This window comes from Phyllostomus discolor, chromosome 8 (assembly GCF_004126475.2).
Source record: "Phyllostomus discolor isolate MPI-MPIP mPhyDis1 chromosome 8, mPhyDis1.pri.v3, whole genome shotgun sequence".
NCBI classification, from domain to species: domain Eukaryota; kingdom Metazoa; phylum Chordata; class Mammalia; order Chiroptera; family Phyllostomidae; genus Phyllostomus; species Phyllostomus discolor.
Window position 1 is genome coordinate 106,971,221 of NC_040910.2, and position 104,321 is coordinate 107,075,541.

General features: G+C 47.2%; 3 protein-coding genes across 14 annotated transcripts; 2 read left to right on the forward strand and 1 right to left on the reverse strand.

Annotated features, from left to right (window-relative positions):
- Window positions 1-12,426: 12,426 nt before the first annotated feature.
- Window positions 12,427-65,114, reverse strand: BRCA1 (BRCA1 DNA repair associated). 8 transcript variants are annotated; one of them, XM_036033959.1, is made up of 23 exons: window positions 64,845-65,114; window positions 63,663-63,761; window positions 56,285-56,338; window positions 51,207-51,284; window positions 50,192-50,280; window positions 49,210-49,349; window positions 47,997-48,102; window positions 46,568-46,613; window positions 45,250-45,326; window positions 41,274-44,633; window positions 40,822-40,910; window positions 38,194-38,362; window positions 33,703-33,826; window positions 31,237-31,427; window positions 28,567-28,877; window positions 26,004-26,091; window positions 23,265-23,342; window positions 22,695-22,735; window positions 19,379-19,462; window positions 16,338-16,392; window positions 14,710-14,783; window positions 14,268-14,328; window positions 12,427-13,588 (listed from the first exon to the last, which is right to left on the reverse strand). In XM_036033959.1, the coding sequence occupies exons 2-23, from the start codon at window positions 63,740-63,742 to the stop codon at window positions 13,464-13,466; spliced, it is 5,520 nt and encodes a 1,839-aa protein (XP_035889852.1). In that variant the 5' UTR covers window positions 63,743-63,761; window positions 64,845-65,114; the 3' UTR covers window positions 12,427-13,463. The 8 variants fall into 8 exon arrangements, 7 of the variants coding, with proteins under 7 accessions (XP_035889852.1, XP_035889853.1, XP_035889855.1 ...); XM_036033960.1 differs by having other exon boundaries at window positions 47,997-48,099; window positions 64,799-65,114; XM_036033962.1 differs by having other exon boundaries at window positions 44,517-44,633; window positions 64,799-65,114.
- A 269-nt stretch (window positions 65,115-65,383) lies between these two features.
- Window positions 65,384-93,778, forward strand: NBR1 (NBR1 autophagy cargo receptor). Of its 3 annotated transcripts, none has more exons than XM_036033965.1 (22): window positions 65,384-65,520; window positions 66,382-66,538; window positions 67,499-67,609; window positions 70,394-70,456; window positions 71,164-71,182; window positions 71,967-71,989; window positions 78,360-78,554; window positions 79,303-79,380; window positions 79,871-80,085; window positions 80,791-80,958; window positions 81,341-81,550; window positions 82,041-82,200; window positions 82,298-82,588; window positions 83,291-83,440; window positions 83,918-83,993; window positions 84,477-84,587; window positions 84,848-85,012; window positions 86,682-87,105; window positions 87,877-87,971; window positions 88,600-88,654; window positions 89,389-89,497; window positions 92,023-93,778. In XM_036033965.1, exons 3-22 carry the CDS (start codon window positions 67,508-67,510, stop codon window positions 92,194-92,196), a joined length of 2,883 nt encoding a protein of 960 aa, XP_035889858.1. In that variant the 5' UTR covers window positions 65,384-65,520; window positions 66,382-66,538; window positions 67,499-67,507; the 3' UTR covers window positions 92,197-93,778. The 3 variants fall into 3 exon arrangements, with proteins under 3 accessions (XP_035889858.1, XP_028375211.1, XP_035889857.1); XM_036033964.1 differs by lacking the exon at window positions 65,384-65,520 and adding an exon at window positions 65,780-65,888; XM_028519410.2 differs by lacking the exons at window positions 65,384-65,520; window positions 66,382-66,538 and adding an exon at window positions 65,762-65,888 and having other exon boundaries at window positions 79,306-79,380.
- A 114-nt stretch (window positions 93,779-93,892) lies between these two features.
- Window positions 93,893-100,791, forward strand: TMEM106A (transmembrane protein 106A). 3 transcript variants are annotated; one of them, XM_028519421.2, is made up of 9 exons: window positions 93,893-94,006; window positions 94,303-94,447; window positions 95,421-95,647; window positions 96,181-96,244; window positions 97,391-97,544; window positions 98,032-98,172; window positions 98,288-98,331; window positions 98,850-98,903; window positions 99,232-100,791. In XM_028519421.2, the coding sequence occupies exons 3-9, from the start codon at window positions 95,440-95,442 to the stop codon at window positions 99,350-99,352; spliced, it is 786 nt and encodes a 261-aa protein (XP_028375222.1). In that variant the 5' UTR covers window positions 93,893-94,006; window positions 94,303-94,447; window positions 95,421-95,439; the 3' UTR covers window positions 99,353-100,791. The 3 variants fall into 3 exon arrangements, with proteins under 3 accessions (XP_028375222.1, XP_035889860.1, XP_035889859.1); XM_036033967.1 differs by lacking the exon at window positions 94,303-94,447 and having other exon boundaries at window positions 93,902-94,006; XM_036033966.1 differs by lacking the exon at window positions 93,893-94,006 and having other exon boundaries at window positions 94,021-94,447.
- Window positions 100,792-104,321: the final 3,530 nt, after the last annotated feature.

The following is a 104,321-nucleotide window of genomic DNA, read 5'->3' on the forward strand; positions in this document are numbered from 1 at the left end:
GAGGAAGGCACTGGGGATTTCAAGCAGAGAATGCCGTGACCAGATTTGATTTTTGGAAAGATGGTTATCTGAATGAGGTGATGGGCGCCGGGGGATTTGGCTCTGAGATGTGTCATTTAACATCGCTTCTCCTGCCCTGGCCGGTGTGGCTCAGTTGGTTGGGCGTCCTCCCAAACAGCGAGAGGTCGCTGCTTCCATTCCTGCTCAGGACGCACGCCTGGGCTGTGAGCCCGTTCCAGGTTGGGGCACCTACGACGGGCAGCCGATCAATGTTTCTCTCCCTTTCTTTCTCCCTGCCTTCCCTGTCTTTAAATACATACAATCTTCATAAAGCAATCAATCAATCAATCAATCAATCGCTTCTTCATTCCCCAGGGCCCAGCCTGAAGTGGAAAAGAAACCCGAGTCCACTCCTAGTTCCTCAGACACTCCTTTCCCTCCTCCCCCTCCTGCAGGCCCCTGCCCCGGTCCATCTCAGCCAGTCTCCGCAGGGATTCTGGGACAGCCTCAGGGCACGGGGCACCCCGCCCTCTCACACTGCCACCCGGTGACAGGCTGACCCTGGCCCTCCGCAGAGACCTGGATTGAGGGTACTGGCAGGGACTGGGGGTCCCGGGCCCATCTCTCAGCTCAGCGTCTAGTCCCAAAGGACGAGCCCCTCCCCCAACAGGGAACCATCAGCTTGGAATTTCGGGCTATGTGGCTTCTCTTTTCTTTTTCTTTTCATTGATTTTGTTTGTTTATTAGAACTTGAAAATTTTATTTAATTTTGGTTTTATTTTTATTTTTTTCAAAAGATTTTTATTTACTTATTTCTAGAGAGAGGGGAAGGGAGGGAGAGAAACATCAGTGTGTGTTTGCCTATCGTGTGCCCCACACCGGGGCCCCGGCCCGCAACCCAGGCACGTGCCCTGACTGGGAATCGAACTGGCAACCGTTTGGTCTGCAGGCCCGCACTCAATCCATGAGTCACACTAGCCAGGGCTGTTTTTTATTTTAGAGAGAGGGAAAGGGAGGGAGGGAGAAAAAAATCAATCGGTTGCCTGGGACCGAACCCACAACCCAGGCATGTGCCCCAAACTAAGGACTTTTCAATTTGCAGGACAATGTCCAACCAATTGAGCCATACCAGTCTGGGTTCTTTTTATCGATTTTAGAGGCGGTGGGGGAAGAGAGAGAGAAACCAACATCAGTTTGTTCTTCTACTTACTTATGCATTCATTGGTTGCTTCTTATATGTGCCCTGACCAGGGACTGAACTCACAACCTTGGCGTATTGGGAGGATGCTCTAAGCAACGGAGCCGTCCAGGGCCTCGGCCTCTCTTTTCCACTTTGGGCTTTGGTACAAAGCAGGCTGAAGCCTGTAACAGTGAAAGTGCAGTGTTTGTGCCCCTCTCTACTCCCAGCCTCCCTCTCCTGCCGTGGTCGGGAAGGCGAGCGCGTTTCAATATCCGCCTAAAGCAAACATAATTAGGAAGATAAATCAGCTGGAGGAGCCCCCAAAGTTTAATACATTTCCAACACCACTGGCAACGGATTTTGGTCCCCTCCGTAGGTCTCGGTTGCAGACGTTTCATTTCCGGGGAGGAGTGGTACCTCTGCACCGAGGAGCCCAGTAGGTAGGAGGTGGCCATGGGGCTGCTACCACACCCTCGAAGCCCCTGCAGGCTGGAGGGAGGGAACCTCACTCCCACCCCCACCCCCACCCCAGTGGTAGGAGTCAGACTCAGCTTCCTCCACTGCAGCTGTTTCCCCACAAATTAGACACCCGTTTGGGAAACAATGTAGCCTCGTTAATCACTTAATGAAATAAACAACTAATCATGCTGTGGTGCTTTCAGTGTTTCTTAACCTCAGCAATCAGCCTGTCCAGAAGGGAGGAGGGAGACGGAAGGGCAGGGCCTGGGTCTAAGCCCCGGAATGCCTGAGCTGACGGAGGGTTATCTTGTCATGCCAGCTTTCCCTGGAGGGACAGTGATACAAAGAGCTTACGAATTGGAGGCACAGGTTTCAAGGCCCGTGTCCCAGCCCTTCCCCTGCCTCCCCGGGGAGCCTTTGGCAAGGCCCTGCGCCTGCCTGACCCTCAGTTTTCACATCTGGGAAGAGGGAGCTGGCCCCACATTTACCTTGGGTTGTCGAGGAAGACTCGGGAGAAAGGATGCAGAGAGCTGTTTGACCCTTTAGGGAGGGCTGAGCTGGTGACAACCTTTATTTTTTCACAACGGAGACACTCAGTGCTTCGGAGCTGGGCCCGAGGGAATCAGGAGAGGCTTCCCGGAGGGGGTGCCTGTGCTAGGAGTTCAAAGGCTGGAGCAAGGCGGAAACACAGGAAGGGGAGGCGGCTGTGCCCTGTGGGCACGCCTGGTCCTAAGGACTAGAGCCAGCTGTCTCGACTCCTCCGAAGACTAGGGCTTTTGGTCCCCATTTTTCCAAATGCCTCCATTACCTTTTCTGAAGTGTCTGGGTGAGGACCCCACGTTGCCATGGTGACCCCACCCCAGATAGACTGGTTCTGAAGGCTGAGGGAGGCGGGAAGAAGGGGCCCTGTGCCCGAGGGTGCCGGTGGACACCCGCAATCCCACACAGCTCCCTCTGCCAACTCCACTCTCGCTTCCCCAGGACAGGGGTTCCGCTCTTCTGTAGCACCCCCCCTCCCCGCTCTGTGGACAAAAGACTTTGTCCGCACACTCCAGTCCCGGTCCCGCCTGCCCCTGCTGGGTTCCCAGGTCCCTCTCCATCTCTCTAGTCAACCCCCTCCTCCCTCTCCTCAGGGTTTGGGGGTGAGGGTCTGAGAGGGGGATGCTCCAGCTTGAGGCCAGGGGGTGGGGGTGGGGCGCAATTCGCAAGCAACTACCTCCCAGGAGCCCGAGAGACGAGAGGGGCATGCATGTAAGTGCTCCTACCCCCGAGAAAATGCCTCTGCTGTTGACTCCTAAATAACAGATGTCTGTCTGCATATTAATGAGGTTGGACGAATAATTGGTGAGTTTTTCATTCAGTGTCAGAGTGAACCCAGAGGCCTTATGTTCACGCACATAGACACCCACTCACCAACCGCCCGCCCCGCTCTGCCCTTCCCCCAGAGCACAATGAGACAGGCGCAGATGCTGCCAAGCTTGACCCGCCGAGGGAAGGAAGGGGCAGGCAGGGACCCGGGGGGACGTCAGCAGGAGGGAGACCTCCGAGGCCTGGGACTGGGCACGTCAGGTTTCTCCCCCCCAGGGGCAAAAGCTTGTGTTTGTGAGATTTCACCACTGTGCGCAAGGGGCGCAGAGGAAGGTGGGAGTCTGGGGAGGCAGGCTCTGCCTGGGGGAGAGCAACGAAGCAGTGGCTTCCTCCAGCGAGCTTGTGCCTCCCCGGAGCCTGGAATCAGCCAGTCTCTTGCCCTGCTTTTGCAGCTCCCGTGCTAGGGCGGGAGGTGGGAGAACAGAGGTTTTGGAGTGGGACAGGTACCACATACCAGCTGGGTGCTCTCTGGGCCTCCCTCTCCTTGACGCTAAGCGTACCTACACACCGTGCAGTGTTGAAAGGATGAAATGAGATCATGTCATGTGTCTGTCTTTTTTTCTTTAAAGATTTTATTTATTTTTAGAGAGGGAAGGGAGGGAGAAAGAGAGAGAGAGAGAAACATCAATATACGGTTGCTGGGGGCCGTGGCCTGCAACCCAAGCATGTGCCCTGACTGGGAATCGAACCTGAGACACTTTGGTTCACAGCCCACGCTCAATCCACTGAGCTATGCCAGCCAGGTCATGTGTCTGTCTTAGTGCTTGGTTTGTAATAGATCATGACACATATGTGTCCCCTCCTCCCTACCCCACCCCCACACATACCAAGACAGTTTGAAAATTGCTACCTGTCCTATCGGACCCATCCTCGTTAAGACAGGGGTTAATGAGTTTAGTCATTACCCTGGCTGCCTGGAAACCAAGAGGAAGGGGCAGAGAGGGGCAGGAGCAGAGAGAGAATATCAGGCAGCGACAGGAGAGAAGAAAGGTGGAAACGAGGTCCGGAATAGAAGGAAAGAAACCACAGAGATCAAGACCCCTGAGCCAGCTGGAAACGGGGCAGGCATGGCTGGCGGGTGCAGCGACCGCTGGGACGAGCCTGGAATCCAGACTCAAGGATCCAGAGGCCTCAGTTCTCCCGGGAACTCACTGTGGGACTTGACTTAGCAAGCCTCACCTACTCTTAGCGTCTCGGCCTCCTCATGTGTAAAAGGATGGGGCTGGTTTGCTCTCTGATGTCCCTTCTCATTGTGTGCGAGTCCCCGAGTCCTCGTGGCCTGGGAGAGCACAGGGGAGGGGGGGCGCACTTGCCACCTCCCCACGATGGCCGATGGCCGATGGCTCGTCAGTCACTCTGGCTTTGTCTCTTCTTTCCCTTGGTAAATGGATCTGCTGCACCAGCAAACAACTGTCCATTGTGTCCTAATGAGGGACGAGCAGGGAAAACCAATCACTTATGATGCAAATGAGCGGCGGCTGCAGCCTCCTGGCTTCCACCGAGTGCTTCTCTCCACCCCCCACCCCCCACCCAGACCCCAGCGCTGCCCCATTGGGCCTCTCCGCCTAGCCCCAGTTCCCATCTGGTCCTGGAGGGAAGCCGGGGGAGGCCCTTCCCATTGTCACTCACTGTCACTCACTGTCACTCCCTGCAAGGAGCCTCAGCCCTTACAGCCTTGAGAGGCCCAGCTTCTCTGTCCTCTCTCGGGGCAACTCAGTTTTTGTTTCTAACCGAGGTGAAATTCACATAACATACAATTAGCCGTTTTAAGGTGTTCAGTTGTGGGACATTTCGTGCATCCTCCGGGTGCTGCCACCACCACCTCTCCAGGCTCGGGAGTTCTGCCCTCTGCCCACCTGCACATGCCGCAGCCTCCAGCGTGGCCCAGGGCAGCTGCTGAGGCCTCAGCCAAGGCCAAGGAGCAATGGAGGCTGGTGGTGTGCTAACAGCTCGGAAAAGTCCCCAGCTGGCTTGGGTCGAGGGGGACAAGCCAGGCACTCCGGGATGGAGCCCCGGAAGAAGTCTTGGGCTTTGGTGGGAAGGGAAAGCTCATCGGTGCCTTCCTCAGCACAGGCCCGGGCCCGGGGCTGTATCTATAGGAAATGGCCTCTTGAATTCCTATGGAGATTGTTCCCCCCTTAAGCGCTCTAGCATCTGGTTAGACACCAGATCTCGGTTTCCATGGCTTTCAGAGCCTCTGTGGGCTTGGTAGCTGCGGGGCGCCCTAAAACGGCCCTCACAAGCCCCGTGCCTCCAGGAGAGAGCTGCCCGCACCCGCCCCAGGGACAGGATTCACCGCGGGAAGATTTTCTATCTGCTTGGCACTAGTTTATATCAGAATCCTATAACCCAACAGCTGGGAAAACCCACGTATATTGTCATTTGAGTTTCTCTGCTAATATACAATACCATTTGGTTGTGTGTCATTTGCAAGAGAAGATGGCAAACATCTGCTTACCTGGGTGTCTGTTGCCTTCAGACTCCCCTTTTTCCCCTTCTCTAACCTCGAATGTGCGGTAATGCTTAAAAAAATAAATAAATAAGTAAACAATTCACTCCCCTGTAACTAACCAGTGCCGACTGCTGCAGCATTGCAGAGAAAAAAAACTTTCCGGGGTCACGACCTTTCTTCTATCCTCCGCAGCCCCTGCCCTCACTCAACAGTCCGCCCCCCCCCACCCTGCCTCCCAGACAAAACACAGTCCAGACAACATAATGAGGGCACTGCCATCTGTGGCCTAATGAGTAGGGATTCCCGGCCCAGTTAGCCCCAGGTCTGCCACCGAGTCACTAGGCGACCTCGGGCAACGGCCTGGCCCTCAGTGTCATCACCTGTAAAGTGGGGATAACAATCTTGACCCCAGCCACCTCCCAGGGGATGGGCGAGGAGGGAGAAATAATGGCTGTACTGGTGCTTTGAACTTGCAAACAGACGATCACGAACGTCGTCATTATTTCCACAGTGATGGCGGCGGCAGCTTATCTGTCCCGAGCAACCAGCCCGGAGGTGGCCTTGCTGGAGGACGCGTGGGTCGGGGAGACTGAGGTTCTCAGTCTGGGTGGGTATTGTTTTGATGATTAATCGCAAAGGCAGGGTTCCTGAGAGGCGGAAGAGAACTGAGGAGGAAATCTATACGTGTGGGCTGAGGAGAGGAAGGCTGATTCATTGTTGGACATTTAGATCTTTTATATTGTTTTTGGAGTAAAGTGGGGTCCTGGAAAAGTGTGAGGGAATGACGGCTCCCAGTGGCAGAAGGTCGACTATCGGCCGTTTACCAGGGAACACAGCTTTTGAGGGCGGGGCCTGCAGTTGGATAAACCCTTCACTAAGGGAGACCATTCATTCTTCCTTGAACTTACTCATTAAGAAAACACTCATTGGGTCCCTAGCAAGGAGTCTGCCAGGAGCACAGTCGGGTTACAACAAAGACAAAGTGGTACTAATCCTGCCCTAAGGACCTTCTAGTCAGATAGGAAAATAACTTAGCAAAGGGAGAAAGAGTCATAATTAAGGCAACACTCCTGCGGGGTTCTGAGCAGGGAGAGGTTCTGGCCTGGAATACCGGGGGATGCTCTCTGGGGGGCGGGCAGGGTGGGTAGAGTTTGGGCCTGCAGAGGTGGCAGGGCAGAGCTGGCTCAGCACAAGATGCAGTGTGAGCAAAATCCGTAGGTCCCCATATTTACCGCTCAGGGTGCCCGGAAGGGAGCAGCAGGTGAAGTGTGGAGGCATTGGATTTGGGCTTTGGAGGGAAAGTCTGGGGAGACGGGGTGGGTGGGTCAGAAAAATACATCCTTAGGAGACTCTGCTCTCTGGATTGGGTGCTCCCCCCATTCCAGCAAGTGGAGTTCTTCCTTGGGCCTTCTGGAATCTCCTGGCTTCCTTTTCACCTGGCCAAATCCTTCCCGAGCTCCAAGGGCCAGTGTGAGATGCTTCACCCAGAGGTTCCCCCATAACGGGCAGAGCCTGACCCCACCCCCCAGCCCCCAAAGGGCTTCCGAACCCGAAGGCGCAATTCTGCAAAGATTTTCTGGAGCTTTCTTGTCTCCCCCATTGGATAGTAAGCAATTTGAAGGCCAAAAATGGTGTAGGGAGCTGTTGTACGTGGCATGGAAATGTAGCTCAGCTCCCACGTGGAAAACCAGTGGGGAGTGAGCACTCAGGACCACGCCCACGGAGAGGTTCTCCCGTGGGGAACCAGGCCTGGGCCGCTATGAGACTTGCTTTTGCTAAAACTCCCTCACTCTGAATTGAGGCAGCAAGGGCTTACTGCAGTCTGAGCTAAACCTCCCAAGGATGGAGAGTGACTGGTTCAACCACTTTTCCCCTTGGTCTGCAACATTCTTCTCTTTGAAGTAATTAGCAACATTCTTTCCTATGTTATCTGTAAAAGGTAATCACCTGCAGCGAACCTGTGCCTAGTAAATGAGGACCATCCTCAGTGTAATGTGCCCAGAAAAGCAATAAAAGCCTGTCCAGGCAGGGGCCAGTGCCCTCTCTCTCTCTCACTCAGAGAGTTGCCATGCCGTCCCGTTTTCTCCAGAGGCCTTCTGTTGTCCGTGTGTATTTGTTCATAGCAGCCACAACACACAGGGATCCAGCCGGCCAGGATCCGCATCAGAATGGATCTTTTCTCTTCCACAGCCCTAGCGTGTACGTACACACACACACATACACACAGGCTACCACAGAAGTGGGCATGGGTGCTCCCCTCAACCATTGAGCTTATTGGGTTTTTTTAAAAGTTCATTTATTTTTAGAGAGAGGGGAAGGGAGGGAGAGACACATCAATGTGTGGCCGCCTCTCACCCTGGGGTCCTGGCCCGAAACCCAGGCATGTGCCCTGACTGGGACCCTTTGGTTCACAAGCTGGCACTCAACCCGCTGAACCATCCCAGCCAGGGCTCCTTCCCTCCTAATGTAGCCATCTTCTCCCATCCGCCTGCTGTTTGTCCCCTTTGGGTCTCCGCTACCACGCATCCACAGGTCTGCCTGCCTTTCTCCCTGGCGGCCGCCTTTCTCTTCTCCCCTCGGAGAGCCCACTGGTAGCTGACTCTCACAGGGCGGGTCGCCTGTGCCTTGCTCTTCATCAGTCAATAAAAATAAATTACAAAATCATTTGTTTTATTTGTTCTTGTTACCTTGAGGGCTGTCTGAAATTGCCTTGCTTTGGTAAAGCTGTATTTGCATATTCTCTGTGCTGGAGTCAAAGGCTGCAGCTGGGGTTTCGCTGCAATTTAAATATTAATAATACCTCCGGAAACCGCTAGCTGGGGACTTTTTTTTTTAACAGCCTGGCCCTTCTGCTCCTAGGTTGCTAACATAATTTAATCTTTGTCCTTTGCTTTGTATTTGTTTAAAGGGCCATTTTGAAGTCAACTGCAGCCAGCTGCTGCAGCCTCGTAGGTAGGAACTAGCTATTCAGCCCATGAACCTTAGTTTTTTCTTAACAGCCCTAAACTACGATTCAGTTCACTCCGGAGACAAAAGATTAGGCCGTAGGTAACACGTTATACCAATGAGCACCCTGTTTCACTAAGCCAGGATCTCAAACTTGAGCTTGCTTCTGAGTCAGGTTGCTGGGTCCCACCCTGTTGCTAGTTCAGCAGGTGGAGAGCGAGGAGGCACCAGGGTTTGCGCCTCCAACAAGCTCGTGGATGATACTGTTACCTGCCTCCCGTCCCTACCAGGGGACCATGGTTTGAGAGTCACCACACTTCACTGCATAGTAAGCTGCTTTATGGTTCCAGGTCCCCGAAACTAGAAGTCTGGAATGCTTGTCCCTTGGCCCCCATAAGATGGGGTGCGTCTCTGTAGTTCTCCATCCGCTCCAACCATTGCTTAAGATTTCCCTGATCGCTCAGACTCATCTCCGGGTCAGCCCCCCTCGCTCCTCCCCAGCCCCTGCTCGCCGCAGGCCCGGGCTGTCTCCAGGTCTCCTTCGTTACCTGCTTGCCCAGATTCATTTCTTTAATTTCCTCCTCGTTATGGGCAGATTTACAGGCTGTCTGCGGGAGCTGCGCGTCACTGGAGTACGGGAAGGGGGCCTCTGGCTCCGCCATCTCACAGCCTCTGATGAGCAAGCTCCCGAGGCGCCCGGCCAGCCAGCCCCGGTCTCCGTGGGGCTTCTGAGGGTGGACCCGCAGGGCCCCCGCACCCTGCCCCCCCTCCGCGCTGCCTGCCTCCGGCGCTGCCCTTATCTACGCCTCGCAGCCTTCGCGGCATACATTCCGGGCGGCTCGGCTCCTTCTGCTCCCACCTCCCCAACACTGATTTCTTTCCTTTTCTCCTGCGTGTTTTCGAGCCAATACTTTGTTGGTGATTCTGGTTGCATTTTTGAGGAGGGAGATAATCGATCAAGTTCTTCTCCAGGGCCCTCCCTGCGCCTGCATGACAATCCCTCCGCGTCTTCCTTCCCAGCTCCTTTGCAGAAGTTCATCTCCTGAAATGGTCACCAGATGGGGGCAGGGGGCCTGGCCCTGAGCGGGTCTACCTAGGGCCAGCTGTAGCACGTGGGTTCTTGACTTTGTGTAGGAAAGCTTTCACAACACGAGTCCAGGTAGCTGGGCCGATGAGTTTATTAAAGCTGGGGACAGCGACACAAGGAAGGGCTGAGCATGGAAGAAGCAACAGGAGAGCCTAAGCTGGGCTGCCTTGGCTCCCTGGGAAGGCAGGGAAGCCCCATCCCTGGGGCTTTGGGGGCAGGTTCCAGGGATGAGCCTGGGACAAGCTGCCAGCTGCCCACTGCCTGAGAGTTTAGGAGGCATGTGCCCATGAAGAAAAGTGGGGGAAGGAGAAGGGAATGGCGCAGGCTGCTCCCCAGGGGGAGGCCGTGCACTTGGTACCGCTGTCTGGAGGCTTTTATCTCTCTCTTGCGGGTGGGGATCTCAGGGGAGGGTTCCAGTAGAATATTCATCAGATCCCCAGGTGCGCCCTTTCAGGTCGTGGTCTCCCCTGATTGGTCAGTGACAGGCAGGGGGTCATTAGTCATTGCACCTGCTTCTGGCGTAGCCCACCTGGTGTTGCTGCTTTTCCGGGCCTGGAGCTGAAACGCCCTGAGGCCTGGATGTCGTCTCCAGGGAGGAAAGGTTGCCCTGGGGGTGAGGTCCTTGTTCTCCCAGTTGTGCCCCCTGCCAGGCCGTCTGCCCTGTGACCGTGTGCACCTGGCTGTACGTTGCGAAGCCACTTAGTTCAGCCATTTGCCTCAGTTTCCCGATTCCGCTTGCCTAGGAATTTTCCCAGCTTTTTACTATCCTGTCTCAAAATGAGATCAAGTGTGTACAGAAACCAGTTCCCGAAACACTGCTTTGCCGAGAGGGCTAAGAATTTCGGGATGGAAGACTGGGGAGACACCTTTAAGCCAGAGGTGAAAAGAACAAGTAGATTGACTCCATCGTCAGGTGAGACTCTTAAACCCAGCCAAGCATCACGAGGCAGGGCCAGAAGTTGACTTCCAGGAAAAGGTTACAGAGCTTAAAAAAAAAATCAGGGGGATAACTGTTGGGAGACTGAGCCAATCACAGAAAACCTTTTAATGTGTCTTAGTCATCCCTGCTCTCAGCCAGGATTCCTGGGAAGGCAGGCTGTCCTAGATAGATGTTGCTTTTTCTATTAACCCGTCAGTGATGGGGGCTGCGGGCTGCGGCCTGGCTCACCCCAGGGCCCAGCAAGCCTCGGCTTGTCAATGGAAATGGAACACTCTTGACTGGCTGGGTGTGTAGCACTTGCTTCCTGCCCGCCTTTACTGCCAACACTGAGACCCATGGACCCCCCGGCAGGCAGACGGGCTGGCATGGGTCCTAAGAGGTCGCGCTCTAGGGGAGGCTGAACTGGAAGGCTCTGACATCTGAAAGATAAGTGATCATGAGCTGGGATGCTGGGCGGGAGCGGAAGTAGAAGTAGCCATCATCCAATCCTGTAAGTCCCTTCGCCTAGGGCTGCTTTTGCAGGCAGAGCTGCCACTCGGAGGCAGGACCCTTCTACCGTCTCCCTCCGTGAGGATACAGGAAGTTGGAGAGCTAGTTCCCTTCACGGCCCGCTCCCCTCCCCCAGTTCTCCTGAGGCTTGAAGCGGCCCCTTCTGACCTGGGGTCGGTGACTGGTGCGAGGGACTTACAGGATCAGCTGACTGATGGGACAGAAAGGGCACGGGTTCATCTCCGGGCTCTGCAACCTTTTGAGAGAAATCTTTACTTTCAGTTCCCATTCTTCAAAGGAGGTGACAAATACCCACTTCTTAGAGCTGTGATGATGACTCAATGAGATAAAAATGTAACAATGGCAGCTCATTCTGTTTTTCTCTATTCTTCCCTCACCGGCCCTCCCTCCGTACAAATACAGCAGCACTGAACTGTGTGCGATTTCATTCTCTTTGCCTCACGGAGGATTCCAGTCTACGACAGTGCCAAGACCGAGAAACGAGGACACAGACTATCACCTGCGGATTAAGCATGTTAATGCCAAAGATGTCCTCCCTAGATTTCTGTCCGCTGGTTATTTAATCGAACAGGAGTTGAGGTACTGCTGTGAGGAGGCCTTGGAGCTGCACTTAAGGCGATGGGCTGTGAGATAGACGATCACCCTGGATTACCTGGTGGGCACACTCTAATCACCTGAGCCCTTAAAAGCAGAAATTCTTGCCTTGACTGGGGGCTCAGTTGGTTGGAGCATCATCCCATACACCAGAATGCCGTGGGTTCGATCCCCGTGCAGGGCACATACCTGGGTTGCAAATTCAATCCCCAGTTGGGGCACGTATGGGAGGCAAGCGATCGATGTTTCTCATTCCCTTCCTCTGCCTCTAAAATCAATGAACATATCCTTGGGGGAAGATTAAAAATAAATAACAGAAAACAGAAACTCTCTGGTAGGAGTTGAGACAGAAGAGAAAGTCAGCGAGTCCAAATGTGACAAAGATGGGACCAGCCCTTGCTGGTTTTGGAGGAGGCAGCAGGGGGTCAGAGCCTGGGGGTGTGGGTGGCCCCTGGGGAGCTAAGGACGACTCCGGCCAACAGCCCGCAGAGAAACGGAGACCCTGCGACCGCAAGGAGCAATGTGGCCCACACCACGGACCTGGGAGGTGGACTCATCCCCCAGAGCCTCCGGAAAGGAACACAACCTTGCTGGCACCTTCTTTTTGGCCTTGTGAAACCCGAAACAAAGGAACCAGCGGAGCCAACTTGGACTTCTGACCTACAGAGCTGAGATAATAAATAAATGGGCATTGTTTTAGCCACTCTATTTGTGACAATTTGTTACGGCAGTTAATAGAAGCTGTAATCCGATAGGCTGTAAAGACCCTTAATAACCCTGGGAGGGAGGAGGGAGGCGCTACCCCAAACCCCGCGGCACGGACCAGACTACCGCGCAGTGAAAAGGCTCTGACAAGTGCGCAGGCGCGAGCATGAAGAACGGTCGTGCGCGGTGGGAGCGTGTGCGCCAAGTTTATTTGCAGGTGAACAAGACAACATTTACACAAAACACACGGCGTGCGGAGAGGTCGGCACTGCCCTCGTACACCGGGGGCCGCGGAAGTCCTAGTTCTCCCAGCAGCCATCAACAGTCCCGGGTAATGAGTTTATGAAAAACACTTTCTCTTCCTTCAGCAAACAAAATTATTTATGAAGCCGTACATTCAGCAAGAGGGAGCAAAAGGGAAAAAAAATTACCTCAAGGAACGCAATAGCTCCTTTTCTGGTGGGATCCGTCATTTTACAGACATGAAATATTCATATCAGAGACCTTATATTTCAAGAGGAATGGGTTACATATCAGAGCCACAGGAGCAAATATATATATTTTTTTATTACCAACAGGGAATTAGAAGATTCTCTTTGGACACCGGTTCTTGCCCAGACTTTTGGAGATCAGGGTCAGTGTGACCGCCCTCTCTAATTAACCCTCAAATTTCACATTTCTAGCCACTCCCTGCCTCTGAATTCCCCACCAATGCTCCACTCCAGCCTTTGAGAGCTGCCCACGGACTGTTAAATCTCACCACAGGTCCCCAAGCACTCACCTTCCACGTAAGGGTTTGACTCTTGGCCTTATTAACACAGGGTTTTAGAGAAACAAATTCAGGGAAACCATCTACTCTGGGTCCAGCTACTCTGCCCCCAGCTCTAAGCCAACGGCCCCAGTACAAGGACTGGGGCTGATAAATAATGAATCAGCATCTTGCTCAATTGGTGGCATTTAAAATTCTTTTCAGGTGAAAAATTACCACAATTTTGTGCTCATGGCAGATTTCAAAGGGAGACGTGAAGCAGAAAATCTTTAAGGGACCCCGGCACAGCCAGAAGCCCTTTCCAGGCTGGAGTACATAAAATATTTAGTGACCAGGACTGTGGAAGGACTAAAGAGGAGGTCCCAGGGCCTGGAAAAAGGCCACTTCTTAGGCTTATCCTCGGAGTCCGGTGGAGACAGGCTCTGTATACAAGACACACGGGGCTGGCGGCCATCAGCAGCCGCCCTGGGAGGGCTGGGGGACCAGGTAGGCGCCCAGCTCCTGGCACTGGTAGAGGGCCACGCTGTCCAGTACCCACTCTCGGGTCACCACAGGTGCCGCACACGTCTGCCCAATCACTGAGGACAGAGAACACAAGCAAAGATTAGTGTCAATTCACGTTCTACCCGACCAGAGTCTCGTCGGTCCAGGCTGGGGACCTGCTTGTGTGGGGTCTCACAGTCCCTGAGGTGGGAGCCCGGTGTGGATTTTATGCGATGCTTCAGGACATAGGACCTCACTCAGCAGCCTGGGGAGTGGCTGCTGGTGAAAGCCTACGGCTTCTGACAACTTTATGAACACACGCTCTGCTCTGTTACAGGAGAAGTCATCAGAGAGAGCAACAGAGTGTGGAGATTTGACAATGGGGAAAACATATTTGCGATATCTTAACCTCCCCCAATGGAAATAGTTCATGCGTGACTTTCATAATGCAAAATAAACCAACAAAAAAAAAGTTTAAAAGGACATTGTAGCCATTCATTCATTCATTCATTCACCCCACAAATATTTGCTGAGCACCTCAGATGTGCTGAGAACTGTGCTCGGTAAGCACCAGGTGACCTGTGGTGACACAGGACTCCATGTGACACAGACACGTGCTTGCGGCCTTCTGAAGCCCCACACGGGTGCACTGCCCGCTCCAGCTGACCTGAGCGAGCGGGACACCCAGGCCTAGAACCACCACGGCCATCTGCACACTCACCCGGGCTCTCTAGCCCGCACTCCTCTGGATGAAGGTTTTACGGCAGGACTTACCGTGGGAGCCACTGTCCTCCGCCCAGGCGTCCGGCTGCGTGACCACAATCCTGTGAGTGCCCTGCGTCCCCAGGGAGGAAACGACATTGAGGATATCAGAACAGGACTTGGAGAACAGTCGCTTCGCCACTCCTTGGCGGTGCGCCGAAGCAGGCTCCTCTGGGGCGACCACACAGAGGAAGGCGAAGGGCACACGGCAGAAAGGGCTGGCGGTGAAGAGCCTCCCTCCGTGTATTAAGTGAACACTTCTAGCTCCCAGGCCCCGGCTCGCCCCTTACAGATGGAGACTGCTGGCACAGACGCGTGGTCAGACAAGGCCTGCGGCGAAGAGAAGCTTCTTGGGCCACACGGGGGTGTGAAGGGGCGGTCACGGGGACCGACTCGCTCAGTCACCAGGCAGAGTACCGTGCCCTCCCCCTCTGCCGGGGCACCCGGCGCTTACCTCGCCCACGGTGAACGCCGAAGGCTCCTTCACCACGGCAGCCCCGCAAAGCCGCACCATCCACTCTAGTTGATCTGGAGAGGCATTTAGACAGAAGATACCACGGTCATCTACACGTTGCACCCGGGCTCCGCACCCCACACTCCTCCGAGTGGAGACTGACAGCAGGACTTCTCAGCGGGAGTCCCTGTCTCTCTGCCCCAGAGGGACGGAAGGCTTAAGTAGAGGGGTATGGATTCCAAGTTAATCTGTCACTGAAATGCTACCTGTTCTGGTTATCGGTCCCCATAAGGCCACTTGGTGGATAAGGTTTAACAGTCCCTCAAACAAAATACAAGAAAAGATCTAATTCCCATTAATTTGCTAAACTGCTGGCTGAGATACTGTGAAAACAACACCCACTGTCTTCCCTCCCTCCTTGCCTAATTCTACGCGGGTAACCGATAATCACAGCCACTGAGCACACCGCACTTGGTGGTAATTACTGTACATGTCAAGAGATGGGAAAACAGTCCCTTAAAAAAAAGAAAGAAAAAGAAAACCCCTGTCATCCCGGACAGAGGCGCAGCGCGCCAGCTGGAAAGGCTCCCTGGAGAGCTGGTTCACCGACATTGCGGGGCAGAAACCATGAGACATGGCCCCTGGGCTTTACTGGGACCTGGAAAACGGGGAGACCTGACCAATGGGTGGCTTCCGGACCTCTCTGGGCGCTCTTTTCTATCAACCTGTTTCTGGAGACTGCTAAGGTGCCCTCTTTGTCTGAATGTATCGAGGTCAACTGACTCACCTCCAAAATGATACCCACGGGAGGCGCTGGTTTTCATTACACCAAAGCACAAAAACACTGAGAAATCTATGTGTGGCATGTGGAAATTTCATAAAAACTCAATCAATAACCAATAAAGAAGACATAGGCAAAATTACTTTGCCAGGCTCCCCCGCTGCCAGCCAGCCAGCCAGCCAACCCCGACCAGACGGCAAGGCCCTGTTCTGCGAGCAAGAGGGCTGGGCCCCTCGGGCGGAAGCGGGCACCGAGGTAGAGGCGGCCGGCCTTCGGGTTGAAAATAAGGAACCAGACCCGCACATGCACCAGGGCCGCAGTGCCACGCAACCCCACAGAGCCCACGGCACTCCCGGACACAGCATCACACCCAGGGTCGGATGTCATGAGAAGACGGTCATCGAGTCCCTGCCCCCCCCCCCCCCCCCCCCCCCCCCGCTCTGGGCCCGTGCGGGGAGCCCAGGTTCCCAGGGCGTGTGCGGCTGCTGCGCTCCCCTCGCTGTCAAATGCAGACGGTTTAGGAAGAACAGGACTCTCCCCCTAACTTAGGTCCCCCCTTTCGTACACCAAAGAGCGGGTGAGAGCAGCTCTACCCCATCTGAACACCGAGCACACTGTGCCCTGGATATCAGTTCTTCACTGCCTTCTGGCTCCTGAGAAGGGGCGCAGGGCTAGTTGTTTTTTTTTTTTTTTTTTTTTTTATTAATACGGTAGCATTTAGGTGCAGTTCTGTCTGACAGGTGATAGAGAAATAGGCTACCCTCTCACCAGTCTGAGGCACCCCCATAAGATGACCCCTCCTATAACAGCCCACCGCGTAAGGAAAAGGCTGGTGCTGGCCTCTTACCTGTGGGCATGTTGGTAAAGGGCCCGTAGCAACAGATTTCCAGGCCCCTGAAGATCTGGGAGAGGAGGGGAACAGAGGGATAGAGAAAACAAACAAACAAAAAACACTAGTTACAAGAGTATGAGTTTTATAAAAAAAAAACACAATGTAAAGAGACTTTCAGAAAGGAAGAACCTTTCTTCTTCTGTTTACCACCTGACAGTTCCTACCGCTGCTTCCCAGAGAGCATCAGTGCCATGCCCGGAGCGCCGGTGCGGTCCAGCAGGCGCTTCCGAAGCATGCAGGCAGCTGACCTACTCTACAGCGGCGCTTTGCCATTCAAGGGCCGAGCGTCCGCCTCGCCACCAGTCAGGCCCAGGCTCCTCCCTGGTGACCTTTTCCAGGTGACTCCGCTTCTTGTTAGAGATGGGGGGGGGGGGGGGGGGGAAGGTCCTTATTTTGTTTAATGCAACAAACCCAGCTTTTAGCTGACTTTTGATGTTTATGTAGACTTGGTGTATCTGTACTAACCAACCATGACCCTAACGGGCAGAGGGCCTACGTTTATTGTCGATGTACATCCTCCCTTTCTTCTGGTCTCAGAGCACCTGCTGCTGCCTTCACGCTGCTCTGAGAATGCCCCCTGTTCCTTCAGCAACAATGAAGTGGAGCCTGGTCCCGCCTCGCCTCACTCAGCTGACCGACGCCTGGTTTCCGGGAGACACGGATCACACCGCACCTCCCGGGGGCCTCTTCCACTCACAGTGCATCCAGAAGGACTTTCTCTGAGGATGGAAATGTTCTACATTTGTGCTAATAAGGCAGCTACGAGTCACATGCAGCTATCGAGCACCTAAAATGTGGTTGAGATGAGTGAGAAACTAAGCTTCATATTTTACTTTAGTTACAATTTGAACAGCTAGCTCATGGGGCTGGTGGCCCACTGTGCTGGACAGACGCACGCTTACCCACGCAGCGGCGCCGGTTCTGAGGGAAGGACTGGGGCATCCCGTCATAGAAGAAGCCTGAATCCAGGCCAGTTGGCTGCACATATATCATTTTAGTAATCCTCATTTCCTTCACCCTCTTTCCTTCTCCCCATTCCACTAGAGAGGAAATTGCTTAGGCCTGGAACTCGCCTCGCTTCACATACAAGACTGGGATAAAGAAAAAACTCAGGAAGCCAAAAGCATATGACTATCTTTTAGGAAATATCCCCCCAGCCCCCATTCTAATGACAGCCAGAGGACAGAGGAATGCGAAAGGATCGCAAAACAGACCCATTTCTGTTTTAAGTGACAGCCCCCGCCCGTGCCATTCTCACTGTACGGAGAGAGTGAACCCCCGACCCGTTAACAGGCCCCAGATGCTCATAATGCTAAACGTTCCCCCTGGGCAGCCTGCTGGAGCCCAGTGTTACTGTAAAAAGTACAAAAGATTAGAATTCTTTTCCATCCGGGCTGATGGAAAAAAATCGAGGAGTACGTCTAGTTATGAGAAATCTGAACTTTCACTTCTACAGACACACTTCTTTCCCACGGGAGGAAGATACTACGGTGATATCTTGTATCCTCACAATGTCGTGACTTTGACCGGTCCTTTCCGTCATCGCCCCTCGAATGCAGGGAAACCCCCGGACACTGAGATCTCCTTTGAAGGAGGGGAAATCTGGGGCTAACTCTGCCTCCCGCACAGTGGACCAGAAACAAACGGCCGCCCGCAGAGCTGCCCTGGGCGCGGGCGGAAGCGGGCCGGCAGCTTTTCCTGGCACGTGGCAGTGCCTGGATAGGCTAAGCGGAGGAGGGCAGGCTGCCCCCAAGGACTCTGAGTTCCAGGGCTTGATCTGTGATCATCCCCCAGAGCAGTTTTCCTGGAAAACCACCTCTACTGGTTCTCGCTCCGGTTCTGTAAAGGGACAGAGGGTGCTACTCCGTGCAGGGGTGCTCTGAAATGCCTGGAGGTGCACTGGAAACGGGAACACGCATGCTCTGTCAGGGCCCGCGAAAGGGACCTGCGAAAGCTACCGGCCCGGGCCCGACAGGCAGGTGTGAAATTTTGCCTGGATTTCTCCCTGAGAGGACAAAATTTTGGCCACATCATTTGCTACAGGATGATCTGGGGGACATCACTTGAGTGTTTCCTGGGCCTCTGGGCCTTCATTTTCAAAGATGTTAGATGAATCTATTTTCCTCCTTGGTGAAACTTTCTATAATTTTATAGGAAACTATAATATTGTCATTAAGAGCTCAGACACTGAAGCTAGACGGCCTGGGTTCAACTTCCAGTTGTGAGTTCACGATCAGCTGTGTGAGCTCAAGCAACTTACTCCACCGCCCTGAGCCTCAATTTTCTCATTTATAACATAGGCATAATTATTGCACATGTCTGGGGGGTTTGCTGTAAAATTGTGATCAGTTAAAATACGGCTGAGGTTTCGTACTGGCATACACTGAACATTATACAGATGTCAGCTACCGATGACCAATCACGTTCTCTTCTGCGTACCCACGGACAGCACTGGGGGCCTCCCCTCTACGGCACTCCCCACAGTGCGTTAGAGAAGGGCGCTGCGGGGAGGTGGGAAGAGCAAAGGTTTGGACTCCTTTCTGTTCCAAACCCCAGCTCTGCCACTTGTCAGCTGAGGTCTAAACCCCAAGACTAGACCAAATTACATTGCTTTTCTAAACCATTCATAAAATGGATATAATACTTATTTACCTTGTTGGCTAGAACTAAAAAAACAAAACAAAACCCTATATGGAAGCACTTAGCAATGCATGCCCCTTAAAAGATGAACGAAGGGGGCTGGAATGCATGGAGGAGGTGGGTTTTATCTTTCTTTAAAAATTTTTTAAAAAAAGATTTTATTTATTTATTTATTTTTAGAGAGGGGAAGGGAGAGAGGGAGAGAAACATCAGTGTGTGGTTGCCTCTTGAGCGCCCCTACTGGGGACCTGGCCTGTAACCCAGGCGTGTGCCATGACCGGGAATCGAACAGGCAACCCTTTGGTTTGCAGGCCGGCACTCAGTCCACTGAGCTACTCCAGCCAGGGCGACTTTACCTTTCTGTCCTGGGATTCTCTTGCTCGCTTTGGACCTTGGTGGTTCCTTCCATTGATAACATCTCCTCTGACTTCAAAATCTCGCTGAAAGAAACCAAACCCAAACCACAGGGATCAAAGAGAAGTCTTCTTCAACGGGGGCAGAGTAGATGTGTCGTATATAAGGAGCTGAGCACCGCCGGACCATATTCTGACCGCCTCCCCTAAATCACAGGTTTTGGTGGACTGGATGAAACGGCCAGCATCTCAGATGCTGAAATCAATTCCCTGAAGCTAACCTTTATGGGCAGAAATTAAAAACCGGTTTTCACCTTCCTGGGACGTACTGTATTTTAGTTTTCAACATCTACCTCCTCAAAACATTCCCTTGGCATTCAGATTAAACTGCTAACACTGTGCTGTTATAAAGATAACTGGAGAATTCCTGACCTCTTAAATCAATCGTGTATTAACATCTAAGGGCTTCTCAGATTTTCATTGATTTAGTTAATGAAACCAAAATGATAAAATACATTCGATACATGTAATACACTGAAGAAAAAAGGTTTTTCTTAATCACTATTTTGACTGATCAAGGATGAGAATAATGGGATTGGGGAGGTCAAGGCTTTTGGGAGAAATCTGGGGGAGAATGCTCCGAAACAATCCCGACCGAAACCCAGAGTGCAGGGGAAGACCCCGTCTGTTGCCAAGAGGGTTACAAAATGAAGTCACGCCAGCGAAACCACAGGCTGACAGCAGGGGGGAGACTAGGTAACGCTCCCTAGTCACTTAAGAGAGGAGACAGAAGATAAATATGTCATCTATTCGGAGACGATGTTCAAATTTCTAGGCTTGATTGTGCCCCTGTCCCTACTTCACCTCTGCCTAGATGTCTAATATAAATTCCCAAATTTACGCACCTAAATGGAGCATTTTTAAAAAATTGGTTTATTATTCTTTAAAAAAGATTCTATTTAGTAATTTTTAGAGAGGGGAAGGGAGGGAGAAAGAGAGGGAGAGAAACATCAATGTGTGGTTGGCTTCTTGCGTGCCCCACACTGGGGACCTGGCCCGCAACCCAGGCATGTGCCCTAACGGGCAATCGAATTGGTGACCCTTTGGTTCACAGGTCAGTGCTCAATTCACTGAGCCGCACCAGCCAGGGCTAAAAATTGGTTTTATTATCGATGTAATTTGAAACGGAGCTCTTGATTCTAACCCCTCTCACTATTAACACTACTAACATCCACCCCACGGTTCACCCTCTCGATTCCTTCCCTTTACCTCATCTCCCAAATTTCACCCATTTATCAGTCCCGTCTCCAAAGGTATCTCAAACCAACCTCCTCCCACCACCTCCATGTCTCCGATTACCCTACACGGAAAACTCAAATTCCTTACCTTGATTTACCCCAAATCCCACCTGATCTGGCCCTGGTCTCTAACCTTCTCCAGTTCTCTGTCTGACCTCTGTCCCTACATGTCTGTCACTCACCAGTCACTGCCTTCCAGCTACAACAGTCTATTTCTCCTTAATGGACAAGCTCGTTCCTACTTCACGACCTTTACGCTTGCCGTTCCCCTGCCCACACTGTGCTGCCTACGGTTTTCAAGGCCAGTCCCTAGTCTTGTGTCGCAGGTACGGCTGAAGCATTTCAGAAGCCGTCCCTGGCTCTCCTCAACTAAAGGAGTCATTATCCGCCTCCACTCAGTTCCTAACCTATTTATAGTATTTACTGATAGCTTTTCTTTTCTTTTCTTTTAATCATTGTTCAAGTACAGCTTTCTCCCTTTTATTCCTATTCCAGCCCACCCACCCAACCCTCCCCACTTCCCTCCCATTACCACCCTCCCCTTAGTTTTTGCCCACGTGTCCTTTAAATTTGTTCCCATGAACCCTTCCCATTGTCCCCTGAAATTCCCTCTTCTCTCCCCTCTGGTCACTGTCAGCCTGTCCTTGATTTCAGTGTCTTTGGTTATATTTTCCTTGTTTCTTTGTTTTGTTGTTTAGGTTCCTGTTACAGGTGAGATCATATGGTATTTGTCTTTCACCGCCTGGCTTGTTTCGCTTAGCATAATGCTCTCCAGCTCCATCCACCCTGTTGCAAAGGGTAGGAGCTCCTTCTTTCTTTCTGCTGCATAGAATTCCATTGTGTAAATGTACCATAGCTTTTTGATCCATTCATTTACTGATGGGCATCTAGGTTTCTTCCAGCACCTAGCTATTGTAAATTGTGCTGCTATGAACATTGGGGTGTGTAGGTTCTTTTGTATTGGTGTTTTAGTGTTCTTAGGATATAGTCCCAGCAGTGGAATTGCTGGGTCAAAAGGAAGATCCATTTTTAGTTTTCTGAGGAAATTCCATACTGTTTTCTGTAGTGGTTGTACCAGTCTGCAGTCCCACCAACAGTGCACTAGGGACCCCCTTTCTCCACAACCTCTCCAACACTTATTTGTTGCTTTGTTTATGATGGCCATTCTGACCGGTGTGAAGTGGTATCTCACTGTGGTTTTAATTTGCATCTCTCTGATAGCTAGCGATATTATTTACTGATATCTTCAATGTTCTTTATCACTGCGAGTTCTCCCTCAGCAGAACGGGGACACGAGCAGACCGCGGACCCACCAGCCGTGTGTACCGCTGTGTTCCCGGTGCCCAGCACACAGTGGGCTCCCAGCGGTATAAGCCACTGAATGGAAGTTAAAATCAACAAAAACGTCACTTAATTAATTATAAACATACTGACTAGTACATGATAGTTTAAAACTTCTTGCTAGTTTTATTTCCCTTGTTCTGTTGTCACCGGCAGCTCTTCGATGGCTCTGTTCTAAAATTATTCCTCCTCCTACACTCATCTTATTTACCTCTCCCTGTTCTCCGTCTCATACAGAGTAACAACTCTTTGCAGGAACCTGATTTCTAAACAAGTAGATTTGCATATCAATATGAAGGAATTTTCTTAACCTTTTTTTGGGGGGGGGGGAGGAGAGTGTGATTTTTATATTTATTTTGAGAGGACAAAGGAGGGAGAAAGAGAGAAGAGAAACATCCATTGGCTGCCCTTTGCAAGGCGCCCAGACCAGGGACTGAACCTGCAACCCAGGCATGTGCCCCGACTGGGACTCGAACTGGCGACCTTTCACTTTGCGAGATGATGACCAACCAGCTGAGCTGCACTGGTCAGGGCTGCTCTGCATAACTGGATGATTCCCACCATCAGGGGAAATCAGTCTATGGCAAGTTGTGCAAGGACAGAAGCAGCTAAATTGTCAGTGTGTGCCATTTTCAATGGCACCAAGTCTTTCTGATTAGCTTGTAACACCAAGTACCTACCTCATCTAGAATCTTTCTTTCTTTAACAGACTGGGTCACCCCTAGAGAGATCACAGAAGAGACAAGTCACAATGCAGAAGAACATGCTCTTTTCATGGAGGTGCACAGCGAAGGGATTCACAGGAGAGCTCGGGAGGAATAACAAACACTGAGCAGACGTCCCCTCTCCATAAAGCCACAGCTCTTTAATAAGACTTGTAGCAGAGATTTCCTTCTGGAGACACAGCCGATGCTTAATCCAAACATTACAACAGTGCCTGATGCAGGCAAATTTCTGCCTATTATTAAATAAATCCCTCCTTCCTATGTTAACCCTGTCGTTGCTAGGAGCAGATTAGGCCCTATTACTTATAAAAAGAAATCCATTTTCCCAACATTACCAGCTTATCTGAGCAAAGAGATATGTGTAAAGATAAAGCTAGGCTAGTGTTATCTAGTGTTATCGTTAAAGACCTTTTGGTAATTCAGATTCAGCATCAGCAAAAAAACCCCTTCAGTATTAAACTGTTAGGTGTAAAAATGCAATTCTGAGGTGTTAAAGGGAGGAGGGGAGAGGTACACTGTACTTACAGAAATAGCTAACTACCCATTTTCCTCCTGCAATTCCCAGGAAATATTTCAGTGTCCGTTCACATACGAACTCAGCATCTGCAGAATGAAAGATATCCAAAGGATTAGCAGAAGTTGAAAACAAAGTCAGGAAGTGCTGCTCTAAACAAGCTAAAGAGCTCCAGCCCCCTATTCGACTTGCAATCAATCGACTTGCAATCAATCTGGATCGATGATTCCAATACCCCGGTGATAGAATCAGAGGCTGGAAGCACCTCTTGTTATAGCCAGCACGTGCGGATCTTTGGAAGCTGGAGAAGACGGACATGAAATTAAAACCAGAGAAAATGTCTGCCCTGTCTTCTAGATGCCAAGAAGACTGGCTAGAGACATCCATTACTGCGTATCCACACTGTAGTACTGATACACGCGGCTGGGGAAGATCTATTTTACTGGATGGCAAAACGTCAAAGGAAAAGAAGAAAAGAGTCTTGTTGAAATCCTATATCTGAAATATCAATGTTACGTGACAAATTTTCACTCCCAGACTTCTACCCGGGGAATCCTAATCCCCTAGTTCCCCTGAGAGGGACGGGAAAATACAGAGTATTTTCACGGCTTTTCTCCTTTCAACCTAAGTATTTCAGAAAGTAGTAGTTGAAGAATCACCTATTTCCTAGTGTTTCAAAAACTCCTTTGAAGAATAAATAAGCCAACCGAGGAAAGAAGAAATGTATTTAACCAAATCCTAAACACAGCGGCCTGTCTGCCAGTAGTAGCAGCAGCCATTGTTCCTCACAGAATTCTTCACCAATTATTAAAATCTTATTTTTTTTCATCACAGCTTTAGAGCTTTTTGTTTAACTGCTGCAAAAGTTGATTAGGAGTTTATTTATTTATTTTTAGAGAGAGGGGAGGGAGAAAGAGAAGGAGAGAAACATCGATGTGAGAGATACAGTGATCAGCTGCCTCTCATGTGCACCCAACTGGCGACCAGGTCTGCAACCCAGGCATGTGCCCTGACTAGGAATTGAACCCCTGACCTTTCTGTTCATAGTCTGATGCTCAATCCACTGATTGCCATAAGCCAAGGCAAAAGTTGATTAATAATATGCTTTAAACTCACAAATTTTGGCTCATTTCTAGTTCAGAAGTTATACTGCTTTTGAGTTTAAAGATTAATTACCTCAGATTTAATTTACATTTTAAAGTTTCCTTTTCACCTTCCAGCAGCTTTGATGCAAACCTATAGCTTAAGATACTTTAAACCTTAATGACATTCATCTCTAAAATAGCACTTGGTTCAAAGTACCTTGTTCTGGCATTTGGTTCCTATATTACCTTCTGACCCTGTGGTGTGACCTACATATACAGTAGAAACCAAACATCTTGGAGGTTCTAAGGCGATGTGTCCCTGGCAAGGAGTCTGGACCCTCTACTCAAGGACCTGCAGCGGTGTGAACAGAGCGGACCACCGTATCTCCCGAGAGCCAATTCTCCCAGAAAGCTTTTGAGAGCTGTACCTCCTGTGTGCTGCGCACACTGGTTTTTGCGTCCTGGAGCCCGTGAACGAGTCTACCTCCTCTCCCAGATAACAAACAACTCTTCAAATATTTGAAGACAGTGGTCTTGTTCCCTTAAGACTTCTCATTCCTCCGTCTGTTCTTCAGATAACATTGTTCTGAATTCTCTCTTCCCATCCTCACCACCCACCTCTGGAAAAACACTCTCTAACGGTCGGCGACCAGATTAAAAGGAAGGCATGGTGCTCAAAACAGAGCACATATATCTTCCGGGCAGTCGCTCCAGCAGAGAACGCAGGAGCGGGGTCAGGACTTTTACTTCAGTTGTCCAGGCATGAGGCCTGCATCAATGAGGCCCGATTTCAAACAAGCTTTCCAGCAGCCCTGAAATGTTTACTCAGGTTTAGCGCACAGTCAACCAAAAGGTGTCTGTGATCACGGGAGTCCTATTAAGATTTTAAAAGGGGAAGGTGTAGGACAAATGAATTTCTTTCTCCTGTTTCTCCTTTTTCACATGCTAGGCTACCCAGAGCTGACATTGGACCCATTTCCTGAAAAATTCCCAACCACCCTCCAACTAGTGTTTGCGTGAAGCCAGGACACGGAGTCGACAGGGGCTGGGGTTTCCAAGCGCCCAGATTTTGAATCAAGACTTGCTTGTGTCCCGTTCTCCCCTCCGCCCCGCCTGTCCCTCTGGGACCGGAGCTCTGCCTCACCAGAAGGCCCACCCCACAGGGCGGTCCGGGCAGGGCGGACTAACGGAATTGGGTCCATCGCTCTGGCTCACCGCTCTCCACCTCTTTTTTAAAGAATTTATTTATTGTTTTCCTTGTCTGAGGACATGCTTATTGATTTTAGAAAGAGGGAAAGGGAGGGAGAGAAACATCGATAGGAAAGAGAAACATGGATTGGCTGCCCCTTGTATCACACCCCAGCTGGGGACTGAACCTGCAGCCTAGGTGTGTTCCCCACCCAGGAACCAAACCCCGCCACCTCTCGGTTTACGGGACGGTGCTCCAACGAAGGGAGCCGCACTGGCCAGGGTGACCCCTCTGAAACCTTAATGCAATGCAAAAGGAGGTCAGGAAATGGGAAAGCTGTAATTTTTCTTTCACAAAATAATAATCGATGGGCTAATGGAGGACCTCTGCCCATGCTACACCTAACAGATACTCCCCCTTCTTCACGAAGTTCTATGTGACCGGCGCAATGCGCGCCACCAAGGTTCTTGGTGTACCTGTTTTCATAACGACGTGAGTGGTCTCCTCAGTAATTAGATCAGTCACAGCGATGTGGTGCTTTCTGGCAAACTTGTGCACAAGCATCTGAAATCAAATAAAAGATTACACGATTATCAATCACCTCTAGTGCACAGCTTAGCGCATTTGTTATCCTAGCTTTGAATCTCCATTTTTTTCCTCAGAAAAGGTACATTCTTTTTATTCGAACATGTCTGGAGTCTCAAGGTAAATAGCAATTTAATACAAATTATATATAAATCAGAGGAAGAAATTCTATAGTAGTTCTTGCTAGCAGACATGAACTATAAGCAAGGATTCAAAATAATGTTAATACTCCCTCTCACAGCAGATATCATTGGGCTCCCTCGCAGAACGATACTCTGCAATACTATAATTTAGATTTATCAGCTTACACTATATAAGTGGAGAGGTAACTAGCCCACACAGAAAGTTATTCTACAATGTGACTTAAAAACAAGATACAATCCTCTGACAGTTGTAAGACATTCAAGTCGAGAATGCAAAAACTATCAATTCTTCTTACGGAGAAGAACTGGAAGAGACTTATATTATTCTAAAAAGAAATCTAGAGCCATCTACCTATTATCTATCACCACTCCCCCGCCCCCGCCCCAAAAAGGCAGATAAAGAAATGAACCAGATCCCTTATGGACACAGCTGACATAATTAGTAGCTCCTGTTTGGTAAACAACCGTGTTTACCAAGGCCACCATTTATCAGCCATCGCCGCCCGCGCCAGTATTTGCCCGCCGCACATGCTTCCGCGGAGGTCAGGGCATCTCCCTTTCACGCCGCCTCACTCCACAGTGCCACCGGGCACCAGGAAGGCAGGCTAGAGAAGCTAATGGTATCCTCCCCGCCTTTGCCACCGCCCTCTGCCAGGATCATTAGCAATTCTGAACTGATTAATTGCTGAAATCCCAGCCTTGAAACAGTGTTCAGTTAGAAGAGCAACTGCTGACAAGATCATCTTAATATGGGCTTCAGAATTAATCACGTGTAATACAGTCAGCAGCTTTCATAATAAATTTACCACACTTCAGCAAGTCTGAATGGAGCTGAAAAGTTTTCCTCTTTGCTTGTTTAAAGACAGTATGTACCCAAGCCACTTAGAGTCTCATGTGAGGCTCAGAGTTGCCCATGGCAAGAGAGGTTAGATCATTTTAGCCATTTCTGAGAAGCTGAACTCACGAAACGAGGAATGCGAATTTTCAATGAATAAAGGGGAATTCTTAGATATGTAGGCAGATGACCAAGAGCAACATAGACACAGGTATGAATGTGGAGAGCAAGTAGCTGGTCTGGGCACCTGCTTGTGAAATTAGAATTCTAGAATTGCTGATGAGAACTTACTCATTGTACCTTCCAGGGCAGACGTAGCTCACTTGGCCCTTTTAGTAGTGGGCCACGTCTGGCCGCAGAGAGTGTGATGCTGAGCTGCTGCCCATACAGAACTTAGGACGAGAATGAGAAACAGGTTTTTTTCCCTTTTTAAAAAAAAATATTTTATTTATTTATTTTTAGAGAGGGAAAGGAGGGAGAAAGAAACATCAATGTGTGGTTGCTGGGGGCCGTGGCCTGCAACCCAGGCATGTGCCCTGACTGGGAATCGAACCTGCGACACTTTGGTTTGCAGTCCGTGCTCAATCCACTGAGCTACACCAGCCAGGGCTTGAGAAACAGCTTTTATCCCAGGAAGGGTATAGCAAGAAAGTTACTAAGAATGACTGGGTCATCTCTCAGTGTGTAATAAATTACACCTACCACTGAATCAATTTGATACTCTAGTATGTTATCCTGTCATGGTTCTTTAAGATACATTCACTCAATTATTTTATTATGAACTGATACCAATGGTGATTAATTACAGGGGAGGTAAGTTTTTAAGATGTCTGAAATCTACACTCAGTCCAAACAGAAACAATGTTTCATTGGTCTTAATATTTTCATGGGTATTTTCCCACAGTGTGAAACAAATTCCTGTTTCCCCCAGGAGGGGACCAAAGAAATGTCAAAATCCTAATAGGAAAGTGGGGCTGTTGTAGGGCAGAAATGATAGGGCAGGCTATTAAATAGCTGGGTCACAGGCCAGGACAAAGGCAAATAAACACCGGAGAAATGTCATTAGCTGGTGGTGTGCTTGGAACCAGTTCGAATTCAGTTAATTGTGCCTGTGCGTTCTCTCCGAGGTGAACCAAGGTGGGGAACAGATGCCTTCTGGGGAGCAGAGCTACACCTACTTGCTTTTTAAATTAGAAATAAAATTAAAACACTCTATATCATACCCAAACCTACAATCTCTCTAAATGTTTAATAATTATTTCCTTGAGTAAATATATACAAAGTAACCTATGCTATCGTTTTATCTAGGTCCAAAATATCCGAAATTAGTCATGGAAATGAAATTACATAGAATTTTTTTCTATTTCTTAGATTTCTTCCTGTAAGTTATTTATCGCCAGAACCTATTCAAAACTAATATTTACAGTACATTAATGCAGTGCCAGTCATCAGGGAAATGGACATGGATAAACTTACTAATTCTTTTTGGGTCAAGCCTGATGCCACCATTGATATTCTTCTGTTGACGGTTTTTGTTGACGATACCACTTCTGGCTTCTCCCCGCTCGCACTTTCTTCCTTCACATTACGCCCAGCAGCATTGGTCGTCTGAGCAGTAGCTGGACTCTTGGCAGATTCTCCAACCTGGAACGGGGGTCCTGTCGATGCAGAGGTTGACGCCGGCACGCTGCAAACAGGAGCTGGCTGTGGGGCTCTGTCTTCATCGGGGTCCGACTCTGGGTCATCGAAGAGTCTGACTCCAGACTCTAGGGAAGGGGGGGTTCCCTCTAAAAGGAATGGGGGAAGAAATTTACTTTACATGACAATGAATCTTGAATTCCAAAGTCTAATCTCTGCTAAGAATTAAATAGATAGCTCAAGCCCCAACTGCTGGTGTGGTTCAGCGGATAGGGCCTCATTCCATAAACCGAAAAGGTCACTGGTTCCCGTCAGGGCACATGCCTGGGTTGCAGGCCAGGTCCCACATTGTGGGTGTACAAGAGGCAACCTATCGTTGTTTCTCTTGCACATCGAAGTTTCTCTCCCTCTCTTCCCCTCTCTCTAAAAACAAATAAAATCTTAGGAAAAAAAAAAGATCAACTTAGGTGAAAAGAAAAATGGGCGTGCTAATATACTATTGGTGGAGGTGCAAGGTGGCTTAACTTTTCTAAAGGACTATTTGGCATTATATTTCAAAAGTCTTGTGTGTTTACACTTCCAGTCAATAATTCAAGTTTTAGAAATGTATCCTAAGGGCATAAAAGATGCATGTACAAGTTTAATCATGGACATGTTCACTGTAATGTTGTTTACAACAGTCAAGTTTTAGAAACAACCTGAATGTCCAATAACGGGTTGGCACAGCTATTCCAACGGAGCACTCCTCATCCGTTACGATTAATTACAATAAAATAGCAAAACGCACACACCTACGTTCACTGCAGCCCGTTTACAACAGCCAAGAGTGGAAGCAACCCACATGTCTATCAATGGGTGAAAGGATAAATAAAATGTGGTAGATACATTCGATGGTTTTTAAAAAGCTAAACGAATAGCTTTATAAAAAGAAGAAAATCCGGTCACATGCTATAAACATGGAGGAACCTTGAGGACATTACGCTAAGTGAAAGAAGTCAGTCACAAAAAGAAAAATACTGTACTATTTCACTTATGTGGGGTATTTAAGTATATATGTATTTATATATAGATAAATATAGATAAATATTTATATAAGTATAAACTTATATATAAAAATATATATATTTAACCCTTGCCCGAGTATACATTTATTGCTTTTACAGAGAGAGGAAAGGAAAAGGGGACAGAGAGAAACATTGATGTGAGAGAGAAACATCCCGGGACGGAACTCGAAACCTGATTGCGAGTATGTGCCCTGACTGGGGATCGAACCTGAGACCTTTCAGTGCACAGGCCGCTCTAACCACATCGGCCAGGGCCACTTACATGAGGTATTTAAAGTAGCCAAACTCTGGGCAACCAGCAGAAGGGTGGTTGCTGGGGGACAGGGTAGGGGGGTGGGGAGCTGCTGTGTGATGGGTACAGTTTCAGTTTTGCAAAACGAACAAATTCTAGAGAACAGCTGCACCACAGTGAGAACGCACTTAACAGCACTAAACACAAGTGATTAAGATAATAAATTTTGTTACGTATTTTTTACTGCAATTACAAGTTCAAAAAAAAAAAAGAAAAGATGCCATTGATTTTAATAGAGTTAGGACTCTATTTTAGAGTCCTAACATGAAAAAAATTTGTAGCTTAGAATCCATGATATGCAATATTATAAGGTATGCTTTCTATAACTTTAGTCATTTATTTTCTCTAGTTTAAATATTCCTTTTTTATTACCTATATCATCCAACTGTTTGGCAATTCACATATGGTGCTTTAGTGAGGGAAGGGGAAAAATAAGAAATATTCAACTTTTGTTTTGTCATCCATGATGGTATCAATTACTTTTTTCGCTTAACATAGCATCAGGTATCATTACCCAATTAAAAATAGAAGACCACCCCAGAAACATTGCAGAAAATTTCACTCCACCAGGAAGTAAGCACAGCTAAGTACAGTGTATGAGATTCCTAAAATGACCCCAATTAAAATGGCCAAATACTGCATTCAGATGACAAAGAGCACCTTTTATGATAGTGTGCTTTTGAGGATTCATTTAAAATTTTCTTTAGTCATTCAAACTTTGATTTACAAGCCATAAAACACACCATTCATTTAAAGTGGTTTATAAGGCATAACATCTATAGTCATTTATATTCATTTATTCAGGAAATAAGAACTTACTTTGGAGATTTGACTCATTTTTCAATCAAGGACAGACCTAAAACTCTATTCTAGGGCTCCAGAACTCTTATCTAACAGTTGAAATAAAATATTTAGAAGACCAGGACTCTCTCGTCTTCAGAAAGTTAAACCAATATAGACAAATTAACAACTGCAATAATTTTCAAGTGAACTTGGATTAACATTCAAGCTGTTTTTTAAAAATGGGTTTAAGTATACCAGATGCATTCATGATATACCAACACCTCTGAAAGATGATTAACCAGAACACCTTTAGGTGGGATTCAGAGTACAATAAAAGTGTTTTCTCCAACAGAGCAGGTGAGGTATTACCGAGATCTTGTCTTGACAAATAAGACAGCTCCATGAAATCTTGGGCCCCAGACTCGGTCCGTTGCTGCTCCTCCACGTCAATACCCTTAACGAGCTCCTTCTGAGATGGGCGGTTTCTGTTCTGAAGACTCTGTGAGTAGCTATGCATATCCCACTTATCATCCAGCAGCTGGGATTTAGAAGGGGAAGACCTAGAAAGAATGAAACAAGAACACCATCACCATAGCCTCTGTCAAAAGACTTACACTTTCAGGGCAGCCAAAGCATAAGAGAAACAGCTCATTGTCAGAGGCATACCCAAGCGACGGCCAAAAGTCTGGATTCATGATCCCCAACCTGTCGGGGGTGACAAAGAACACCTTCCCTTAGGATCTCGTCTGAGGCAGTAAGTACATCTCCTAGTTGTTTACAAGCAGGTCAGTAAATTTCAGCAAATTAGCTACAGCCACTTCCTCAAATTCATGAGTCCCCATGGATGTGTTAGAATCAGATCTCATGAAAGTAGAAAGTTAATTAACTTTGACATCGTTACACTCATTCTTTGTACCCAATTTCAGCACAACTCTAGACTCATCCCTATCTCTTGCCTTTTCAATGGCAAGAAACTCTAAAAACGAAAGTCAGTCATAAACTATTGTTAGAAGAGTTTATGCACACAGTAATTCCTTTACTCTTTCAGAGTTTAGGACTTTGCTGAATAAAATACTTAACAGATTTATTTTAAAAAAAAAATATTGTATTTATTTTTAGAGAGGGAAGGGAGGGAGATAGAGAGAGAAACATCAATGTGTGGTTGCTGGGGGTCATGGCCTGCAGCCCAGGCATGTATCCTGACTGGGAATTGAACCTGCGACACTTTGGTTCACAGTCTGCGCTCAATCCACTGAGCTACGCCAGCCAGGGCTAACAGATTTATTTTTAAAAAAGATTTCATACTGGGACGTGGCCCACAACCCAGGCACACGCCCTGACCAGGAATCAAACTGGCGACCCTTTGTTTTGAAGGAGGACACCCAACCCACCGAGCCACACCGGTCAGGGTGATATTTAACAGATTCACAGGACCCCAGAGATCAGCCACTTAATTGAATTAAATATTGGGTGTTTACTGTGAGTCAGGCACTAAAACTAAGCCCTGTGGATTAAAGATGAGCAAGACCTAAACTGCGGATCTCAAGTAGTCTAGTGGGAGGAAGTTCAATCAAATGTGTTAACAGAAATCTCTTAGGGGAAGGGGGAGGAAGAGCAGAAATATTTGTTCTAAAATTCAATGGGTGGTTAGCTCAACTAGTTAAAGTGTGACAATGAAGTCTCACCTCTAAACGTGGGTTTAATTGCATCTGGACACGAACAATGGTGTGGGGATTGCCTGAGGGAGTGGAGGGTGCTGGCTGGAGAGGGACAAAGGGGAGAATACTGGGACAAATATAATAGCATAATCAATAAAATAGAAAAAATGCATTTTAACAATAAAAATAAGTAAATAAACATGGGTGTAGTACCTATGGAAGACAACCTTTTAATTCTGTCAGACACAGGGCCAGGGCCCCAGCCTCAAAAATATGTCTTTGTCCAATCCAAGAGGTTTGGAAAAGATGGCGTGATTAGATTTTTGACAACTTTGCCACGATTATCAGAAAGACAAATATACACATGGTAGGAACTCAGATATGAATTCCTTTTCCTTCCTGGAGCAGTGGACTCTAATGGCTCAGAGACTCTTCCTGAACTATCCAATAGGAATAGTAAATAGCCCAGAACTTATCCTTTTACCTTCACAAGGCTGTTGTAAAAATCCAATGAGAAAATAGGTAAAGTATTTTTGAAAAAATATATAAAGTACTATGCAGTCTAATCTCAACAGTGATTTGAATAGACACCCTGAAAGATACTGTGAATAGTTCCTGGAATAAATCAATACATTAAGGCCCAAACCTTTCCTTTAATTAGGGCCAGGGCTGCCTTGCAGAACTCTACCATTGGCCTCCAGGCTTGTTTACGTTTTAGTTCTGCAAGGAGTTCTGACCTCCAGAAGGAACAAATGCATCATACATTTCTCATGGTGTAGCTCAAGCCTTATGTAGATCCAAAAAGCCTGTATGTGATCGTGCAAAAAATCAGCCTAGCCCTGGCTGGCGTGGCTTAGTGGATTAAGCACTGGCCTACAAACCAAAGGGTCACTGGTTCAATTCCTGGTCAGGACACAGGCCTGGGTTGTGGGCCAGGTCCCAGGTTGGGGGTGTACAAGAGGGAACCAGTCGACGTGTCTCTCACACACTGATGTTTCTCTCCCTTTCTTTCTCCCTCCCTTCCCATGTCTCTGAAAATAAATAAATAAAATCTTTAAAAACAAAACCAAAACCAAAAAACTAGAGATAGTAGTATGGTGAAAAATATTTAACAATAAGAGTTCAATATAAGTAGATGTTGCTTAGATACCACAATCTGACGTTTACTACTTCTTACCTTTCCACTCCTGTTTCTTTGTATTTGCTGGTGGAGCTACCCAGATACTCTTGAACCTTGTCTGCAGAAAGGCTTTCCGGATTGTGACTTACAGGGTATTCGCTACTTTTCTCTGACGTTAATACTGTTTTAAAAGAAATGAGAAAACAAAGAAATTTACTGCTTTGTTCCGATGGAGATAATTCAGGTGAGCATATCAGTTTTTTTCAAAAGCAGCAACCCATGACAATTGAATTGGTTTTCATGCAAGTATATCAGACCGAATTTCATAAACACAAGTGACCAGCACTAAATGGAACTAAAAAATAAATAAAAAGAGCACTTGAAGACTGGGTAAACAAGGACACCTGAGTCAAGGCTGAAAAACACCCCCACAGATTTATAATTTTTTGGCCCTGAATGATAAGAAAACAAGGATAGGGAATAATTTTTGTTTATCTCGACAGGAAACTAAATTATACTGAAGTCCCCTTAGATAACAGGGAAGAGAAAAGTACTGGAAAGCAAAGAACATTCCCTTTCCCATCCCTACTGCCTCCACATTGAAGATTATAAAACGGACGGGAGTGTTTACGTGTGTGGGAACACGAGAGGGAAGGTGTCGCATGAAGAAGAAAAAACAGGTAATAATTTTGCTTCCGATTTTCAACTGGTAAGAGAAACAGAACAAACAACCCCCCCCCCCCCCGCCAAAAAGAAAAACCAAGATGCGGACTTCTCCCAGAGCCCTGGCTGCACGGATCTAACGCGGAAACGGCCCAAGAAAAGAAATGACACCCGACAGACCCAAGGCAAAGCGCTGAAACACACTCGTGTCACCCTACTTATTTATTAATTCCGCCAAATGTATTACTGTGCCACTGCTTTCTAGGAAGTAGCTTACAGGCAGAAATATTTAAAAAAGCAAAAGCAGATTCTTAAAATTACAAATGTCTTCTATCCATTCAAGAGTCACTGACGGCTGTTAATTTATTCAAGCTTTTATTAGAAAAGCTGGAATCCATAAATTGAAGCAGGGACATGTAAACAAAGGGCTGTATTAATTAAACTGTTTTTGAAGACACCGGGTGACCTGGGGGGAAATAGTTATTGATTTCCTGAGTTAATTCTCAGATGCATTATTTATAGTTTCCTTTGTGCTCATCTTGCCGGCACCCGTGAGTTTCTAGGAACACGAGAACTCGGCCTCAGAGCCGCCGGCTGCTCAGGGCAAGCAGAGTCTACCTAACTATGCAGGTTTTCCTTTCATGCGGGTACCCACAGCTTTTTAATGAGGATATCATTTCCCCCCAATACAGGGTGACAGCTGGTAACGGGTAGCGTGCAGGCTCTAAGGACTCACACCACACAGAAGCAGCCATCGGGAAGGGTGAGGGGAAGAAGCGCAAGGGCAGGGAGAAGCCTCAGACACACACAGAGCAGAACGTCCCTCCGTCACATGTGCGCACGCAGCGCAGCAGTTCCTCTCTTCGCTACAGTGGGGTCGAGCTACGAAGAAAGTAAGCTAACCTGAGTTAGAATTCAATTACTCGATGGCACCTAAAAATACGGGGCAAAAATTTTTCTCTTCTTTTCCCCCAGTGTGTATTTCATAAGTGCAGGGATCCAGAGCCCAGGCACTGGGACGGTACCAATAGTCCCCCTTAAATCAATTCCTTATCTGAGGATCTTAACATGTTATGTGTTATATTTTTCATGGGTAGGGAATATCAGCCAGACAAAACATTTAATAAATTTACTGACTGCCTATTATGTGCTAAGCACTGTGCAAAGTATTGGGAGACTCAGAGGAAAAGACACTGGGGAAGAAAGGAGATAAGAAGAAATGACAGACTATAAAGCATAGAACCCACAGTGAAATCCAGCTTTAAAAAGCACATACTCCATCTACCCAGTTGATTGAGAACTTCCAGGGGAGGAGCCTAGGAACTTTGAACAAGTGCCTCCAGGAATAAATGTACTATGGGATAAAAAAAAAAAGCTCAGATGTGTCTGAAAATCACTTCCGTTATAACGGAGGATGATCTTACAAATGGTAATGTTTACTTTGTGAATGACAGGTAATCCAGAGGGAAAAAACAACAAAGTGCCGGATATAAAACAACTTTAGCCCTGGCTAGTGTGCTCAGTGGATTGAGCGCAGGCCTGCAAATCAAAGGTACCAGTTTGATTCTTGCTCAGGGCAAATGCCTGGGTTGTGGGCCAGGTCCCCAGTTGAGAGCTCATGAGAGGTAACTGCACATTGATGTTTCTCCCTCTCTTTCTCTCTCCCCTTCCTCTCTCTAAAAATAGATAAATAAAATCTTAAGAAAAAACTTTACCTGTAGAGGGAGGCACATATAATTTATAATGGGGAAGTAAACAGACACATACAAAAATATTTTTTATTGTTTTAGAGAAAGAGGAAGTGGGGGCAGACAGAGAGAAAAAACATTGATTTGTTAATCCACTTATTTATACACTCATTAGTTGATTATTGTGTGTGCCCTGACCAGGGATCGAACCCACAACCTTGGTGTATTGTGATGACGCTCTAACCAACTGAGCTACCCAGCCAGTGCTGCACAAAAATATTATGCAGGCTTGAGAATGAGCCTTCGATAGACAGTAGGGCAGATCTATGCTGAGGGCAGGACATTTGAGGCGATGACCCTAGAACAATGAATAAGTTCACTACCAAGGATAAAGTAAAACCTAACAAAAATGTTTTATATAGAGATTCAGAAATTTTCAAAAAGGTTCAAATCCATAATAAAAATGTATGAAAATATGGCATCTATAAAATAAAATTTAAAAAGCCACAAAGAAACATTTTGTCTATAGGTCTTCAGGAAAAAATAAACACCCTGCCCCCAAAGAGGAGATAGATTTACACACACAAGCAAAGCCAGATAATAACATTTTGTAAGTGGTGCACAAAAATTAAAAGTCTAGTCTGTTTGTAGACCGAAGATGTAAAAGCACCTCAAAGAAGAGAAGTCTACTGGGGCCTAGACTTTGGGATTCACTATCTGGGTCTGTGAACTAATAAAGATACAATTACAAAGAAAGCACTTAAGGAAATACATTTGAACTACTGCCATACTAACAGAGTTTATAACTTCTCATGCATAAGCTACTGTTTCTCTCGAACATGAAAATTCTCCAGGGCACACTCCCTGACCAAGGCCACAATTCTGAGTAATTAGGAGCTGAGTTCCTAGAAAGACTCAAGAGAAGGTCGTATTGCCCCAAGTAGGACTCGGGGAAGGAAGCAGTGATGTGAACACTAAGTTAGCTGGGTAGGCATCACTGAGACAGTAATGAGTAACACTTAGGGAGGTCTCGCCACACCTGCCCATTCTTAAGCACCGGCTCCCCCTGTGAAACCCATGCCTGTGTCTAACCTCTCATCTACCTGGCTGCCTGTTTGCCCTATTTAAAATCCTGCCCAATGTGCTGTTCTCCATAACGCTCTTTCCAATTATACTGGCGCCTCGATACTCACTGGCTTCAGAACTCGTCAAACCTGGTCCTCATTGCGTTTTAATGAACTGTTTCAGCACTCGGCGCCCGCTCGCCACTGATCACACTTGCCAAAACTCGTGTGAGTCACGATGCCACCCCGCAAGAGAAAATGCTTCTTCAATCGTCACTCGCTCGCCACGTGTCAGAACAGATTAATGACGAGTACTGAGAGGTACCACTTTCAATATTCAAAATTTCACTTTCTTGTCCTTCATTGATGCCACAATTCCTCAGCTCAGTTCTCACTTCTTACAGCAGGGGTGTCACACTCATTTTCACCGGGGGCCACATGAGCCTCGCAGTTGCCTTCAAAGGGCCGAATGTAATTCTAGGACTGTATACATGTAACTACTCCTTAACTAGGGGCAAGGAGCTCGGCGCTGCCGCCAGGTAGAAACGAGGTGCTGGGCCGGATAAAACAAAGTGGAGGGCTGGAGTCAGCCCTCAGGCCTTGCGCCTGCCACCTGTGTCTTCCGGGAAGCCAGCTCTGATCAATACGCCTGGTGCTTCCTCCAAACGCTCCTCAGAGATCCATCTGGCCTTGCTGACAACTACAATGTTGGAATAAAGCACCTGACTCTGCCACGTAATTGGGTTTCCTGGGATCAAGATGCAGCTCCTGAAGTAAAGAGCATCTCTTCCTATAAACCAGAAGGCACATGGAATAGGGCTTTGTGGTCTGACACCTGTGGTATAAGGACTATGCGTGTTTTTTTTTAAAAAAGGTAAGCTTTCTAAACTGATGGGGTTACCTATTGCCAATCTCTCCCATTGCACTGCGCGTTCCCCGTCAGACAGTGACACTGAATGACTCTCTCGGTCTCTCTGCAGGGTATGCTAATTCTAAGCAAGTATGAGAACCATGGAGTGACTCAAAAAAATATATGCTGAGCCAAGATCATAAAACGTTCAAGCTAGGTCAACATTTTTCTGGAGATAGAGACTTAGGGAAGGGAAGGATTTTGCTTAAGAGGCATTTCAAACCTTTCTCAGACGTGTTTCGCTCCAGGTTCAGCAGGTCCTCAGACGCACAGGAATCGGCTATGAGGACAGGGGACCTGTGGCAAGTCTGGCTGTCCTGCTCTAGCACAGCTTCCAGGTGGTCCATTTCCTGCTTGATCTTCATCAGGTTATCCTGCATGGTGTCTCTCTGCTGCAAACACACACACACACACACACACACACACAAAACAACACTGAGAAAGTTACACTCTTCTAAAAACTTGCCAGAGTGCAAGAATGTCCTACCAATTAATTTTAGCATGGGAATTAAAATCACCTAGTATGGAATGATAAGTTCTGGCTGAACGACTTTTAATCCAACCATATTCATGCAATTAATGCCCATGAAATTATTTCAGAATGATATTAAAGGAGTAAAAAAAAAAAAAAAAGCCATCAAACTCTCCCTAATAGACTTGCTTTATTGTGATGTCCTTTTGAAGTTATCACAGCGCTTTCTTTTAAAAGCACAGGAGCAAAAAAAATAATTAAGGTGCTTAGGCACTTTTGATATTTAAAATTAGCACGACTCTGTTAACATTTTACACAGGCCCTGTTTCAAAGATTTAGTATTGGGGGACTCAGAAGCAATGTGGGTTAGTCCACACAAAAATGTCTGACTTCTGGCTTGTGGGGACACTTCTTTTTCTGGGACTCTTTGAACATTTAGTTTCTAACAGGAAGGGCAAAAAGCGAATTCCTGAATTTAACTGTTTGTTCACATGGCGGCTGTTTGTTGACCATCTATTACACACGTCCGACACTGTCCTAGCGCCAGGGACACAGTCCGCACGGCGGTGCCACTCTGTCTGGCGACTGTACCTAGAGACCTTCACGGAGGAGGACCTGGGAGGGAGGGAGGGACCAGCAGAAACAGCTCTAGGAAACCCTGTAAGGAGTTACTGTTTCCAACTCAAGACAACGGGCTCTTCTTCACATACAGGGCTCATGTCAGAAGGGTATCCGATAAATACAAGGTTTTCGATAAGCAAAGTATCCGATGATCAAGGAGATTTACATAACATACCTTTCTTCCTTACTTTTAGAGGGAACATTAATGGGTGCCAGCAAGCCCTGGGGAAACAGATTGGTTCACCCTCCTATTTCTCCTCCTGATGCTTGAAAATGACTTTGCCCCCCACTAAAAACCAGCCATCCACTTTCTCCTGCTACCCTGAGTTCACAGTTTGCAGGGGGTTTTTACGACCAGAAGACGCATTCCCAGCTCCACCAAGGCTTCCAGCGCTGCCCCGAGCCTGCTTGGCTGCGGGAGTCTGTGACAGCGCCACTGCCACCGTGTGGCGCCTGGGAGTACTCCCACTGCCAGGTCAAAAGGGCTCGCCTGGGTAAATCTGGACCGAAACCTCAGGTACCTGTAAGCTCTAGAAGCTGTATTAGATACTCCTGCCGTGCCCATCACATCTACCCTCGATGTGGCCATTAAATAGGTTATAAAAATCAGCAAAAATAATAGTGGGAGAATTAGTTAACCGTCCTTTGGGTTTTCCCAAAGGAATTACTTCATAGCTTGGACAATTCCCCTGTAGGCAATTGGACGGATACATTTGGGAGACCAATACCAAATTGGTTACCAAGTTTTCTTGGTTCTAATTCTTAAGTGTTTCTCAGACTAGCCCTACTCTTCCATTTCCAACTATGCTACTCTGATTTCTATTTTTAATAAAGCTACACTGTGGAAATTCCTTAAAAGCATGTTTATCACGCCTTTCTTCCATAAGGACCTTAGTGGCGGACTGCTGCTAAGTTAATGCTTTCTGAAAACTACCTTCTCATCACTCATCATAGCCTGCAGGAGGAAGTCCAAATCGCTGAGCGTAGCATTCAGAAGGCCCTCCATACCCTCTCATCTTTTATTTCTCTCCGGAAGTGCCCACATGCTCTGGTTTCCAGCCACACAGGACCACTTTGTGCTTCCTGGGCATTTCACACCGTGCGTGCCTTTGCCCGGACTGCTGCCTCCCTTCCCTCTCCACCTGGAGGAATTCTTCTCATCTTTCAAGGCCCAGTTCGATGATCTCCTTCAGAAGTCCCCACCAACCACACGTCAACAGATGACCCCTTTACTACTTCATGCACACGGCTGACGCACGCACAGACCGGAGTGGCACACGCGGCCCTCCTCTCCCACAGCGGTGCTCTCCTGTTTCTGCTACAGGGCAGGCGGGTTTTGAGAGTTCGGCAGCTAGCAGGGGTGTCCAACCTTGTGGGGTCTCTGGGCCACACACTACATACACAAACACTAACAAAAATGGATGAGTGAAAAAGAAAGAAAGGTTTTAAGTAAACTTATGCTTTTGTGTTGCGCCGCATTCATAGCCATCGTGGGCCACACATGGCCGGCGGGTCGGACACCTAGCTTACTCATTAAATTCAGCACGTGGTGTTGGTGAGCGCGGTGGTGTGCAGGGAATAAAGGGCTGCGTGAGTCCCATCTAAACAGGAGACTGTAATCTGACTCGAGCAGACGAGGTACCACACGCCGCTGTCACACCCCTGACACTGAGGGAGGACACAAGCCGGTGTAAGACTGCGGGGGGCATATGCCTGACTGCGGAAGACACCACACGCCCACCCACGCGTGCTTGTTACCTGAGTGGTTAAAATATCACTCTGAGAGGACAGCCCTGAAGAGTCTTCAGAGAGGCCTGTTTCACTCTCGTACTCAGATGCGGCTTCATCTGAAATGGTAATAAAAATAGATTCAGATGGAAAAACAGCCAACACTGCAATGTGCTGTAGCCGCTTCTTCCCACTGGCAGGACACATGCGCTTTCCTGTGATAAAAAGTGATTACGCTCCTTGTTTTGGGACGCCCGGATTTCCTCCAGAAATCACAACAACGAAAACCAGAAGCAAGTCCACCAACCGTTCGGGCATTGAGCGATGGATGTTCCAGCTAGGTGAAGGGCTTTTAAGGAAAAGCACCTTAGAAGAAACATGCTTAAGGTCAAAGAAGCAGTTACTTTAAATATACTTGGAAACTCCTAAAATTGTGCTCCCTCAAAGGACGAACACCTAGCTCGTTTCTACAAAAGCAATACCTAAGTTTGAATCCACACTCCGCTCTTCTCGATTCTCCTCTTCCAGGTCAGGTTCCCTTTCCTCATCGTCTGAAACCAGTTCCTTGTCGCTCAGAGCTTCCTCGTCTTCAGACTGACGGCTCGCTTGCTTACAGTGAGAATCGAACATCAAGAAAGAATCCTGGCTGTCTGCATTAGCGGCAAACTCTTCTGCCACACCGCACTGTGAGGAGAATAAGCTAACAGAACATCCTGCTTCTTCGCTAAGGTGACGCTCCTGGGACGCCTTTGCTGACGTTACCTGGTCACTGCGGTTACTGAAGCTACTCTTTAAAGGTGCTCGGTTCTCCTCCGTTTTCTTAGACGGACCCTCTGCAGCAACAGCGCCGCGTCTGGGCGACGCGGAAGGTCTACTGGTGACCTTACCAAACAGTAAGTGCTGGAAGCAGGGCAGCTCCTCGTCCTCACTAGACGTGTCCTCTTCTGAGGACTCGAGTTTCCTGGCCCTTCTCGGGTGACCCCGAGCCAAGTGTGGGTGGGCTAAGGGACTGGGGCTCCTTCTGAATTCGTCCGGGGCACCTTTGCTAAAAACAGCAGATCTGTCCTTAATGCCACCTTCAGCAAAGCTGTTATTCTCCTTTACCTTGTCGTCCTCGAACAGGTCGTCTAGGGTCTCGGAACAAACCCGAGAAGCGGGACTGCTTCCCAGAGGTTGTTCTAGGTTATCTAAAATTTGACACGGAGAGAAATCTGCATCAACAGCCCGCACTACTCCGCCACCTTCTTGCCTTTCTATGTCAGCATCTTTACGATTACTCAGAGGAAGACTCGGCTTACAGACTTCAGGTTGCATGAGCCCCGATCTGAGAATAGCACTCAATTTTGACCCTCTGTGTCTGCCTGGCTCTGCTTGAATATTTTCACCACTGGAGCCTACTTCATTGGTACTGCTTGAGCTGCCTCCTTTGACGGTGCTTTCTCTAGTTTTGTTCTGGCTGGTTGTGCCCACTGTACTCTGAATGACGTTCTCATGTCCCACTGCTCTGGCAGGTGACACTGAATGTTCCTCAAACATTTCCTCTGGTGGGTTTTCTTTACTGATCGTTTTAACAGATGACCTGACGGGAGAAATGGGTGGTATATGATACGGGTTTTGTGAAATTCTGTATTTATTTTCAATAGTGACTTTCGTTTCCTTGCCTCTGAACGGAGATGACTGACAAGGCCTGGAGATCCCTTTCAGACTATATTTGGCACACTCTCCTGGCTTTTTGTCTTTCTCAGAAACCTCAGGAAAGCCTGCCGCTGGGTGAGGTGCCTGCACATGCTCCATATTAGATCCCTTCTCTCCCCGATGTTCTTCTTTTTGTCCACATTCAAGAGTGACTTTTGGACTTTGTTTCCTTGTGGACCTGGAGTGGGAAGAGATGGTTGCATATTCCTTTTCTGGATTTCCTGGATTGGAACCCAGAGCAAACGACTGACGCTTTGAAACCTTAAATGTATTCTGTAAATACTGTGTATCAAGGTCGCTCTCTTCCATTTCTATGCTCGTCTCCTGAACCTCACATCTCAGGAGATCCGTCACGCCCTCTGTGTCATTAGAACAATCACGGATAAGTTCCTTCGGGTTTCCAGCTGCCGCACACCCACCCACACATTGATCTGGTGCCGTATCCGCCTTCCCTGGGGTGTCAGGTGCCAGCAGGGAGACGCTATCCTGAGTGTCATAGTCAGTTTCGGGCACCAGTAAAATGTTGGTACTCTCCATAGATCTGTCAGTTTGCAAGCTTCTTCCTCCACTGAATATCAGGTCTTTGAGGTCTTTGGTGCTGCTAGACACTTGAACTGTTCCCTGGTTCTCTTCTATTTCTCCTCTTTGAAGGTTAGCATCAACAAGTTCTTTAAGTTTACTAGAACCTGAACCATTAGTAAAAGCGCCAGATACGTTTGTTAAATTTAGCTCTGGAAGAGCATCACTGGCGAGTCTTTTGTGTGTGTGTTCATTTGCCTGGTTACTCTTGTTGGCTCCAGCTGCAGGGTCTTGACCTTCCACGAGCTGAAGCTTTTTGCTCTGTCTGACTGGCAACTGCTCAGAATTTTCTTTCTTCGCCTCTTCACTGCTAGAACAACTATCAATCTGGAGTTCGGTATGAGTAGGTGAGCTCGGATTTTTACTGACTACGAGTTCCAGTGCATAAAGATGCTTGGGAGTGGCCTTCTTCCTCAGCCTAGTCTTCTTGGGCGCTTTTGAACTGTGGATATTTAATTCCAGTTCCATGTTGCTTATGCTGCTGCTTATAGGCTCAGCTTTAGCTCTGAAAGCAGGTTCTTTTTCCAGTGATTCTGTTGGGTTAGAATTCGTCTCATTGTGAACATAATCACCTTCTGTTTCATTCCCGTGGCCGTTATTAGTAACATCCATCACACGACCATTCTGTTCTGTTCGGTCAGTTCCCTCAGTTATCTTCTCAGGCGTCTTTGGAACAACTGTCAAATCTACCTTCTTGATAAAATCCTCTGGGTGAAGGCCCGGGGTAGTTCTCCTTTTGCGCTTCAGTTTATTGGTAAAGGGACGATGCTCTTGCGTCATCTGAGGTTCTGGAGCGGATGTTCCCGCAGCCAGACTGTCAGTTACGTGGCTCAAGTTAGGGAGGCTGGCCTTCCTCCGATAGGTTTTCCCGAATATTTTATCTTCAATATTACTTTCTACTGGTTTGGCGTGGACTCGTTTACTTTCACATAGTAAAGCACCACGAGGCTCACTGGCCAGTGAGGCGATGTTCTCTGGAGAACCAGGATATCCACCCACTTCATCTGGAGCTTCCACTGCATCGGCTACTTCCGCATTTGACTCAGGCCTCCCGTCGTGGGAGCCATTGGACGCTGGCGTCTCATCACGTCTGGAAAACCACTCGTTAACTTTCTGTATGCTACTGTTCCGTGTTATCCAAGGAACGTCTTGGGACTCTCCAGGGTGGTGAGAGGAGGGAGATTCTCTTCTCCCGTTCTGGGGATCAGCATTCAACACTGCGCTTTCCTCTGTGCTGGGAGTCTGCCCGTCGTCACATGTTTCTTTACTTTCAGCCCATCTGCTCCGCTGGCTCCTCGCTAAGCCAGGCTGCTTGCTCTGATGGCAGGATTCAGCCTTTCCCACAGTCGTCTGGGCTCCAGTGAGGAGCAAACTGCTGCTCTCACGCTGCAACGAGCCGGCACGAGTGCGTGTGCCACGTGGTTCCACATGCAAGTCTGACGCAGAAATACCCTGAGACTCTTCGGGAAGCTTCTCAGGTGCATGCCTGTTCTCAGTGGTGGTCAAGTCTTTATCACCGGACTGACGATGTTCAATACTTGTTACGTCCTTGGAAAACTCACAAGCAGCTGTAGGTAGACAAAAAGAACAGGCGATTAACAACAAATTATCATGGACAAATATGTACTTCATACAACTTGCGGGTAGAAATGAAACAACTGGCTAGTTTTAGAGAAACTGTCTTCCTAAGCAACCAAGTATACTGAAAATGTAGCTCAAACTCTTTCGTATAATTCCTAGATTCTCATTAGTTCCGCTCAAGATTAGAATTTAAGCTTCAGAATTCTTCCTACTCGTAAGCCACACCTGTAACCTGTTTCTGTAACCTGAACGGTGCAGTAAAAGCAGACGGGGCATCAGACACACTGTGCTCTGTTCCATCTCCAGACTCATACACCCTGTATTTAAATACCGGCATGCAAAAGATGAAATAGGAACACGTAAATTTAAAGTAAAAGGCAGCAACCAGTTACACAGGGCTCTGTTACCACCACATCAGTCTAGTGCCATCGAAATAGACCAGGCTGTACCATAACATCAGAGAAAGAAGGATGTTCTACCTCTGCCAAGAGAGGCTGTGAATTATAAATGTCCTAAATGGTCTTCAGAATAATCTAATTACAGTACTGTATCTATACCCACTCTCTCTCCAGTGTCTATTATACGGGGAAGACTTGCCATTACCCTTTTTTGCAGAACTCGAACCGGCGTCAGCCCTGGCTCCTTGAGGGGCGGTCTGTAACAGGCCGTGATCTCCCACGCTGCAGGGGGAAACAAAGCCTTCATGAGAAACACCAGCTGTGTGCCCCGAGAGCTGTCAGGTGAGCGCAATCAAGTATTTTAGCTCCTTTAGGCAGGTGGCCGTGAGCTGATCAATTTAATTCAAGTTTTGAAGCCTGCTCTTGAGTAACTACTAGTCAAAATGAAAGGGTCAAAGACTGACACACAGTCTCAAAAACCAGAGAGCAAGAATGCAGAACACTGCATTTACGGAAGAGCGAATGAGAATCAAAATTTAAATGGCAGCCCACTTAAATACAAACCGTGACCAAAAGACAGTAAGGCAAAAACAAACAACAAACGTTCCCGCAACACTTAAAAGTATATCTTAACGAGAAAGCAAGAACAAAGGCTTCTAAAACAGATGAAGCAGACGTCCCGGCAGCATGCAAAGAGTGCACCCTTCTGCCACTCTGCCTTCTGTACTTCTTTTTGGGCTGAAAACCACTGGCTCTCAATGGAGAGATTAGGAAAAAGCTATTTGCATACAAATTCTGATTGGCAATGACATCATTATAGTTCACACAAGATATTACAGATCTTAAGGTCAAGGAATAATTTCTAAGGAAAGCAAATTGCCGGGTAACACAGTTTGGGGCTGCTTGTAGATTTTTTGTATAATTCACATAGGTTAAGTTTGAGGAATAGATAGGATTGAGAAACAGAAGCAAAGAAAACTGGAGTCCTGGAGTCCTGGCCAGTGGGTGGCTCAGTTGGTTGGGTGTCATTGCTCAAAGCAAAATCTCGCCAGTTTGATTCCTGGTCAGGGCACATGCCTAGGTTGTGGGTTTGGTCCCCCGTCAAGGTGTGTATGAAAAGCAACTGATTGATGTTTCTCTTTCACATTGAGGTTTCTGTCCCTCTCTTTCTTCCTCCCTCTCCCTCTCTCTAAAAATAAATAAATAATAACATCTTAAAAAATAAAAAGGAGTCCTCAAATATTTTTATCGACCACGATTACCACTGTGTCAGTACTACTGTGCACGAGGAGCTAAGCAAGCACAGAGCAGAACCCTCTGCTGGAAGGGAGTCTGTGAAGAGCTGTTATTTTAAACAAAAGAATTTAAACAAACACAAAGGGCATTTTCGCAGCTATACAATGAGATGAAAGGAAATGGTGTATTTTAATGCCATAATTCTAACCTAAAAAAATATACCGAACCTTAACATTAACAAAATACAAAAACGCCAGCTTCGCAGACGACGGCTCCCTTTGACTCACCTGTAATAACTTGCCTTATTAACCGTATCCTCAGAAGAATCGGATCCTAAAAAATTCATCAAAGACCAAATCAATGAAAGAATTTGTACCGAAAGGTTAAACTTAAAAAAAAAAAAAAGAAAGGAACACTTTTTGCAAAACAGATATTAATTCAAGGAGTACTTACTACGCACCCACTATATGGCAGGCACAATGATACATATGTCAGGCAGTACAGAGGAGCACTGTACAGAGCACAAGCTCTGAAGCGGGATTTCCTAGGTAGGAATCATGGCCCTGCCACTTACTAGCTTCACTACCTCTCTGTGCCTTAGTCTCCTCATCTGTGAAATAGATGTAATAACAGTAACAGCTCATGGGGTTTGTCAGGCCTCTCACGTGAGTTTTACAAGTAAAGGACAACAGGGCCTGGACTACACTAAGTGCCCCTAAATATCAGCTATTATAATTTTGATTATTATTGTGTCACAAAAATAGTTAAAATAAAAAATGCGTAAGTCTAGGAACTTGAAAAAGACATACAAATAATTGCCAGAGAATCTGGTGAGTGCTATGGTAAACATATGGTGGCACTTGGCAGCCCAAAGCAGGGCTGCTCTTTCTAATTATAAATATATGCCAGAGGATAAGACAATTAGAGAAAACTACCTAAACTGAGCTCAGCTCTTCTTAAAAGTCGTTCTTGCCCTGGCTGGTGTGGCTCAGTGGACTGAGCGTTGGTCTGCAAACTGAAGGGTCGCTGGTTTGATTCCCAATCAGGGCACGTGCCTGGGTTGTGGACCAGGTCCCCAGTTGGGTGTGTGTGACAGACAACCACACATCGATGTTTCTAGCCCTCTTTCTCCCTCCCTTCTCCTCTCTAAAAATAAATAAATAAATAAATAAATAAATAAATAAAGTCTTTTTAAAAAAGTCTTTCTAGTCTAGTACAATTTATTTTGGATCCTTCCAAATGCTGTCACCAACCAATCATATTCTTTCTTATCCATCTTTCCAAAGTACAGTTAAGTCCTCACTTGATATTGCCAATTGTTTCTGCCACTTCAAGCAAACTGTCATATAACAAAACCAATCTTATCCACAGAATAACTGATACAAACAAGAATTACCGTACTTTCCTCTAACATCTCATGATGTTATAACAAAACGATGTTGAAAGAAACATTTTTCAAAGACATGCTGTATATTTACTTACACAAACTTATAACCAGACATCTTTCTTTTGCTGTCTTTATAAAGTAAGGTTCTTCAAGATAAGAACTTCATCTTTTGCATTATTTATAAATATACCATAAGGCTAATATTATTTTATTTCCACTTCTCAAAGTTCCCTGCAATTGCGTCAATTATCACCAAGGTTTCTGGTAAAAGTGTAACACAAAGAATCTAGCAACCATTATTCTAAACTTAAGAAATCTGAGACTCTTACCTAATTCAATGTAGACAGACTTATTCTGAGATTGTACCTGCTGCTTTGTCCTCAGAGATTTCACAATTTCGAGGTTAGAGAGTTGGACACCAAGACTGGTTTCCTGCTTAAGCAATAAAAAACAATCAACTAATTATTGACCAGTCCTTTGCTTTTTTTCCCCCCCTACTGAAGAGAAACTCGAGGCTATGGGAAAAACCAAATAGACCATAATAAATGAGCTGAAATTTATGACACCTGGAAAAATCACTCGGCAAATTACACATCAAAATGTATGTTATGCTCTAATGGTTTGAACATTTTTTCCTCTGTTGTTTTAAATTTTTCTAAACAACATGTATCATCTGTGTAATTTCCTGAAGTATAAGAAAAGTACGTGCCGGGCCCTGGCTGGGTAGCTCGACTGGTTAGGGCATCGTCCCCATACACCAAGGTTGCGGTTTCCATCCCCGGTCACGGCGCATACGAGAAGCAACCAGTGCATGCATAAATAAGTGGGACAACAAATCGATGTTTCTCTCTCTCTCTCAAATCAATAAATTAAAAGAAAAGCGTATTTTGAAGCTGATACTTTATATTATAGTACAGAAAGAGAGTAAGATTCATTAGCACACATTTCCAATCACATCTGGTAACAGGGTTAGCAACTAAGATAATTTAAAAAAATAGATAAAAACAATAAAAACCCAGCAAACCTAAGTGCATGCAGTATAAGAAAGAATATTTAAAAAAAAAAACCAACATTACTCCCAATAAGTTTTCCTTTTTTTTTTTTTTTTGAGCCTTTCAACATTTACTGAAAAATGAATGCTGGTATCATAACAACTATTATTTCTGAGATCTCCATTATTCATTCATACAAGTAACAACAAAACAAATCACTCATTTTCTTTTTGACAATTACACCTTTTAAACTGAAGCAATTTTCAATCATAAAAACTGATTTTCTTTTCAGGCAACTGTTCAGAGGAAATAAAATAAATGCACTTCCTCACGCCTGGAAAAGACCTGGAAAAGGACTGGCAAACTAACTGCACGGCCGGTCTCTCGGCTCCTCTAGCCTGGCCATTAGGACGCTTGTCCAGCCACTTACTTTACCATCTGACCTCGTTTACTGACTTTTAATATAATAAGTCCATGATCATACGGCACATTCGCTAATTCACAGTACCTAATAAAGACATTTTACCAGAATAAACGAAAAGGACTTTACCAAGGTAGGATTCTCAGGCTCACTCTGCCGAAGTCTTAGGGCGCGGTTTCGGTAACCCAAACTTTGGATGATAGAAACTTCCTCCTTCAGATGCTCAGGAGAATTATTTCCCTTTTTGGAAAAGCTGTAACTATTGGCAACTGTGAATTACAAGGGACAACATTTTTATGCTTGGAAAAATGTATTGCTTGTAACCAATCAGAGCACCAGGAGAAATCCCGTGCATGTTCTTTGTTGTATTAAGACAATGCGTTCAAGGTCACCTATAATTTTTAAAATCAACTCTGTTAATTCTATTGCTAGGAAACACACAGATGGTCAAAGTTATTTCTGCTCCTTTTCCCCACCCTGATACTAACAAATTTGCCCATTAATACCATACTTCACTGAATCTAAGGTGCCAACAGTGTAAGAAGCACCATTATTTTCTATGCCACTAAGAAAACATACAATTGAACAGTGACACACTATTGGTGATAAACTGTCCTCAATTTTTAAGACCTTAAAACGTGAAAAGTGTGCCTCCTAGGACTGATAAAATGAAATGTGAGACCACTTTATTCTCCACCGGGAAATGATTTAACAACTGGATTACAGGTAGAGAGCTAAAAATAACCTAGACCAGGTGTCCCCAACCCCACCACCCACCTACCAGAATCTGCCTGAGATCTGCCTTCTGTCCCCGCCCCTCCCCCACCCCCTGCACAGCAGGTCAGTGGAGCTGGCTTGAGCCCCGCCTCCTGACCGCCCCCACCCCACCTGAGCCCCACCTCCTGTCCTGTCCAGTCCCCTTCACATTCTGTTCCCTATTCCACACCTCTTTCATGGAAAAACCTGGGCCCTGGTGCCAAAAAGATTAGAGATCCCTGACCTAGACCAAAAGGTGTTATCACCTATTCTTAGAAAATAATTGCGTAAACCACCTCCTGAGTTTCAACAACCACCGCTTGAGCACGGGGCCCCGGGACTACGCAATACTTACACTGCAATCCTGTGTCCAGCTCAAACGCCTGAATGACTTTCAACAGCTCCTCGACAAGCTGACTAAATCTTGTACTTTCTTGTAGGCTTCTGAAATTAAATTAATTGAGAGACATACTTAGCAAGTAATTACCAACTTTTTAAGGGCACTAACATAAGGAAAGACATGTAAACTAATTTTAAAAAGATGTGGCAACATTAGAAAAACTATATTCAAAGAACAGAGCTAACAGTGATATCACGTAATGAAAACATCGACATCAGCATTTATATATATATATTTTTTGCCATTCAGGCCTACCAAAAGCCTGTAACTATCTAAAACAGCAGTCCGACGACACAGTGGATACACACCCACTGCACAGAGAACGTACTATTCTTAACATCCGCACCCCACCCACCCAACCTCTCACATCTAGCTCTGGGGGGTTTCTATCAAATATTGATCACATTATTTCAAAAGCGCAGAGAGATGACAATGGCCAAAGAAAGAATCTGATTTAGGAAAGTTGTAGGACAATATAATTCATGTATTCCTGTAAATATCTGAGGGACTACTATCTGCCAAACACTGGAAAAATAGTGCTGACTGAGACAAAGCCAGTGACCTAATAGAACATAAATCCTAGCCAGAATTCTGCCGGGATGCACAATATATGAATACATTGTGTGTGTGTGTGTGTAAATAATTAAGTAGCAATTGAGTGTGCAAGGAAGAAAAATAAAAGGATCAGGAGACAACGGGGGCAGGTGGTACAGCCCTACTTTAGGTAAGGCTGCAAATTCTTGCACCATTGAAAAGCCTTAGAAAAAGGCAACAAATTACTAATATCTGTAGAAGGTACCATAAAACTTTCAGGAAAATAACTTAAGAAATAATTTAACCTGTCAGCCCTACACCCTTTTACACATTTTCCCACTGAGGAACGGTTCCATGGGAACGCCAGCTGGGGTGGTTAAGGAATGTCCGCTTTTTCCTGTTGCTCCCAGCCTCCCATCACCACCCCGTCACGCACCTTCTGGTTATATCACTCTTACACAAAGGACACTGTGACGGCCCCTTCTTCTGGTTGAGAAGTTTCAGCATGCAAAATCTAGAAATTATGAAGTATAAAAAGAACAATTCAAGTTACTCCATTTTGTAGAGGGGATATTCAAAAGGCAAATAGCCATGAAAAAATAATCTCACAACTGCCATTAAGAGCCATTCTGAAGGTAATGGCAGGTGGATTACAACCAATGGCTTTAATTGTTTTTAGATGCTGGATGAGGAAAAAAACCAAACTACGTAAGCAATGATCTATGAAAACTGAACTTCCATGCATATGGCTGACTGTTTTGAGCAAATAAAACGCATTAAAGAGCTAATAAGGTCTATTTAATAATTATTATTGCTTTATGCTGTAAATCAGACATAAATGGTAAGTATTTCAAGTAAAATGATTGTAATCCGTTTAAAAACTCGGCACCTTACTACGAAGCCGCAGCCATCAAGGCAGGGCGGCGGCGGCTCAGCGCCGGGACTCCGCACTGGATGGGCGCAACCGAGAGGACAGGAACTAACTGAGGCACAGGATCCAGCGCATCGCACCCAAAGCCTGGAGAGTTTAGCAATATCGTGCGAACTCATCTAATTTTGAGTTCCGTGTCCGAGTCTACCCTCGCAGGAAGCAATAAATTAAGAGTTCTGAGTCTAGGCAAAATAAAGATGGGCTGACTCTGATGATACTGGGTGCCCTGCATTGCTGTAGATAGAACTAAGGTTATGGACCCATATGGTCCCCAGTTAAGGGAAATAAGTAACGAGAGAGTCCCACAGCTTAGCATTCACTTAGGTTGCTGGTCCCACCAAACCCTGTCAGTTTCTATAACGAGGTTCTGTTTTCCTGATCAGACCTCTTGTTTGTACTTCAGTTCCAACCATTAAGAATCCACCACGTGCTCTTTACCTGGAAGACTGTGCCTGGGGTCCCTGCCTGGTATTGCAATCCCATGGGGCAAGGCTTTTGTCTCCCAAAGACAAGTCTTACTCCTAACCTTTGGCCTCCAGCGGCTGTAACCCTGCTACTTTTCTTCCCTTATAACCACCACTTTAAACTTCTGCTTACTTTTGCTGCTAGACTCCTGAGGGACTATGTTTGATTTACTTGGTAGATTATCCATCTCTTGCCTACTTCTGGACCTCTGCCCTATCAAACGATTTCTAGACTCCAAAATTCCCTGATATTATGATCTAACTATTTATTTAGCCACCAAACCTCCCTAATACTAAGTCACCACTTACCTGGATTTCCTTAGTTGACTCTAAGACTTGCTTTATTTGATCTATCTGGTCTTTAGGCCTCAGCCATCCCTGATCTGGCTCCTCTTACTATCCTCCAAATAAGTGTATATGAAGGTCATCATTCCAGAACACTGCTTCTTAAACTTTAATGTGTGTAAGGCTCTCCCGAGGAATCTTGTTAAAATGCAGATTCTCATCCAGAAGGTTTAGAGTAGGGCTGAGATTCTTGCAAATTCCCATGTGATATGGCTGCTGGAGGTCCATGAGTCCTACTTTGAGCAGTAAGTTCCTAGACCTGCATTGCCCAATACAGCAGTCACTAGACACCCGTGGCTACTGAGTACTTGTAGTGCGGCTACTCTGAACTAATGTATGCTGTAAGCATGAAAAAAACAAAGACTCTTGAAAACTCACTATAAAAAAAGAAAGAAAAAAAGAATGTCAGCCCCAGATGGAGTGGCTCAGTGGATTGAGTGCCGGCCTGCAAACCAAAGGGTCGCTAGTTCAACTCCCACTCAGGGCACATGCCTGGGTTGCGGGCCAGGTCTCCAGTGGGGGGAGTGCAAGAGGCAACCACACATTGGTGTTTCTCTCCTCTTTCTCCCTCCTTGCCCCCCTCTCTAGAAATAAATAAATAAAATCTTAAGGGAAAAAAATGTCAAGCATATATCTCATTAATACAGTTTATACTGAATTGGTAAAATTTTGGTCACAATTGGGTTAAATATATATAAATATGTAACTATAATTTTTAAAGACTTTTTAGTAATGTGGCTACTACAATATTTAAGTTACACTCATGGTTCATCTTATATCTCTTTGGACAATGTGGTTCTAGATCTTCCAAAAAATATTACACACTTCAGTTGTTTGGAAACTGTAAGACAATGCATGGATAAACTAAGTAATTTTTTTCTAGACTGGTACTATTATGTTTTTTGTATATATCATGCAATGTTTCAGAACTACAGGCTTACCCCAGTTAACAGTGCTATTTTATTATGAGCAATTAGAATTCATCCTGTGAAAATACAATTAATGCTTGGGACATTTCTCCAGCTTCCTCACACAGAGATCAAAGTGTTATTCAGATTATAAAGGTATTACAGAAGAGGTTCCATGAAAAAGTGGATCTGTCACATGGGTATTATACTATACTTTTAGTTCTAATATAGCACTTAAATTATGGCTGGTTCTTTTGTTTATCATATTCTCCATATTAGGAGTTACAAGCCCTTCTCACTCTCCCCCAGTTGCCCACTTTAATTAACCCTTTCAATCTCAACAGATGTCTTCATCTCCAACTTAACTGAGATCAAACGACCTCAAAATCTTTCTGTAGAATTGTTCTCCTTTAAAAAAAAAAAAAGATTCTATCCATTTATGTTTAGAGACAGGCGAAAGGAGGGAGAAGAGGAGAGAAACATGGATTGGTTGGGCCCTGGCTGGCAACCCAGGCATGTGCCCCGACGGGGAATTGAACTGGTGACCTTTCGGTTAGGAGACTGACACTCAATCCACTGAGCCACACCAGCCAGGGCACAGAATGATTCTCCTTTTCCTTCATAACTGCTTATGAATAATAACTTTATGTCTCTTGCACCTATTTTCTTTTTCCAACCCTTTCCACCTCCTCCTGCAAATGCCAGCTCCATTCTGAAGGGCTCCTTCCTGTCCTCACACAACGACTACGCATGTATGCATAATTTCTGTTTTTCTGGGCACATTCTACTTTGTTCTCTTTGTATCTTTGCTCATATTATTCCCTCTTCCCGTAATTCCCTTCTTCCACAAGCTCTCAAAGTAATGAATGTCTGTACTTTGATTTTTCCTTTACTCACTATAATACTATGTATTCATCACTCAAGGTGATGGGAAGGCACACAGTGTATTGCACAAAGATTCTCATCCAGAAACAACAGTGAAAGCTCCACATTTAAAAGGTTAATCTTCAGCTATCTGTAACCTTTTAAATACTGTGACTTTTATTTTATTTTTTTAAAGATTCTGTTTATTTATTTTTAGAGAGGGAAGGGAGGGAGAAAGAGAGAGAGAGAGAGAGAGAGAAACATCAATGTGTGGTTGGTTGCTGGGGGCCATGGCCTGCAACCCAGGTATGTGCCCTGACTGGGAATCGAACCTGCGACACTTCGGTTCGCAGCCCACGCTCAATCCATTGAGCTACGTCAGCCAGGGCAAATACTGTGACTTTTAAATTTTGTTTCACAAAAGTATCAATCCATGAAGAAACTGGTCCCACACTACAGAGTTTGTGAAACTTCCCTCCAGAGGCCACAAAACTGAAAATTGCCAGAAGCAGAGAGGTCAGGCTGTGCTGCCCGGCACCTGGCTGAGGAGCAGGGCCTTGGGGATCGGAAGGGAACTGCTGGGAACATATCTAGGCCAGTGGGGCGACTGGAGAAAGCGGGGAGAGACAGTGGAAACGGGCTCTGGGTCCCTGTTAGGACAGACGAGTAGGAAGGGGCCAGAACACAGACAGAGGAAGGGCCAGCCAGCTGGCAGACTAGTGCTCAGACCACGTCCCTCCAAAGCGAACAGCTTTCCCTCAGCTGCAGCCGGCCCTCACTGTCCTCAGTACAGATGCTCTTCACATCTTCAAGTTATGGAACCGTGCTAATAACCTGATGAAAATGATGCACTGTGTTCCCCCCAGGTTGCACACGCCCATAGTTTTTAATACGAGTACAGCTGAACTTAAAATTGAATATAATTCTAGGACATTCATAAAACCCAACAAATCCCAAGTTAAAAACTCTTCAAATTTAAAATTCCTGAGAAGATACCTAAGTTGATCACTGAAGTTGTTTCTGGGGAGGGGAGAGGAAAGCAGGGATTTGGGGTTAGAAGGGAATTATAGTTTGTGCTAATAAATACATTACCATGAACATGGCTTGCTTTTTCAATTGGAAAAGAAAAAAAAAATACCAAAATTAGTTGGCATTCAGGGACAGTCTCAAATCATAGCTTAACATCATGGAAATGAGAAATCCCCTTGTTCCACCAAAATACCTACCAAACTTTTTCGGAAATTCTTCCATCAAGAAACATTTTCATTTCAAAGGGCAAGATTCTTAAAAATGTAAATATAACTTAAATCATTGGTATGAATGAATTTCAGCCTAAACATAAACCGATATCAGATCCTTTCCTATCTTTAAAAGGATTATGAAACAGACAAATGCTGAACCTTAAAAGGGGTAAAGTGGGCCCTGACTGCTATGGCTGAGTGGGCTGGGTGCTGTCTCACAAACAGAAACGTCACCAGTTTGATTCCCGGTCAGGGCACATGCTTGTGTTATAGGCCAGGCCCTGGATTGGGGGCATGTGACAGGCAACTGGTCAATGTTTTTCTCACACATTGTGTTTCTCTCCCTTTTACCTTCCCTTCCTCAGTCTCTAAAAATAAATGAATAAAATCTTAAAATAAAAAAAGGGGGGGGCACACAGAATGTACAGGAAAAGAAAAATTTGCAAGGCTGAAGCACATTTTGTTTATTTCACAATTGCTTGCAATGTGCTTGCACCCATGCACACACACAAAAAACAAACAGCTGTTCCAAGTGAGCTGACATCCGCTATGTAAATACGTTCGTATTTACCAGGAACTACGGCTCCAACCAACTTAGGGGGACTTTCTGAGCATCCTCTGAGACAGAATGAAATCAAGTTGGAGATTTCTTTTTTACTTAACTGGAGAAGCTAAAGCTTCTATAAAAGAAGGTGTATCCTGTGTTATGAAGAATAAGTACAAGAGCTAATAACGGAGTCGCATAAAACATTCAAACTTACTTGCAAAATATGTGGTCACATTTTGTGGAAACAGGCTCTTTGATTAGCTCCAGACTAGAGGGGTAAGGGGAAAAAAAATAAAGAAAATGAATGCAGTTCAGTAATTCATTCAAAAATAAATACATTCTTAGTAAAGAAGTTCAACTTTAAGTGGCTGTAACTAAGTCAAGATAAGGGTTAATTCAATAAATGCTTATTAAATGTCTGCTGTGCGAGGAGCCAAAAATACAGCAGAGAATGTGATCCCTAGCCTCAGTGAGCTTTCAGGCATAAGAACAGGATATATATTACTCTTTTCAATATTCTGTATTATATCTATAGCATTTAAAAGATTATCTGATATTACTTCACATCAGTTAGGTTTCAATGATATACGTTTTTGAGCTATCAGTGGGTAAACATCCTATATCTTAACTAAACTTTAAGCTCCACAAAGACAAAAATTTCTTGTATTTCTTTTGGATTTCCTTACAACACTTGTTCTTTTTTTTTTTTTTTTTTGGCATGTGACTGCCTTTTACATTTCTTCATAGCAAAAATTTCAAGCATTTACACAAAAGAAACAGTAAAACAAACTCCCTGTACCACCCCAGTCTCAACAGTGATCAACTCACAGCCAAAGGTTATTTCGTCCACGGCTGACACCCACACAAGGCCCAGGTTGCTTTAAAATAAATCCTAGCTATCATATCATTTCATCTATAAATATTTAGGAATTTATCTTTAAAAGAGACTTTTTAATTTTTTTAATTTTTATTTTTTGAAAGATTTTATGTATTTATTTTTAGACAGAGGGGAAGGGAAGGAGAGAGAGAGAGAGACATCGATGTGTGGCTGCCTCGCAGATGCCCCGCTGACTGGGAATCAAACTTCCGGCCCTTTGCCTCGCAGGCCTGCACACAATCCACTGAGCCCCACCAGCCAGGGCTGAAAGAGACTTTTTTTAGAATAACTATGAAACATCACTACTTCTAAAAAATAACTCCATTAATATCATTTAATACATAGTTAATGTTCTAATTTTCCTCACTGTCTCATAAAAACTTAACAATGAATTGACCTGTAGAATTTCCCACATTCCGGATTTTGCTGATTGTAACCCCGTGGTGAGTGGTGTAACACGTTCCTCTAGCCTCTATTTCCTGCAAACTTAGACCTACAGGCTCAATCAAATTCACGTTCAATTTTTTGGCAAGGACGGTTCTGGTATTGCGTACTTTTATTACATCACTTCAGGAGGTACATAATGTTTCGTTTATGATGACTTTGTAAAAACAAAGCAATAAATGCTGAGCCCTGGCTGGGCAGCCCAGTTGGCTAGAGTGTTTTCCCCATACCCTAAGGCTGTGTGGGTTTGATCCCCAGTCAGGGCACATGCAAGAATCACCAATGAGTGAAGAAATAAGTGGGACAACAAATCAGTGTTTCTCTCCCCCCTCCCCCCCACTTCTCTCTAAAATCAATCAATAATTTTTTAAATACTAACTAAAAAAATAAACTCTAGGAAAATATCAAAATTTCAAGAAAAGAAAATGTACCACCCAAATTCCCATTCCTACCCATCTATCCACAAAAATCTCAAGACCTTCCTGAGATTACGTCATTCACTAACATAAAAAGTGTTTACTGAACATCTACTACATGCAAACACTATTCTTGGAGATGGAAACACAGCAGTGAACAAAATAAAGCCTGCCCTTAACAGAACTCCCATTCTAGTTGTGGCGGACAGTTGACTGAGAAATAAACAAGAATGCATGGGGACAGTGCTAAAAAGAAAGATAAAGGTGAGTGAGACACGGGGAGTGCAGTGTGTTTGGGGGAACACACACAGGTCAGGAAAGCCTCAGGGAAGGTGACCTTGGTGGACGGCTGAGTAACGTGAGTAAACAAGCTGTGCAACAGTTGGGGAAAGAACGTCCCGGCAGAGGGAGCAGAGAAGAGAGACTCAAGCAGGACGATGCAGGTGTATAGAAAGGCAGTGGTAAGTAATCTGCTAGATGGAATGACCAGCGGAAGGAAGTGCCCGAAGAGGTCAGAGAGGTAGCTGAGAGCCTGAGCAGCAAGGAGGCTGTTGGCTATTTTAGGTCTTTTGCCTTCATTCTGAGAGCTTTAGCAACGGACTTTTGGCCAAGTTCAGGCAGGACATCAAACAACAGGTAACCTGTGTTGACAGGGATGTGGTTCTTTTCATTAAATGTTTAGCTTTTTAGAAAAGGGTCACAGGAAAAGCTGGGGGCGCTACCCCTCTTGGAGCACACCTGCCCCTTTCCTGCCCGCTCTAGTCCCCACCCCAGACCCTCTACCGTGGCCTTTCCCTCTCCTAAGCACCGAGGACCCTTCTTCTGCTTCTGTAACTTTTCCTGAGCCTAGCAGCCCAGCCGGCTCACCTCTGCTACCTCTGTAACTTTCTAAATACACTTTCTGTCATAATTGGAGTTCCTGGCTCTGAAATCTTTCTTTGCCAAACTCAAGGACCAAGGTCCAATTTCACCAACACTGAGGTAGCAGATCAGAGACAATCGAACAGTAAAAACAAACTTATAGAAAAGAGAGATAATGGAGGCAGAAGGCAATCAATAACTATGAAACCAGAACAGGACCCTACTGGGGGTGGAAAAGGAAACAGCATTCGGAAAATGGTCCTGGACATTAAAATTTAGTAAAAATGGCCCTGGCTGGTATAGCTCAGTGGATTGAGTGCAGGCTGTAAACCAAGGGGTCACCGGTTCAGTTCCCAGTCAGGGCACATGCCTAGGTTGCAGGCCAGGTCCCCAGGGGGGACCATGTGAGAGGAAACCACATACTGATGTTTTTCTCTTTCTCCATCCCTTCCCCTCTCTATAAAAAAATAAATAAAAATCTTATTAAAAAAACCCAAAAACCCAGATCCAAAATTAGTTTAAAAAGATAATAATAAAATTTAGTAAAAATGAAAAAAATGGATAGAAGTTTTGGAAAAATGAAGCAGAAAATATCAAAATTGTCATTTGTACGCACGTTAGCCTGACCCCAAAGCCCATGAAAATAAAAGCAAGACTTAAAAAAAAAAATAGCTGGGGACAAAAACCTCGTTGTGAAAGGTTTGTAACACAACTCTTATAATCACGGGGCTTCTGACGCAGCACCGGGATGGAAAAGACAAGATCCCAGTGAGTCAGAAGGCGGTTTCTGCTACCAGATCTCCTTTTCAGCAGCGGAGTAACCTTAGGCCAGGCACTCCACCTGACTGACCCGCGGCTTCCCGTAGGGACACTGTCACCCACGCTACCGGTCTCTGCAGGCTACGCTGAGAGCAGAATTATATGCTACTTGGGAAAATGTTCACAGCCCGAGATGACCTGGACTAATGTTAGTATTATTACTGGGACTGAATGTAACTAAAAAACAAAAACGTGACAAAGAGAACTCTTGATTTGCTATAAATCACTGCTCCTCAGCTAAGCTAGATATCAAAGACATTCTCGGCACGAGAAAGTGGAGTTAGCTGTACCAACCACATGGCTTTCGTTCTCACCACTGCCTCGGTCCTGAACATAATTATATTTCAGCACGGTAATCACAAGCCAGGCTACACAAACATGCTCTAAACGAACTTTGAACAGACGAAAACTCCAATACGTAAGAGGGTAGAAACTGCTGAAGAAAAAGCTTGAAGAGGGAATGGGAATCAAAAGGCAAAAATGCAATGTTCCTTTAACAGGTCCTGATGAGGGTAAATGTTTACTCTAAAAGTGACTCAAATATTTTAAACACTTTTAAACCAATCAGTACTTCGGGCCTACTACATGTCTACATTCTGGGCTTCTAAAATGGAAACATAATTGAAAAGAGGAGGCAGGTTGGGTTCCAAAAATAACCGCCGCTACCCAAGATACACATTTTAGAACACTGTTTTGAAAGTCAAAAATTTTATATAATCATAAGTAGGAAGTTACAAAGAACTAACAATTATCAAAAATAAAACACCAGTAGTGACTTAGGGGACAACAGAAGGGATTTTAGCTCTAGAGCCCTCAAAAAAGTTGGAAACCTACTATGCAGCTACCGTAAGTACCAGTGTTTCCAGTAATTATTTATTAAGACATAATACCTGGCCGGCATAGCTCAGTGGATTGAGCGCGGGCTGTGAACCAAAGTGTCGCAGGTTCAGTTCCCAGTCAGGGTACATGCCTGGGTTGCAGGCCATGACCCCCAGCAACCACACATTGATGTTTCTCTCTCTCTCTCTCTATCTCCCTCCCTTCCCTCTCTAAAAATAAATAAAATCTTAAAAAAAAAAAAAAAGATAACAGCAAAGTGTACCGGGCCCTGTATTAAAAAAAAAAAAGCAGTACTTATTATTTCCATACTAGAATTTTCCATTTAAATAAATTTAACAATGACTAGAATTCACAGTTTTATTAATAGTTTAAAAGTTAAGTGTAATTCTAATAAAAAACATTTTAAAATATAAGCTGCAAAATATACAATATTTGAATAATATGAAAATTTAGCATTAACTTTCATCTTGCAGCTTTAATTTTTATGTATCTCAGCTTTTTAATTGATGGTTTAATTTTCCATGGAAATGTAAAATTAATGGACCTAAATGCCATACTGTTGAGGACTTTTTGATCACTCTTTGTAATTATGAGTTTTATGACTTTTTAAAAGCAATTTTTCCCCCAATTGCCATTTTCTGCTTCTCTGGCTCTGATGTTTCATAAATTAGGCTGTAAATCCCATTTAGCTCTCGTTTTTGTTTGGCTGAAACGTTAAGGGGCAAGAGGACAGTTTCTTATAAATCCTGTACCTCTCTGAAAACACAACTTCCATTTTCTCTCTTTTAAAACATATTCTATTTATTTATTTTTAGAGAGAGGAAAAGGGAGGAAGAAAGAGAGGGAGAGCCCTGGCTGGAGTGACTTAGTGGATTGAGCACAGGCCTGCAAACCAAAGGGTTGCCAGTTCGATTCCAAGTCAGGGCACATGCCTGGATTGCAGGCCAGGTCCCTGGTAGAGGGCACGTGATATGCAACCACACATTGATGTTTCTCTCCCTCTCTTTCTTCCTCCCACTGCTCTAAAAATAAATAAATAAAATCTTTTAAAAGAGAGAGAGAGGGAGAGAAACACTAGTTGTCTCCAGCAGGGGGGCTGGCGCCAGCACCCCCCACAACCTAGCCTTACGTCCTGACTAGGGATCAAACCAATGACCTTCCAGTTCATTTGCAGCTGGCACTCAAACCAGTGAGCCATACCAGCCAGGGAACACTTTCTTTAATCTTATTTACTTGACTCCAAATATGATAAACAACTTTCATGAAGCACAAAGGAAAACTTACTTAAATTTATTCTCCTATGTTCAAGATAAGGAGCAATAGACAATAGATGCAGCTTTCCAATTTATTTACTGAATGTTACCCATACCCACCAATTATCACCATGTTAAAAACCACTAAACTATCAAAGAACCAACTTAGTGTATTATTTAATATCTTCAACAACTGTTTACCAAGTGGCTACTATATATCCCAGGCACTGTTCTAACTCCTGAGGATATGGAAGTAGACAAATAAAAACCTCTGCCCTCAGGGAGTTTATTATATTCTGTGGGGAATAGAGGAAAAGGTTAAATAAATATTATATAACGCCAGTCAGTAATAACAGTTATAGAAAAAAATAAAACAGGAAAAGGGCACAAGGGGTGTGTTGATGGTGGGTGGCAATGTTGTAATTTTAAATAAGACTGTCCGAAAATTCCTCTTTGAGGAGGTAGTATTTCGATCAAGATTTGCAAGCCATGCAATTATCACAGGAAGAACATTCCAGAGGAAACAGCAAGCATAAAAACTCGGAGGCAGGCGAATATGTCTCAAGTCTGAAAAACAGTTAAGAGGCCAAAATGACCAGAGTAAAGAGATTAAAAGGGAAAAAGGTAGACAATAATTTTTCTGAATTTTTACCAAGAGACTGAGGTATGTTTTTTTTAAAGATTTTTTATTCATTTAATTTTAGAGAAGGAAGGGAGGAAGAGAGAGAGAGAGAAAAATACCAATGTGAGGTTGCTGTGGGTCATGGCCTGCAACCCAGGCATGTACCCTGGCTGGGAATTGAACCTGCAACACTTTGGTTCACAGCCTGTGCTCAATCCACTGAGCTACACCAGCCAGGGCTCTGAGGTATGGTTTTTAATTTCTTTTGTAGGTTTAAGAGATACCACAGAGATCGTCTAGTGACTGCATGATGAGGTTAACCTTGTGGTGTATGGACCCTCTTTGGCAGCCGGTGAGGCTCCTGAACCCCCTTCTCAAATGATTTTATTTTATTTTATTTATTTTTAAAAGATGTTATTTATTTATTTTCAGAGAGAGGGAGAAAGAGTAATATGGATGTGCAAGAGAAACATTAATTGGTTGCCTCTTGCATGCCCTCAACCTGGCCCAACCCCGGCATGCACCCTAATTGGGAATCAAACCAGTGACCTTTCAGTTTGCAGTCCAGCTCTCAATCCACTGAGCCACACCAGCCAGGACTCAAAGCAATGCTTTTAAGTGCATAAAGTAAAAAATACTAAATTATATAAGAAACTAATTATGTTAAATTACAGTTCTATTCATAGGCCTCCAAGGGTCATGGAGGGTGGGCAAGATAAGAGCTCCTGAACACACACAAGAAATCTTTTCAGGGTGATGAAAATGTTCTCTGTACCTTGATTAGGTAACACAGATCTTATATATGTGTGTGTGTGTGTGTGTTATCATATGTTATAAATATGTATTGATATATAACACTATATACTCATGTTATATAATCAACTCATTGACTTAAGATCTCTGCATTTCACATATTATACTTCAATTTTTAAAAAGCCTGAATATTCTATTTCCCTTTTTATTTTACTGATGAGGACAAAGGCTCTCTCAGAGAGACTTGTGGCTTTCAGGACTTGCAGTATTCTCACTTAAACATACAGGGCTAGTTTGAGTCAAAGGTTCTCCCTAAATCCTACCCACTCACAGACACCAATCACTCATTTTATTCTGCCATTATTAAGTCTGTCCACTCCAGATGCTCAAGCTGGCTTTAAAGCTGGATGGAAAGCCCAAGTGCCACTCACTCCAAACCAGATCCCTGTCCAAATGCAGAACCAGCCAAGACAATGTGTGGACAAAGGAAGACACGAGGCTCCGTGTGTTCAGGTGACAGAGAGGGAGGGGAGGAAAAGGAGTCATTTTCTATATTCTTAAAGCCCTTCAGTTAAGAAAAGCAGCAACTTTAATAATAGCCTAATCACAGACATTACAGTTTTTTCTTCTTACTATTCTATTCATTTGCATAGGATATAATCATACAAGGAAGAATCTCAAGTCGATGGAAACTTCTGTTGACTTACCAGATCGGACACTCTAGGATTTTCTGCATAGCACTGAGGACGTTTTGTACCTCTTCAACGCGATCCACACATAAGTCCATCTCTTCCTTTTACAGTGAACTTTAACACACAAACACAGGTATATATAAATAAATCGCTATAAAAACATAAAGAAACAACAACTTAGTTTCATTGTCATTTTTAAACAAGGGAAATTTGAGATTGGAGTGCTTTAAAATCATGTCACCCATAGAGCTAATATAGCAAAAGCTTTAATTTGATTTTTAAATTCTATGTTTTTCATTGTAATTAAGACCACTTTAAATTCTGTTTTTCACTTCCTTTTTAATCTCTTCCTTTCTCCAAGCAAGGGAAAGAAAGCCACCATGGGTGACTGGGTGGTGGCCTCAGCTTTCTCCAATTGTCCTGGCTGTTTTCTTTCTCTTGCAAAAAATCCAAATGAACAAAAACAAAAGCAACACCAATCAAGGCTCCCCACCCTTGTCCTTGCCCTGCGTTTCCCACTGGCCTGCACTCAACTCAGGAGCCTCAGGCACATCCACGCCAGCAGCATCTGTGACTAGTGACGCCCGTCTATTTTCCTCTGGTCTCTTCTCGGAAGCGCATTAGAATTCAGTTAAGGGCTCTCCCTCCCTCAAAATCCTGTCTCCTCCTCTTCCCAGACACATGCCTGCCCCTATTCTTCCTCACGGTCCCCTTCTGACATATATTGACCCGTCTCTTTACATTACGGTGCCCCCCCTCAAGACACATTCCAGCTCCTATCATCAGAATTCCCCGTCGGACACATCCAGCCCCCGCCTTATCCTTGGTGCCTCCCACCACCCCGCGACCCCAAAGTGCACCCCTCCCCAAGGCTATCCCATACTCAATATCTTAGGCTTCTAAGGTCCCACCCTCCGCCCTCCCCTGCTAGATATAACACCCATCCTGCAATCCTTCAGAAGTCCCTTCCCCAACTCTCTCCACACCTGTTTCTTGCCTGTCCCCCGGAGCACCCCTTGGGCCCTCCTCCCTTCCTCAAGGCTCTCTCACCTCTACTCAGGAGCAAAGCGTCTGGGCTTTCCGGGCCCAGGGGCCCAAAGATCTGAAAACCCCAAGGACCCTCCAGAAGCCAAAAAACTCAGAGAGATTACTGTGCGCAGTCGCAGTTTTAATTTATCTGTAATTCCCGCGCTTTACCGTTGCCACGGAAACCGGTCGCTGCGGCTGAGCAGGAGCCTCTCAGAATGCGAGACCAAAACACGTTACGGAAGGGCGGAGCAGAAACAGCCAAGTCTGCCGGGGCTCTCAATTGGTCATCTCGTCTTTCCCTGTGTTACGTAATCAGTTAGAGACGGAAGAGAAGGAATTCTCCCGGAGTTTTCTATTCGGCGCCCGCCCTCTCACCTCTACGCTACCTGTGGCCGCTTATTACGTCACAGTGATTGCTGCAGTAGGGTCGGAATCGCTGAGGTCCGAATTGAGCGCAAGGTAGTGCCTACACACTCGCAGGAGGTCTCGTTCCCCCACCCCTTCCGCCGCAATGGAAGTCTCCAGTTTAGGTAAATAAAAGGATCTAAGGCAAAAAAAAAAAAAACCCAAAACACTACGATTTCCAGCATGCATTGCGGATCAAACGACTTTCGCCAGAGTGTTCCTTGGAAACTGTAGTCTTATGGAGGGGAGCTTCCGACACTGGAAGCGGGCATGATCCTCAGGGCAGCCCAGTTGATAGACTGAAGAGCTCCGCACGCTTTGCACGTCAACAAATATGGACTGGAATGTTAATGTTTTCGTACCTTGAGAGCGGAGAATAAGCTAAAGAAGTACCAGTCCTAGGGAGACTACAATTCCCATCCATCCTCGCGAGTTTCGGGTAAGGAGCTCTCTAAGGTCAGTGACCTAAGGGAACGCAGCGGGCGCCGAACTTGGGAAGGGGACTTAGGTTCCAACCCACGGCTGCGCATTCGTAGTTCCGCCCCTCGGCCCCAGTATTTGTTATTGTTGTGCAGTTCAGGCTGCTTTTGTCCCGCCCCCGCAAACGCATGCTCAACCAATCAATAGGGTGGTAATTTTGAGGGACAAGTGGTCCAAGCCAATCATCTTGTCGGAAACTCAGAAACTGGGGACTAGGCCCGGTCTCTATCCGCCATGTTAGATTCACCCCGCAGGGGTAGCAGCAGAGCTGGCAGCGAACGGTCCCTGCAGTGGCCTCAGGCGGCGCCCCCCGGGGGCAGGAAGCTGGTAAGAAAGCTGCTGCGGTTACCTAGGGGTTGGGTCACGTCGCCCCGGGAGGGCTTGGGGAAGTTCAAAGGAGGAGTCCTCTGTAGAAGAGGGGCGACTTTTGCCGCGTCTGGGGGCAGCCGTTCTTTTCAGTGACCGGATGGAAGAGCCGTACTTGGGCTGAGGGGGCGGATACCGCCGGAGGGACGGAGGGTCCAGGGCTCCGAACGGCCGGCCTCTGCTGATGGAAGGCTGAGCTTCGCCGGCACAAAGAGGGCCTGGGCAAAGAAAAGGAGCGAGTCCTGAGAGGGTGGTGACACTCTCCGGGACGTGGAGAGCTAGGAAACAATAGCTGGAAGACTAACATGAAGTCTGCAAGAAGGAAAAAAAAATGACCACACAGTCTCTTCGCCCCATCCCCCTCCTCTTTTTAAGAACCTCGGGAAATAGTCTCCTTGGTCAGGGACCTCGGGTATTAAAAAGGTACCGTTTTTCTGTTTTGTCGAACACCCAGCTTTGCAGGTCACACATTTTAACGTCAGGGATACCTTGTACAAGCCTCTGGTGGAGACAGTAATCAAAGCTCAGGTTCCCGGGCCTGCCTCGTTAAGGACTTTTGGAATCCTGAAAAAAACCAACGTAGAGGAAAAGCTGACTCGTGCCAAGCGAAGGTGAGTCAGGAGCGTGAAGTTATAATAATGCCGTTTAATAAAAGCCGAAGGCCGGGGCGCCAGCTTCCTGATTTCATTGTCTTTAAACCTGCAAGGACAGATGGGCCCACATAGCTTTGGTGTTCCCCAACTTCAAAATAATTTGCTCCCGCTGGGAGAATTTTCATATATAAGCCGAGCGGCAGTTCTCTCCGAAGACCTGGATGCGATCCAGCTAAGCTAGCCTCCCCCACTTCCTGTTTTCTCATCAGCCGACCAGCTGGATGAGCTCCAAAGTTATCTAAACTAATTTCCAATTGTGTCATTTGAGAAAAGGGGAGGAAGATTAGTTGTCTCGGGGACTCGGAAAAGTGGGAAGTGTGTGTGTTCCTCGGAAGTGGAAAAGGAAGACTGTTTCGGAGTCCCCGCTTTTGGCAGACTGATCCAGTCTCTTCATTTCCCTGGTGGTTTTGCCTGAGATTCTGGGGAGCTGATGGGGGATTCTTTCCCAGTTGTAAGGACCTCCAGAATTGCGTTCCATGGGACTAGATGTCAGCAGGATTGCTAGAAACCGGTGTTAATGTTTTGGTGATGAACTTGACTCTAGGTGGAGACAAAGAATGACAAAAAAACCTGGGGGATGATTGTTTTCAGATTTAAAAAAAAAAATCCTCGATCCTCAAACCTTCAAGGTCCTTTTTAACGACCTTGTGTTGTTTTGAATTGTTTCACAGGACAGTGCTTACGCTGTGGAAAAAAGAACTATTTTAGGTTCTAAAGACTGATTTATCATAACTTTTACATTTGAGGAACATTTTCAAAGAACTTGCACACACATTTTTATTTGATCCTTATGATAACATTGTGAGGTTGTCATACTCGGGGGGAAGATTAAATCCTCATAAGTATTGGTTGAATATATGTTTATGCGGTTTACACTCTTTCTAATGTGTTTTCTCTTGCTCTTCCGCCCAACTCTAGCCCCACAACATGGAACCACAGGTTACGCTAAATGTGACTTTTAAAAATGAAACTCAAAGCTTTTTGGTTTCTGATCCAGAAAATACAACTTGGGCTGATGTCGAAGCTATGGTGAGTGTTAGCCTTTTTAAAAAACATTTTGTTTTTAGACAGAAGGGAAGGGAGGGAAAAAGAGAGGGAGAGAAACACCCATGTGTGAGAGATAAAATGCTGATTGGTTTCCTCTTGCACGCCTACAACCCAGGGCTGTGCCCTGACGGGAATTGAACTGACGACCTTTCAGTTTTGGGGACAGTGCCTAACCCCCTGAGTTACACCAGTCAGGGCTGTGTTGACTTTGTTTGGTTTCTCCGTCCTTTAAGCATAGATTCCCCCCTCCCCAAAAGTAGCTATTTTTAGCAGTGTTGTTTAATAGCTGCAAAGTCATTATAATGATCATTTCTGAGCCTTTTGGAACATTATTTTTGAAAAGGATTCAGTATTCAAATAGGAGATGTGCCCCAGTAAAGGCAACGAATAAATTTCTTTTGAAGAATTGAGAAAGGAAAGATAAAGTTATTAAGTGAGATAAGACATAGAAAACCTATTAATTTTAGAAACAGTCTGAGGAATGGATTGGTGTGGGCCCCACCCTAACCGGGCCCCAGAGGAATGTTCTCTTGCCTGAGAGCAAATATGTTCCTGTGGTTTGTGAGCCATTTAAGATAGAACTTACGTTTTGCAGGCCCTGATTCCTTGCTTCGATTGCTAGGGCACAGGTTATTTCAAAATTGAGCAGAAAAAGCTCTTGCTGGTGCTTAAACAGAAGCTCGGGGTTTTGGGGGGGGTGGGGGGGGCTAGTTAATACTTTCCTTCCTCTTGGTTTGCCCTTTGTACTCTTGTTTGGTTTGCAGTAGTGAATGTTTTACTTCCTGTATAACTATCTAACAAAACCCTTTGGATAAATCTGCTTTTACCTGGTTAGTAAAGACCTTTAACTGCTTGTGTGTTATGGCAAGTAAAAAAGAAGAGAAATCGTGGACAGACCACAAATTGTAGTCTACTCTAGTCCTCCGTCCTCCAGCAGACAGCTTCTTTACCCTGTCCCAGACAGATGGTTATCCAGAAAGTCGGGTCTTGTTTGTCAGATGATCTGAAAATCAAACAGTTATTTTTTCCCTAGTAGTTAAATTAGCCGACAGCTTGCCTTTTTTCTGTATTGTAAATGTTAAGTTATGGAAGTGTAGTATGTGCCCATTATAAGTGGAAGTGAAACAATCCAAAAAGGTTAATATCCCTCCATTGCCCCCTCCTTCCATCCACTGTTCCCACCTCTTTGGGTTAATCAGTGTTAACATTTTTATATGTATTTACCCACATTTTCCTTGTTCATACAAATACCGTACTAGGATCATATTGCAAACGTTACAGTCTGCAGCTTCCTTTTTTTACCCAATAGTTTTCCAAGAATAGATAAGAATCCAAGTTCATTTTTTTAAAAGCATAGTTGTCCACAGTATTATTATATTATAATTTAACCATCCCTTATTGACAGATTGTTTATGTTTTCTTTTTAATTGCGATATAATTGGCATATTAGTTTCAGGTGTACAGCATAATGATCTATACACATACTACAGTAAGTCAGTCTAGTTAACATCTATCACCAGACATAGTTACAATTTTTTCAGCTGGAAGTTTGTACCTTTTGACCACCTTCCACCCCCACCTCTGGCAATCACAATGTGTTCTCTGTGTGTCTGTGTTTGTTTAGTTTTAAGATTCCACATAAGTGAAATCATACATTATTTGCCTTTCTGTGTCTGACTACTACACTTAGCATAATGCCCTCAAGGTCAGAAGTTGTTGTTGTTTAAAAATGTTATTTATTTATTTTTAGAGAGACTGAAAGAGAAGGAGAGAAACATCAATGTGTGGTTGCCTCTCACACACCCCCTACTGGGTACCTGGCCTGCTGGGTACTCAGGCATGTGCCCTAACTGGGAATCGAACCAGTGACCCTTTGGTTTGTAGGCCAGTTCTCAATCCACTGAGCCTCACAAGCCAGGGCTATTCCCCCACCCCCACCTATAAAATAAACTACAAGGGAGAGCTCTTTGTATATAACTTATGCAGTGTTCTGTAGGATAAAGTTTCCCGAAGTGGGATTAATGGGTCAAAAGACATGTGATGTTAATATTTAATGAATACTGCCAGGTACTTTGCAAAACAGTTGTAGCACATCACAGAAATATAGTGACCTAAATTTTTGACATTGGATGTTTTGGCTTTAATTTTTTTTTTTTTTTTTTGTCACTCTGTTGAGCTGACATTTCACTGCTTTAATTTGCATTGCTTTGACTACTATTAAAGTTTAACATTTTTTCATATATGTTAGACATATCTGATTTCTTTTTCTATGACATTTCTGTACACTTTTGCCCACTTTACCTGGGTCGTTAATCTTTTATTAGCAGTTTTGCAAGTGCTCTTCATGTATTGCAGATATTAACCCTTTGTCTGTTTTGAGTTGCAAATATTTTTCCCAGTCCATTGTTTGTGTTTTGACTTTGTTTATAGTGGGTTTTTTTTTTTTTTTAAGATTTTATTTATTTTTAGAGAGGGCAAGGGAGGGAGGGAGAGAAAACATCAGTGTGTGGTTGCCTCTCACAAGCCCTCTGCTAGGGACCTGGCCCACAACCCAGACACTGCCCTGAACTAGGAACGAACTGGCAATCCTTTGGCGCAGGCCAGCGCTCAATCCACTGAGCCACACCAGCCAGGGCTATGGTGTTATTTTTAACTGTATGAAATGTTTACTTTTTATGCCCATTCTTTCTTTTATGACATTTAGGTTTCTGTTATAAGCTACCTTTTTGATATCTTGATCACAGATTGTGTACATTTCATTTGCAGGTGAAAGTGTCATTTGATCTGAACACCATTCAGATAAAATACCTGGATGAGGAAAATGAAGAGGTAAAGAATATTATGGTACTTATTGCCGGGCACCCAGAATTAGGGATCTTATCTCTCAGGACTGGTCAGGGGCTCAGAAAGTTCAGAATGCTGTTTACCTCATTTGTACAGTGGTTTAAATGTATTTGATAATTGCATGCTCCAAGCTGACTGGTGACATTTGAACTGGAGTTAGAAATGGGGGAGCAACGCTGAAGAAGAAAATTTGAGAGAGAGGACTTTTAAACTATATAGTGATCTTAAGTTTAAATATATCACAAGTTGCCACTTCGTTTATAATACAAATAATAATTGCCAACCTTTATCAAGTAGTTAACAGTGTGTCCGTCTAAAAACAACAGTATGTGTAGGTACTTGATTACCATCGCTGTTTACCCGTGAGGAAACCGATGCTCAGAGAGGTTAAGTAACTTGCCCAAAGGCACAAAAGCTTAAAAGTACCGAGTAGGGCTTCAGCCCATACCTTCTGGTTCCACAGCCCAGCCTCCTAATTACTATATTATGCTGCTGCTTAATGTACCTGAAATAAAAGAGGATAAAGTAGTTAGGCAAAGAAGTTTCTTAATTAATAGTTACACGTAGTTCATGGTACTGGAAAAGCTGAACTCCTGACCCAATATTTTGCACCTGTCCTGTGAGGCTGGTGCTAGAAACGTGCTCAGTTGTGAGAGGGCTGTAATTCACTGTTGCTTTTTTTCCTGTTACAGGTATCCATCAATAGCCAAGGTGAGTCAGAGGCCTTCATCTGTTCACGGGCGTGTGCGTTTCCATATACACTCAGTCTTGTAGTGTTCACTTTAGAGCAGGATTGGGTAGACAGTACATTGACATTGCACTCCCTCATCCGTGGGCATTGCGTTACCTAGCAGGTTTCTATTTTAGAGCAGCTTTTGTGTATCGGTAGGTGCCTTTCGTTGGCGCCCAAGGACAGCTTTAATGGGAGGTTCTCTTATATTTAAGATGCTAATCTTCTGAAAATATGCCTCCCAGTTCAACACATATAACTTGTTCTCATGGTGTTGCATTTGTCTGTGGTTGGGCGTACCCGTTGATGTCAGTTTATAAACAAGTGGTATTCCAGGCGCTGGTTTATAAGACGGTGGTTCAGAGGTTGGGGTGCACTTTCCCACTGGAACAATGTTAAATTTGAAGGTTAGGTTCACAGGGTAGCCTCCAAAAGTTTATTTTAACCAGCCGAAATGATAGTATTGACACTATCCGTGAACTTCCCTGAGTCCTGAGCTTCACTAAGCCTAGTGTGCAGGAGCTGGGTAGAGGTTTTCTGACCAGAAGCTTCAGTAGCAAAGAGGAATTTAAAGGGGAGAGCTAACCTGCAAGTGGCTTCTGTTTGCAAGGCGATGAGAAGGGACGTTTGTCAGCAAAAACGTAGTAGCGATAAATATGTAAGGAATGTAAGCTAAGAATTCTTAAAAGTCAGGATTGACTGTACTTAATATAACCTTTTGGGCCGGTGAACAAATGTCACAGTGTGTATTTTTTGTCCCTTTAGGAGAATATGAAGAAGCACTTAAGGTAATGGTTTTTGCATCTTATTTTCAAATAATTTTCAAGTATTATGACTAAAACTTGAACCTGAATTCCATTAGCCATGGGGAGAAACTAATGAATAGAAGCTGAGAAAAACCTGTTTTTAGAGAAACTCTGATGAACCAGGGCATACCACTCAGCAAAAGGCAGGTCCTAATATAAAGGGTTTTTGTTTTTGTTTCTAATTGGGCTTCAAAGTTTATGTGTTTATTTATTTTTAACTTTTTATTTTTTATTGATTTGAGAGACAGAGAAACACTGATTTGTTGTTTTACTTATTTATGCATTTATTTGTTGATTCTTGTATATGCTCTCACTGGGAATTGAACCCACAACCTTGACATATTGAGACAGTGCTCTAACCAACAGAGCTATTGGCCAGAGCCCTAGTATAAATGTTTTCTTCAGTTATCATTCTGTCTCATTTCTGGTCTTGGTGCTACCATTTAAAAATATAAAAAAACTCTGGCACTTTCTGGTTGACATTTTTCATCTTCTTCCTTCACCTTGATCCCCCTATAGAATGTTGCAGTGTAATGTGGAAGGGCTTAAGGTATAAAAAGCACTCAATCACACACAATGTCTTGTTGGTCAGCGATGAACTAGAGCATTCCTCAAGGTCACTTCTTCAAGGTGTGCCAGCGGTTCCTTCATTCCCGCCTTTGTAATTAAGGTTTTTCTTCAAAGTTTGCCTGTCCTCACAGACTTCTAGTCCAAGATCAGGCCATTTTCCATAATCACTTTTGGTCTAGGGGAAAGGCAAGAATTTTTTCAGTGGGAGCTGGATTTACCTTTTCTCGTCAAAATTGCTGTCTGGGTGCCACTTGTTTCAGTAGTTTAGCCAATGTCTTCTTGGTTTTTACTCAGAAATCCATATTTACCAGCTAATCTCTTGGTTTTGGGTATTCAGACCCTTCCCTAGATTCTTACAGTCAAGATACTCATCTCTGTTAATAATTTCTCATGCTTCATAATTTCCCCATGCCCCAATTTCACATGGTCTTCCTGTTTCCTCTTTGCTTTTAAGCTGTTCCAGCATGCTATTCCCCCAGACCCCTTCAATTGTACACAACTTTGCCTGGTTTTCTTTTATCCTATTATCAAAAGCTATCGTAGTTTCATTTTAAATGTCTTCTGAGATCTTCAAAAGTAATACCTTTCCCACAATCACTTAGTTTACCTTGTCAGTCAGAAATCCTGGACCTCAGGAGTCTATCTTTTTCCAGGAAGCAAGACTTTATATATAATAGTACTATTTAATACTTAAGGCTCCACGTTTATATTTAGGCACATTTTCTTGAACAATTTTTTTTTCTATAAGCTTTACCACATTTTACTAAAAGGTTCTCGATTTATGGTCTAAAATGGGATTTGGCAAACTGTACCTAGTGGGCTGGCTATTTTTATAAATTAAGTTTTATTGGAACACAGCCATGTTAATTCCTTATGTATTGTCTGTGGCTGCTTTTCCGCTATAACAGCAGAGTTGTGACAAACTGCGTGGCCTGTAAGCCTAAAATATTTGTTATGTGGCCCTTTAAAAAGTTTGCTGATCCCTGATTTAAATAATATCTTTCAAACTTATTAGCCATAGAATGTTTTAAAATGAAATCTTAAGAAGCCTTGCCTCAGTGGATTGAGCGCGGGCTGGGAACCAAAGTGTCCCAGGTTCGATTCCCAGCCAGGGTACATTCCTGGATTGCAGACCATAACCCCCAGCAACCGCACATTGATGTGTCTCTCTCCCTCTCCCTCTCTCTCCCTCTCTCTCTCTCCCTCTCTCTCTCTCTCTCTCTCTCCCCCCACCCCTCCCCTCCCTCCCTAAAAATAAATAAATAAAATCTTAAAAAAAAAAAAAAAAAAGAAGCCTTGCCCTGGCTGGTGTGGCTCAGTGGACTGAGCCCATGAACCAAAGGGTCACTAGTTCGAGTCCCAGTCATGGCACATGCCTGGGTTGCAGGCCAGGTCCCCAGTAGGGGGTGTGTGAGAGGCAACCACACATTGATGTTCCTCTCTCTCTCTTTACCCCTCTGTCTAAAATGAATAAATAAAAAATAAAATCTTTTTTAAAAAGAAGAAAAAGAAGCCTACTCTGTGAAATACTGAAGAATAGGTCTTGTCACTGGGTAACAAGTTGAAGCTAGAACCCCATGGACTTGTAATTTTTGGACACTGGAGTACCTTCATGGAAACTCAAATGCTCCTTGAAGTAGAGTTTTCAAAATAGGATTTTTAAGATGTCCTTAAAAAAGGAGTGACCACTTATACATGGTTTCCAAAATACTATTCTTAGTGGGAGAATAAAACTTCTCTGTGGGATATAACTTGAAGTGTCTCGGGTTCTGGTAGTCTGGTATTGACTTTCTTGAAAAGTTGAGATTAAAATTCGTAAAAGAAGACCTACATAAAATTCAATTAAACAGAAAAGTAGTAACCCAGTTAATAAAAAAATCTCACCTAATAAAGTGCTGCACTAAAAACCTACTTTTGTGTTTTTAATTACAAAACCATTCCTAGTTAACATTCTTGGCAAAGAAACAGCAGGCTGACATGGTGTGTCACTTGATTTAATTAAACAAACATTTCCCAGCATAATTCACCACACCTCTTCTGTTTGGGTGTCATTTTATTAATCATTTTAAAAACTTTTTCAATTATAATTGACATACATTATTAGATTAGTTTCAGGTGTACACCCCAGTGTATATAATCAGACATTATATAACTTATAAGTGATCATCCTGATAAATCTTGCACCCGTATGACACCATACATAGTTGTTAGAATGTTACTGACTGTGTTCCCTATGCTCTACTTGACATCCCCACGACTGTTCCATAACAGCACATTGTACTTCCTGATGTCCTTGTCTTGTTCACCCATTCCCCAACCCCCTTCCAGCTGGCAACTGTCAGAATGTTCTCTGTATCTATGAGTCTGCTTCTGTTATGCTTGTTTATTTTTTTAGATTAAATTGTTGGTAATGTATTTATTGCTATTTCGTTGTTTATATTTCTGCCCTTTTTTCGTCTTAAAGAAGATCCATTAACATTTGATATAATATTGGTTTGGTAGTGAACTCCTTTAGTGTTTTCTTGTCTGAGAAGTTCTTTATCTGTCCTTCTCTCCTTTTTTCCCCTCCTTTTCCAGCAAATGGGTTTATTCAGGAACAACAAAGAATTGCGTTCTGGGCATAATGGTCTAATGGTGAACCATACCCAAGTCCAGAAGACAAAGGAGAGGGCTGGTTTTGTTTTTTCAAGTTGATTTTAGAGGGAGGGAGAGAGTGAGAGAGAGAGAAACATCAGTTTCTTGTCCTTATTTATGCATTCGTTGGTTGATACTCTGATGCAGGAACTTGGATTGAACCAATGATCTTGGTTTATGGGGAGGACACTCCAGCCAAAAGAGATACTGGTCAGGGGAGGACTGTTCTTGAAAGGGGCTGTTGTAAACAAAGAATTAATTGGAGGGAACTGGGAGTTGGAAGTGTCACAGCTTTTCATTGGCTGAGCTGGAACAGTCTCATTGGTCAAGTGGTTGCTGTGCAGGAAAAGATCCTCCTTTCTGCTGGAATAGCAGAGCAGAAAAACTTCCTTTATTTCCCTTGGCCATCTTTAGAATGTTTCTTCTGTCTGGAATTCTCTGCACCCATGCAGGGCTTCAAATGTTAACTCGTTCTTTTTCAAAACATGCATTGTCCTTGGATTCTAAGTAATAACTTTGCTGGGTAGAGTAACCTTGGTTGTAGTGCCTTGCTTTTCATCACTTGGAATATTTCTTGCCAGTCTCTTCTGACCTGCAAGGTTTCTGTTGAGAAACCAGCTGACAGTCTTATGAGAACTCCCTTGTAGGTAACTAACTGCTTTTGTCTTACTGCCTTTTTTAAGAAAAGCCTCACCTAAGGACATGCTTATTGATCTAGAGAACAGGGAAGGAAGGGAGAGAAACAGCAGTGTGAGAGAGAAACGTCAGTCAGTTGCCTTCTCGTATGTGCCCCAACCGGGGACCAAACCTGCAACCTAGGCATCTGCCCTGATCGAGAGAAGGACCCACAAACCCACAATGCCTTGGTTTATGGGACGGCATTTTAACCAACTGAGCCACATCAGCAAGGGCTCTTGCTGTCTTAATATTCTCTTTGTCTTTAACCTTTTGCATTTTAATTATGATGTGTCTTAGTATGGGCCTCTTTGGGTTCTTCTTATTTGGGACTCTGTGTGCTTCCTGGACTTGTGTGCCTGTCTCCTTCACCAAGCTGTGGACGTTTTCTGTCATTTTTTCAAATAGGTTTTCAGTTTCTTGCTCTCTCGCTTCTCCTTCTGACACTCCCATGATGCAAATGGTGGTGTGCTTGAATTTGTCCTAGAGGCTCCTTACACTATCCTCATTTTTTTGGATTCCTTTTTCTTTTTGCTGTTCTGATTGGGTGTTTTTGGTTTTGATTTTGATTTTGATTTTGATTTTGCTTGCTTGTCTTCCAAATTTCTGATTTGATCCTCACCATCGTCCTCTCCACTGTTGATTCCTTGTAATGTATTCTTCGTTTCAGTTAATGTGTTCCTCTAGAGTTTTGTTCTGTTCTTTTATTTGTGCCATGTTTCTTTGTCTCCTCATTTTGACAGCTTCCTTGTGTTTGTTTCTATGAATTATGTAGAGCTGCTACATCTCCCAGGCTTAGTGGAATGGCCTAAAGTAGTAGGTGTTCTGTAGGTTCCTGGCTCGGCCACCCTGGTCACCCAAGCAGGGCAGTCGAGGTGTTCCCCCCTCCCTGTGAGGGCTGGGTATGCCCCCCTCTTGTAGTTGAGCCTTGATTGCTGTTGGCATGTCATCGGAAGGGATTTACCCCCAGGCCAATCACCTATAAAAGTTGGCTGTTACCACCTACCTCTGACCACCATGGAGGATCAGCTGTGTAGGGGCCTACCCCACAGAGCAGGAGTTAACCTCAGCAGGACTCTGGTGCCTGCTGAGTGTGCCCCTTGAATTTGTCACTGATGGAGGTGGCGGAGTGTGGTACTTCAACATGGTCTAAAGCTGCCCACTGTGTGTGCTGGCTCTGGGGCCTCCCAGGAGGCGCAGGCCAAGGTCAGCTGCCACCTGTGTTCTTCCTGGAGCCTCCTGACATGAACTACAAAGCGATCTGCAGGTGGCTGCTACCTCTGCTGGGCTTAGAGGTGTCCAGGCGAGGCCAAGCTGTGAAACAAGGCCAGCTGCTACTAGTGCCCAGACTGGGGTCAGTAAGCAGAGGTATGGGGCTCACTGAGGCCAGGTGTGGTTCATTTTAAGAGATTAGGAAAATCTGAAGACTGAGCCAAGACATGCTGTTTGTATGGAAAACCCACTGGAAACAGCTTAGGTGGGCGGAGTGGGGCGAACAGTGTGAACCACATTGATGGAGTCTCAGATATGACCCCTGCCTGCCAGCTGTGTGGGGAGAGGGCTCATCAAAGGAGCAGTGGCCCCCGCAGCACTGCTGTCTGGGAGAAAGCTGCTTGTCACCTCCAGCGCTCACCCGCCAGCTCTCACCCTCGAGCCAGGCTATTCAGTTCCTCCCCGTGTGTCTCTGGTACCTTTCAAACTGCTGCCCTAGTGCTGGAGTTAAGTAAGTCTGTGTGCCAACCATTTAAGAGGAACTTCCTGGGACTCCAGAAGCCCCATGTTTCATTCAGCCATAATCTCCATTGGTTTTTACAGCCAGAATTTATGGGAATGTCTCTTCCTGGCACTGGAACCCTGGGCTGGTGGGCCTGGTATGGGTCTGGGAGCCCTTGCTCCTCAGTGGGGACCTCTGCTGCCAAGATACCTTTCCCAGGTTTTATCTCCCAAACGTGGGCCTGGGACCAGCCCGTTTCACGTCTTGGCCTCTCCTACCAGTCTCAGTGTGGCATCTTATTTTTTTTTAAGATTTTATTTATTTATTTCTAAAGAGAGAGGAAGGAAAGGAAAAAGAGAAGGTGAGAAATCAGTGTGAGAAAGAAACATTGGTTGCTTCTTGTATATACCCTGACTAGGGATCGAACCCCACAACCCAGGCATGAGCCCTGACTGGGAATCGAGGAGGTAACCTCTCACTTTGTGGGATGATGCCTGACTAGCTGAGCCATGCTTGTCAGGGCTGGCTGCTGCTTTAATTCCCTAGTTGTAGGAGTTTTCGTTCAGCCCGATTTCAGGCAGTGCTGAATGATGGTGGTTCTGTAGTTTAGTTGTAAGTGTAATGTGGTTGTGGGAGGAGGCAAGTATTTCATTTACCTACTCCACCATCTTGACCAGAAGTCCTGTTTGAGTGTCTTTGAAATTGCCTTTGGAAAAGAAATCACACAATATGTTTCTATTCCATAATGTGTGCTCTCAGATGGCAGTTAAGCAGGGAAACCAACTGCAGATGCAAGTCCACGAAGGCCATCATGTTTCTGATGAAGCCCCAGCCCCAGCTGTAGCAGAAAAACGCCCAGTCTCCAGGGCAGGGAAGAAGCCACTTGCACATTATTCTTCACTGGTGAGAGTCTTGGGAGCAGATATGAAGACCCCAGAGGAACCTGCAGCACAGGTGTGAAGGAAATGGACCTGTGTCTACAATTTTTCTTTTTGATTTGATTTGATTTTTTTTACTTTTAGAAAGAAGGGGAGAGAGGGAGAAAGAGGGAGAGAAACATCAATCAGTTGCCGTGCGCTCCCGAATGGGGACCTAACCCACAACCCAGGCATGCGCCCCAACTGGGAATCAACCTTTTGCTTTGCAGAACGATGCCCAACCAACTAGGCCACACCAGTCGGGCGCCACACTTTTTTTTTATCCTTAGTGTTTCATTCTCTCTGCTGTAAGATTTGAGCTCTTCAGAGAGATAGGGAGTTATGGCAACCATCTCTGCCTTTTTTTCTTTTTTCTTTTAACTCTCACTGGAGGATATGTTTATTGATTTTCAGAGAGAAACATCAATTTGAGGGAAACATTGATTGGTTGCCTCCCGCACACGCCCCGACTGGGCATCAAACCCGCAACCTGGGCATATGCTCTGACCGGGAATCAAACCCACAATCTTTTGGTGTGCGAGGCAATGCTCCAACCAACTGAGCCACCCGGCCAGGGCTCCATCTCACTTTGTGAAACTGGTAACAGTGGTGACTTTTGGAGAGGCTGGTGAATGGAGTGACACAGAGACTGTTGTCCTCTTGTACTCTGTCATGCTGTCACTTGAACAAAAAACTCCAAAACTCACAATGATAATATTTCAGGAAAGTTATTTTAAATAGAAATGAAAAGTAATGTCCAAGATTTTGATTTTGTTTTCTTGTGGCAGTTTCCCCTTGCTCCAGGAGATGCAGACCAGCCTCAGGACAAGCCCCCGGACTGGTTCACACGCTACCTGGAGACAGTGAGTGTTCCCTAGGGCTTGGGTGTTCGCAGCAACGCGTGGGGTGTGGAAGAAGTAGAAGACCAAACCCAAATGACTGCTGCCCTGGCAGCTAATAATTTCCAGACTAGAGTAGTTCCAGTAAAGAAAGCTTTCAACTTTTGCAATGATATACCAGAAAAAGAGTACATTTAATTCTAAGGATGTAAGGGAGAGGGGCAAATCTCTGTGCTAAAAAGGAAGAAATTGGAAATTCACTCATCAAAAGGGTTTCTTGATTTTTTTTTTTTTGAACCATTTTAGCTGTGGGGGAGACACTTTTTTTTTTTTTTTTTTTTTTGCTATATTTCTGTCCATTCATTCAGTAGATACTGGCTGTTTATTATGTTCTTACATTGTACCACAGGTGGTGAGGTTTCAAGTCTGTTTGTATCTTCATTGCCTTTTCCCAGTATTGGACTGAGGGGTTTCCCCACCCCACCCCACCCCAATCTTCTGTTCTGTGTTCTAGTTCAGAGAGCAAGTGGTTAAAGAAACTGTTGAGAAGCTTGAACAGAAGTTACATGAGAAGCTTGTCCTCCAGAGCCCATCCTTGGGCTCCTGTCCCTCAGAGGTCTCAATGCCTGTTTCAGAGGAAACACTGTTTTTGCCGGAAAACCAGTTCAACTGGCATCTTTCCTGCAGCAGCTGCCAAAGGAGGATCTTTGGTGTGCGCTACCAGTGCAGGTAAGCAGTGACTTGGGAACGAATAGCTATTAGTAGACCTTAGAGGGGGCCTTCCTGGCATTCTGGGTAAGTAATGGGAAACTGCTTGTACCCTTCTCTCTGAGCATCAGCTACAGCAGCTCTGTATTGGAGACAGCTGTTTTTCAAGAAAAAATAACTGCCCTGACCAGCATGGCTCAGTTGGTTGGAGCGTAGTCCCATAACCCAAAGGTTGCCAGTTCAGTTCCCAGTCAGGGCACATGCCTGGGTTGTGGGGCCAAGTCTCTGGTATGGGTGCTCGAGAGGCAACCACACATTGATGTTCCTCTCCCTTTCTTTCTCCCTACCTTCCCCTCTCTATAAAATTAAATAAATAAATGAGAAGTAAAAGAAAAAGCATTTGAATAACTTCAGATTGTTGTGTTCAAATATGCATTTGAATTAACAGAGCCAGACAAAATTATGTTTCCCAAAACAAAATTAGATCACAAAAAATTGTCTGTTCTAAATACTTTCATATCTTGTTTCCTCCCATAGATTTTCCTTTGAGATAGATATAGGTCAAATGTTACTGTACTCGTTTTATTAATGGGGAAAACTGAGACATGGCACGTTTGGGTGGCGTGCTCAGGTTACCGCCTGGCTGGTAACAGAGCAAATATGGAGGTCTGGTCTCACGTCTCCCCGCCTCAGGTGCTTCCCACTGTGCCCTTCTTTTCCCCCTAGTCTCTGCCCCTCGTACAATATCTGTGAAGACTGTGAATCGGGGCCATATGCCCATGACTCCAACCATGTCCTGCTGAAGTTGCGGAGACCTGTTGTGAGCTCCTCGGAACCATTCTCTCACTCGAGGTTCTCTACTCCGCGTCTTCCTGCTGCGCTGGAGCAGGCCAGGTAAACCGCACACGCACGGGACACGTGCTCTCTCTTTGGCCTCTTGGCTCTGGTGACAGGCTGTGAATCACAGAACTGCAAATACAGATGGTCTGCTTATTCCCCGCCCGCTTCTAGTTGATGTGCAATGACTGGGACAGTTATCCAAAGCTAGTGAAAGGGAAATGAGAACTGTAGAAAGAGGTTAAGGAACTAAACTGTAGACCCAAAATCTATATAACTTTATTGACCAGTGTCAACCTCCAGTAAGTTCAATTAAAAAACAACAAAAAAAAACTAAACTAGAAACTGACACTAATGGAGACTTACACTTCAGGGTGGCTCAAAATAGCTTCAGGATTTGTGAGGTTGGTTTTTAATACTGTCCTGTGTTATCTCACAGGCTCCAGAAACAGGTTGACAAGAACTTTCTTAAAGCAGAAAAGCAAAGGCTGCGAGCTGAGAAGAAACAGCGCAAAGCAGAGGTCAAGGAACTTAAGAAGCAGCTTAAACTGCGCAGGAAGATTCACCTGTGGAATTCCATCCATGGACTGCAGAGCCCCAGGTCCCCTTTGGGCCGGCCCGAAAGCCTCCTGCAGTCGAACGCCCTGATGTAAGCCCACGGCCCGGGCGGGAGCTGCGGCTCCAGGTCCGGCCCTCTAGGACTGGAACTTCAGCCAGTTTCTCTCATGTTTATTGGCAGCTCTAACACCCAAACTCTTAAAATTTCTCCTTCTCTGATCCTAACATTTATTTTGACACTTCTTAGTTGCCTTCCTCGGAAAGATAGAAACCACTAAGGTCCAGAACTGGTGGTGTGACCTCTTTTCATGGGAGGCAATCTGAATTTGAAGCAAAAGGAGCAAATATTTTAAGTCTGACTCGCTAGCTGTTTTTATTTATAGATGCTTTTAGTTATTCTCATCATAGCTTTTTGGCTCAAGAATCAGATTTGTCTTCTGTTAGTAGAAAATGTTATGAGTGTTACTTTAAGTCAAATGCATTGGTCCATCCTCGGGAGTCAGAGTCTCAGGCTGTGATGCGAGTTACTTAGAACCATCACATCCCACAGCGAGTGACTGAATGTCCGAATTTCTGTTCAGGCTCCCTTTGCAGCCCTGTGCCCCAGCTACACCAACCCTCAGTGCAGCATTTGTGGATGAGAATTTGCCCGATGGGACTCACCTTCAGCCGGGAACCAAGTTTATCAAACACTGGAGGATGAAAAACACAGGAAGTGTAAAGTGGAGTACAGACACGAAGGTATGTTTCCCACAGAAATGTAAGATGGAGTGGTTTGAAGTGACCCAGTGCTCAGCTGGCAAGCGTGCTTGCTCTCTCTTGTCACTGTTCATTTCAGCTCAAGTTCATGTGGGGGAACCTAACCATGGCTTCGGCGGAAAAGAAGGATGTTTTGGTTCCCTGCCTGAAGGCCGGCCACGTGGGAATTGTGTCTGTGGAGTTCGTTGCCCCAGCCTTGGAGGGAACATACACTTCCCATTGGCGTCTTTCTCACAAAGGCCAGCAGTTTGGACCTCGGGTCTGGTGCAGTATCATAGTGGACCCCTTCTGCTCCGCAGAGGGCTCGGATAGCATGGAGAAGGGCACGCTCAGCCCAAGCAAAACCGATGACCTCACCTGCCAGAAAGAGGTGAGCGTTGGAAGGGGTGACCAGAACTAAAAAAGCCCACTCACAGCTGGTTTTTCTTCCAGAAATCTAGAAAGGCTAGCTTTACCATCCCCCCTCCTACTCCCCCACCCCTCATAAAAAAGCTTACGTTGGGTCTAGTCCTCAGCGGGGAGCTTTGCTTGTGTACCCTTGAGCTCTGGTGCAGGTGACCCTCCATACTTCTGTGTCTCTTTGTAATGACGCGCTGCCAGCCTCTCCGCCGTGCTGGGTGGGGAGAGGAGGGCTGCCTGGCTGCCTGTGGAGCTGCCGGACCGATGGCTTTGCTCCCGAACATTCATCTCTCCTGAGCGTCCCTTCTGTGTGTTCCCTAAATGCTAATGAGGCCTTGCCCTAGTTGTTACTTGGTGCAGCTTATTTTTTTTTTTAGGCAACTTCCCTGTATTAGTTGGGCATTTTTTTAGAGTGTTTACTGTTTAAATTCAGTTACCCAGTGTTAGTGTCCTAGTTTTGACTGTTGTTACTATGGGTAATCTAAGTAGTTGTCATTATGGGAAGCTGGGTGAAAGGGGGTAATAAGTGAATTCTGCACTATTTTTGCAACGTTTCTCTAAAATTACATTGAAACAAAAAGTTGAAAACATGAGGTGCAGTATTGTGTGTCAGCTTGCCTCTCTGAGTTCTGTCAGAGGGGCTACAATTTGTCCTAATGGTTTTTCTCTGTAGGAAGCTTTCCTTCTGGCTAAAGAAGAACTTCAGCTTGGTGAAGCAGCCGAGCAGACAGAAGGGAAAGGAGCCTGCGTCTCACAGAAGACCAAAAATGCTACCAGCGAGAGGGAGCTCTACATCCCGTCCGTGGACCTGCTAACTGCCCAGGTGAAAGATTGAGCACTTTGCGGGGCGAGGGACAGAAGTACCGGGGAGAGAGTTCTTACCCTGTTGAAGAGGAGGTGGTCTGACCAGAGACGGTGCCCAGAATTTAGAGGGCTGCCCGCTGTGATTCAGTCAGGCGCATCCAATGGCAAGGAGACCTGTAGAAACAAGTGCTTGAACTAAATGCCCTTCAGATTGGGAACTCAGTCTTGTGCTTCACCACAGCTTCCCCTTAGTTGCCTCTCCGTTTCTGCCTGTGGGTTCTCCTTCACCCACGCTGCGTTTTCTCTTTCCTGCCATTTGGTGGTCGGAACATCTGATTCCCACTTAACTCCTTGTTTTCACTTGACTGAGGGGAGGCATGCGTTTGAACAAAGTGTGGTCTAGAGTAATGGGGAGCTCAGTGGCCGGCGAGTCCCGTGAAGAAGACAAAACGTGGCTCCAGCGTGTACCATCTAATGTTGCCCATTTCCCCCCCAGGACCTGCTGTCCTTTGAGCTGTTGGATATAAACATTGTGCAGGAGTTGGAGAGAGTGCCCCACAACACTCCTGTGGGTAAGAGCGCCCCTCAGTCCACCTTGTTTGTTTGTTAACAGGCACGGGGGAACCGTGGCCTAGGAAATAGACGGCGAGGAGGTCCCCGCAGTGTGGCACTGAAACTGGGCCCGTGTGTCTGTTTCCCCTTCTTCCCCTGTGGTCTCGGGCAACAGTTCAAGTCTGTGTAGTCCTCTCCACCACGAAGGGACTCGCATCTCCGTTTTCCTCTAGATGCACCCCTTCGTTCCTTCATACTCACGTTTCCGTCTCGGACATGCCTTCCGGACCGAACAGTGGTTCATGATCCCCCCTGCACTGATTGATTCACTTGTCTGAGATACTCGCCCAGGGTCTGGAGAGGTTCTTTACAACAGGTCTTGACACACACCTTGTATCACAGCCCTGCAGGAAGCAAGAAGCCTGTGAGCTGCTGCTTCTGGGCACTGACTTTTGATGATACGCCTTTTCTTTGCTGACGGTTCTCCTGTCTTCATTCTCCAGATATGACTCCCTGCATGTCACCTCTGCCACATGACAGTCCTTTAATAGAGAAGCCGGGCTTGGGGCAGATACAGGAGGAGAGTGAAGGGGCGGGATTTAAAGCACTCTCTGGTAAGGGGTTAAGTATTTCTAAAGTATTTGCATCCTCCCCTTCCGTGTTGCACCCTGTTTGAACACATACCCTCCTCCCACTGACCTTACCTGAGTGTGTGAATGGGTTTTCTGTAGCACCTCGGTTTCTAAAGTCTCCTCGCCTTGGCACGGCGCAGCTCGTAGCTGTTCCTTGGCCTAGTGTCAGCACGGCTGCGTGACTGGAGAAAGGGTCTCGACACTTGCAACACAGACTGTAGACCAGGTTCGTGTCTTTCCAGATCCCGCGGTGTCAGTAAAGGGAAGGGACGAGAATGCTGCCCCGGCAGAGGAGGCCGAAGAGGACCTGAGCGGAACCCAGTTCGTGTGTGAGACTGTGATCCGATCCCTCACCTTGGACGCCGCCCCAGATCACACCCCGCCCTGCAGACAGAAGTCCCTGCACAGTGAGTGTCTCGAATTCCATTCCGGCACCAGGAGGGTGGCGCCTGAGTTGTGACGGTCAGACCTGAGTAGATGGAAGTGCTCTTCCTCACCGAGAGGGGAGGCCTGGTGACCTTCGTTACAGTTCAGGTCGTGGTGGTTCTTCAGATTCTACATACTGTTCCTGGCCGTTTTAATTAGTTTCAGGAGCAAAGCAGCCATCCTAACTCATTTCTGTACTCACTCGGGGATAGAATTACAGCTGCAGGCCACAGAGGAGCAGCAGCTAGTTGTGCAGCCTGGATTATACAGTAAGGAGTCTTCCTGTGAGTTGACCGAGCTCCTTAGCAGAGACTGCCATTGGCAGCTGAATGGTCTCCATTCTCCAGTGGCCACAGTCTGGGAAAGTGAGCATAGGCAGGAGTACTGAAAGAAGTTTCTCAAAGTTAAATTCTACTATAAGAAATTTCTGGCCCTGGCTGATATAGTTCAGTGGATTGAGCACGGGCTGCGAACCAAAGCATTGCAGGTTCAAGTCAGGGCACATGCCTGGGTTGCAAGCCACAGCCCCCAGCAGCTGCACATTGATGTTTCTCTCTCTCTCTCTCTCTTTCCCCCTCCCTTACCTCTCTAAAAATAAATAAATCTTTTAAAAACAATGTTTGGGTGGGGAGAGATACACTATCCCTCTGTCCTTTCTTTAAAAAAGAAAACAAAGCAAAATAAAGTATATAAGCACATAAAAATTTTTTTTAAATTTCTTTGTAACAGAAATTTGTAGATACCAGGTTGGTAGAGCCAGTACAACGTATTTCAAGAATTATGCAAAGATTCAAATTCTAGTGCATCAAAATAATATGGGAAAATACTGTTTTTGTTTATTGTAATTAAATTTGACCTATAACTTTAAATATTTGTTTCACTTTTGTTTAAAATACACACATAACAAATAAGCCTGGAAGGACGTAACACAAAATGTTCACAATAATATCTCTAGGATTATATGTAGGTACTTCTTTTTTCCCTCATCCATGTTTTGCAAATTTTCTATCATGACTACTCACTAATTTGCAAAGAGGAAGAAAATGGGCATATAGTCCTACAATACCCACCACCTAACATTTTCTCTTTCTTATAGCACTGCAAGCTAGTCTGTCAGTTGTGACCCCATCTCAGTATACTAAGTGTTACATGGAGAGGAAAAAGGATGGGGCCTCCTTGTTTTTAAGATTTGTGCTTTTTTTAAAAATTTTATTTTATTTATTTTAGAGAGGGAAGGGAGGGAGAAAGAGAGAGAGAGAGAGGGAAACATCAATGTGCAGTTGCTGGGGGCCATGGCCTGCAACCCAGGCACGTGCCCTGACTGGGAATTGAACCTGCGACACTTTGGTTCACAGCCCGCACTCAATCCATTGAGCTACGCCAGCCAGGGCTAAGATTCGTGTTTTAAGAGAGTGCTCAGGCGCCTGGTTCTCTCTGCCTGCCTTGTTTTTGTGGCTTTGGTTCTGTCTTGTGGGTAGGCTTCCGACTTTGAGTGTAGCCATGATAGGGTTCCAGCAACCACCTTCCCTCTGAGCTCCCTTCTCTGGCTTTTATGGTTGTAGCCCACGACCCACAAGGCTTTACCAGATAAGGGGAGCTCCGGGGGCTGTTTTAGCTCACCCCTTAACATTGGTTGTTTTCATCCTTCAGTGAAATTTGCCTTACCTGAAGAGGGACCACTTGGAGATGAGAGAGAGGAGATGGTCCATATCACTGAGGAAGAAGCTGTTGAGGAGGAGGAGGAAGATGAGCTCAAAGATGAAGTTCAGAGTCAGTCCTCTGCGTCCTCGGAGGACTACATCATCATCCTGCCTGAGTGCTTTGATACCAGCCGCCCCCTGGGGGACTCCATGTACAGCTCCGCGCTCTCGCAGCCAGGCCTGGAGCGAGGAGGCGCTGAAGGCGATCCTGGGGCGGAGGCTGGGCAGGAACCAGCCGAGGCTGGGGAAAGGCCCCCTGGAGGGGAAAGCCAGCCCCAGGTGCACAGCATCAGTGACATCCTCATGACCTCACAGACTCTGGACACAGTGCCCCTAACCCCAGAGGTGGTGGGGCCTCCACCACAACTACCCAGGTACCATCTATACCCCCCCAGCTGGCTGTTCTTCCGAGGTGAATAAAGAGAGAGGAATCAGCTTGATCTCAAAGCCTGCCCCCCTCCCCCCACCAGCATGGGAAGAGACCATTTCCCATAGTAAAGTCTGAATTTAGATGAATAAAAGTTGTACTTCCCAGTATTTGTGTATTCTGGATTCAAAGAAATACTTGTCTTAGTTAATTTAATTTAATTACCGAGTACCGTCTGTCTGTATGTTGTGATCATCGAGGCCGGGATGTTAGACACAAGCATCCCTGGGCCGGCCCTCCCCGTTCTGTTGACTCGTGGGCGAGGGTAGCAGAAACTCGTCTCTCCTTAACCCAGCAAAGTATACTTAGGAAGTTTAATCTATTATGGAAAGGCAGCGTATACTATAAAACCAGAGAGAGGTTCTTTTTAACGCTCTACCGGATTCTACATCATTGCACTCTTGTAGGATGGACAGTGGTGGAGCGTTGACTAGAATAAACCCTTCCCCCAGGGAGGTGTCTCCCTCTGTCCGCACCAGCTGGTGCAGGGGGAAGTGACGAGCCTGCAGCCGGTCTTTCTAGCTTGACAGTGGCGGAAGAGGGAAACCAGAGGGGGAAGGAGCCCTTCTCACCTGGTCCCTACACCCAGACCTGTGCTCTGGACCGGAAATGTGAAGCCGCTGTGAAGACTGGGGCACTGCTGTGCTTTGTGCGCTGTGCCCCTACCGTGACCGCAGGTGCCTTTTCAACTTCCTCTCCATGTTGTGTCTTTCTGAAGGAGCCCTCCTTGTGCACGGCTTCCTGGCTCCCCAGGAGTGGACTTGCCAGTCACCGTTCCAGAAGTTTCTACAGTCCCTGATCCGATCACAGGAGGTAATGCACAGGCCGGGCTGCAGCTCTTTTCCTACGCTCTTTTTCTGATGGAAACCAAGTAATAGGCACTCTGTGATTCTTGGCAGTTTTTAGAAACTTGCCCTTTCACTCTTTCTGGGCTCCTCTAGCTTAGTAGTTATTGAGTGAGACTTCATAAAGGTAGCGTTGTGCCACAATAGAAAAACACAGGCTTTGGAGCCAGACCAGTCTAGGTTCCAGCCCCAGCTCCACGGGTCCTCACCGTGTGACCTTGCCGTGGTTTGGCAGGTCTGTAACACCTGCAGGTCTGTTTCCTTATCTACAAAATAAGGAAAATAGCACCTTGAAGTTGTGAGGAGACGCTCAGAAGTCACTTCTCACTCTTCCTCAAAAAAGAAGAAAGTACTTGACTAATAAATCAGTGTGGTAGGATTACAGAACTTTTCTAATTTAATAAGCAGTCACCTTGCATTGCATTGTGGACAGTTTCTCATCCCTTAAACTACCTGGAAATTTTCCTAAATATTTTTTTAAAAGTTTTAAGCACTGGGACAAGATTGCCACCTGCCCCAGTGGTAGCCTTGCTGAGTGGTAGGGAACACCAGGCACTGTGGATGCTGCATGTAACCAACAGCTCTTTTGCTTTTAGAGCCCAGAGTCTCATCAGGACTTGCAAACAGACAGAAGAGCTATGACCACTCAAGGTAACCGGACCTTGCACAGCCTCTTCTTCAGAAGCAAGCAGATACTCTTGTTGCTTCTGCTTAAACAAGCCTCTGGGGGAGCATGTGCCGCTCAGAGAGCAGAGGAGGAGGGCCACCGTTCCTCCTTGTTCTCACTTCTCCTAGAGCTTGTGGGCAGCACCGAGCAGAGGGCTAAAGCTGATGTTCAGAGTGTTCGCGTTCCGCACGGGAAAGGATGCCCTCAAATGCAGCCCACCCTTAGCACCAGAGGCGAAGGCAGGGAGGGCGGGCCCGCTGTGCATATTAGGCACTTTTTCTCAGACACACCTGCCTCTCTTTCCCAGTCATCTCAGAGCCTTATCAAGGTGGGCTCCTCCCTACTCCCTACGGTGTCCACAAAACTTACATTTCCTCTGGGAGGTGTGTCCTCTGAGGTGATGATTGAGCAGACAGATAACCGACACCCTGTCATGCCCTCGAGCATGTCAGTGTTTGGCTGGGACTGGGAGCTGGCACGCTCGCCAGAGTTGTGAGTTTTCTGCAGTGTCCCGTGTCTTGCCGCAGTGGAACTGGGCCCTACATCCAGCCAAGATCTGTAGCTATAAAATTGATGTGAAAACAGTTACATTCTTTTTTTACAACTGACTTTTTCTCAAGGAAATCTCGTTTTGAGGATGAGAGCTTCAGGTTATTTTGTAGGAAGGGAATGAATGGTCTGCGCTTCTTCAGGGAGATAATGCCGTTTTCCTCCACAGGCACCACCACCACGGGAGCGGCATAGCTGGAGGGCTGGTGAAGGGGGCTCTGTCGGTCGCCGCCTCTGCATACAAGGCCTTGTTTGCTGGACCACCAGTCACTGCCCAGGTCAGTGCCTGTCTTATTGTCCTGGACCACATCCAAGTCATCAGTGAGAACGGTGGCTTCTGTCCGGGTTGGAGAGTAGCGTGGCATTGTATGAAGCGTGAGCTTTAGGGTTAGTCTTCGGTTGACACACAGTTCCTCCTGTTTTCTTACTGTATGACGTTGGCCGGGTCTGTTGAGGGAGGAAAGGAAAAGGACCTAATGTTTGTTGAGCTATTATGTGTAGAGAGCTTGTCTGGTGCTGGTGCTACCAGATGAATGAGACCCCAGCCCTGGGGAGGTGTTTCCCTCACCTGGGAAACAGGTGAGGTAAGCAGGCGCTTACAGCAGAGTGTAAGATGCTGTGTTGGTGTTCTTGACAGCCGCTGCTGTTCTCAGCCCGGTGTGGGCCGCTGGGCCGGTGCAGGGAAGGCTTCCTGGTAGATGATGCTCGAACCAAGTTCTAAAGGAAGAAAAGAAGTGTTTGCCAGGAAAGAGAAGTAGGAAGGGCATTGTAGCCCGAGAGCAGCATGTAAAAAGACTTGGAAGTGTGAGTCCGGAAGGTGAATGTGGGCTAGGAAGAGTAAGAAAAGACCTTAGCTACACAAGCAGATGTTGTGTTAAGTGGTTTGGAGTTTATTTTAACACTAGTGGGAGGAGCCATTGAAGGGTTTTAGGGAAGTAGTTAACATCAGATTTGTTCGTTGTAAAGTTATTCTGGTGTGGAGGCTGGTGGAACTGGGAAGTCTATTTGAGAATCCATGTGTGGGTGGAAGAGAAGAGTAGGAGAGAAGCAGACAGAAATGGCAGAACTTGGAGACTGTGATTAAATGGCTAGAAGTCAAGGTTAAATCCCAAGTTTCTGATTTAGGCGATCAGTAGTACCATTCATTAAGAGAGGATGTGCAGGAAGAATATACTTGGGCAGGAGGAAGAGAAAATTAGGTCCGTTTGGGCAGTGCTGAATTTGAGGCACATCCAGGTGGAGTTATCCAGGGTGCAGTTGGGTATGTACATCTGGGTCATGGGCGAGATTTGGCCTGGAGAGAGTCATTTGCATACAGGTTATAGCAGGAGCCATGTGATTGGATGAGATTTTCCAGGAATAATGGGGAAAGCAAGAAGCAGCCTTTAAGGATCATGGAAAGAAGGAGGGCCCCTTCAAAGGAAAGTCTGAGAACTTGGAGGCAAATGAGAAGAGAGCTCTGTGCTGGAGCTTAGGAAAGGGGGCCTTAATGAGGAGGACATGGCCAGCAGCGTCAGGAATGTGAACAGGGGGAGAGGACTTGGACGGTGCAAGAATGCCTCGCTTTAAAGTAGCTGGATTGCTCGCCCAACTCGCTCAGTAGCTCAGTTGATTAGAGCATCATCCCTATACAGCAAGGCTGCAGGTTTGATTCCCATTCAGGCCACGTACAAGAATTAACCAATGAGTGATTGAATGAATAAGGGGAACAACAAATCAGTGTTTCTCTTTCTCCTTCCTCTCTAAAAATCAGTAATTTTAAAAAAATACTGTATCACAAAGGGAAAAAGAGAGTGAAAGCTTGGATATGTAAGTCAGAGGGAAACATTTTTAAAGATGGGCAAGCCAGTAGCGAAGGACATTAACAGTCAAGATGAGAGGAGAATTAACAAAAAGATTTCTGAGCTAGAGGTAATGAAATAGAAAGCACAGTACACTTGGGAGAATCGGTTTGTCGAGAAGGATGGATAATTCTGGAATAAGAGGGAAGAAGGGAACAGTGATTTCCATGTAGAGAGAAATGACGGAGACTGTGTTTAACACACTTACACACTTTTTTATCTTAATACTGTCATAACCCTGCAAAATAGGAAGTCTTCTGTAACTCCATGTTCATAAAGAAGGGGAAGTGATACTCAGTACAGTTAGTGCGCACATGGTAGGAGTCCGGTGTCCCAAGTATCAGGAGGATTTAAGACGGTTGCGTCTGCCACAACGATTGGTCCAGAGAGGGAGTGAATGAATGTTAGCTCCCTCTTACCTGGATCGCTTCAATGAAAATAATAATACAACAATTATTAGATTAACAATTAATAGTAACAATTGGAGAGTAAAAATCTAGAAGGTAACCTAGGATGTAATTTTGCAGGCAGTGTTTTGTCCAGCTCTTGTGCATATCTGACTAAATTCCCCATGCCAACTTCCAGTAACAGTCTCTTCTTCTGCTTGTATTTGTCCCATCCTCACAATCACCTTTGATTTCATAGGGCTTCCAGAGCTCGTTTGCATCCTTTCCTTCATCTGGCCAGAGAATACTTCCTCCTAAAAGTCCCCTCTGAGGCCTGCTCCTCCTAGCTCTGAGGACAGTCCATTAGTGGCCCATGGAGAACAACTCTTACCTTCTACAAAACAGGGCCTCCCCGTTCTGCCCCCCAACGGCCCGTCCGTAGCGTGCGGACAGGAGTGCCATTCCCTTGCATCTCACCTAATATTTCGAATAAGTCTGGAAAGATTAGTATGACTTAAAAGATAAACACATAAATTATATAGAAAATGTTATTCTGCTTTTCTTGACTCCACACAGCCGGTAGTTTCTGAAGACCAGACAGCAGCCCTGATGGCTCATCTCTTTGAAATGGGATTCTGTGACAGGCAGCTGAACCTGAGGCTGCTGAAGAAACACAATTTCAACATCCTGCAGGTTGTGACGGAGCTCCTCCAGGTCAACAACAACGACTGGTACAGCCACCGCTACTGAGTGACCGTGCATTAAATAACCTTGCCTGCTGCTCAGAGACGATCCATGTTGTCGTTGGGGTGTGGGGGAGAAGCCCTTGCTTATTTTCAATCTGATGAAGCTGTGTAGAGCCCATCACCGAATTGTCCAGACAGTACCTGCGTGACAGCATTTTCTGGAGCAAATGGAAGACCAGAACGTGTTCTCACTCCAGACATGGGGTGAGCGGTAGGGGGACCGCTTTCCAGTTGATTTGGAATAGAGCTCCTTTCTCCATTCAGTGCGTTGAAGAGTACACCTTGAACTTCCTAGACAACCGTTTTTCTTTCTGCTTGTATTGAAGTTGAGTATTTTTCTTGGTTAACGTGGATGTTTTTATGGGGTTATATGTTAATGTCAGTTTTTAAAAGAAATTAACCCTGAAAGTTGTTTTCAAGAATTACTCAGAATTTCTTTACCCGACCCCAGGCCTCGTAGTTACGTGGTGCTGAAATGATGCCCAGAGCACGATAGGAGTGATTCTCTTCTCTCGCTGTCAGAAAGCCGTTTCCCTGCGAGACGTAGGAGTTGGCACTGCTGTTTTCTACAGAGCCCGCTGGAGAACTTAATAATATCTACTCTCTGGGTCTCTGCACCGCAGTGAAAGGGGGAGGTATTGGTAGTATGCTACTAATTAAACCACCAGCACCTTTTGAGCAGTGTCTGTTGTAAGCTTGCATACGTTTTTCTTTTATTTAAGGGAGAAGAAATTAGGTAGTGTGAAATATTTTGCTAATCCTATAGAGGAAAGAAAAAAACTATTAAAAGTAAATTTAACAGTCACCTTTTTTCTTACATCAGAGCAGATCTTATTTACAGTAGCGGGGGGGAGGGGAAAGGCAAGGCTCCCGTGCTGATCTCAGGAAAGTTCGGGGGTGGGCACGAAGGTGTGCGTGAGGCACAGGAAAGCCCGACGGCCTCCTGGATGTGTGAGATCTGTTCGAGGGTGCCCACCCCAGGGAGCTGGGACAGGGAGAGGAGGCTGGTGCTTTGCGAAACCTGGCTGGGGGCAAACACTGGAAGAGTTCTGGTTTAACCCCAGGGTGAGTGGGGGAGAGCTTGCTTCCCGGGGTGCAGGTCCTCACTGTTTTCAGAAGAGTCTCGGCTACAGTTGGTCAAGAAAGAGATTACCAAAAAAAACACTAAAAGATATCTCCATGAAAATGACTCCAAGAAAAACAAGAATCTCACCCCAGCCCGAAGGGGGGGGGGGGGGATAGTAAAATAGTGTTATTTAACCTGGTTGGTATTTATAATGAATGATTTTAATCATTAGCCATAATGATGTTTATTTGCAGTATAACTCTCGAATGCTAATTAATAAGCTAGGATTCAGAACGCAAACCAAACGGGCTGTTCATTATTTAAAACGTTTTTCTCCGGGCTTCTGGGTAGAGACTGAGCGGCAGGGTGTGTGTAACTGCGTTGATGGGGGGCGGGACCCGTGTCGGCCTCCTGCGTTGCATTGTCGGGATCCGGGGGGCGCCCGGGTCCGGCTGTCCACCCCGTTGTACTTGTACATAACTGCTGGAAAAAATGGTGAAATAAAGGTTCTTTGAAACTCCCACCTGGATTGGCTGGTCCTTCCGGAAGCAGCGTCCGGGGCCTGAGCGACCTTTGAAGAGCCGTGAGCCTGTCCAGAGAGGGGCGGGCGCCTGTCTGAGGGGGCAGGGCCGGAAGGGCCGGGGCGGGGCTTCCCGAGGCTCCGAGTCAAAGCTCGGGGCAGGGGCCCGGCTCCCGCAGGCTCTTTCGATTCTGCTGGCAACCGGTTCTGCCCCCGTGTGGCCTAGGGGTAAGGCGCTCCCTTCTTTCTCTTTGGGAGGCAAGGGCCAATGTCCCTTCCGTGCCTCCTGGCCCAGCACACAGGCGCACACGGCAACCAAACGCGACTAACGGCCCCTGTGGTGGGACGTGAAATTCCCTCCCTCAATGAAATTTCAGCCTCGCCGTCAGCTCCTCACCCTCATCCCCACCCCCACCCCGGCGTGTGGCCGGCCCCAGAGTAGGGTGGGAAGCAGCTTGGTCCTCCGGGAGGCGAGGGTCGTCGCTGCTCTCCGCTCCCTCCAACGCGATGCATTGGGTCCCCAGGACTGCCGAAGGGGCCCGGTCGCCCTGGCCAGCCCCAGCCCTGGCTCCTCGGACCGCCCTGCCCAGCAGGCCTTCCTCCCCAACGACACAGTCCCAAATCTGCTCTTGCAGCTGGGAGGAGGCCGGCATCCCAGACCTGAACCAGGTGAGGCTCCCTTTATTTCATTTATTGATTTTAGAGAGAGAGAAAGGGAGACAGGAAGATAAGAGAAACATCGATTTGTTGTTCCACTTATTTATTCATTGGTTGTTTCTTACATGTGCCCTGACTGGGGATCAAACCCACAGCAAGGCAGTGCTCTGACCAACGGAGCTACCCAGCCGGGGCCACTCCCTTTATTTTAGCCTGGGAAGGTCTGAGTGCCGCGGCTCTCCTCACCCACTCACTCTGCCACCACTCTTGAGTTTGGGGGGAAAGAACCTGGATTTAACCTTGGCCTTTCCTACTGAAGGGGAGGCCCTGACATTGCAACCACCTGCCCCAAGGCATTCTTTGCTACCCCACCTCGAAAAGCAGCAAGGAAGAGATTTGTGCTCGCTTCCAGGGTTGTCTTACAGTTCTTAGCCGCACCTGTGGCCATCCTCGTCTCCTTTCTCGTGTTTCAGCGAATCTCTGCCTTCCTATTAAAGCCTACACCTGCCCAGGCTCAGAAGTGCAAGCTTTCCTCCCATACCTGGGCTGGGAAGACCTCTTTAGGGTCCTGTTCTTGCCTGGAAAAAGGGGACTGGACTGACTTCCTTCCCCTGCCCTATCTGGCTTCCTTCCCTTGAAGTAAAGGACTGCTCAGCAACTTTCCCGAGGGGAAAACAAAAAATAAGTGCTCTGCCATTCACTTACAAAAGTCCCTGAAAGTCAGATAACTTCTGCTTTTCTTTTCCTTCCTGTAGGCAGATTGAGCTCTCCTACAGTAATGAAAGGGGTTGAAATGCATTGAGATTTCTAACCTGAGAGTCCAGTGTAACTGCTCGATTTTCCATACCCTAGCTTCTCCTTAGGCTTGAACTTGGTGAAAACGTGCTGGAACCCTTGAGAACCTAAAAGAGTAACATTACTCCAGAGTAACATTCAGCATCAGTGCTAACAAGCTTAGCCCTGAACTTGGTTCTTTTCTCGTTAGCGAGAAAGCCCCCTGGACGATGGGTGAGGCGTTCTCCCAGCTGGGCTCCCGGGAGGATGAAAACAAGCCGATCCTACGCCCCGCCGCGGCCATCGTCAGCAAGGCTGCCAGATGCGCCAGCCACGGCAGCAGCAAATTGTTTTCCTCCTGTGCGTCTTGTGAGAGGGCTGCTCGCGCCAGCTTTGTGACTTGTCCCACCTGCCAGGGCAGTGGGGAGATCCCTCGAGGTGAGTGGCTCGAGTCTCTGGAAGTAGCCTGGATCCAGGGAACGCTCTTAGCAGTCAGCTGGCCTCCAGTCAGGTGTCTCTGAGACTCCTCGAATGGGACTGGGTCTCCCAGCTCTTGGTCCCCCAGTTTCAGGCTGGCCAGGGAGATGTGAACCCCTCCTGCCTCGGTGGTGCTCCCTAGCCCCAGGGGGTTCCCAGCCTCTCTGCTCCCTTAGCAACAGCGTGCCCCAGGGTTCAGGAGGCTACAGATGACTTCTCCAAAGAAGCTAGGCTCTGATTTGCTGGTGGTTTGCGGAGGTTCTTTGCATCTGTTTATGAAAAGCTTGCTTTCATGCTAGAGATGGCAAAACTGAGCTGCCAGCTTCAGCGGCACACCCCAGTGCTCCCAGGCCTGCCCCGGGGCAGAGGTGGCGTGCTTCTGCCGTCCCTCTGTGGGTTTGGGTGGCAGGGGGGCTTCTGGCAGGCAGGCTGGCCCAGGAAACATTTCTCATGGGTGCTTCTTGGCCCTCCCTCTCACTTCTTTCTGTCTGCAGAGCTAGAAAAGCAGCTGGTGGCCCTCATCCCCTATGGGGACCAGAGGCTGAAGCCCAGGCACACGTAAGCCCCTCTTCTTGCCCCTCAGCTCCACGGGCCATTGCCCAGGGGGGCTGTTCCTCTTTGTCTCCTCTGTCTGCCTCCCCCAGTTTTTCTCCATTAGTTCTCCCCTTAAAGAGCCCTAGCCTCATTGGGCCCAGATGTACTTGCCCCGTTTCCATAGATTTTCCCGACTTAAGCAATCCAGGGCACAAAATGCTACTCGGTGTCCTTCTCACGAGCATCACTGCCTCCCAGAAGGGAGCATGGCTCCCTTTCAAAGACGGAGAGGACCTCTTGACCCCGCGAGTCCTTCCAGGAAGGGGGGGGGGGTGTGGCCCTGGCTGCAGGTGGTTTGGGGAAGTTCTTTTTCCGAAGAGCTTCCCTTGCTGTGACGGTTCTTGCTGCTCGTTCTCTTCCCAGTAGCCATAGAAAACCAGGTGCTCCCTGTTCCGAGACACCTCAGAACCTCAGAGGCAGCCCCGAGTTCCACGGGGGCCGGGGTCGTGACCCTGATTATCATCTGGGTCCATTTGACATGGGCCCCTAACACGTCTGCCCCGGGTCCTCAGCTTCCACCTGGGAGCCAGCACCCCCCCCCCCACAGTTATACCAGAATCTGAGCGCAGCAGCGTCCTTCTCGTGGTACTTACAAGGTGCGATTTCTTGAATGCATGTCTCGTTTTTTAAATTAGATGGACAGGTGGTGTCCTGTTCTGAATATTCAGAACTCTCAAAGTTCACGTGGACTAACTTTTCTCCAGTGGTCATGACGAGCATTTGTTTAGCTTTAGTTATGTGCCAGGGCCTGGGATTAGCGCTCTTTTCATGCGTTAGTTTATATCCAATTCTGTGAGGCAGGTACAGTTATCTCCATGTTACAGACGAGGAAACCGAGGCTTAGGGTTGCTCGGGACTGCCGGCCCAGTGGGCACAGAAAGCCGGGCGTGGAAGCCACGCCGTCTGCCCGCAGTCCTGTGCTCCTGACTGCTCCGGGCCACGTCGGCGTGTAGGCTGGTCCTCCGCCTCCGGGGCGCGCTACATACACATTTTGGGGGCAGGGTGCAGAGGAGGGCCTTGTGTGTGGGGAGGAGTGTCTGCACGCCCCCTGCCTGAGTCTCCTTGGGGTTCAGACTCCCCCCCCCCCCCCCGGCTCCCGCTCTCCCGCAGGAAGCTGTCCGTGTTCCTGGCGGTGCTCATCTGCCTCGTGACCGCCGCCCTCGTTGTGTTTTTCCTGTTTCCCCGCTCCATCGCCCTGCAGCCCGCGGGCCTCAGCTCCTCCACCGTGGCCTTGGACAAGACTGACATCCACCTCAACATAACGGTGGGTGGGCGCCTGCCTGCGCCCCCAGGCTCCCACCCCGCCTTCCCAGCAGTCTGCCTCTGTGGCCCTCGTCCACTGTTGTGGCCCTGGGCCCCCAGAGGGGGAGGCGGAAAGCCGAGGAAAAGCAGGGGCAGCTCCAAGCCCCATATCAGACTGTGTAGGATGGAGACTGTCCACAGCGAGGAGTCAGAGTCAGGGCCCCAGAAATAAATCACGGGGTGTTGTGGGGGTGTGGTGGCGTGCCTCTGACTCCCTGGGTGGGTGGGCTGAGACTGGGTCCTGAGGCAGCTTAATGTTTTAGTTCAAGGGACCTCTCGCTGTTAAGAGCCCCCTGCAGTGGGGGGGGGGGATACTGGCCCTCAGCAGCCGAGGCTCATCCGGGGGTGGGGCTGGAGCTCCTCCAGGCTGGGGATTATGAAACTGTTTGACTTCCCCTTTGCAAGTGCGGCCACCGTCACCCTTCCCTTCCCTTGTCTCCATCCGCCAGAATGTCTTGAACATCTCCAATAGTAACTACTACCCCATCACGGTGACCCAGCTCACCACTGAGGTCCTGCATCTGGCCGTCGTGGTGGGGCGGGGCTCCAGCAGCCTCCTCCTGCACGTCGGCCCTTTGGCCAGTGAACAGGTGACTCCCTCTCCCCGGCCAGCCCTGCCCCCAGGTGTGTGGATGCTTGTGTGCGGCGGTGGGAAGGGGGCGGTGGCCAGAGTGGGGGCTCACCCTGTGCCTGTTTGGTTGACAGGTTTTTTACGGAGTAGCCAACAAGATCCAGGATGAAAACACATAGTGAGTGTACCTCACTCTCTTCTCCCTCGGCCCCTTTTCTGGCTGCAAACCTAGCTTTAACCCCCACCAGATTCCCCAATTGCCTCACAAACCCCGCAGCCAGCATTTGGCCTGCGCACGTGGCTGGAGCTCCCGTGACTCAGGATCCCCACCCTCCGCCTGTTTGGACCTAGATTGTAATGCAAAACAGCCTCGAGTTTGGTTAATCCTTACAATCTGTGACCCTAGGCTCCCCCGCCTGAATTGCTGAGAAGGATAAATGTTTTGTTTTCTGCTGCGGGAGGAGCCTGCCTAGGCCTGGGCCAGGGCCAAGCGGGTGGGTGGGGGTCAGAGGAGTGATACTGCAGCAAGGGTGACACACTCACCTTAGGGAGAGGGGACAGGCTGGAGTGGCATTTTGGGCCCCTGATGGACAGGGGCCGAGGAGATGAGGAGGGTGGGACCCTCGGGTCTCTAAGCTTCTGATAGGCTGCTCAGTGTGAAACTCGGTCCAGTGTGTTTCCCTCTCTCTCTCTCAGCAAAATCTGTAGCTGGCAGAAAATCAATGTCCACCACGTGCTTTTGCACATCCAGTAAGTACTGCTCCCAGCCCCGGTGTCCCCTCTCTGGCTTCTGACTCCATGCTGACTCCCCGGCGCCCCCTTGTGAGAGGAGAGTCGTCCAGGCCGACCCCCTGAGTCTGTTCTTGGGAACAGCAGGTCCAGCCCCTTCTCTAGGCCCCACCTCCGTAATGGACTGTTGGTGTGGCAGCCACAGAGCTGTTTGGAGCACCCGGAGCACAGGTGGGGCGGTGACCCCAGAGGCCTCGGCAGAGTGGGGGCCCACAGCAAGGGGAGCGGGCATCCGAGGGAGCCTGGCTGTCCCTCCCAGGCGCGGCAACCCGGCCTGCTTCCTCTCCAGGGGCACCTTGACCTGCACCTACCTGAGCCATTCGGAGCAGCTGGTCTTCCAGAGCTACGAGTACGTGGACTGCCGGGGGAACATGTCGGCGCCCCACTCGCTCGTGCCACACCCGCCGTGACCTGTCTGCTGTCCCCAAACTCCAGGCGCCTGCCAGCCTGGCCCGAGTCTCTCACAGCACTGCGGTGACCAGCCAAGGACTCCAGTGACTGCTCTGTCCTGCCCTCCCACGTGCCCCCCACTGTCCCCCCCGTAGCACAGGAAGTTAACTCCGCACACGCACAGCAGCGGCCTCTGACTTCCACGGGCACGGAGTCCCGGGTCCGCTAGGGGCTGCCGCCGGCCTTTCCCCTCCGGCCGTCTGGAGAAAGGTCTGCGCCGGTGTTTCCTCCGAGGCCCCGCAGCGGCGCCTGCCCCCTCCCGTCCGAGCGCCTGAGCCGCCCAGCTCCTGGGGCCTGGTCTCCCCTCCTGCCTCGGTGTGGAGGAAGCCTTCCTTTTCTCTGGCTTCAGAGACATGAGTTCTTTCCAGGTTCTCCACCTAGTGATCGGGAAGCACCTCGGTGGGGGGGCATTCAGATCTGTCTCCAGGGTCTCTTAGGGCACACACGGGCTCTCCCGTGCCTCCCGGCCGTGGCCGTGTGGCAACGTGATGGCGATGGTCTGCTGCTCTCCGGGCGCTTGTCCCCTGCCCGTCTGCCAGCTGGGTCGGCCAAGGCCCTTTCGGTCTGCGTCCTCCCTGCTTCAAGGCCGTCCCGTTCCTGGGAAGGCAGCCGCTCAAGCTTCTCTCCATAAAGCAGTTTTATTATTCTCTTCATAGCAGGAGCAGAGGGGGAGGGGAGGGGAAGGAGGTACCCGACACCCCTGGGGCCCACGTGGGAAAACCAGGCAAAGCCAGAGTTGTTTTTAAAGGTATTTATTGGGGGAAAGAAGAAGTATTTATTGAAGGAGAGCCTGTGTGAGTAGGTGCAGCCAGCCGAGCAGCGGCCTGGCTGCTGCCCCCCCCGGAAGGGGGCAGCGGTGGGGCGGGCAGTACCCAGCCAAGCGGCTGGGCTCTGCCGCACCAGCACCCGCCGCCAGCGGCTGCTTCCCTTTGGCCATTGGCCGCCTGGAGCGGCTCATCAGGAGGGTTGTGTCTAGACCCCTCCCCGCTCTCTGCTGTCACTCAGCCGAAACTAAGCTCCAGGGACTCCAGGCCCCACGGGGCTCCGAGCAGGGGCGGCTTCCCCTCTCCAGCTGAGCAGAAATGGTGTTTGCTCACGAAGGTCTTATCAGACAGCAGAGAGATGCGCTTAGGTGGCGGGGAAAGCTGAACTTTGGGAGTAGGATGGATGGAGGGGGGACTGGTGGCAGCCCGGTGGCCAACCGGCCCGCTGGCTGGGACAACAGGGGGGAAGGAGGCTGTGCTGCGTGTCTCCACGCTTTGAAGTCTAGGCCCCGGGCTCAGGGCGGTGCCGGCCCGAGCACAGGAGTCCGGGGAAGCCAGGCTGGAGCTTCCGCTGAGTGTCCGTCACCAAATGTAAAGATTTATACTGTAGTCAATAAACTATCCTTAACAATGTTTACAGAAAAAGTCTCCTGCGAGTGGGAGGGGTTAGGGCTGGTGGACCAGTCAGTCCCCTGTGAGCCTGCTCGCCACATCCCGGTGGGCGCCCAGGCCCCTTCCCCAGCCCGAGCCCCTTCGTGATGTGTCCTGTCTTTCTGGCCTCAGAGGGATGGCTCCCAGGGAGCGTGCTCTCTCTCTCTCTCCCACTGTTTACCTCCAAGGTCGGTCCCTTCTAACTTGAGTTCCGTTCTGTGTCCCCCACCCCCCCGCCCCCAGCTGCTCCCCGCAGGAAGCACTGCGCCAAGACGCTCCTTTGGCCTGACGGAAGGCACTGCTGTGTGGGCCACGAGAACAGGACCGAGGTGTGCTGGCTAGTCCCGGCTGGCAGAGGGGGCCGCCTGGGCCTCAAGCCTCCCGGCTGTCTCTGCTTGCCCAACAGGCCCAGGCCGGGGCCCAGAAGAGCCCTGTGCATTTCCGTGGGCCGCCAGTTTCCCTCCCTTCCAGCGCCAGGCGCCCTGTGCCTGAGGCTGCAGCTCCCCTGCATGCTGAGCTCTGCCTCTCCATTCCTGCCTTTCAACAGCCGAATGCCTTCCATGGGCCAGATGTCCCACTGGACTTGGGGGGTGGGGTCCCCTGTCTGCCACCTCTTCCTGCTGCTGCCCCCACCTGCTCTGGCGGGAGGCAACCCCTCCTGGCCCATGGGCTGTATCTCTCTCTGGAAGCATCAGCTAGGAGGCAGGGGCGGTGGCTCCTGGCAGAAACACCTGAAGCCCCCACAGAACTATCATTGGAAAACCAGGAAAAAGCCCGGTGGCAGAGCTGTGGATGTGGGAGGCCAAGGCCAGGCTCTCCCACTGGCTCTGCATAGAGAAGCACACACTTGCCTTTCACTACCCTCTCCCCCTCTCCAGCCCCCTCGTGGGCCTTCCTGCCCCCTTCCCCTCCTTGCAGCCCCACAGCTGGCCGGTCCCCTTTCCAGCAAGAAATCAATCACATTTCATGCTCAGCTAGCCTCCTATTCCAGAGCGGGTCAGGGCGGGGTGGGGTTTGGGGTGGGGACGTTGCTGGCTGATGAGAAGTTGGGGTTGCTTATCTGTTTCGTACTGAGGGCCAGCTGGGTCTCGGGCTCTGTCTCCGGGTCACCACTGCTGTATGTAATTCGTTGACTGAGAAAAGAGAGAGAGAGAGGAGGCAGGACAGGTTACTTAGCCCTCTCTGAGCTGGCGGGTCTCAGAACAGGAAGCCTTTTGAGGCCAGAGGAATCAAAGTGAAATGTGACAGCCCAGCCCTTCTCCCCCTAAAAGGGTTTAGAATGAGCCAGGCTCTAAGCTGTGTGCTTTTGGTGCCTTCTCTCCTCATTGCCACATGCCAGTCAGTGCTCATGAGCCTCTGTGAAGGAGGGGGCCTTGTTGTTACTGATATCTGGATGGGGCAGCTGAGGTTCGGAGATGTGGTCACGCTACCGGGGCCTGGCGGCCCTGCCTGGGGCTGGCGCCCGCTGCCTCCCGGTCTTGGCTGCCTCCCGCCACCGCTCTGTCCGCCCGACTCCGCACTTCCAACAGCCTCCGCAGTTTGCTTCTCTGGCACCTGTCCTCTCTCCAAATAGACTGTCAACCCCTCCACAGATGCTTACTGCTGGGCAACAACCCCTATTCAGACATTTTCAGGGGGTAAGGAACAGGGGAGTGGGCCCTCCGGCAGTGACTTTGAAACAATCACAGCCCTGACCGGTGTGGCTCCGTCGGCTGAGCATCGACCAGCGACGTGAAATGTCGCCGGTCTGACTCAGTCAGGGCGCGTGCCTGGGTTGCAGGTTTGCTCTCTGGTCAGGGTGCGTGCGAGAGGCAACGGATGGACGTTTCTCTCCCTCTCTTTCCCCCTCCCCTTCCCTCTCTCTAAAAAATAAAGAAAATCTTTAGAAATAACTGCAGCCCCTCCCTGCCTCCCGCCGAGGAAGCCATCCGGACCCCACACGCACGCACGCCCAAGCACCCACAGACACGCAGCTGCAGTGAGGCTGCCTGGCACGCCCTGTCTCACCGTGAATCCTAGGCACCCCTGGGACTCGTCCGGGCGGGGTTGGAGTGACTTCCTGAAACCTGACGATGAAACAAAGCGCAGGTTGTGCATCTGGCAGTTTCTGACGCTGGCACTCGGCAGAGGCAGATGCTTTACTACGTGACTGGGGGGCAGGTGGCAGCCCCCACCTGGGGCCGGGTACAGACTGAGCCTGGCCTGGAAGTTCTCGGCAAGGCCCTGCGGTGCCCTGCAGTGCCCTGCTCCAGGCTCACGGGGCTCGGTGTCTGTGTTGCTAAGCCTACAACTCACATGGCGCCCTCTAGCCACCCTCACCCCGGAGGAAGAGCCAACCGCTTCTCAGCCACCCTCTCCTGACGTCGGTACCCTTCTTCTCAGCGCCAGGCTGGTGCAAACCCAGGGAGTGGTCCCCAAGTTAAGGCCAAGGGCACTGGGGCGAGTCAGAGAGGGTGGGGTAACGTGGATCTGGACTATAGTTCTCTGATAAGGCTTCACATTTACCAGGATCTTGAGGGGCTTTCTGTCCTCCTTGGAAGATGTTAAACCAGTTGGACTGCCCCCCGTCTAGTTGAGTCCCCACTGAGACAAGCTGGGGGCCGAGGTTTGGGGAATTCTGGGGATCCTGTTTGGAGGTGCACTGAAGAAGAGGGCCCTGGACGCTCTGCTGCCTTGGCTGGGGTGATGGCTGTGGCTGTGGCGGTGGCAGTGGTGGCGGCTGCGGCTGAGGCGGTGGCTTTGGCTGTGGCGGCGAGGACAGCTGCTGCTGTGCTGCTGGGGGCGGGTGCTCCTCCTGCTGTCTCGCAAGTTGGCATTCCTTCTCTTGGGGTTTCTTCGGTTCCTGTCAAGAAGCACGAAGCATGCAGTAAGTGACATTCTTCCCCCTCCCACCCACTGACCCGTCTGCCAGATGCCGGGGGAGCAGGACCACCAAATCCAGGGGGAGAGGTGTCCCCAGGGTCTCTGCTCCCTGCACTGGGGGCTGGGGTTACAGCGTGAGCTATCTCCCTTCACCCACAACAACACCCAAGAACACTTTGGTGACAGGGCCCCCGGCGCCCCCGGCACAGCCCCTGCCCAGGAAGCATCCGTCTCCGAGCACCCACCTCCTAGCTTGGGAACTGTGCACTGAAAAACAGTTTGCAGGACAGGAGGATAAAGAATAGCTTGGTGCAAATGTTTTAAAACAGCCCCGGCCTGCCCCAGCTGGTGTGGCTCAGTGGATTGGGCGCGGGCCTGCGGTCTGAAACATTGCAGGTTCTGTTCCAGGTCAGGGCACAGGCCTGGGTTGCGGGTCAGGCCCCCAGTTTGGGGTGTGTGAGAAGAAACTGATGTTTGCCTCATACACTGGTGCTTTCTTCCCTCTCTTTCTCCTTCCCTTCCCCTCTCTCTAAAAGTAAATAAATAAAAATCTTTAAAAACAAAAAAAGCACTGTCCAAATAGAAATATAATATGTGCCACATATAATTTTCAATTTTCTTGTAGCAACACAAAGAGTAAGAAGAAATAGGT

What these genes read in the sequence shown, in the direction of transcription:
- TMEM106A (XM_028519421.2), top strand. Translation starts at nt 95,440, where the DNA reads ATGGGTGAGGCGTTCTCCCAGCTGGGCTCCCGGGAGGATGAAAACAAG. An exon ending in CAGTGGGGAGATCCCTCGAG is followed by an intron (nt 95,648 to 96,180) that starts GTGAGTGGCTCG and finishes TTCTGTCTGCAG; the next exon opens with AGCTAGAAAAGCAGCTGGTG. An exon ending in ATCCAGGATGAAAACACATA is followed by an intron (nt 98,332 to 98,849) that starts GTGAGTGTACCT and finishes TCTCTCTCTCAG; the next exon opens with CAAAATCTGTAGCTGGCAGA.
- NBR1 (XM_028519410.2), top strand. Translation starts at nt 65,796, where the DNA reads ATGTTAGATTCACCCCGCAGGGGTAGCAGCAGAGCTGGCAGCGAACGG. An exon ending in ACCTCACCTGCCAGAAAGAG is followed by an intron (nt 82,589 to 83,290) that starts GTGAGCGTTGGA and finishes TTTTCTCTGTAG; the next exon opens with GAAGCTTTCCTTCTGGCTAA. An exon ending in CCTCCACCACAACTACCCAG is followed by an intron (nt 87,106 to 87,876) that starts GTACCATCTATA and finishes GTCTTTCTGAAG; the next exon opens with GAGCCCTCCTTGTGCACGGC.
- BRCA1 (XM_036033959.1), bottom strand. Translation starts at nt 63,742, where the DNA reads ATGGACTTATGTGTGGATCGCGTTGAAGAGGTACAAAACGTCCTCAGT. An exon ending in TCACGTCGTTATGAAAACAG is followed by an intron (nt 23,343 to 26,003) that starts GTACACCAAGAA and finishes TTCATTCTGCAG; the next exon opens with ATGCTGAGTTCGTATGTGAA. An exon ending in GAGAATCCCAGGACAGAAAG is followed by an intron (nt 16,393 to 19,378) that starts GTAAAGTCGCCC and finishes CTCCTCTCCCAG; the next exon opens with ATCTTCAGGGGCCTGGAAAT.